Source organism: Pelobates fuscus, chromosome 9, assembly GCF_036172605.1.
Source record: "Pelobates fuscus isolate aPelFus1 chromosome 9, aPelFus1.pri, whole genome shotgun sequence".
Taxonomy (NCBI): Eukaryota; Metazoa; Chordata; class Amphibia; order Anura; family Pelobatidae; genus Pelobates; species Pelobates fuscus.
Genome location: NC_086325.1, coordinates 10,867,212 through 10,995,784, shown reverse-complemented (window position 1 = coordinate 10,995,784; position 128,573 = coordinate 10,867,212). Strand labels below are relative to the sequence as shown.

At 40.9% G+C, this 128,573-nt stretch overlaps 3 protein-coding genes across 3 annotated transcripts; 1 reads left to right on the top strand and 2 right to left on the bottom strand.

Annotated features, from left to right (window-relative positions):
- Positions 1–7,300: 7,300 nt before the first annotated feature.
- LOC134572300 (cytochrome P450 2G1-like) lies at positions 7,301–50,827 on the top strand. The gene is made up of 9 exons (XM_063431182.1): positions 7,301–7,480; positions 17,409–17,571; positions 17,923–18,072; positions 19,265–19,425; positions 38,485–38,661; positions 39,990–40,131; positions 48,314–48,501; positions 49,283–49,424; positions 50,088–50,827. The coding sequence occupies exons 1-9, from the start codon at positions 7,301–7,303 to the stop codon at positions 50,267–50,269; spliced, it is 1,485 nt and encodes a 494-aa protein (XP_063287252.1). The 3' UTR covers positions 50,270–50,827.
- Positions 50,828–52,231: 1,404 nt separating this feature from the next.
- LOC134572278 (cytochrome P450 2C23-like) lies at positions 52,232–69,290 on the bottom strand. The gene is made up of 9 exons (XM_063431148.1): positions 68,919–69,290; positions 65,706–65,868; positions 64,434–64,583; positions 63,958–64,118; positions 56,717–56,893; positions 55,741–55,882; positions 54,516–54,703; positions 52,770–52,911; positions 52,232–52,566 (listed from the first exon to the last, which is right to left on the bottom strand). The coding sequence occupies exons 1-9, from the start codon at positions 69,084–69,086 to the stop codon at positions 52,385–52,387; spliced, it is 1,473 nt and encodes a 490-aa protein (XP_063287218.1). The 5' UTR covers positions 69,087–69,290; the 3' UTR covers positions 52,232–52,384.
- A 9,802-nt stretch (positions 69,291–79,092) lies between these two features.
- Positions 79,093–123,868, bottom strand: LOC134572277 (cytochrome P450 2B11-like). Its single transcript, XM_063431147.1, has 9 exons — positions 123,625–123,868; positions 116,955–117,117; positions 107,546–107,695; positions 101,388–101,548; positions 100,686–100,862; positions 99,655–99,796; positions 84,967–85,154; positions 82,332–82,473; positions 79,093–81,534 (listed from the first exon to the last, which is right to left on the bottom strand). The coding sequence occupies exons 1-9, from the start codon at positions 123,793–123,795 to the stop codon at positions 81,353–81,355; spliced, it is 1,476 nt and encodes a 491-aa protein (XP_063287217.1). The 5' UTR covers positions 123,796–123,868; the 3' UTR covers positions 79,093–81,352.
- Between the last annotated feature and the right edge of the window lie 4,705 nt (positions 123,869–128,573).

The following is a 128,573-nucleotide window of genomic DNA, read 5'->3' as shown; positions in this document are numbered from 1 at the left end:
AAGGAAGTTGCCTAATAATTATGCACACCTGATATAGGGTGTTGATGTCATTAGACCACACCCCTTCTCATTACAGAGATGCACATCACCTAATATGCTTAATTGGTAGTAGGCTTTCGAGCCTATACAGCTTGGAGTAAGACAACATGCATAAAGAGGATGATGTGGTCAAAATACTCATTTGCCTAATAATTCTGCACTCCCTGTATGTGTTGTGGTACAAGTAATGCAGTGTTTAATGTAAAACACTTTCCCTGTATGGGGGTGGCAAAATGTCTGACCTGTAATCATGGAATTGCAGGCCATACAACCAAGGCTTCGAAAGCATCCTCTTCTAATAGGAGTTTTCTCCTGTTGTATAAGGTTGTGCTGGTCTGTGTGCATTAGAATGTCACAGAAGTTTTAGCCCCTTCTGTAGCTCATAATAGGAAAGTTGTGTTAGACCTTTGACAGTGAAGGGTCTTTTCTTAAAACATCCCACGTATCCCACGTATCACAGAGGTTATCTCTGGAGTTAGGGTATGGAAAGCTGTAGGGAAGATGAGTCGATCTTCTGTGGTATCTCGAGGACAGATATATAGATACATATATACATTTATAACGTCATTCTAAATGTATTTTTATTTCAATATATATATGTATATTAATATCAAAAAACAATTAGAAAAAAATTAAACAGGTATATAATTTTTTCATTAAAAAAATGTAACTTTAAAAAAAAATTAAATGTATTAATTATTTTTATTATATATATATAATGTCATTCTAAGCGTATTTTAATACTAATATATATGTAAATACACTTAGAATAGTATTTTATGTAAGTGTATGTGCATATAAAATCCCATTGTATAGCGCTACGGAATCTGATGGCGCTATATAAATAATAAAATAATAATAATAATAATAATCAAAGTACTTAAATCATATGTGTATATATATATATATATATATATATATATATATATACATATATATATATATACATATGATATAATTACTTTTATTTACTTTATTAAACTTTTTAATCACTTTTACCAACTTTTAAAACTTTTTTGCAGGCTTTAGGGGGACAGCTTGTCTTGTCTTTACCCGTATTTCTCACTTCCTCAACTTCAACTGTCTCTTTGACCCTCTTCAGTCTGGCTTCCGCCCTCTCCACTCTACTGAGACTGCACTTATCAAAGTTACTAATGAAAATCCAAAGGTCACAACTCCATATTAATTGTTCTTGACCTCTCTGCTGCCTTTGACACTGTTGACCATGCTCTCCTCCTTCAAACTCTTTAATTGCTCAGTCTCTGTCCTCTCATGGTTTTCCTCTTATCTCTCCCAATGCTCATTCAGTGTCTCCTTTTCAAAGGATACCTCCTCCTCTAGTTCTGTCTCAGTTGGAGTTCCCCAGGGCTCTGTCCTTTTCTCTTTATACTGCCTCTCTTGGCAAACTTATTGCCTCTTTTGGATTCCACTACCGCCTGTACGCTGATGACACTCAGATATACCTGACCGCAGACGTACAGAGTACATCAGCGGTCATTAACAACCGTTCTTTGGCTGACGTACCCTGCACGTTCACGGTCACCAAGGGGTTAAACTATAGATGTCCATCTATATTCGTCATCACCAGTGGGAGAAGTTTTAAAACAAACCCCAGACAAGGTGGTATACATAGAAGAGGCATACCTAGGTAGTCACCTTATGGAAGTGCTGTTTACTGGGTCTTCAGGGATAAAGGCTTAGACTCGGTTTGGCCTCATGAATGTAGTGGACCACTGTCATCACCTCAGGGGGAGAGATAGGTCAGACCCCCTGGTTGCTGAAAGAGGTACCCAGGCTGTCAACTCTTACAGATGTGCTGTTTGTTGGGTCTTCAGGGATAAGATGCTGAACCCTTGCCTGGCTTCATGTAGGCAGTAGGTCACATTCATCCCTTGAGGGAGGGAATGGAGTCAGACCCCCGGTCACTAAAGAAGGCATCCAGGCTAGGGACTCAGAGATATGCTGTTGCTGGGTCTTCAGGGATAAGAGGCTGAACCCTGGCCTGGCTTCATGAAGGCAGTAGATCACATTCAACCACTGAGGGGTTACCCAGGCTGGCGACTCAGAGATATGCTGTTGCTGGGTCTTCAGGGATAAGAGGCTGAACCCTTGCATGCAGTGGACCATTTTCATCCCCTGAGGGAGAGGTTGGGGCCGACCCCCGGTCACTAAAGGGAATACCCAGGCTAGCCACTTTTACAATTGTGCATTGCTGGGTCTTCAGGGCTTAGAGGCTGAATCTTGGCAGGGATACAAAAACATTGCCTGGTGAGCATAAAAGAAAAATCTAGGCCTGCATAAGCAGACACCTTCCAAACTGCTGTGAAGGACATGAAAAAAGATGGGAAAGTGGAGGATCTATTTATACCAACCTCAGAGTTCTATTTCCTGTCCTTTCTGCTTTGAGGGGAGGATCTAACCCATGAGTAAATGCTGCCATGATTGATCAGGAAAGTTTACTTAATTATACTTTATGCAAAAAAATATTACACCAACTTTTTTTTTTCAACATTTGTGTATTGTGACAGTCATGATTGTTGTCTCATTATATTTTCATCAAATCTAACAACTATCATCTTTAATGATCTAACTCTGAAATCGATTTACCTCTCTTATCTCATCCCCTCGTAACAATGTCAGGGATCCGAGATTCATGAACATTTTGAACCAGGGCAACTTACTTTGCATGTGTTTAAGCCCACTACTTGCAATATATTAATAATATTACTACTACTACTCTTATTTTAAATGACAACTGTCAGCAAATGATTACTTCTTATTTTTTTTTAAAGTGTTTTACATTTAATGATATTTGTTAATGATATATTGATTTTTGAGAAAATTTCACTTTTTTTTTTTATCTGGTTGAGTGGCCATGTTGGGTCGGACTCTACTATTGTCTAACCAACTGCTGCTTGACCTAACTTACCGGCTGCTGTGATTGCTCTGTCACCGCAAGAGCCACAAGTAAGGCTGAGAAGCAATTGGCCAGATGACTAGAGTCTGACCCAAAAAGTGAAATGTTCTCAAAAAAGTCAATATGCATAATTTAATGCAATCCTTATGTCTCACTAAATAGAAGTGAAATGATGACAGTTGTCCTATAACATGGTATGTAAAAATACTAATTGCAAAGCTTACTGTTTAAACATTAGGTCCCCCCATTTATATTAACAGCCCCCCCCCTCCCGCAGGGCACAGGTAGGTGCATGGGGGGGCACTATGTCTTCCCCATTTTAGTTATTTGTGTTCCCTACCCCTTATTGCACTAGTGACTGGGCAGCAATAGCTATAGCTGCCCAGTCACTAGTAGTTTTAAATTTGTTTAGGCGAGTAGGGGCATGTGGGAGGATTTAACCTCCCTTTTATTAATATGGGGGTCATAGTAACCCCCATAGGTTTTAATGGGTTAGGGGTAGGAATATTACAATATTAATATTACAAGGAGGGAGCTGGTAGCGCTTCCGGCTCCCTCCTTTTTTTGTGTGTTTTTTTCCTGCATGCGCAATGTTATTTCTCTATGCTCAGAGTCTACTAAATGAACGAAACGAAAAAAGGTAATGCATACGGCATTTGCCCTTTTGTTTCGTTTATATTTGGATGTAGGGCTTTCGTTTACGTTTTAGTAAACGAATACGAAAAAAAGTTGAATTTTCTGACAATATTGTATTTGTATGAAAACAAATACACGTCTGTATTTTACATAGATTGAGGTCTTTGTGACAGCACCTCTATTAAAATGTACGTTCTTGGTGTACTCTCCAACTCTCCTACTCTTTTTTCTATATATATTTGAAGTCCTGCCCTGATTCCTTGAACACCCCACCAGTCCATTCCCGGGGGTCTCTTTAAATGTGACCACACCAAAGTATGCATTTAAAGAGACCATCCTAAAACAGTTTGAGCAGTAAGTATTGTAAGTAGTAATTTATCTCCCATGTCAAAATGAGTGCTTCCACACTAAATGTATGTCCAGCAAAAATTGCAGAACCGAACCCCGGGAAGTCCCTCTACTGACTGTGTGAGTGATAGCCACTAGAGGCATTACTAGGCAGCAAAAGGCACTGTTTATATTTCTGAGTCTGCAGGGACAGGCTAATACACCAGAACCACTACATTAAGCTTTCTTTACATTTGAAATTCACTTTGAATCCCTCAAATTCTCACTTCAGTAAATTAACTTTAAATGTTCACATGGTTTAGTTAGACCCTTACAACTTCCTTAAGACAAATAGTGGCCTTGGATGTTTCAAACAGTATTGCGTATTGTCCTCTTAATGTGCACAAATTGCATAAATTTAGATCTTTACAACAGTGCGGGCATTGATATTCTGGGTGTTCCCCCAATTTCTGTTATTTGACAGATGGTATTTATGCACATTCTGTTTCTATTTCATACAGTTAACCTTGCCTTGCCTTGTATGTACGTAGTGGGGAATCGCGATGCAGCCTAGAACAAAATCTAACCCCATTAAACCCCCCAGTAACGACAGACCACTTAGTATGGATGAAACAGGCCACAGCATTTATTATCACAACTAAATTACTGCATAACACATCCATAACTTTATTTATTAAATCTCTTCTTTTCTGTAACCAAAACATTAGACATAAATAAGCATAAATTAACATATATACATATATAACTCCACCCATAGTGTTATACAGTAACCCAACCGTCCTTGCCAATAAAAACATGGAGTGGTTCCTAATCACCACTCCCTCTCACCTCCCCCCTCGTCATAAAAAATCCTTCCAATGCCTGCCATCAGCCGACCTTATCCACGCTCAATGGGCACGAGACCTCAGGCAACCTAAAGTTTAACCTTTGGAACAGGGGAGGTTTGAGACCTTAAAAACTTGTTCATCTCATTCCATATACTTAAACGTAACCTCAAACTCAATTGGCAAGGACATACCCCCGGCTAGCTGCGACAAAATATACTATAGGGTGGCGGGAGGGAAGCTGTTTGCTGGCCCGAATCCCAAGTGGCACTGAGGTAAGACCTCCCCCACACTAACTTACACAGAACATAATCCCACCCACACACTCTTTCCCAACCAATCCCATGCATCTATCCCCACACTCCTACATGTGCCCTTGTCCGCTTAGCTGCGCTATCTCCCCAGGGCCTTAACCCAGCTGATTATAAAGCAGGGCTTCGATCTGGTTTTTATATTACCATTAAGATGTCGTGTGCCTGATAACAATCTATTGATGAGTGCTCCAAACACACACACACACATTTTACAATCAGTTCTAAATATACGTTTACATAGTTGTGATTCTAGCTTTGTTAAACAATATTGAATAAAGATAAAATTTTATCTTATTTTCGTAGATCTGTTGGAATGTTTTACTTTGGACATTTCTCTAGCATTAAACGTGTTTTCATATAAACCTGAAGATTGAAATCTATAGACTTGTATCTGTGTAAATGTCCAGGACCCCATGATCTGTAATTTGAAGTCCCTTTCATGAATAGATTGTAAGCTTGCAGGCTGCTCCTAGCAAACCTTGGGATGAAGTTGTTTTTTTTTGGTTAACTGTTTGATGGGCTGTTTGGCAGCTTTCTACATCTCCGTTAATACAGTGCTCATGTCTGTTCTACCTTCAAAGTTTTCAAATAAAAGGGGATCAAAACTATGGATTTTGTGTTTGTGGGCTTTTTGTTCCATTTCCCCTTGTGAATTTCTCGATGAAATGTTCATTGATATTTTAAAATTGATTGGCAATAATGAAGAAGCAGACGGCGTGTATTTGGAAAAAAATATATTTTTTTTGCGAATTTGATGGACAGTCTTTCTCAAGCCTCTGCTTTAAAACCACAGTAAAAAGAATACCATAAAACAACAGTAGGCAGCCCTGCCGTTCAGCGTCCCCACGCTCTGCATGGAGAAGCTGAATTTTGCTCATCGAGATGCATTGATTCAATGCATCTCTATGAGGAGGTCCTGATTGCCAAAAACAGTGTTTGGCCCTGCCCCCTTGCCAATTTTAGCCAACCAGATGGCCAGATTTAACCAGATTGGCAAAACAATTGTCAATTTGATTATGTCACCAAGGAGGAGGGGCTAGCACCGGCGGACTCGTGGAGAGCTGACAATAAGGTGAGTTTTAACCCATTCTGAGAGGGCTACGGGGGGTGGGGGGGAGGGGGGAAGCCACCTAAATGGTGGGTTTTCACTATAGGATCGGGTATACATGTTTGTGTTCCTGACCCTATAGTGATCCTTTAAATAAATTGATAGGTACAGTTGTTTACCATGATCTCTTCTGGGTTAAACCAAGCTTTGCAGCTTTACAAAAAAAAAAAAAGAGAGAGAAACACGAGCTAGATCTTACACTCCTAGTAGGCGATAACCCTGAAACATGAACTTTATACAAACTAATAGGACTGGAATGTTGTACGGGGTAATTATAAGATTAAAAATTAACTTTTATTAATACCTGATTAAAATAATAAAAGGTCCACAATGTAAACAAAAAGTACGGGCTAGGTAGAGGGAAGGAGGATATCACCTAAATAGTGAGAGATTATACCAATTACAACCATGAAATACGATTGCCTCCAAAGTCTGAATGCTCATAGATGCATAATCAAGATTAGAGTGCAAAACGTCCTGCTATGAAAATAAATGATTCTAGATACACACGTAGCGGTGATGGTAGTTAGATGTATTACCCTTACAGAGAATACCTAGAAAATAAATCTAATAGAAAAAGAAATAAAAAAAACAACTGGCCAAAAATGGGAAAGGAGGCTATCACCTAAATACTAATTTGGATAAGAGTCTAAACCATTTTGCCGTATCGTATCTCAAGTTTTAGTGTCAGTTAATGAGTGTAACTTAGCTAATAGGTACACATACAAAGATTATATGGTCTTGTAGAAGCACATCATGACTCCATATGACATCAAATATAGTAACATATGGAAAAATATAATAACTCTTTGTGATACTAAATACAGATTTTAAAAATATATGCGGTTAAAACGACAAAATATCGAGTAGGTGTATAACTCAGCCAAACCACTTGCAATAAGTCAAGTTCGAGATGCAACAATGTCTACAATCTGTTTGTATGGCTGTAGAAAGATAGCAAATTATTGTCTACATAAGATAAATGTTTACCTTGTATAATTTACAGCTTTACCCACTTAGTACAACATGTACTTTTAAAGAGTCATTGACTGTTTGGAGAGCATCCAACAGTGAAGGATATAAAATGAGCAGCAACATTCTTTGTCCCATAAACATGGACTTCACCTGGTTTGTAACCTCTCTCCTGGCCATGCTGGTCTCGTGCCTTCTCCTCTACTCAGCATGGAATAAAGTGTATCGAAAACGGAACCTACCCCCAGGTCCCACTCCACTTCCTCTGGTGGGAAATATTTTTCACGTGGAAAGAGGAGAAATGGTGAAATCGTTATTAGAGGTAATACTTGAAACCAAGGGTAGTATTAAATAAAAACGTTGGCCTTAAATTTAAAATGTACTTTGGATTCTTACTTTAGTGAATCATTCTGTTTATATTTCAAGTTAAGACAGTTTCATGAATAGTTGTTGGGGCAGGGCGCACCCAAGAGGTTTGCCTTGATGTTGACAGAAGTACTTATCTCGAGTTCTGGTTAATGCATGTTTTTAGCTTTGTTTTATAGAAACATTTTGGAATTTTTGCAGAAGCAGAATTATTCTGGTTCATTTCGTTTTCTTGATTTAGCATACAGGCAGTGATGAAAAAGACAAATAATGTTACAACTATAAAGAATAGGTGAGAAAGGTTTACAATAGTCCGATTTAAAAAAAAAAAATATTGAAGCGCAGAAAAAAAAAAGTAATCTCACTGAGGTATTATTCAGTAGCCAAAATGTGTTAACTAATATATATATATATATATATATATATATATATATATATATATATATATATATATATATATATATATATATATATATATATATATAAATATATATATATATATATATATAGGTGCAGATTTGCCAGAATGTATTATATACATAATAAGTTCTGATTAAAAAATGACAAATCTGTACCTTTAAAGAATAAAATTCACATGTCGGTGTGTTTTTTTGTAATGAAATATTGTTTTTGCACTATGACTTATGACTATGGGATACTGAAAATTTGCAAACAAAGATTGAAACAGCCCAATTCACAAAGGATTAAGGCGTGATTTACCCACCTGCAAAACAAACAGAACATTCTGAAATGTAATTTAATACGAGTTCATTGTGCAGAAGATTATTTAATTGTGGCTCACTAAAGATTTGTGTATGAATACATGGGAACACCATTGAGTGAACTAAGGAGAACAAAAGATAATGTCACATAGTCAGGGTCCCTCCCTGCTATTAGTTTTGTTAATGCCCTCTTTCCCGATACACTCCATATAACTTAAAAAAGGATAGAAAAGGATATATATAATAATTTTCCGTCGCCTTGTCCTGACATCTGCTCATTCCCGAGCTCACAACTCTCATCTGCAGGATTTTCCAAGGGCTGCCCGTTTCTATGCAATTTCTTCCTTGTCCCATCACACTCTCCCCTAGACTCCAGTCCTTTAAGATGTTGCTGAAAACACAACTTTTTAGTAAATCCAACCATCTTCCTGGGTGATGCTTCTCTCAATACTCAGTTCCCTCGCCTCCAAAGCCCAGGCTCACTCTCTCCTTCCATTGCTCACTTTCTCGACATAGGCATCTTATATTAAGCCACGTGGGGCTCAATTTAATATTGTTGGATAAGCTTTCCAAATAAATTAAAGGAACACTATAGCGATAGGAATACACACATGTAGTCTTGTCATTATAGCTGGGAAAACACAGTTAAGGCCCCCCTGGTCCATCTGTTAGAAAAGTAAAAGGTGATTTTGCTTACCTTTTTCCTGCACCACATGGGATTCCTAGTGGCTGGCACTGGGGAAAATATTTACATAAGACACACAGTGCTGGGACTGGGGAAACATTTCCAGAAGGCACACACAGTGCTGGGACTGGGGGGAACATTTCCAGAAGGCGCACACAGTGCTGGGACTGGGGGAAACATTAACAGAAGATGCAGTGTGCTAGGACTGGGAGAAATATTTTTTAGAAGACACGCAGTGCTGGGTTTGGGCAACATTTCCTGAGGCACACACAGTGCTGGGTCTGGGGGAAAAACTTTCAGAAGGCACACAATGTTGGGTCTGGGGGAAGCATTTCAAGATATAAACACAGTGCTGGGGTGTTTATGACTGCAGTTGGGTTTCATCATCTGGGGTTTTGTAGCGGTGATGAAACCCAATTGCAGCGGAACAGCACTGCCTTACAATCACGACCCTCAGGAGCACCTGGAAGTGGGTACAGGGTCTTGAAAGATCTGTGGTGGCACAGAGGTCTTTAATGGAAGCCAAGTGAGGTATCCAAGAGGGGAAGCAGGAGGCGTAGTCGATCAATCCGGGATCAGGTCAGGCATCAGGCAAGGGTAGATTATAACTTAGCCAAGGATCAGGAACCAAAAAGACAAGTAGGGAATTAGGACAATAAGCAGGTATATAAGAGCAAGGAAAATAACAAAGCACTGACTGGACCTCGTGCCTCGGTGGTAAGAGTGGGAAAAGGAGATGCCGCAGCCCCGGAAGAGGGGACTTGGAGAACGGCGACCGCCGCCATTCTGCCGCGAGGACACCGCGGGCACCCAGCAGCAGGTAAGTGACCAGCTCTGCCGTGTCACTGGGGAAAACATTTCCAGAAGCTACACGGTGCCGGGTCTGGGAGAACATTTCCAGAAGACACACAGTGCTGACACTAGGGGAAACATTTTAGGAAGACACACAGTACTGAGACTGGGGGAAACATTTCCAGTAAGCACACAGTGCTGGGACTAGGGGAAACATTTTAGGAAGACACACAGTACTGGGACTGGGGGAAACATTTCCAGTAAGCACACAGTGCTGGGACTGGGAAAACATTTTCATAAGACATACAATGCTGGGTCTGGGAGACACATGTCCACAAGACACACAGTGCTGGGTCTAGTGATAAAATTTTCAGAAGGCAAAAACAATGCTGTTACTGGGGAAAACCTTTCCAGAAGGCACAAACAATGCTGGAGTTTGTGGAACACATTTTTTATCAGACACATACAGATCTGACATGAGGGAGACATATCTGGGTTAAAGGGACACTCTGGACCTCTAAAGCACATGTGTGAAGAGCGTGCCCTATTTTTTAATTTTACAAAAAGTGCATTTTTCAATATAAATTAAATAACAAATTAATAATAAATAATTGTTACACCTCTGGCAGTCAATCAGACAACTGGTCCAGTTACTTCCTGGTTTGTTTAGCTCAGTGGAGATAAAATCAAGAGGCAGCAATTACCTAGAGCACCTGCCTTGCTCTTTCTCTCATTGAACTGCATTGGGAAGCTTGTGATTGGACAGCCACGGAAAATCTGGGCGGGGTTAGAAGGGGAGAGCTTGCCAAGATATTTTTATATAAAACACCAAAGAAAAAAATGAATAATTAAATTCATGAATGTTTTTATTTGAAGTCTATCTACTACACAGTGATTTTTCTTGCTTTAAAGTGGCCCAGTGCCCTAGGCAGGATGTCCGATTTGTGCTACCTGCAAGAGCTGTGTGCTCTGTTTTTGTGAATGCTGTGTTTAATTTTTGAGTGTTATATGTATGTGGGGAAGACTGAGTCTTGTGTCTCATGATACACTCTCTCAGAGTACCTAAAAAACAATAACAACAAAACATAGCGTATACTGGCAAAATACAAGTGAGTGTAGATGAATAATATGTTCAACTCACAGATTCCAGAGCCGTACCAGGCTCTGTATAGAAAGCCCCAAGGTGCCTAAGCAGGCTAAAATGAATGACCGTGGACCACTGGAATCAGATGGATCATGGAGATATGAGGAGCCACAGCAGCAAATGGATAAATTGAATAATAAATGTATTCAGTAAAAACTATTTCAGGGCCCAATTTTTTAATCCATTTTTCCCAGTATGTGTAGTGATGGCCCTTATTTGGTACAAAATTAGTGATGGCCCTTTCCATTTTACATTGAATAATGCTTTGAGCATGGATCTTATACTTGGAGTCAGCTCAACCCTTGTTTTGAGTAAAACTGATAAATATTGGTTTAGCGTATCCCATAATAGGTCTAATTTTCGGGCAATCCCACCAAATATGTTTGAAGTCTGCAGTTAATTCATTGCATCTCCAGCAATTTGGTGGGGCTGTAAGATACATTATTGCTATTTTTCACGGGGTACTATACCATCTGTTTAGTATTTTATAATGGGTTTCGTGTATATTTAGACAATGACAGACTTTATATATCGTATTACGGGAGTTGTTCCATTCTTTCACAGTTATATCTTTTGCCAGGTCTTGATTCCATTTAATAATTGCTGGGGGAATTGATTTACTCTGAGTCTTGTAAATAATTTTTGGGCACTTATTTGCCAGGTGGGTATAGTCTGACTGCTCGTATAAGTCTGAGAGAAGCTTAACTGGTGGATCTAGAGGGTTATATCTTAAAAATGTGTTTAAAAAGGATTTTACCCTAATATAAATGAACCAATCATTAGGAGGTATATTATATTCAGTTTGGAGTTGTTCGTACGATTTTACTCTATTTCCTTTCATGAGATTAGATATTTTTTATACCTTGCATGGTCCGGATTTCTAAATTTATATCTGTCATTATATCTGCCAGTATACTTAAGTTTATACTGGGGATTTACTTATTTTCTAACCCAATTTTTTTTTTTTTAAAAATAGAGACCAGGTGGGAAAAATTTGTTGGACTGTCATCGATTTTGAATTTGTAATACAATGATGTGTTTCTTTATCCATTCACCATAGGAGAGTTCTATAGTCCCTGTCTCCCGAGGTCAGAATCTGTTCACTTTTGTACCAGTTTTCATTTACAGAGTCTTCCTTATTTATCACTAAGACATGCGCTAATAAATTAGCTTGTGCAATGTCTTGGATAATTGGAATACTGATATCTCCTTCATCTTTTTTCCTAGACATAATATCTTTTTTAATTCTGTTTTTTTTGCCTGCCCAGATAAATTTAGTAAATAATGTTTGAATTAATTCTAACCAACTGTCTGGGATCTTAATAGGAATCATTCTCATAATATATGAGAATTTTGGTACAATATATGCTTTTAATGTATTTATTTTCCATGACCAGGAGATTTCCAGAGTTTTCCATTTCTTTAAGTTAAAATGTGTTTCTTTAATTCAGGGAAGGATATTATTCTCTAACCATTTCTTTGGGTTTTTGGAAATTTTTATACCCAAATAAATTTGAACTTGTTTAAATCCATGTTTTTTTTCTATACTATCAATATTATTTTGAGATGTATTTAAATATAGCGCTGTAGATTTCTCGTTATTTATCTTATAATTAGAGAAGTTGCTATAATTTCTGATAGTATCAGCAAATTGGTCAATGGAGTCCTCAGGTTTCTGGATAGTTATCAGTACATCATCAGCATATAACTTGATTTTTTGGTTATTACCTTCTCCAAGTCCTTTAATTCCATGATTAGATCTTATATCTACTGCCAGGGATTCAATCAAAAATCTATTCAGTAATGATGATAAAGGACATCCCTGGCGTGTACCATTTGAAATTCCAAACCATTTAGACTTAATTCCAGGACCACAGTTCTACCTTGGGGATCATTGTATAAAGCCATTATAGCACTAAGTATCTCACCTGTGAGATTTATCTTATTTTATTTATATCTCTTGCCAGTTTGATACTTAAATACGGCATTTCTTTACTTATCCAGGTGAAATTATATTTTGCTTTAATAATTTCTTTTGATGTTTTATCAATGTTCAGATCCATAATTGTGATTTTGTCTATATTGATCTTGCAGTTTGCTACTTGTGAGTATTCCCTTATTTATTTCATCAAATGTTCTAATGATTTGATTGGATCTAAAATTGTTATTAAAATGTCGTCCGCATATAGATTGATTTTTAATTAATTTCCCTTACAACCAAATCCTATAATATCCGCATTTTTTCTTATTTTATTTGCAAAGCTTTCATTGGTGATAATATAGAGCAGTGGAGATAGAGGGCAACCTTGTCTGGTCCCATTGCTAAGAGTAAACCAACTAGAACATAGGTTAGGGCCAACTATTCTTGCTGAGGGAAGAGTATATAATGCGATAATGGCGTGATGCATCCAGCCCTGAATCCCATAGTAATGTAATGTATGATTCATAAAGTTCCAGCTGACCCTGTTGAAGGCTTTCTTAGCATCTATCGACAGGGTTAGTGAAGGTATGTTTTTCCTTATAGCTGAATCTATAATAATAATCATTCTTCTTGTGTTATAAGAGGAACATCTTAATGGAACAAACCCAATTTGATCTGGATGGATTATAATCTTTAATATGGATTTTAGTCTGTAGTATAATATTGCCGAAAATATTTCAACATCACCATTTAGTAATGAGATTGGTCGGTAATTTTCTACTATCGAAGGGTTTTTGCCTTGTTTGAGAATTGGTAGCAAGTTGGCTTGCAGCATTTCTGGGGGAAAAGCCCCTTGTATTACAATGTGATTAAATGTCGCCAATAGCTGTTCTAGTAGCTGTTCTTTAAATGATTTGTAAAACATATTGCTGAAAACATCTGGGCCTGGTGTTTTTTCATCTTATCTATTTCTCTTAAAATTTTAAGTTTGGTTATTGGACAGTTTAATTCCACTCTTTGTGAATCTGTTGTTTTATTTAAATTTGATTTCCGTATATAATCTTCTATTTTATATTTATCTGTTGTTTCTGTGAGGTTATATAAGGAACTATAATAATCGCTAAAGCATTGCCCTATTTGTTCTAGTGTCATAAATGTCTCATTATTTTTAACTATCTTTATAATACGACTAAGTTTTCCTTTATTCTTTAATTGAGCAGTAAGTGATTTATCTGCCCTTTTCCCTTTACTATAGTATTTTACTTTTAAATTTTCTAGATTTAATGTTATTTTTTCCATTAATTTCTGATTTATTAATCTTTGTATCTCAATAAGTTATTTTTGATGTCTACTTTATTTATTGGACCTTGCCACTTGGTTTAGTCTGATACATAATTTTGATAAGCTTTCCCCTTTTTTCTTTTGATCTTGACTATTCAAATTTATAAGATGTCCTCTCATTGCTGATTTGAATGCACACCAGTTCCCAATGTAAGAAGTTTCTTTTGGGTCGTTTTCCAAAAAATAGCATTGGATTCTTTCTTTAATTGATTTAACATTAGAAATATTGTATAACAAATAATCGCTTATACGCCATGTACTTTTATTTTTTACTTGCAACAGTTTTTTGGATATCCCAAATTAGGATAACATGATCTGACCAGGTATTGTTTTTCATATCAATTTTATTAATATTTTCCGGCAATTGTAAGTTTCCCCAGAGCATATCTATCCTTGAATGTGAGAGATGAACTCTTGAGAAATAGGTGTAATCTCTCAAATCTGGGTGTAATACTCGCCATATATCAAACAGGTCGTTACTATTTATCATGTTTGATAATAATCTGGCCTGTTTGCATATTGTTGTATCTGGTTTGTGTCACCTTGCTTGTTTTTTGTCCAAGGTTGGATCCAAAATACTATTAAAATCACCCGCTATAATCAAAAATTCAAATTTAATGTGTTCTAGAATATCAAAGATTTTCTTTAGAGTCAAAACTGGAATTATGTTCGGTAGATACAAATTAACCAGTGTGTATTCAACGTTATCAATTTTACTTGTGAGAATGAGACATCTCCCCTCCGGGTCAATGACTTGATGTAGAATCTCAACTTGGAGCTCATTTGAGAATATAATTACAAACCCACATTTTTTAAAAAATATTTTTTAGAGGAACATATCGTAATTGGGTATTTTTTTACCTCCAAAATATATGTTATCTTGTTGCCAATATGTTTATTAATTTTTTTTTCTAATGTTATTTTTGTGTTCTAAAAGACGCTCTTTTAGCTTTCTACAAGTTCTACATACACTGTGAAATGAAAAATTTTATATACTTGCTCCACTGTCCTTGTGGGAAGCAGTATGTGGGCCGAACTTGTAGAAAGCTAAAAGAGCATATTTTAGACACAAAATAAAATAACATTTTAATAAACATATAGTCCCCATCCATTGTAACACATGTGCTAAATTTAGTAGGAAAGTTCTTTATTGTGTAGGTCTGGGAGAAATAGAAATTATTGATGAGCTGGATACATAATGAAAAAATTAGCACAACGTGAAATTTATTGGATTAACACATTAAAAACCCTCCAACCAGAGGGACTAAATGTGGACATAGATCTGTGGTGCATTTTAGAGTAGTCCTTTTCCTTTCCCCCTTTTCTTTTCTGTTAGCTTTTTTTTATCTTCATTTGTGAAGAAACTTTTGTGTTATAAAATTTTATCCAGTTTATGATCCTTTTTTATATTATCATGTATGGAACAAATCTGTATGGGAATTTATTTGAATCTTTTTTTTTATATAACAAAATTTGTTTAGAATTTTTTTTTTATATATTTTTGCTCTAACTGCATAGTGAATAGAAGTACTGAGTGCTTAATTATCAATATTGATCTATCCCTAACAGGATTGCTTCATTAATTTATATATTTTAAAATTTGGTGTTTAATATATTAGTTTAAGTACTCTTTATGTAAACCGTCATTAGAAGTCATTAACTTTTTTTCCCCCCTTACAATATGTTTCGCCCGCCCATCCACCCATTTCAAGAACTCTTTCTATAATATATCGGACTCCCCTGAAATGGAACGCATGGTGAAACTCCGGCGGACATAATGACAATGTTGAAACGCATGTGTGGAATGCATGACGTAATCGCGCCCGGGACGTGATGACGCCGGACGGACAGAACCAGGAAGTAATCATATGAAGATCGAGATCAGCCAGAGAAGAATGAAGGAACCTATAGGAAGAAGATTTTAACTGATTGTGGGGTGTATATATGTGGAAGGAAGGGGAGGGAGATTTTTTATGCACTTTGTACCTATCTTCAATTGAGAAGCAGTCCCTGAGGAAGTCCTTAATAGGGATGATAGGCATAGGACTTGATTTAATCTTGTAAATCTCTTGATGCCAGTTGTCTTTTACTTCTGTGAAAGTAAATACATTTTGCATTGTGCACTTTATCTATATAGTTATCTTATGTGGCTGCACTTTATCTATTTTACATGAATGAGACCTACATCAATAAAATCCAGGAATTGAGAAGATATATATCCAAAGATTTTTGAAGGCTCTTTATTTGGATCCAAAGTGTGAGTGGCCAATTGGCAACTAAATATACACCAAATTAGGTTACACAGTTTTGCACTATGTTGTACCATAGATGGAAGAAAGGCAAGCAGTGACACGTTGCAGGATGGCAGAGGAGAGGTCCGGGGAGGAGAGATATTTGGGTGTCATCAGGGTACAGGTGGTAGTGGAATTCAAAAGAGGTAATACGTTTGCCAAGAAAGGCAGTATAAAGAAAAAATAGAAGGGGACCAAGGACAGAGCCTTGGGGGACTCCAACCGAGACAGGACGAGGGGAGGAGGTATCATTAGAAAAGGAGACACTGAATGAGCTTTGGGAGAGATAACATGAAAACAAAGAGAGGACAGAGTCACAGAAACCTAGTGATTGAAGAGTTTGAAGAAAGAGAGCATGATCAATGGTGTAAAGGCAGCAGAGAGGTCAAGAAGAATTAGTATGGAGTAGTGGTCTTTGGATTTAACTGCGATTAGGTCGTTCGTAGCTTTGATAAGAGCAGTCTCAGTAGACTGGAGGGGGCAGAAGCCAGATTAAAAGATTAAAGAGGGTCAAGGAGAGAGTTGGAATTGAGGAAGTGAGATATATGGATAAAGACAAGTCCTTCCAGAAGCTTCGAGGAAAAAGGGAGCAGGGATATGGAACAATAGTTAGAGGGGGAGGGCGGGTCAAGAGATGTTTTTTTCAGGATAGGTACTACAGTGGCATGTTTCAGGTCAGCAGGGACAACGTCAGAAGAGAGAGAGCAGTTGTAGATGTGTGTTAAGGAAGGCACAAGATAGGGGGGATAGAGATCTGATAACGTGAGATGGGACAGGATCGAGCGGGCATATATTTTTTGATATTTAATGTATCGAGAAGCAAAAATCATTTTAAAAGCTTGTCCAAAAATAATAGTTTATTAGTAGTCAATTAGGAACTCAATCATCTATGCTGAAAACATTCAGACTAATGGGTTATTTCTCAATATGGTAATGATAGTTCAAGGTTTATTTCTTATTTGACTGAATTGTTCCGATTTCATTACAGTTTGGTGAAAAGTATGGGCCTGTTTATACCCTATATTTTGGTTCTAACCCGGTGATCATTCTATGTGGGTACCAGGCAGTGAAAGAAGCCCTTTTTGATCAAGGGGAAGATTTTGGAGGACGAGGGAAGCTTCCCACGATTGATCAATATATGCAGGGATATGGTAAGTTTTCATGCGCCTTTTTAGTTGAGTTATATACTGCTTGTTACCGCCAACAATTCTTATTAACTCAATTTTTGTACTTGTTATAGTATACTATTATTTGATAGATATATATGTGATACAATACTTAGAATTTTAAAAGGGCAAACCAAAAAGAACGTCTCCCAGCATAATTTTAATCCCTCATTTAGAGTTCATCTTACAGTATTCAAAAGATGTACAGGATATTGTGAAAACTGTATGTTATGGAATCAATTAGTTTCCTTTTTAACCATTTCTTCATACCTTTTTTAGAATCCTTCTATTAGATGGTAGAAACTGACTGTTATACAAAATATTTTGCTGTTGCAGGAGTTGGTTTCAGCAATGGCGAAATATGGAGACAGCTACGTCGCTTTTCCTTGACAACCTTGAGAAATTTCGGCATGGGAAAAAAAAGCATTGAGGAGCGGATTCAAGAAGAAGTTCAGTTTTTGGTGTCTGAACTGAGGTCATATAAAGGTGAGCAATATGTATAAATGTATTTTGTTTGTTTTTTGTGTTGTAGCTTAATTTAATTTGAAGAGTTCCAAAACAAATGCAAAATAAAACAACCACCACCAAAAGAAAATTACAAAAGTATGGAAACAGAATCCATCAAAAAACATTTGTAGTTAACTTAGTTCAAATTAATTCAGATTTTTTTTTTTTTTTTTTTAGCACATTATTTTAACCCTTTAAGACCGGAGGGCGTACAAACACTGGGCAAAATTTGCATTTTTTGCATTTTTCACACACAAACAAATACTGTAGCCAGTATTTGTGACCAAATGGCTACTAAAAAAGACTGGATATACCCCATTTGCAATACCATGGGTTGTCTACTATTGCAAATGGTATGCCATTATGGGTGTACATTTTATTCCTGGGCTACCATACAGTCCCAAAGGCAACGTAACCAATTCGGCGAATTTCAATTTCAAATGTAACGTGCTATATTTGTCCCTGTAACTTCCCAAAACACCATAAAACCTGTACATAGGGGTACTGTTTTACATGTGAGACTTTGCTGAATACAAATGTGTGTATTTTATTGCAGTAAAAGCAAACAGTATTATGACATTGACAGTTAAAATGTCATGTAGAACTAAAAAAATAACAAAATTTCTTATTTTCTCCCAATTTTTTCATATTAAATTATGTTTCATAGCTAAATATTTGATATTAAATGAAAGCCTTGTTTCCCCTGAATAAAATGATATATAATAAGTGTGGGTTAATTTAATATGAAAGAGGTGAATTACCGTTGGACAGACATATAGCGCAAATGCCAGGTTTTGTTTACGTTTTGTTCTGTTCACAACGTGTACATTTGGCTCAGTCCTTAAGGAGTTAACAATATTATATTTGCTGATAAACAGGAAAGCATCCCATTGGAATGTTTCTTTTTACAAAAGGATAATTCATCAAACACTGAAATGTGAAGCATTTAAAAATAAATTTAAGCTTTTTGCCAAGAAATACAAAGCATTTTTAATTTTTTTTTGTTATTTTGGCATACATTTGGCAGTTATTTTGCCAGTTCCAGTCAGCTTAAACGTTATGGAATACACATGCACAGTTTATATGATGGATCTGTTTCTACTTCGTATCAAGACATCGACAACATGTAACGTGTCTGTGATATCCATTACACACTTTTTTGTAATTGCAGAGAAATCTATTGATCCAACCAACATCCTAGTCCAATCCGTCTCCAATGTTATCTGCTCCATAGTCTTTGGAAATCGGTTTGAATATGAAAACCAGAGCTTCCAAACACTCCTGGGCCTGTTTGCAGCTACATTTAAAGAAATGAGTAGCAGCTGGGGACAGGTATGAGGAAGCCATCGTTACTAACATTTAGACACGATATGTTAACCTGGTCGTAGAGATGAGACAATGGAAATGTTCTACCTTCTCCATAAAATGTTACAATCCAAAGACATACTGGTTGTTAGAATGAATGGAGAGGGTGAAAGGGACACTATATTCACCAGAACAACTACAGCTTATTAAATTTGTTCTGGTGAGTAGAATCATTACCTTCAGGCGTTTTGCTGTAAACACTGTCTTTTCAGAGAAAATGCAGTGTTTACATTACAGCCTAGTGATAACTTCACTAGCCAATCCTTAGATAGCTGTTAGAGATTAGTGATGTCGCAAACATAAAATTTTCAAACGGGCGAACCGGGCGAACTGCCATAGACTTCAATAGGCAGGCGAATTTTAAAACCCACAGGGACTCTTTCTGGCCACAATAGTGATGGAAAAGTTGTTTCAAGGGGACTAACACCTGGACTGTGGCATGCCGGAGGGGGATCCATGGCAAAACTCCCATGGAAAATTACATAGTTGATGCAAAGTCTGGTTTTAATCCATAAAGGGCATAAATCACCTAACATTCCTAAATTGTTTGGAATAACGTGCTTTAAAACATCAGGTATGATGTTGTATCGATCAGGTAGTGTAAGAGTTACGCCCGCTTCACAGTGACAAACCAAACTCCCCGTTTAACGCATCGCAAACAACCGCAAACAGTCCATTTGCACAACCGCAAACTCCCCATTTGCACAAGGTTAGATACCAAGCTAGCCATGTCCTTGTCCTCACTGATGTCATTGAAGGTCTCTTCCTCCACCCAGCCACGTACAACACCAAGGGTCCCCGAAAGGTGACAACAAGCCCCCTGTATTTTCTTTTTAAATGTACACTACTGTTACACCAGATATGAGTTGCACTGCTGTGACACTGTGCCCTGGCAGGCCCTGAAACGCACACGTGTGAAGGTAACTGACTGCTATTATTTCACAGTCAAATTTCTAGTTTGTTTTTTTAATGTACACTACTGTTACACCAGTGATTGGCCCACGTCATGCCTACACTCCCAAAACGTTCGTGTGTGGGGGTGCTGGAATGACGTGGGCCAATGGGAGCCTGAATCAACTTTTGGCTCCCACTGCCCCTTTAAGAGTGTGCTTGTGACTCGAGCCGTGCTCCTAGTGCCAGGCGGGCCACGTGACCGATCACTGCGGTCAGTGCACGCGGCTAAGTCAGAAGAGGAGATCAAGCCGCATGCAGCTCGTGTGGAGGCAGGAGTGATCCAGCCACGCGCGGCTCAAGCTTAGGAGCCAGGTCGGTCCCAGGATAAGGTAAATACAGCCACAACCACTTATCCCAATCACACGCCTTTCCTAACGTCCTATCCCATTAAAAGCATATTACCGCGTATTTAATAAAACAGATAGACCCCCTACTTCATCCAAGTTTCCGATCGATGGTTCGATATTCTGAGCCCTCTCTGATTTACTGTACATGACTATTCGATATTCCCACAAATTTTATATAGCATTTTATGTTTGTTTGAGACCACCTTAAAAATATTGGATATCGCAAAAATTCATGGTCACTATATACTTTCTCTACAAACCTCTAAAACGAACCAAACTACTCATCCATCCGCTATACCACTTTATCCCACCTAGAAGAAGTGCCCAGTTAAAATACTCTTGACTCTTACTTACCCACACTCAGTCATGCCACACACATTTCACCACTACTCTCACTGAATCCCTCTGACTACGGCTAAATTCATCTTCTACATCAGAACACTACTCCTAAGATTGGGTTGTATCCATGTCTCGGGTCTTTCATTTAGAATAGGGGCAGCTTCAGTCTCCTTCAACACTGACACTCCAGTGCATATTATTAAAAGATTGGGCAGATGGAAATCCTCAGTCTACAACCGATATATTCCTCATCCCGAGAAAGAAATGAGGAAAGCTTTTAAAAGTTTGGCTTTGTAAATTTGATGCAATAAGTGTGTTTTACTTTAATACCTTTTCACCCTCTTTGCATGAACCCGATTTACATATATTACTAATATGTTTCTGAACATGTATATTATATTATTCACTCACTCACTCACTCACTCTCTGGGCCGGCCTAAGACATCATGCTGTCTTTCAGTGTGTGTGTGTGTATGTCTGTCTGTCACTGTGTGTCTGTCTCTCAGTGTATGTCTGTCTGTCTGTCAGTGTGTGTGTATGTCTGTCTGTCAGTGTATGTCTGTCCGTGTGTGTGTGTGTGTGTGTATGTCTGTCTGTCAGTGTGTGTGTGTGTGTGTGTGTCTGTCAGTGTATGTCTGTCTGTCAGTGTGTATATGTCTGTCTGTCAGTGTGTGTGTGTGTGTGTGTGTCTGTCTGTCAGTGTTTGTTTGTGTGTGTCTGTCTGTCAGTGTGTGTATGTCTTTCAGTGTGTGTATGTCTGTCAGTGTGTGTATTTCTGTCTGTCAGTGTGTGTGTATTTCTGTCAGTGTGTGTGTATTTCTGTCAGTGGTCAGTGTGTGTGTATGTCTGTCAGTGTGTGTGTATTTCTGTCAGTGTATGTGTCTGTCTGTCTGTCAGTGTGTGTGTCTGTCTGTCAGTGTGTGTGTCTGTCTGTCTGTCAGTGTGTGTGTGTCTGTCTGTCTGTCTGTCAGTGTGTGTGTGTCTGTCTGTCTGTCAGTGTGTGTGTGTCTGTCTGTCTGTCTGTCTGGCAGTGTGTGTGTGTGTGAGTGTATATGTCTGTCAGTGTGTGTGTGTGTGTGTGTGTGTCTGTCTGTCAGTGTTTGTGTGTGTATGTGTCTGGCTGTCAGTGTGTGTGTATGTCTGTCAGTGTTTGTGTGTATATGTCTGTCTGTCAGTGTGTGTGTATATGTCTGTCTGTCAGTGTGTGTGTGTATATGTCTGTCAGTCAGTGTGTGTATGTGTGTGTGTGTGTGTCTGTCAGTGTGTGTGTATTTCTGTCTGTCAGTGTGTGTGTGTGTATGTGTCTCAGTGTGTGTGTGTATATGTCTGTCAGTGTGTGTGTGTGTGTGTATATATGTCTGTCTGTCAGTGTGTGTGTATGTATATGTCTGTCTGTATCATTGTGTATGTATGTCTCTATATGCCTCTCTGTTTCTTTATGCCTGTGTCTGTATTTCTGTGTGTGCCTGTGTCTGTATGAATGTATGTCTGTGTTTGCACGACAATGTACCTGTATGTGTAGATTGTATGACTGTGTTTGTTTGATTGTGTGCCTTTTATGACTGTGTGTCTGTATATCTTTGTGACTGTGTGACTGAATAATTATGTCTGTGTGCTTGTATGGTTGTGTGTCTGTATGTTTGCGTATTTGTGCATGTATGTATTTTTGCCTGTATCCATGTCTATGTGGGAGAAAAAGAGAGATAGATAGGGGCTGGGGGAAGAAAGAGACAGAAAGGGGCTGGCGGGGAAGTAAGAAATACATAAGAGGGGTTGTAGGAGACACACTAAAGGGCACAAAGGGGCCAAAGGGGTAAGACATTGAAGAGGTTGGATATGCAACACTAATGGGGGTAAGAAATTCAAAAGGGGTCTACAAAACACAGAGGTGAAGATGCATTGTTTATTTTTTGGGGGGAGGCGTGGGGTGGGGCGTCAAAATACATCTTCGCCTGTGTAGTCAAAAATCATAGCACCGGCCCTGATAATAAACACAGGTTACTGGCTATGGGGGGGATAATGTATAATAAACACAGGTTACTGGCTATGGCAGGATAATGTATAATAAACACAGGTTACTGGCTATGGGGGGATAATGTATAATAAACACAGGTTATTGGCTATGGGAGGATAATGTATAATAAACACAGGTTACTGGCTATGGAGGGGATAATCTATAATAAACACAGGTTACTGGCTATGGGAGGTATAATGTATAATAAACACAGGTTACTGGCTATGGGGGGATAATGTATAATAAACACAGGTTACTGGCTATGGGGGGTAATGTATAATAAACACAGGTTACTGGTTGTGGGGGATAATGTATAATAAACACAGGTTACTGGCTATGGGGGAGATAATGTATAATAAGCACAGGTTACTCGCTACGGGAGGATAATGTATAATAAACACAGATTACTGGCTATGGGGGGATAATGTATAATAAACACAGGTTACTGGCTATGGGAGGGATAATGTATAATAAACACAGGTTAATGGCTGTGGGAGGATAATGTATAATAAACACAGGTTACTGGCTATGGGGGATAATGTGTAATAAACACAGGTTACTGGCTATGGGGGGATAATGTGTGACGGAACCATCCGTCTGTCTGGTACTTTAGTGGATTCGACTATTTTAGGCCATCCGTCTAAAGCAGTGCTCCCCAACCTTTTTATCGCCGCGGACCGGTAAACATTTGATAATTTTTCCGTGGCCCGCTTGTTTTGATTTAATAAGACAAAAAAAAAAAAACAGTCACATATATTAAAAAAACACGCAGACACATACAGTCAGAAAATCACAAACACAGTCACATAAAGACATAGACTCAAAATTGTGTGTATGTGTGTGTGAGCGGTGCAGTGTGTATGTGAGGGTGGCAGTGTGTGTGAGAGTTGCAGTGTGTGTGTGTTTGGGGCGGTGTGTGTATGGGGGGCAGTGTTTGCAGGGCAGTGTGTGTAGTGTGTGTATGGGGCAGTGTTTGGGGGCAGTGTGTGTAGTGTGTGTATGGGGCAGTGTTTGTGGGGCAGTGTGTGTAGTGTGTGTATGGGGCAGTGTTTGCAGTGTGTGTATGGGGCAGTGTTTGGGGGCAGTGTGTGTATGGGGGCAGTGTGTGTAGTGTGTGTATGGGGGCAGTGTTTGGGGGCAGTGTGTGTAGTGTGTGTATGGGGGAGTGTTTGTGGGGCAGTGTGTGTAGTGTGTGTATGGGGCAGTGTTTGTGGGGCAGTGTGTGTAGTGTGTGTATGGGGGCAGTGTTTGCGGGGCAGTGTTTGTAGTGTGTGTATGGGGCAGTGTTTGTGGGGCAGTGTGTGTAGTGTGTGTATGGGGCAGTGTTTGTGGGGCTGGGTGTGTAGTGTGTGTATGGGGACAGTGTGTGTAGTGTGTGTATGGGGGCAGTGTGTGTAGTGTGTGTATGGGGCAGTGTTTGTGGGGCTGTGTGTGTATGGGGCGGTGTTTGTGGGGCAGTGTGTGTAGTGTGTGTATGGGGCAGTGTTTGTGGGGCTGTGTGTGTAGTGTGTGTATGGGGCAGTGTTTGTGGGGCAGTGTGTGTAGTGTGTGTATGGGGCAATGTTTGGGGGCAGTGTGTGTAGTGTGTGTATGGGGGCAGTGTGTGTAGTGTGTGTATGGGGCAGTGTTTGTGGGGCTGTGTGTGTAGTGTGTGTATGGGGCAGTGTTTGTGGGGCTGTGTGTGTAGTGTGTGTATGGGGCAATGTTTGGGGGCAGTGTGTGTAGTGTGTGTATGGGGGCAGTGTGTGTAGTGTGTGTATGGGGCAGTGTTTGTGGGGCTGTGTGTGTAGTGTGTGTATGGGGCAGTGTTTGTGGGGCTGTGTGTGTAGTGTGTGTATGGGGCAGTGTTTGGGGGCAGTGTGTGTAGTGTGTGTATGGGGGCAGTGTTTGTGGGGCTGTGTGTGTAGTGTGTGTATGGGGCAGTGTTTGTGGGGCTGTGTGTGTAGTGTGTGTATGGGGCAGTGTGTGTAGGGCTGTGTGTGTAGTGTGTGTATGGGGGCAGTGTGTGTATGGGGAGTAAGGAGGGTAGGGAGGCTTTTTTTTATTTATTTAATTAAAAATAATATATTGATGTCCCCCCTCCCTTCTTACCTTTACTGGGAGGAGGGGGGACATTTCTTAGTCCCTGGTGGTCCGGTGGGGATTCCCTGGTGGTCCGGTGGTGGTGAGATGAACTCTAGCCCAGTTACAGGGCTAGAGTTCACTCTCGCGAGATTTGGAGCGTTGCCGTGGTTACCGCGGCAACGCTCCAAATCTCGCGAGAGGAGGACCCGGAGGAGCTGCAGGTAAGAGCTCCTGGGTCCTCTCTCTCTCCCCTGCCGGCTGCCAGCACCGTGCCTGCGGACCGGGGAGGGAGATCTCTGATCTCCCCTCCGGTCCGCAGGCACATTGCAGGGCTGGCACTTGGGCAATGCCAGCCCTGCATTAGCCGGCAGGCTCGCACACCCCTGGGCGGCCCGGTACCGTTTGATCCACGGACCGGTACCGGTCCGCGGCCCGGGGGTTGGGGAACACTGGTCTAAAGGACTGATTTGTGATGTTATAAAGCATGTTTTACCGTTCCAGCCTGTTTTCCAGCCGTTCACCTCATTTCGCACGAACTCCATATCTAACATATGGGTGGCCGCCATTTTGGGACTTTTGCACGTGTTCGCGGCCATCTTGCGTGCGAACAGCGGTGTTTGCCTGTGAACGCGTGGAACTAAAAACGGATACCCAAACAGGCGAACACCGCTGAGACCTCCATACACCCAGAAGTTCGTGTTGGAACTACCGAACGACGAGCCATTCGGTAGTTACTTGTAATCGGCTATGGGGAATCCAGCGAACTCGGAGATAGTTGTGGATGATGAGGATTTCGTATGATTTTAACCGGCGAACGGAGACCGACTGCAGGGCCAAAACTTATGGAACTCTTTTCGGCTAGAAGATCCGTGCAGTCGGTCAAAACTTCAATCATCCATAACTCCCGAACCCCTTAACCGAATGGGCTGGGATTTGGACAGAGTGTTCCCCTAACCAAGACCTTTCAAGCGGTGCTGGACTTAAAGGTGTACCCCCTGGTTTTGGGGTACATCCATAACTGGGGTAAATTATTGTACAGTATAATTGTGTTATGTGGTTATCTGAGGGGAGGAGAGGTGGGGGTGTTACCCTGTGTATAATTGGTTATTTTCATCCTCCCCCTGGGAGTGCCCTGTGTGTGCCTTTTCCTAATAAAAAGCAGGCTGGATGTTCCAGTCCTCAGATCTTGTTTTGACCCTCAACACGGAGCTTCAGTCTCGTTATTGGGGGGATTCTTATTTACGCTTAAGGACTATTATTGGGAACTTATGCCGTTTGGTGGATATCGTTATTCGAGAGATTACTGCTTCCCCTGGTTATGGTTCGTGGATTATACAGTATACGAACAAGGACTTGATACGGTGAGAGGGGAAGGTGGACTAAACGGTGATTTACTTAGTAAGACAAAAAGGTGTCTTAACAAGGATAATGTATAATAAACACAGGTTACTGACTATGGGAGGATAATGTATAATAAACACAGGTTACTGGCTACGGGTGGATAATGTATAATGAACACAGGTTACTGGCTATGGAGGGATAATGTATAATAAACACAGGTTACTGGCTATGGGAGGATAATGTATAATAAACACAGGTTACTGGCTATGGGAGGATAATGTATAATAAACACAGGTTACTGGCTATGGGTGGATAATGTATAATGAACACAGGTTACTGGCTATGGAGGGATAATGTATAATAAACACAGGTTACTGGCTATGGGAGGATAATGTATAATAAACACAGGTTACTGGCTATGGGAGGATAATGTATAATAAACACAGGTTACTGGCTATGGGTGGATAATGTATAATGAACACAGGTTACTGGCTATGGGGGATAATGTATAATAAACACAGGTTACTGGCTATGGGAGGGATAATGTATAATAAACACAGGTTAATGGCTGTGGGAGGATAATGTATAATAAACACAGGTTACTGGCTATGGGGGATAATGTGTAATAAACACAGGTTACTGGCTATGGGGGGATAATGTATAATAAACACAGGTTACTTGCTATGGGAGGATTGTGACGGAACCATCCGTCTGTCTGGTACTTTAGTGGATTCGACTATTTTAGGCCATCCGTCTAAAGGACTGATTTGTGATGTTATAAAGCATGTTTTACCGTTCCAGCCTGTTTTCCAGCCGTTCACCTCATTTCGCACGAACTCCATATCTAACATATGGGTGGCCGCCATTTTGGGACTTTTGCACGTGTTCGCGGCCATCTTGCGTGCGAACAGCGGTGTTTGCCTGTGAACGCGTGGAACTAAAAACGGATACCCAAACAGGCGAACACCGCTGAGACCTCCATACACCCAGAAGTTCGTGTTGGAACTACCGAACGACGAGCCATTCGGTAGTTACTTGTAATCGGCTATGGGGAATCCAGCGAACTCGGAGATAGTTGTGGATGATGAGGATTTCGTATGATTTTAACCGGCGAACGGAGACCGACTGCAGGGCCAAAACTTATGGAACTCTTTTTGGCTAGAAGATCCGTGCAGTCGGTCAAAACTTCAATCATCCATAACTCCCGAACCCCTTAACCGAATGGGCTGGGATTTGGACAGAGTGTTCCCCTAACCAAGACTTAAAGGTGTACCCCCTGGTTTTGGGGTACATCCATAACTGGGGTAAATTATTGTACAGTATAATTGTGTTATGTGGTTATCTGAGGGGAGGAGAGGTGGGGGTGTTACCCTGTGTATAATTGGTTATTTTCATCCTCCCCCTGGGAGTGCCCTGTGTGTGCCTTTTCCTAATAAAAAGCAGGCTGGATGTTCCAGTCCTCAGATCTTGTTTTGACCCTCAACACGGAGCTTCAGTCGTTATTCGAGAGATTACTGCTTCCCCTGGTTATGGTTCGTGGATTATACAGTATACGAACAAGGACTTGATACGGTGAGAGGGGAAGGTGGACTAAACGGTGATTTACTTAGTAAGACAAAAAGGTGTCTTAACAATTGGTGGCAAGCGACGGGATGAATCCCACAACACAGAAGGAAAGAAATGCAGTATGAACAGTTAAGACGTGCTACTCTTAAGGACATAATAGAACGCCGAGGTCAATCAGCAAGCAATTTAAAGAAACGGGAAATTATTGCTTTGCTAAGGGAAATGGATGCAACACAGGGAACGGAGAGCGCTAATGTGCCCAGCAGTTTGGATTTAACACCCGAGGAAATACAATTTAACCGGGCAGTGCAAATAAGGCTGGCACACTTTGGCCCCAACCCCTCAGCAGACATTGTGGAACGTGTGCAAGCCGCAGTAGCAGCACACCAAGCGCTCCAAGGAAGAGGAGCTGCAGCAGCAGAGGTACCCAATAACGATTCCGGAAGGAAAAAGGTACCATTTGCTGCATTTAAAAATTTTATTGAAAATGAAGGAGAGATCGATGGGTTCCTGGCCGATTTTGAGAGGCAGTGTGCCCTCCATCAGGTACCCACAGACCAATGGGTCACCATCCTCTCTGGGAAATTATCCGGCCGGGCTAGTGACGCATTTCGGGCCATCCCAGAGGAGGAGATCACCAGCTACCGTGCAGTGAAGGATGCGCTCCTAGCCAGGTATGCGGTGACCCCAGAAGTTTACAGACGGCGCTTCAGGGAAACCAACAAGCAAAGTGGCGATTCTTATGTGGAATGGGCCTGCAGAGTTCACCGTACTGCAGCACACTGGATGGCAGGATGCCAAGCAGTATCGGAGGAAGAGGTGCTGCAGGTATTCTTACTGGAACACTGCTTCGAGAAATTGCCTACCGGGGTCCGGGAGTGGGTCAGAGATAGAAAACCCTCTACCCTACCCGAGGCGGCCCGGTTGGCAGACGAATATACTGATGCTCGCAAACTGGACAATACCGTTGTTAAAGTTCCGACCAGAGTGGAATACCGACCAGCAGCCCCTCCGATTCCAACAACATACCAACCCCCAGTGCATCGCAGCCCAGTAGTACCACCGACCAATACTTATGTGCAGCCATCCAAATTTAATGCCAGGGATTATTCCCAACCCATCCGGTGCTTTCTGTGCAAACAGTTGGGACACAAGCGCCCGGAGTGTCCACTGAACCACGCTAACCAAGCTCAGTCCTGGAGGAGATCAGCCAACCCGAATCAGCGACCACCACAGCCTGCTGCTCACTGTGTAGAGCAGGAGGAATTCTGGGGCATCTTGCACGAAGCCGACCCGGTGCAAGCCGCCCATCAGGACAATCGCCAGCAACACCGGCAGACTGTGAAACTAAATGGCCGAGTGGTAAATGGACTTAGAGACACAGGAGCCACCATGACACTGCTCCAAAAGAACTTGGTCTCAGAACACCAGCACACCGGAGACACAGTGGCCGTGAGGGTAGCAGGGGGAGCCGTATTCCGGTTACCTGTTGCCCGTGTTCACCTGGACTGGGGAGTGGGCGCTAGACACGTGGATGTTGGGGTTATGAAAGACTTGCCCGCTGATGTGCTTCTTGGGAATGATTTGGCCCCTTTGGTTTCGGCCTATGCTCCAATGGGCCCCTTGGACGTTAACCCAGTGACTACTCGCTCTCAGACCCGTGCCTCTGGAACCAGCCCACCTGCCGAGGAGGCCCAGGTAAGACCCTTTTCCCCGACTGACACCTTAGCTCAGACCCCCTTAAGTTGGGATTCCCCAGAGGAGTTTGGGAGGGAAACCCGGGCAGATCCTACCTTACAAAAGTACAGGGACAGAGCAGATGCTGGAGAGGAAGGGATAGACGGGGAGCGGTATAAGTGGGTGGGGGACAGGCTATACAGAATCCCGAAACCTTCCCAGAAGAAGATAGCCCCTCCGCAGAATCACCAGCTGGTGGTGCCCGCGAAATACCGGCAGGAGCTTCTGCGGATAGGGCACGATGTCCCTTTAGCAGGACATCTAGGGTCTCGTCGCACAGCCTATAGGATCTCCCAGAATTTCTTTTGGCCCAACTTCAACCAGGCTGTGCGGATATATTGCAGTACTTGTGACACATGTCAACGGGTAGGAAAGCGGGGGGACCACCCTAAGGCTAAACTATCAGCGATGCCTATTATAGGGGAGCCCTTTTCCCGCATAGCTGTTGACATTGTGGGTCCACTGGCCAGGGCTAGTCCATCAGGCAAGAAGTATATTCTTACTGTAGTGGACTATGCCACTCGCTATCCAGAGGCAGTAGCGCTGTCTAACATAGAGGCAGAGACGATTGCTGATGCCCTGGTTAGGATTTTTACCAGGGTTGGGTTCCCTAAAGAGATCCTCTCCGACCAGGGAACCCAATTTACTGCGGTGCTCACCCAGCAGCTGTGGAAAGTATGTGGCATTAAACCCTTGCTTAGCTCGCCTTACCATCCACAGACTAACGGTCTCTGCGAGCGTTTTAACGGTACCCTCAAACAGATGCTGAGGACCTTTACGGACACTTGCAGGGACTGGGAGAGATTCTTGCCGCACCTTCTGTTTTCATACCGGGAGGTGCCCCAGGAATCTACTGGGTTCTCCCCTTTTGAGTTACTGTATGGGAGACGGGTCCGCGGACCCCTAGATCTCATCCGGGGACACTGGGAAGGGGAGACTGAGCAAGAAGGGACCCCCATAGTGCCATATGTTCTGGAACTTCGGGACCGCATGGAGAAACTGTCCCTGATGGCCCAGGGGAAACAGAAGAGATGGTACGATCAGGGTGCCCGACAGCGAGCCTTCCAGGTGGGGCAAAAAGTATTAGTGCTCAAACCTGTGAAGGCCAACAAGATGCAAGCCTCTTGGCAAGGCCCGTACAGAATAGTGGTGCAGATCTGCGATACTACCTATTTGATAGCCAGCTGTTCAGACGAAATGGTCCAGAGATCCTTTCATGTGAACATGCTGAAAGAGTATCAAGAACGACCTGAGAACATTGCAGCCGTATGTGCCCCAGCTACAGATGACCCTGAGAATTTGCCTCTCCCTGATCTATTAGAAAGGGACCCCCAGACTGACCTCACCTCCCTCGTACAGTTAGGAGACAGGTTAAACCCCACAGAAAGGATCCAAGCGAAACAGTTGTTATGGGAGAAGCAAGCAACTTTCTCCCAGGAGCCAGGTTACACCCACCTCGCTATACACAAGGTAGAGACCCCTGGACAGACCCCCTTACGACAGCCGCCTTACCGTATCCCTGAAGCAGTCCGAGATGGAATGCGGAAGGAGATACAGGAGATGACCCAGCTTGGGGTCATCGAACCCTCTGACAGCCCTTGGGCTTCGCCTGTAGTCCTAGTACCTAAGAAAGATGGGACCACCCGGTTCTGTGTGGACTACAGGCGACTCAACGAGCGGACTACCACTGACGCCTACCCAATGCCCCGGGTAGACGAATTATTGGATCGTATTGCCAGGGGACGTTATCTGACCACCATAGACCTATGTAAGGGCTACTGGCAGATTCCCCTGGCCGAGGATGCTATCCCCAAGTCGGCCTTCGTCACCCCATTTGGCCTGTACCAATTTAGGGTCATGCCTTTTGGGATGAAGAATGCCCCGGCTACTTTCCAACGGATGGTGGATAGACTCCTGGATGGCTTCCAAGAATTTGCCTGTGCACACTTGGACGACATAGCGATCTATAGTGGGTCCTGGGAGGAACACCTGGTACACATAGGGGTAGTACTGGATAAGATCCGGGCCGCTGGCCTGACATTGAAGCCAGAAAAGTGTCATGTAGGTATGGCAGAAGTACAGTACCTGGGTCACCGAGTGGGATGTGGGAACCAGAGACCAGAGCCCGCCAAAGTAGAAGCGGTGGCTAACTGGCCCACGCCCACTACTAAGACCCAGGTATTGGCCTTCTTAGGGACAGCAGGGTACTACCGACGTTTCGTTCCTGACTACAGCTCTATTGCTAAGCCCCTGACAGATCTGACGAAAAAGAATTTGCCTAAGCAGGTCCTGTGGTCCCCGGCTTGTGAAGCTGCGTTCCAGGCACTGAAACAAGCTCTCGTGAATGCCCCTATCTTGGCTTCCCCAGTCCCTAACAAACGCTTTCTCGTTCACACAGATGCTTCCATGTATGGACTGGGGGCTGTGTTAAGCCAAGTTGGGGAAGATGGAGGAGAGCATCCTGTCGCATACCTCAGCCGAAAATTACTACCCCGAGAAGTGAGTTATGCGGCAGTTGAAAAGGAATGTTTAGCCCTAGTCTGGGCATTGAAAAAGTTAAGTCCCTACTTGTATGGGCAAGAATTTTCCCTTGTAACAGATCATAACCCCCTCGTTTGGCTTAACCGGGTCTCAGGCGACAATGGGAGACTGCTGAGATGGAGCTTGGCATTACAACCGTACAACTTTACTATTAGCTACAGACCCGGTAAGCTGAACGGAAATGCGGATGGCTTATCACGACAGACCGACATATCCACCACCTCGTAGTCCGGACATCCCCAAGTTGACCCGCCACAGGGTCAAGCCGGGTCTGCCGGAGTGTTCCACAAGGGGGGAGCCGTGTGACGGAACCATCCGTCTGTCTGGTACTTTAGTGGATTCGACTATTTTAGGCCATCCGTCTAAAGGACTGATTTGTGATGTTATAAAGCATGTTTTACCGTTCCAGCCTGTTTTCCAGCCGTTCACCTCATTTCGCACGAACTCCATATCTAACATATGGGTGGCCGCCATTTTGGGACTTTTGCACGTGTTCGCGGCCATCTTGCGTGCGAACAGCGGTGTTTGCCTGTGAACGCGTGGAACTAAAAGCGGATACCCAAACAGGCGAACACCGCTGAGACCTCCATACACCCAGAAGTTCGTGTTGGAACTACCGAACGACGAGCCATTCGGTAGTTACTTGTAATCGGCTATGGGGAATCCAGCGAACTCGGAGATAGTTGTGGATGATGAGGATTTCGTATGATTTTAACCGGCGAACGGAGACCGACTGCAGGGCCAAAACTTATGGAACTCTTTTCAGCTAGAAGATCCGTGCAGTCGGTCAAAACTTCAATCATCCATAACTCCCGAACCCCTTAACCGAATGGGCTGGGATTTGGACAGAGTGTTCCCCTAACCAAGACCTTTCAAGCGGTGCTGGACTTAAAGGTGTACCCCCTGGTTTTGGGGTACATCCATAACTGGGGTAAATTATTGTACAGTATAATTGTGTTATGTGGTTATCTGAGGGGAGGAGAGGTGGGGGTGTTACCCTGTGTATAATTGGTTATTTTCATGCTCCCCCTGGGAGTGCCCTGTGTGTGCCTTTTCCTAATAAAAAGCAGGCTGGATGTTCCAGTCCTCAGATCTTGTTTTGACCCTCAACACGGAGCTTCAGTCTCGTTATTGGGGGGATTCTTATTTACGCTTAAGGACTATTATTGGGAACTTATGCCGTTTGGTGGATATCGTTATTCGAGAGATTACTGCTTCCCCTGGTTATGGTTCGTGGATTATACAGTATACGAACAAGGACTTGATACGGTGAGAGGGGAAGGTGGACTAAACGGTGATTTACTTAGTAAGACAAAAAGGTGTCTTAACAAGGATAATGTATAATAAACACAGGTTACTGACTATGGGAGGATAATGTATAATAAACACAGGTTACTGGCTACGGGTGGATAATGTATAATGAACACAGGTTACTGGCTATGGAGGGATAATGTATAATAAACACAGGTTACTGGCTATGGGAGGATAATGTATAATAAACACAGGTTACTGGCTATGGGAGGATAATGTATAATAAACACAGGTTACTGGCTATGGGTGGATAATGTATAATGAACACAGGTTACTGGCTATGGAGGGATAATGTATAATAAACACAGGTTACTGGCTATGGGAGGATAATGTATAATAAACACAGGTTACTGGCTATGGGAGGATAATGTATAATAAACACAGGTTACTGGCTATGGGTGGATAATGTATAATGAACACAGGTTACTGGCTATGGGGGATAATGTATAATAAACACAGGTTACTGGCTATGGAGGGTAATGTATAATAAACACACACAAAAAAAAGATTCAGAATTAATCTAAATTGTTAGCTGTCTAGGAGGTGGGAGGGTCTGGGAGGGAGGGTGTGCTGCTGATTGGCTTGAATGTGTCTGCTGACTGTGAGGTACAGGGTCAAAGTTTACTCAATGATGACGAATAGGGGGTGGACCGAACATCGCATATGTTCGCCGTCCGTGGTGAACGCGAACAAGCTATGTTCGCCAGGAACTATTCGATAGCGAACCGTTCGGGACATCACTATTAGAGATCCTTCCTGGGTCATGGCTGCCTAAAATGCATCAAAACATTCAGTATCTACTCCCTCTGCATGCAGACACTGAACTTTCCTCATAGAGATTCATTGATTCAATTCATTTCTATGAGAAGATGCTGATTGGCCAGGGCTGTGTATCATGCTGGCTCTGCCCCTGATCTGCCTCCTTGTCAGTCTCAGCCAATCCTATGGGGAAGCACTGTGATTGGATGAGGCTACCAATTCTGATGATGTCAGCAGACTGCTTGTTTTTTTTATGCAAACAGCATGCAGATCTACAGCTTCAGGCTTGAATACAGTAAGATGTTGCTATATTTATGGAGGCATGAAGGGCCCAGATGGGCTAAATGGTGGTTTTAACACTATAGGGTCTGGAATACATGTTTGTGTTCCTGACCCTATAGTGATCCTTTAATATTGATATCTAAAAAAAGATAATGGAAATATTTTGGGCAGCGTAAAAATGATAATGAATCATTGTCACATAAAAATTATTAATTAATATTAACTTCATGCCATATGTTTATTAACTAAGTCGCTGATCTAAAATGTAATTACTACAATTATTTATTATCTAGTCTTCATTTAGATATTTAATATGCGCTGATTTATAAATGTTGTTTACATGGCCAATCCAAGCTAGAGTTTATATCTCCCACTAAAGCTTTATATACGTAATGCATGAAGACATGGAATAATAAAAAAGAAAAATAATAAATAAAAAAGTAAAAGTAAAAAAAAAACTTTGGAATTTCCTGAATTTGTAGAATATGAAATATGAGCTCCGATAAACAGGAAAACGTTAGAACCTCCTAGGGAATCCCAGTACTTACTTTTTCTGGGAGTGTTAGAGGAACACTATAGTGTATTCCTGGCCCTATGGTGTCAAAAACACTATTTAGCCCTGGATTTTCTTTACTCCCCTTAAATATAGTGAAAATACACCTTACTTCCAGCGCCAAGGGGGTATGCCAGCGCTGGGCACGCCCATGATCCGCCTTCATCAGAAGTAATCCCATAGGAAATTGGTTAAGATCATCAATTCTGATGATCTCAACTAAGGAGGCTGGTGGGGGTGGTGCCAAATATCACCCAGGCCAATCTGCATCTCTATATAGAGATTCATTGAGTCAATACATCTCTATGGGGAAAGGTCAGCATCTCCATGCAGAGAATGGAGTCGCTGAACATCGGTGCTGCACACTGTTCAGCACTGCTCCAAGCAGCACCTCTAGCGGCCATCTGAGGAGTGGCCACTAGAGGTGTTCTTAGGCTGTAATGTAAATGCTGCATTTTCTCTGAAAAGGCAGTGTTTACAGAAAAAAAGCACGCGGGGCAGGCTATAGACACAAGAACAACTACAAGAAGCTGTAGTTGTTCGGGTGACTATTGTGTCTCTTTAAGCATACAATATAAACCCACACACACCAAGGCTTTATAGGAGATGTGATTTAGAATATTGCAGCAATGTCATTGAAGTGTTTCAATCACATTTTTAATAATCCTAAAACACATAAATGAACGCTGAGTCTGTCTATACTTGGACTAGTCAAGTGTGAGATATATTATAAGTGTGTTCTTACTACATGCACTTTAAAAAAGAATTGCACTAAACATCTGGTTACTATAATTTACACCTTGACACCTTATAATACAGTATGCAGTTAGATTGATATTGCACTTTTTAGTTTAAGTTTTATTGTGTGTGAACACATTATTCATCAGTCTTAAAGACACAGAACACTTTTATATGTTTTTGGATTTTTGGGATTGTACATAAATGGGTTATTGCACTTGAACGGTGCTGCTATTTCTACACATAATTTTACACTCATTTTAGAATATTTTATTAGACATTAGTTTAGCGCCCCTTTTAACTAGTTTTATTTTGTGTGTACATTTTTAATAATGTTTTAATTAATCATATGAAAATATATATCTTCTCATGGTGCTTCAAAAAGAACAACAAAAATAAGTGCTGCACCTAAAATTTGCACCGGTAATACAAACGTCTATTAGCCAAGGATCAATAAAGGCTGTTTCAGCAATATAAAAACAATACAATAGTCCCAAAAACGTCTTATGTGAAAGGTGCCATTATAGATAGTTTTGCACTTGGATAAGGTGCTGAGTCAAACAAAAAGGACTAAATCAAGCAGAAAGTCATTGTTGAGAAGGTATTGAAAATTTCAAAATTCCTTGCTGAAGTCCATACAGAAAGAAAAAAAGAAAAAAACTCCAATAGTACATGTGACGGACCCTCCGTCAATCGATGCTCCTAGTGCTCACCGAGGACTCCAAGCACTCCACCAGACACCATCAGTACCACAGTCCCCACATCCAGCGTTACAACTTGGTTGGAAACTCACCATCCTCTACCCACCCTGGACCTACGACAAGGCTCCAGGTTCCAGTGGGTGAACCTCTCCTCCAAGAGAGAATAGCAGGAACAAGCTCTTAAAGGAGCTTAGTTATTATAATCCCTGGGGAGTATAGTGATATAGCAATCCCCAGGGTAGATACAGCCTTTCCCCCCACACATGAGACGAGGCTCTATGTTGAGGGTAAAACAGGAACTCAGCAGATCTGAGAGTTTATTGTCTTTTATACAGTTTTCCCCACAAGGTTACCACCCAGGTGGACCTTGTGGGGCACAGGACACAAAGTCACAAAGCCAATCAAAACAGTATTGTACAGTTAGACACTCCCAGATAATATACACAAACCCTCCCCTCTGATTGGGAGATAATTGAGTAAGATACTGTAATTAACTCAATTATCCCCAAGCAGAAAAAACACATTTTTCACAAAACCCAGAAATAAGATATCCAAATATCACCCAGATCAGAGCAGGGGTTCATGAAATTCCTGTAAGTCTCTTTTGACCGACCGCACGCACATTTCCATGCCCAAAACAGTTCCAGAGAATTAGGCTGTGTGGCCGGTCTATTTCCAATAATAAGTTCAGTTTGAATGTACGAACGGGGGCCATTCGTGCAAATAGCCAATGTTAAAGTGACATTCGAATTGTCAAAAGCCGTTCGACTCACGTTGAACCGTCGAAGTTCCGGAGAAGGTAAAGTGCAGGGGTGTTCGTGCCGTTGCGTGTCCGATTTGAGTTCCATGAACTCGCCAACAAAACACTGCTGAACACGTTCGACTAAACAAGATGGCCGCGCCACGTGTTCGACTATACGAACGGCAACCACCCGCCTGTTGGTCAATTAGGCTGCTGTTTAGCTCCCAGCCTGGGAGGTAAATTGGCTGCAAACTCCACTTGTGTGTGGTCCAGCTGTTCGGTAGTTCAACGTTCCACTTCGAAAGTTTAAAGGGGTATTGTGCTAAGTCCCAATATGCACAAATAGTGTTTTTAAAAGGCAATACACCCTAGGGGCCATAGTCACAGGGCAAGAGGCTGGCAAGCAGGCCTCTCCAATATATATAAAATCAGCAAAAGTGGGTATAATAAAACAGCGATGGGTTACTCACATTTAGTGGAGCTACAACCAGCTCCAGCGTGTATAGTGTTCAGTGGTATAATCACCACTTACAGGATATGATGTAGGTGTCCTCAATAAGAAAAGTGCAAGCTGCCCAAAATGAAAAGGATAAAAATACAACAGATAGTGCTCTCTGCCGGATAAAATATTTTAAAACATGAATAAAAGTTATACTCACAAGAAAGAGCAGGCCAACTGCTCTATGAACAAAGCACTGGTGGCATGATCCCCACCTGGGATTCTTTGGAGTGAATTAAACATAATGAAAATAAAAATAAATATAATTATAAAAGATTTCAGGAGGTATATATTGTATATAACAATAATAAAACAGGTTATTGGCACAGTACACATGTAGAGTGACCAAAAATCCTTTATTCAAATAAAATACATAAAGCGTTTCATTAATAGGCTTTATGAAATGGAAGGAGAGATGTTTCAAATCTACCTTCAATTTTTCTAATAATTATCCTAAAACATGATTATTTCTACAAGCAAGAATATTACTCTTTATATTAGTATATAAAATGCTCAGTATTTAATTGTACTTTTCTAGCTTCTAAACATGTTTCCAACAATTATGAACAATGTTCCCGGCCCTCATAAGAAGATAAATAAACATCTGGATCTTTTGAGTGACTTTATCAAGGAACGAGTGAAGAAGAATCAAGAGACCCTGGATCCAGATTCGCCCAGAGACTATATTGACTGTTTCCTCATCAAGATGCAGCAGGTGTCTAATATCTCGATTGATAGGTTTATCAATAAATCCTACCAAATTGTTACTGCAAAGTGCCATCAACAGAATATGTCTTCCCAAGAAATAGATAAATATACCATTATAGCATGTGGGGGGGTTGTTGTTAATTACTAAAATGGGCTTTAACTATTTGCTTTCCCAAGCAGTAAGCTGCCCCTCCCAAAATTAGTTCGGGGATTTCTATATGTAGGAACTTTTCTTTAGCTGTGAGATTCTATAAAACATGCAAATAATCAATTAGAAAAGTAATAATTTCTGTATTGGAGAGAAGACATAGGAATGATACATATTTATTATTACTAATAATTCAGTAAAACCAACATTAACTCTAAAATAAAAAGAAATGTCAAACATAAACCATAAGAAATAGAGTTTAGAAAAGAACTCAAAGAGCCAAATAGTAGACTTGCAAAGATGAGTAATTATAGTTCTCTTGAATATTTTTATTTTATTTTATTTTTTTAATTTTTGGCCAAATGTCGGTTCAGCTTAGCCAAATGTCAAATCAGAATGCTAATCAGTAGAACAAACCAAAAAAGTGCATACATTTTCCAATCCATGTGCAGCAAAATATATGCATAATATAATATTATGATATACTTTGGAGTTTAGGAGCATTTTCATGCCATCTGGTTCACCGATCAAGTGATCAAGTGAGAAGAAGTAATATATATATATATATATATTTATATATTTATATATGACTTTCTCACCCCTCCGGGTGGTATTTTTGTGTATTCCATATTCCTCACTCTCTGGTGAGTTTTCTGGACAGTGTTCTCGGATGTCCCACCTGGGGCATGTTCATTTCATTTGGAATTCCCAATTTCACCTTTAGAGGAAAAAAAAAAAAGAGTTGACTGATGGAAATTTTTGAAGAAGGGCACTATGTCTATTCAGTATCCAGATATAATGCTGGTCTAACTGAATCATGATTATTGTGTTAAGTGCATTCTAAATATTGCACTATTTGTGCTTTTTATTTATGTATTCTCTGTTCTGGAATTATATCACCTTCTCCAGTAAAGATCGACATTTTAAGCATATTATATTCCACTTTATTATATCTGTGTTGTAGTTTAATCCAGGGTACCTCACTGGTTGTAATCTCAGCCAGTACTGAACCCACAGAGATCACAGGGCAGGCTGAGAATATTCACCGTAATGATATAGCCATAACTCAGAGCAGTGTTGGGTAAAGTAATTTTTTTATTTATTATATATAATTCTAAATTATATATTATTCTATGTCATCATTTTGGGAGACTGAATGTGCATTACCTTTTTATGGCATTTTACAGGAGAAGCAAAATCCAACATCTGTTTTCCACACAAAGAACCTGTTGATGACAGTTCTGACCCTCTTCTTTGCTGGTACGGAAACTATAAGTACCACTCTACGGCACGGGATGCTAATCCTCCTCCACTATCCAGAAATACAAGGTATTTTATTGTGGTCATTTTAGACTTATCAAGGAGATAAATCTATCCTAACTATAAATATGGAACATGCAAGAGTACAAAACTGGAACCAATGAGTTAAAACACTCAGTATGAAATACTCAAGCTATGTATGAAAAACTCAATGCTTAATTGGACCATCGGGTTATGAGAATGGGTAATATAGACAAAGATTACCATCTAAAAATGCATATGGCTGGGAAGCCACATACAGATACAGAGAGAAAAAGAATATATTGCATAGCCTCTTAGTAAACTTGTATTGCTTTGTGTGTTTTGTTCAATCACTCTGCGCTCAGAATGTGTGGTAGACATAGAGAATCATGGAGAAACTGAAATTCGGATGAATTTGAGATGGTCAAGTATTTCACGGAATTCCAAGTCGAAATTTAGCTAAATTACAGACTAAGTGAAATTTGAAATACCGAACATATTCTGGGGCAGTCAATATTCTACATTATGAATCAATAAAAAACAAAGCGATACACCCCAGGTGAATGCACACAAATATACTTAAGTATTATAAAAATATATATTGCCCCAAAGTCCAAAAATAAAACAGCATAAGCGTTTTTACTCTCCCAGGCGTCTTCTTCAGTGCACTAAAAAAAAGACTCCTGGGAGAGTCGAAACGCGTATGCTGCTTAATATTTTATACTTTGGCACTATATATTTTTTTTTATAATTGTGTATTATTTGTGGCAAACCTAGCCACTTCTGAGCTATATGCAGTACAGGTTGTCCGTAGGCTGAATGTATAATGTGTTCCGTTAAATATATATGTGTTGTACTATGGCCGTTCGCATGCTGACAGCCGTACGCTGCCAGCATACAAGCATTCGTACGACGAAACACGGCTATCCTGGCCGTTCGCCGTGCGAATACGGGCTCCCCAGGTCGACCACACATTCACAAGTCGTGTGGCACCAATTAACCGATTGCAACATTGTTGCAATCGGTAATTAAGGGCTCTCCTAGGTGGCCGTCGTTCGACTACCGACCATGCGGCGGTCGGCCATCTTGGATCCTTTGTCTCTGCAGCGGTGTTCGGTCGTCGAGAGCCTGGAACTGAAAACGGCTACTCAATGATCCGAACACCGCTGGACTTCCAGAGCGTTCGGGAGTTCCGCGTTCGGTACATTATGTGTCCCGTACTTATTCGGTACTTTTAAACCAACTTCAATGTTTAAATGTATTCTGTGCGGCGTTCGGTCAATTCAGCTGGGATCAGAGCGGTATTCTCACAAAGTGTGCGCTCCGACCCCAGCTATCTACCGAACGTTCGGTTATTCCAAAGTACCGAATATTGTGTAAATTATGTATTTTAAAGTCAATTGTCGGTTTTGCTGCACGAGGGGATAATCCACTTAATCGTCCATTTTAGTGGGAGTATCCTTCTCGTGCAGCAATGCCTGTTGGGAAAGTCACAATGCATGTTGGGAGAAATCCCCTGGATTATCTGTGTGGAAACCCCTTGCATGGGGAACTGCTTAAATATGCCTGCTTGTGAATAAACCGAGTGAGTTGACTCCCAAACTGTGTTTCGTCCGGTTATTGGGAGGATTGGGGATATTGCCTTGCTTTCTACTCTGACTGTGGATTTCCTGAGGATACCAACGGATATCGTGCATTATTATACTGCATTCCGTTACAATTGGTGGCAAGCGACGGGATCCGAACCTTACAGCCGAAAAGCAGCATTCGTGTAACTGGAACTACCGAACAAGGAAAGCAAGGGCAATTCGTATGGAGATTGATTATACCATACTGAAACGACAGACTTTAAAAGAGCTACTGGAAGCCAGGGGCAAGATAGCCAGCAACAAATCTAAGGCTGTGCTGATCGCGGAACTGATGGAGGGAGACGGAGCCCGCAGCGCTACAACTCCACCAGCCATGGAAGAGACCCCATTCCAGAAAGAGCTACGAACCAGGTTGGCGTTTCTGCCGCAACTAGTACCGTTGGAAATATTGACCGTGATGGTATCGGATGTACAGGATTATCTGATGGCGACCTGCACCCCTGAGACACCGCCTAGGGCAGAATCTGTTACTGCCTCCACCTACGGACAGGTAAAGCCCAAAGTCCCACATCACGCATTTAAAGCGTTTTGTGAAGAAAAGGACGAAATTGATGGGTATTTACAGGATTTTGAGCGGCTGTGCGATTTGCACGATTTGGAACCCGCAGTATGGGTGCCGCTGCTGGCAGGCAAATTATCGGGTAGGGCAGCTGAAGCCTACCGTGCTGTACCCCGAGAGGACAGCAAAGATTACCCTAAAGTAAAAAGGGCGATCTTGGAGAGGTATGCTATTACCCCAGAGGCGTACCGGCGCAAGTTCAGGGGCTTTCGCAAACCTGAGAAAGATTCTCACGCAGAGTGGGCGCACAAGCTGGATCAAGCATCACTAGGCTGGATACAGGCCAGCAACGCTACTAATATGGAGGAGTTGCGACAGCTAATGCTACTGGAGCAGTTTTTTAATGGTTTGTCCCCAGAAGCACAAGAATGGGTGAGAGACCGTAAACCACTCACCCTACCCGAAGCCGCTAGGTTGGCGGATCAGCATTTTGATGCCAGGAGACATCACGGATCACAGAATAAGACTCTCCCTCGGATTACCGGGCCACCCAACACTTTTACTCCTACCGGCCCCACCGTACCCCTGCACAGGCCAGCACTGAATACTCCACCACCCCCTTCCCGGTACAACGGCCGGGCTAACATTCAGTGTCACACCTGCAAGCAGTGGGGACACATTTCTCGGGAGTGCACCCAAAACCGGAGCCGGCAAGCTTGGAATCAGGTGCGACAAAATTTGGCACCAAGGGCTGCTGCGCACCATTACCAGGTAGCACCCGCCACCCAAGAATTGCTGAGCGCTCAAATTGAGGAGCCTCTAGGGGTGCTCCACGAAGTAATGTCGGTCCGAGCCACCGACAACCGACAACATCATCGGCAGCTAGTAACCCTAGAGGGGAAGGAGGTACAAGGGCTCCGGGATTCGGGAGCCACTTTAACTTTGGTTGCACCACATTTGGTACCAGGCGCAACCCACACTGGCGGCTCAGTGGCGGTATACCGGCTACCTACTGCCAAAGTACATTTGGATTGGGGTGTGGGAGAGGGGACTGTGGAAGTGGGACTTATGCAGAATTTACCTGCAGATGTTGTGCTGGGGAATGACTTAGGCCAGATGACTTCCGCTTTTATTCCCCAGGCTCCATACCAGGAGGCCCACCCCGTAACCACCCGGCAACAGGCTCGCACCACGGCTACACCGATACACTCTGAGGCTCAGGTAAGAGACCATGTCCCCCAACCGACCCCCATGTCCTGGGATACCCCGACTACCTTTGCGACCGAAGTCCAGACCGATCCCACCCTCCAAGTATATAGGGACCGGGCACAAACAGACCAAGCAGGGCTAGAGGGGGAGCGGTACATCTGGGAGAAAGAGTTGTTATACCGTGTCACGGCAAAAGATGTGGGGGGGTCTGTCACCTTGACTAACAAACAGCTAGTGGTACCGCAAAAGTATAGGCAGGAGCTGCTTAGAATTGCTCATGATATCCCCTTGTCGGGACACCTAGGGATGACCCGTACCCGATACCGCTTAACGCATGCCTTCTTCTGGCCCGGGATCTCTCAGGATGTGCGCCAGTATTGCACCTCCTGCGACGTCTGCCAGCGAGTAGGTAAACGAGGGGATCGCCACAAGGCCAAGCTATGTCCCCTACCCATTATCGCAGAACCCTTCAGCAGAGTAGCGGTGGATATCGTAGGGCCCCTGCCAAAACCCAGTCCCTCTGGCAAAAGATACATTTTAACTGTAGTGGATTACGCCACCAGGTACCCCGAAGCTGTGGCCCTCACTAATATCCATGCTGAGACCGTAGCGGAAGCGTTAATGAAAGTGTTTTCCCGGGTAGGGTTTCCCCAAGAGATAATCTCGGACCGAGGTACCCAATTTACGGCCGAAGTTACCCAACATATGTGGAAGGTATGTGGCATTAAGCCAATAGTTAATTCCGCCTACCACCCCCAGTCCAATGGGCTATGTGAGAGGTTCAACGGGACGCTGAAGCAGATGCTTTGGACGTTCGGGGAGACCCACAAAGACTGGGAGAGGTTTCTGCCTCACCTACTCTTTGCTTATAAAGAGGTTCCCCAGGAGTCGACAGGATTCTCCCCATTTGAGTTACTATTTGGGAGAAGGGTGCGGGGGCCCTTGAACTTGATTAGGGAACATTGGGAGGGAGAGAGTACTACCAACGAAACCCCTATCATATCCTACGTACTGGAGTTCAGGGACCGTCTGGAGGCGCTAACTCAGGCTGTACACACCAACCTCCAGGCGGCCCAGCAACGACAGCGACGATGGTACGATAGAGGAGCCCGAGACCGCAGCTTTCAGGTGGGACAGAAGGTTTTAATTTTAAAACCCGTCCGCACAGACAAGCTGCAGGCCATCTGGCAAGGCCCATACCAGGTAGTGGAGCAGCGATGCGACACTACCTATGTGATTGGCCCCTGCTCAGGGGTAGGGAAGAGACGCATGCTCCACGTGAACATGCTCAAACCCTACCATGAGAGGATCGAGGATCTGACGGCAATATGTGCCTCCTCCTTAGAAGATCAGGAGAACCTACCCTTACCTGACCTACTAGAACCAGAGGCACCGATAGAGCCCTCCCGGGGAGTTCAGCTGGGGGAGCGGCTCAGCCCCCAGGAGCGTGCCCAGGTACAAGCGCTGATTGTAGCCAAAGGAGCTACCTTCTCCAATTTACCTGGTTACACTCCGCTAGCCACCCACCGAGTGGACACCCTGGGACAGCTGCCTATGAGGCAGGCTCCATATAGGGTTCCGGAATCAGTCCGTACCCATATGAAAACCGAGCTAGATGAAATGTTACAGCTAGGGGTTATCGAACCCTCCGATAGCCCCTGGGCATCGCCGGTAGTCCTGGTACCTAAAAAGGATGGCACCACCAGGTTCTGTGTCGACTACCGGAGGCTAAATGACAAAACGGTGTCTGATGCCTACCCGATGCCCCGGATAGACGAGCTGTTAGATAAGATGGCACGGGGCCAGTATCTCACTACCATTGACTTGTGTAAGGGGTACTGGCAAATTCCGCTAGCCGATGACGCCATCCCCAAGTCGGCGTTTGTCACTCCGTTTGGCCTGTACCAGTTCAAGGTCATGCCTTTCGGAATGAAAAACGCTCCGGCTACCTTTCAGCGGATGGTAGATCGGCTACTGGACGGTTTCCAGGAGTATGCCTGTGCCTATCTAGATGACATAGCCATCTTTAGCCAGACCTGGGAAGACCACCTACACCATATAGGGGCGATCCTAGATCGTATTGGGGAGGCTGGGTTAACGTTAAAGCCTAGCAAGTGCCACATAGGTATGGCTGAGGTGCAGTATCTGGGACACCGAGTAGGGTGTGGGCAGCAGAGACCCGAGCCAGCCAAGATTGAGGCCGTAGCAAAGTGGCCTACCCCCAGGACTAAGACTCAGGTGCTGGCGTTTTTAGGGACGGCCGGCTACTACCGGAAGTTTGTTCCAGACTATTGCACCCTGGCCAAACCCCTAACGGACTTGACTAAAAAGAACCTACCCCGACTGGTTGTCTGGGCCCCAGAGTGTGAGCAGGCATTCCAGCAACTCAAAACGGCTCTAACTAATGCTCCTGTGTTAACTGCTCCTGATCCAACTAAAAGATTTCTTGTTCACACAGACGCTTCAATGTTTGGATTGGGGGCAGTACTGAGCCAAGTGGGAGCCGATGGCGGAGAACACCCCGTAGCCTACTTAAGCCGCAAGTTGCTGCCGCGTGAAGTGAGCTACGCTGCCATTGAGAAAGAATGCCTGGCCGTGGTGTGGGCCCTCAAAAAGTTACAGCCATATTTGTACGGACAACCTTTTTCTTTACTCACAGATCACAACCCGTTAGTGTGGCTAAACCGTGTATCTGGAGACAATGCTCGGCTGCTGCGCTGGAGTTTGGCGCTGCAGCCCTTTGACTTTACCATTCATTATCGGCCCGGAAAACAAAACGGTAACGCTGACGGGTTATCCAGACAGACTGAACTCGAGAAGTGATCTGTGAGTACTCTCCCGGACATCCCCAAGCCGATCCGTTGGGATCAGACTGTGTATGCCGGCTTGGTTCTGGGGGAGCATTGTGGCAAACCTAGCCACTTCTGAGCTATATGCAGTACAGGTTGTCCGTAGGCTGAATGTATAATGTGTTCCGTTAAATATATATGTGTTGTACTATGGCCGTTCGCATGCTGACAGCCGTACGCTGCCAGCATACAAGCATTCGTACGACGAAACACGGCTATCCTGGCCGTTCGCCGTGCGAATACGGGCTCCCCAGGTCGACCACACATTCACAAGTCGTGTGGCACCAATTAACCGATTGCAACATTGTTGCAATCGGTAATTAAGGGCTCTCCTAGGTGGCCGTCGTTCGACTACCGACCATGCGGCGGTCGGCCATCTTGGATCCTTTGTCTCTGCAGCGGTGTTCGGTCGTCGAGAGCCTGGAACTGAAAACGGCTACTCAATGATCCGAACACCGCTGGACTTCCAGAGCGTTCGGGAGTTCCGCGTTCGGTACATTATGTGTCCCGTACTTATTCGGTACTTTTAAACCAACTTCAATGTTTAAATGTATTCTGTGCGGCGTTCGGTCAATTCAGCTGGGATCAGAGCGGTATTCTCACAAAGTGTGCGCTCCGACCCCAGCTATCTACCGAACGTTCGGTTATTCCAAAGTACCGAATATTGTGTAAATTATGTATTTTAAAGTCAATTGTCGGTTTTGCTGCACGAGGGGATAATCCACTTAATCGTCCATTTCAGTGGGAGTATCCTTCTCGTGCAGCAATGCCTGTTGGGAAAGTCACAATGCATGTTGGGAGAAATCCCCTGGATTATCTGTGTGGAAACCCCTTGCATGGGGAACTGCTTAAATATGCCTGCTTGTGAATAAACCGAGTGAGTTGACTCCCAAACTGTGTTTCGTCCGGTTATTGGGAGGATTGGGGATATTGCCTTGCTTTCTACTCTGACTGTGGATTTCCTGAGGATACCAACGGATATCGTGCATTATTATACTGCATTCCGTTACATTATTTATGTTTGTTTTGCTGTATTTTACTAATTTATTTATTAACTTTTTCCTTTCTATACTGCTTAAATTGTCCCCACTTATTTTACTTCAATAAAGTTATTTAACTTACCTAGAGTTCTTTTTCTCCATTTTTACTTGGAACAAGCTCCGTGAAAAGTATATATGACAGCCTCTATAGACACCCAGGAGCCTTCCGTATAGAGTCTGGTATGGCTCTGTACTGTGTGAGTTTTTTTTCCTCTGTATATATATTTTTATATGTAAACAGAAAGCACTATGTACCATTGCGTAGATTTTATCTGCCTGATTTGAATTTTGAACATCTATTTAAGTATAAGCGATACGGAATCTATTGGCACTATATAAATGGCGATAATAATAATAATCATAATAATAATAATCATAATAATATTATATTTGTGTGCATTCACCTGGGGTGTATCACTTTGTTTTTTGTTTATTCATTTTGTAAGGTGATTAAGGGATACACCTTAGATACCCCTTTATTGTCTATTTTATTGGGCAGTGCCTTGTTTAGTATTCTGATTCTACATTATATCTGTGCTACCAAAAAAGATTGAATGATTGCTGGTAAATGGAGATCAGGTGAGCAGTGAAATAACAGGAGGAGTTGTAAAAACAAATCTACATTTATATATAATAAATGTAATAAATATATAATATATAATACATGTTTACAGCTCCTCCTGTCTTTCCATCTGTTAGCTATTTTTTCTCACTTCATCTGTGAGCCAAATTGCGGTAAAATGCTATTTATAATATTGTATTATGTATATATTTTGCTACACATTGATTGTGTGACTTTTGTGTTCGTTCTTTAGATTCGGTTTCCAAATCTTCATTCAGCCAGCTGAGCCAAACTGATATCCGGCTGAATGTTGGGTGTCTCAAGAAATTTTCTATCTTCATCAGAATTGAGATATATTACCTCTTGGGGCAGGTAAATGCTGCTAATCTTGCAAATTAAATCTTGTGTTTAATTCTCAACAGAGAAGCTTCATGAAGAAATCAGAAGAGTGATTGGAGATAACCGCAGCCCAACCAATGAGCATCGGAGCCAGATGCCATATACAGATGCGGTCATCCACGAGATCCAGAGATTCTCTGATGTTATACCCATGAATGTTCCTCATTTAGTCACAAAAGACACCACATTCAGGGGCTACACTATCCCTAAGGTGAATCACTTATTTATAGATACACAGATTGTAATCCCTTTTCTGTATGACACTAGGTCCACTAACAAGTCCATTTGATGTCTTTTCCCTCATTGCACGCCTCAACAGCTTTGCTAAAGGTCACTTGTTGATAAGTTATATATGAAATTCCTCTGTAATATAATAAGATATAATATAAGATATAATCTCTTATCTGTAAATTTAAGTAGTGAAATGTCAGCCCAACCCTGGGCTGAGAAAATTTCTTGTGCCAATAATTTGTTTCTAAATTTGTTATCAATCATTCTATTAGTTTAAATAAATTAGGAGAGTAAAGATTGAAGACAGATATAAAATAAAAAAATGAAACCTCTAAAAACATAAATAATGTTTGACTTGGTTGCTGTAAAGCTATCAAATTATGTGTTTATTTTTACCTCATACCTTTATAATAAAAGACAGTGTCAACTGGCGAGATTTTTAGTTGGTGGGGCAATAGACATCGACTCTATTCTCTATGATATAATCACTGGAGAACATACAAAACATTGGGATTGTGTAAGACCAGACTAATACTTAATACTGGACATATGTGGACCACAGGATGAGAGTAGGGAAGAAAAGTAGAAAGTAAAGAGGTGATATGATAAATGAAAAAGGACTGAACTGAGGATCATAAAAGGTTTTGGGGAGTTTGCAAAAGATATAGGGAATGGTACTCATTACATAAAAAGGGGATAAGTTCCAACAAGGGATAAAAGAGAGAATGTCTTTCACAGATCTCATTGTCCTCTCTTTGTAGGGCACAGATGTCTATCCTCTTTTGTGTTCTGTTCACCGAGATCCAAAACAATTTGCGACTCCCTTCAAATTTAATCCAAACCACTTCCTGGATGACAGTGGTCATTTTAAGAAGAATGAGGCCTTCATGCCTTTTTCTATAGGTAAGGCTTGCAAGTCATATGTACATTGCCAAAAATAATCAATACACCTGAAACAATGTGAAATATATCTGAATGAGAAGAAGGAATGACCAAATAGATATAAAACAACTATCACAATGAGGACAGTGTGTGTACTAGCATTGCTGTCTTTTTACATGTGATTTCAATAATAAAATTACCTGAAATACAGGAACATTTCATGGAATCAACCTGAATTTACCTCATATTACCCCAAAAAAGCAACAACATGGACATGACAACTGAAAATTCTCAATAAATTTAAGTAAAAGCACTAAACACATTTATATGTTATATTTTTTTTATCATATATGTATTAAATATATACATATAGATAGTCACTTCATCTGGGAGGAAAATCAACATTTTGTATTTGTCCCCTAACCATCAATCATCTCTTTTCCAGGTGGGTGATGAAAGGGGGGTAAGGTGGCTCAGTAGTAAATAAGTGCCGTCATATGGTTCAAAGGAATATCCCCTGCATTAGGCAGGTAGATAGGTGTCTTTTACACCCCTGATAATTTGAATGTCTTACCTACCACAGCTCGGGTAAAGAGATGGACAAGCATTTCCTGTAAACAGAGCTACCATATATTACTCTTATTCTTTGGGGTGAACTGACATGTTCTTTCCTATTATTTCCAGGGAAGCGGATCTGTCTGGGGGAGGGGTTAGCTCGGACCGAGCTCTTCCTGTTCCTGACCACCATTGTGCAGAACTTCAAACTGTCCTCAAAAACACAATTCACAGAGTCGGACCTCGCTCCTAAAATGAAAGGCTTTGCCAGCTACCTCATTCCGTATGAGCTCTCATTTATCCCTCGTTAGATCTGGGGGCAACTGCGATCTCAAGGCAGATGGTTCCCAATGGCTTTGCCACCCTGAGCTTTAAATTTGTTCACAACACTGGGCAATGTTAAGGTTAAACCGTAGGACAACCGTGAAGGCCTAAACAACTTGTGTAATATCCCAGTTATTTAGTAAGGGTGCCGCTGTGTTTTTATCAGGCGTAACTGATTATTTAAATTGTAAGGTAAAGCTTGGATTCTGTAACTATTGGGTTTTGCTGACCATTCAGGTATTCCTGGGAAGCAATGGCTATTTTATAATCCTTTTGATAAACTGTGCTCACTGTTTAAAGTGACGAATCCAGAACATGCAATTCATGGAATTTAAATTATGGAAAAATCACCTAAACCTTTGGTTAAACCAATTCACTGGAGGGGGTTATAATGGAATATCAGGGACTGTTCAATATACATTTATCAAGTTGTTTTATCTTTCATCAATATATCTCCTTAACCGCTTCAATACCAAACACTTTTTCTTTCATTTTTAAAATATTAGAATTACCTTTGTTTGAAATAGGGGGATGTATAACTAGCACATAAAACATATAACAAATTTTTTGGGTTGATTATTTTTCAGACAAAATTAAAATTATGTCAATTTAATCAATTGTTATCCATCATTCATTTGTTTATAGTTTAAAACTTTTTACATCTAATGAAGTATTTCATCATTCAGCTCAAACAGTATGATACAGTATATGGAGGAGGTGTGAAGATTATTACGACAGTATGAGAATCAAGAGAGACCACTAGATACAATAGTCAGAATAGTCTAGGAAGTGATATGATGTTACAACAGCGTATCCAAATGTTCACATAAGCCCTGGTGGAGAGTGTGTAGGTAGTAGATCAGTGGTGGAGATACCGTTGCAACAATCACTAAACCAAACCAGAGCATGTAGCATGAAGACAGGAAAGTGAAAAGGGGGGAATATTTCCTAAACGGTCACTTTTAGTAATGCGACAAAAATCATGCATATATTGTCTGTAATAAAATCCCCAATTTTTATGCGAAGTCTAAACATAATGCCTGAGATAACTAGATTCTGAACACCAGCGTACAGGGTCTAAATGAGCCATCACTGTTAAGATCCCACACGCTAAAATAGACTAAAGTTCCACAAGTTTGACACTAATCTGTGCCTTCAAGGGCACCTACAATTATAAATAGAGTGAAAAACACTCTAGCTTAGCTGCCTGTAAATTAATGTAAACCCTGGACTGCAAAAAATTACTAGCCGGTACGGTCGTATTCAGCTGGGCGCCACACCGCCTGATAGTGGTTAGCAGCCAGTGTTATTAGATAGATCATGACAGCTCAACCGGGTAGCCTCCTGTATACATGTGTTGTAAAGTAAAATGGATAAAGTATTAGCCAAAGATTTGAATCTGGAGTTGCTACACAGAGTAGGATGAGGTGTCTGAGACTGACATGTGTGTCACCGGTAAAACCCACAGACAAACCCTAGAGGAAAAAAAATATATATAATTTTTTTGAAGTTGAAATCAAAAGAAATATTCATAATGTTGAATGGACTAAAAAAAAGTTTCTAGCAAATCTATGGTTTGAGGGCTGAATAGCCAATGTCAATTATCTGGAGAATGCATTCTGTTACCAGAGTTCTGATTAATAACTCATTAATCTGTATTGAGAAACTCATCCAAGACAATTGTTTAAGACACATTTTGTTTTATGATGATGTATAAAGAGCAATTTTGTTTCAAAGTACTAAAAGTAGACCTGGATTGGTGGAAGGAGAGGGGTTGGGGGCAGAGGAACACAATGTCAGAGATCCAGCTTTTCATTCCTAATATTGAAGTGCTCCTTGGATCCAAATCTGTCCTAAAACTGGAATTTCCAATAAGTATAGAAGAATATGGAACATGAAAGAAGCTGCCAAGGTTTATAAACATTCAAACAATAAGCTTTATTTCATTAGTGAATCCAAGCCTATTATTGTCCAGTAGATTGCACACGATGACTAAACACATCATTCAAAACAGATTGTATATCAGATCAAGTTATCAAAAATTCAATCCAGAAAATTAGATCCCCAGACAAGCGTTGAGATCCATTGTGGTCCAGCATTGGTCAGCGCAGGCTGACAGAGAGCTCATAGGGTCGTGGTGTGAAGTTGCCTCTGAAAGGTATTGGGGAGAGATCGATCTCTTCAGGCTTTATGTTGCATTTCAGATTAAACTTTTGTAGGATGTAGGTGAGGAACAGAAAGATCTCCATGCGAGCCAGACCCTCTCCAACACATATTCGCTTTCCTGGAGGAATAACAAGCAATGGGAGAACGTTCTAGGTTATAAAGTTTGTTATAGGAAAGGCAATATCCTCAGAGTAGCCAGAATAGTTAAATTACCAGTTGTGGTACAAAGTATAATATTTTAAATTATATAGAGTAAATTTGCTCATTACTATGAGTCTAAGTAATGAACAGTGCACATTTAAAAACACATTTTAAAGTTACCTATTGAAAATGGCATAAAAGCATCGTTCTTCTTTACAGAACCATTTTCATCTAAGAAATGGCCCGGGTCAAACTTCTGAGCATCCGGGAAGTATTTCTCATCCTTCAGGACAGTGGTTAACATGGGGAATACAGTGGTTCCCTATAGAAAGATGACAAGATATTACCAGCAATGCATAAGAGCTACTATTTCAGATAGATGTAGAGTATATGTTAATGTATTTTAGAGAATGTCTGTTTTTCAGCAACCCCTTACAATAACATTCCTCTTCCCTAATCTACCACTCCTTGAACACTAATTAGGTAATCCCATTACCTAAATAAAGCCCATTTACACCAACAATATATTTTTCCAACCTCAATCAATAGACTTTCATACAGTCAAAATAAATTGATTTGGCTCAAATCAATTCATCCGAAAAGAAAAATGTTCCTTCGGGTGGTCCAAAATTCAGACATATGGTGTTTCGGACAAATTTCGGCCATGCCAATAATTCAGGAAAAAAAAAAAGTCTGAAAATTGGCCAGTGTGCTGTAAAATATCATGTATATTTAGGTGCATTTTTCAGCAAGTTGTTTCACAAATTGAAGAAGTAGAAGCAGCCAAAAAAGGGAAAAAGATAGAGTATATAAAAAAAAGTTTATTTAGGTCATTACATATTTATATATTTTTTCTTTACTGCTTCTTTTTTTCTCCCCTCTCTATTGGTCAATTCTAGCTGATCTGGATAAGAAAAACAACATTTAGTGACTGTCCCCCAACCATCACCAATTAACTTTTTTTTCCCCATCAATCATCTGTTTTTGCTACCAAGGATACAACTCCTAAATCATGAAACACACAAAACCATTGTCCATTTTGTGAGTTTAGTTATAGGTCAATTCAGAGTTTCGAAATTTGGACGACCCATGAATGCTCAATATTCTAATGACTAAATATAAAAGTTTATTAATAACTATATTCACACATTCCATTCACTTTCCTAATTTATATAAACAAATAAAAATCATCTTTGGAAAACTGATTAAAGTTTTTTTTTTTAATCTAAAGGTTCTCCATGAACAATTACATAGTGAAAGAGAAAAGGTTTCTGGACCATTGGAAATAGCAACTCTTGGGTGTGCAGGGCCACTAGCAAGTGGTGGAAATTTGAGCCAGTATTGACAAAGCCAGTGATGTACATTTCTTTGTATACTATACCATGACCCATTCCCCATTATTTGAGACTTCTCAAGACAAGGAGTAGGAACTTCATAATTTTATACCATATTGGTAATTATATTTGTGCAACATTATACTGGTGTCTGGCACCCTCTGGTGTACTTGAGTGTTTTATGTGCAAAACCCTTTCATGTGGAATTGGACGGTTATTTTGAGTGTGGTCCTTCACCAGCACTTTTATTTATAAAATATTTTACCAGGAAGGATACATTGAGATTTCTCTCGTTTTCAAGTATGTCCTTGAGGCAATATATCACCTCCTGGCCTTACACGGTTTTAGATTATTAAGAAGGCAAACTGTTCTAAAATGGTTTGACTACTTACAATGGTGGGTGGAGATGCCAGGGCTCTCCTGACATAACGATTACAGCACACTGTAGTGGTTATGGTGAATGCAGTATTCCTTTAAGGACTTTAATGTGACTCTCCAAAAATTCACACATATTCACTGTACATGGTAAGAGGTAACTGTATTTGTTATTTAGTGACTTGATTTTATATTTTGAATCTTTGTGTTTACTAACCTTAGGGATAGTGTATCCTCTGAGGGTTGTATCTTTTGAGGGGGCACGTAAAACCCCCAGGGGTAGGATATCTGCAAACCTCTGGATTTCATGAATTACAGCATCCAAGTATGGCATCTTTAACCGATCTGCTACAGATGGATCCTGGTCTTGCCCTATAACAGAATCCATCTCGTCTTGGAGCTTCTCTGCAAAATGAAAAAAAAAAAAAAAAAAACAACCACAACTGTATATGGGAATAAGCTTACAAATTATGTATATATAAAAATATGATTGTGTACATAAACGATTTCCTTTGATGTGTTTTGTAAAGTAGTAAACATTTCTAGTTTGTAGCAAAGTTTATGTTATACTAGATTAAACAATGTGCGGCGCTTCACTTGACTGGAATCTATAACCGACATAAAATAGACATTGAATCAAAATAGTCTAGTTAGAAGAAACTCAGTACAGGTAAAGAACCCAGTAATACAAACGCAACAATGAAAAAGTGAATTGACTCCATGCAAAGAATGGAGCAAAAAACTTTTAGAAACATTTTTTGAAGGCCAGAAACCGATTATTGTGGCTCTATAAACATACTGAACACAATTTGAGTGACACTGTAATGGTTGTGTGTTCAAGGGAGTGAGCATTAGTAAATGAATTAAGAGTGAAGTGAAGTGGTGTACCCCAACCCTCCCATAGAGACCTTTAACTTAATACTTTCCAACATTTAATTGTCGGGGTGCGAGTTTGGCCAGGGCCAGTTCTGAGAAATTGTGAGGTTGTGCCCATAATAGTCTGGTACTATATCCACATTGACACATTTTGCTTTACTTTAGTGTTTAGCAAAATAATCTCTATTTGTCTAAATTAAATTAAGCCCATTTTACAGATATAAATGTATAGATCATATTAATAAACCACTTTTAATAATAATAAAAAAATAAAAATCTAAACATGTTTTTTGTGGGATTTTTAATGCTAATTATTGAAGCCAAACAAGAAGTGAAATCCATATGTAAAAACAGGACACAATCATGTCACGGTTAGGGAATTTCAAGTAAATGTCATAGTGGAATAGGAGCACTCAGCACAATTCAGGGCACAGTATTAAATGTGGAGCAATCAGCAGGTTTCCATGTTGACTGCATCACATTTAGAAATTAATTTGTGTACATCTGGCCCATTGACCTTGCAGTTTACGTCATGCCTATAGATGAATTAGTGGCCCAGTTCTTACTCTGTATCTCTGGATGTTTCAGGAGAATGAGGATTGCGTATCTCAGGGTTGTGCTGGTGGTCTCGGTTCCTGCAAAGAATAGCTGAAGCAGGTTAACCCACAGGTTCTCATAGTTGAACTCGGAATTAGGATTATCTTTCTCCTGAGGAACAAAAACAGAGAAATGTAAAAGACGTACTAGTAATGTGCTTCAACATGCATTGCATGGTGGAATTGGAGAACATTATGATGTAGTGGATTTTATAGATAGACTATCCATGCACTCTTCTGAATGATAGCAACTAGAGACATCTCTTCACGAAAAATTTAAAAATTTGAATTATCTTAATGCTTCTGATGTGATAACTGCTCTCAGCCAATGAGCTAACAGAGCTTACTGCTGAAGGAGATTGCAGGAAGGGAGTGGGCTTCAGGTAAGCAATCTCTTAAAAAAAAGAAAAAAAAAAAAAGAAAGTTGCCATAATAGGCAGGCCACGGGCTGTGCCAGTTGTTCCTGGGCACACCCTAATCCCCGTGGCACGCCTATGGATTGAGACCGGCAGGGGAGATCTCAGGGAGCTTTAGCCAGCAGCTCCGCAGGGTTCCTCACGCAAGAACTGAGCGTTGTGGACTCTAGCCCTGCAGGCCCTCACACACAAACACCCTCACCCACATAGCACACAACCAGCACCCTCACACCACCCTCACACAGCAGTGTATGTGCGTGTGTGTGTGTGTGTGCATGTATACACACACACACACACAGCATGTGTTTGTGCTTCAGGGTGCACACCCTAGCGCAATAGGCTGCGCACGCCTATGGTTGCCAGGGAGCTCCTAGTACCATTTCTACATCTGCAAGCTGTAATAGTTATGGTGTCTGCAGTGTTCCTTTAATTACCTCTTCACCGGCTACTCTAAATATCCCTAAATATCCATCTTTCGGCTATTTATTTTAGGTTTTAGTAAAGCTGGACAACATTATTCCTACTCATACCTCTTTCATCTTTGTGATAAAGCAATCAATGTAATCTCTGGGGCAGTTTTCATCCAAGGTCTCCTCATGAGTTTTCACCTTCTCCATTACATATTCTCGAAATGTATTCACGTTACTAAACAGTTTATGGTGAGAGCCTGGAAAGTGCTTGAAGATGCTGGGGGCCAAGTTGAAGACCTGAGTAAAAGATTATTTGATTAATAAAACATTTTGAGTTGGACACAACAGGCAGAAAAACCCTTTACTTACCTTTTTCCCCAGCGCTGATGTCCCTCAATGCTTTCCTAAGGAGAAAAATTGGATGCTGGATGTCCTCATGCAGAGCATGAGGACTTCCAGCATCAGATACCGGATCATAGGTCTGTTTGGATGCAGGAAGCGCCTCCAGTGGAAGACAGCCACTGGAGGCAGACTTAATTCTGCATTGTACACATTGCAGTTTCTCTGGAACTGCAATGTTTTACATTGCAGCACTAAGTACAATAGGGACACAGCACCCAGACCACTTCAATGAGCTGAAGTGGTCTGGGTCCCTATAGTAGAAACATAGAATGTGATGACAGATAAGAACCCAGATTAAGCCCATCTAGTCTGCCCAACTTTCTAAATACTTTCATTAGTCCTTGGCATTATCTTATAGTTAGGATAGCCTTATGCCTATCCCACGCATGCTTAAACTCCTTTTCTGTGTTAACCTCTACCACTTCAGCTGGAAGACTATTCCATGCATCCACTACCCTCTCAGTAAAGTAATACTTCCTGATATTATTTTTAAACCTTTGTCCCTCTAATTTAAGACTATGTCCTCTTGTTGTGGTAGTTTTTCTTCTTTTAAATATAGTCTCCTCCTTTCCTGCGCTGATTCCCTTTATGTATTTAAATGTTTCTATCATATCCCTCCTGTCTCGTCTTTCCTCCAAGCTATACATGTTAAGATCCTTTAACCTTTCCTAGTAAGTTTTATCCTGCAATCCATGAACCAGTTTAGTAGCCCTTCTCTGAACTCTCTCTAAAGTATCAATATCCTTCTGAAGATATGGTCTCCAGTACTGCGTACAATACTCCAAGTGAGGTCTCACCAGTGTTCTGTACAATGGCATGAGCACTTCCCTCTTTCTACTGCCAATATCTCTACCTATACAACCAAGCATTCTGCTAGCATTTCCTGCTGCTCTATTACATTGCCTGCCTACCTTTAGGTCATCTGAAATAATCACCCCTAAATCCCTTTCCTCAGATGTTGAGGTTAGGACTCTATCAAATATTCTTTACTGTGCCCTTGGGTTTTTACGTCCAAGATGCATTATCTTGCACTTATCCACATTAAATGTCAGTTGCCACAACTCTGACCATTTTTCTAGTTTACCTAAATCATTAGCCATTTGGCTTATCCCTCCTGGAACATCAACCCTGTTACATATCTTAGTATCATCAGCAAAAATACATACCTTACCATCAAGACCTTCTGCAATATCACTAATAAAAATATTAAAGAGAATGGGTCCAAGTACAGATCCCTGAGGTACCCCACTGGTGACAAGCCCAAGCTTCGAATATACTCCATTGACTACAACCCTCTGTTGCCTGTCACTCAGCCACTGCCTTACTCATTCAACAATATTGGAATCCAAACTTAAAGATTGCAGTTTATTGATAAGCCTTCTATGTACAACAGTGTCAAACGCCTTACTGAAATCTAGGTAAGCAATGTCTACTGCACTATCCTGATCTATTATTTTAGTTACCCAGTCAAAAAAAATCAATACGATTAGTTTGTGTCAGGGTACCTGAGGTCTCTACCTCTAAAAAAGGTAGAGACTTAGTAGTTTATCCCTCCAAACGAGCTGTTTCCTTCGTTCCTCGCGGTTCATCCAGTCACTTAAACACCGACCGCGAGGAATCCACGTCCTTTTCTAGCGGGACGCTCAATACGTGACGTCATGACGCTATCACGAGCGACCTGCCACTCAAGTGTCCGATATCCAATCGGTACTTGTCAGAGGCGTGTTTACCATCCGGAGCCAGGGTATTTAAGCTTACTTCTCACTTCAGCTCATTGCCCTGTCGTGGTTCTAGCTTGTCTAGTCACTCAGTGCTCTGGTATTCTAGTTTGCTCTATTGGTTTTGACTCGGCTTGTTGTACTACCCTGCTTATCTCTGTTATCCCTTGACCCGGCTTGTCTCTCGCTTATCTGTCTTCTCGTTCCCTCGACCTCGGCTTGTCTCTGACTATTCTCTATTACTCTCGGTACGTTAGTCCGGCCATTCTAAGGCCCGGTATACGTACCTTTCCACTCTTTGTACTCTGCGTGTTGGATCCCTGTCCCGATCCTGACAGTTTGGCATGATCTCCATGAAGCAAACCCATGTTGTCTCTGATCTTGAAATCCATGTGTTTTTAGATGTTCAACAATCCTATCCTTTAACATGGTTTCCATTACTTTCCCCACTACTGAAGAAAGGTTTACTGGCCTATAGTTGCCCAACTCCTCCCTACTACCTTTCTTGTGGATGGGCACAACATTTGCTAACTTCCAATCTTCTGGGACTATTCCTGTTATCAATGATTGGTTAAATAAATATGTTAATGGTTTTGCTAGTACACCACAAAGCTCTTTTAATAACTTGGGGTGTATTCCATCAGGTCCCATTGACTTATTTGTCTTTACTTTTGACAGTTGAAATTAAACCTCTTCCTCTGTAAACTCACATGTAATAAATGGCTTATTTGTCCTTTTTCCTAACTGAGTTCCCTTTCCTTCATTTTCATCTGTAAATACTGAACTCAAATATTCATTGAGGTAGTCAGCTAGACCTTTATCCTCATCTACATACCTTCCTTCTTTTGTTTTTAATCTAACTAATCCTTGTTTTACTTTCCTTTTCTCATTTATGTATCCAAAAAATGTTTTGTCCCCTTTTTTTACTGACTGCTATTTTCTCTTCTGTGTGTGATTTGGAAGCTCTTATAACTTGCTTAGCCTCTTTCTGCCTAATCTTATAGATCATTCTGTCTTCCTCACTCTAGGTTTTTTATAATTACTAAATGCTAACTTTTTGTTTTTTACTATGTTGGCCACATCTGCGGAGTACCATAGTGTAACGGACCGTTTCAGCAGACAAGGGGTTAAAATCAGTTTAGGCGATATGCCCCTTTCTGAGAGACAGGCACAGCTACTGCAGAACACCAAACTCCAGAACTGGATACAAAATAGCACTTCAAACTGGAACCTCACGAATAGCTGCTAGCAGACGAACAGGAAAAGCAGACATCAGCTTACACTCCTAGCAATCGATCTCCAACAGCATACAGTGAATCCCCCCAAGAACGAGACAAGGCTCTGTGTTGAGGGTCAAGCAGTGGTCTGAGGTGCTGGCACACCCAGCCTGGTTTTTATTACAAGTGAACACATACAGGCCACACCCAGGGGGAGGCATAAAATGACCAATAGTATCACGGGTGCAACCCACACATCCCCTCCCCTTAGTGTGACACATAATCCCATTATACATACAGTTAAAACATACTTTTTACCCAACTTTCATAACTCTAAAACCATACATCACATTCACATAAAAATCCATATCCACAATCAATCCATTCAGGGGAACACCATATTAAAAATTGGCATGAATCAGACCAGGGGTTCAAAAGTTAGTAAAGTATCTTTTAAAACCCCTGGCAGCATGGCAAAAAAAACATCCCCACAATGCATCCTGGTTTCATCCCTTCTGCCCTGGAGATAATTGGAGAAGTAATCCAATTATCCAGGACTAGAGGCAGACTCCATTAACCACATGGTTGCAAAACAACATAAAACTCTTTAAAATACATAAAGTCACATTTTACACATAACACACAGACATTTCACATATCCCCAGATAGCTCAGGTCTGAGTGCACATTATTAGGTGAATGGCACTCAGACCAACCGAATACAGTTTAATCGCTATAGAGCCAAAGTCTTTAATCACACGAATAGGCTCCATGGCATAGCCATCTGGGTTACCACAGCTCACACAGGGCAAGTACCAAATGACCCCACTGTATTTAAAGGGCCAGAATGAGTGACATACACTCTGGTATGGCCGAATACTGTTTTTAAAGGGCCCAATCTCCCAGAGCCATGGTCCAAAGGCAGCAGGCGGGCAGCCAGGCTTCTCCAATGCAATGTGGCGAGATTGCTCTCGTCACACATAGTGGTTTCTTGAATTTTTTGCTTTTACTGACAAGCCTAATGCAATTTTCTGTTGCCTTCAGCAGTGCAACTTTTAAATAATCCCATTTCTCTTGGACTCCATTTTAATTGCTCCAATTTGATAATGACTCCTTTACATATATTCTAATTTTAGAAAAGTCTGTTTTTCTAAAGTCTAAAACTTTTGTTTTTGTGTGGTGTGACAGTCACTGTTCTTATATTAAACCACACTGACTGATGACCACTGGATCCTAAACTTTCACCTACAGTAATATCTGATACTAAATCTCAATTTGTTAACACTAAATCTAGTATGGCCTCCTTATGAGTTGGCTCCTCATCAACTTGTTTTAGAGACAATCCCAGTAGGGAGTTTAGAATATGTGTGCTCCTGCCACAAGTAGCCAATTTTGTTTTCCAATTCCCATCAGGAAGATTAAAGTCACCCTTGATGAGAACTTCCCCCTTCATTGTCATTTTAGCTATTTCCTCAACAAGTTGATTATCTAACTCTTCTATTTGTCCTGGGGGTCTATACGTCACACCTACATGAGTTACTGTGTGATTACCAAATTCTAATGTAACCCAAATGGACTCTATGTTCACCTCACTAACCTTTATTAGGCTAGATTTTATGCTATCCTTCACATACAGGGCCACCCCTCCCCCTTTCCTGCCTTCCCTGTCTTTTCTATATAAAGAGTACCCTGGTATTGCTATGTCCCAGTCTTTTTTCTCATTATACCATGTCTCAGTAACAGCGACTAAATCTACACTATCAGTTGCCATTATTGCCACAAGTTCATGGATCTTATTCCCTAAACTGCGAGCATTTGTAGACATGACTCTAAGCCTATCCTTTTTTAAACACACTTGCTAAAGGCACCTTCTTAAGGACCAAACTTCTGGAATAAAAGGGAATCATGACATGTCATGTGTCCTTAAGGGGTTAAGGACTTCAGAACCTTAAAAGTATATTTGCTGCAGATAATTACACACCTGCTTCCTGGTGTATTTGACTGGTCAATATACTGTATAGAATCTAGACATTGAACCTTCTAGAAAGTAGCACATGCTTTAATCTGGACAAGTGCAAAAATAGACCAAAGGAACTTCGATCTTTTCTGATTTTATAGCAAATAATGTAATTAAACCGAGGTCAAAGACTTTTGGCTGAAATGTTGGGGACCAAGAACCCTTTTGGATGTTTCTGCACACCGTGTACTATAAAATAACCATATTAAAACAGCGAATTAAATCCTTTATAATTATAGGGACGATGTGACAGCAATCAATTGACAAACAACACACATTTTCACAGATAAAAGATGTAAAGAGATTACATTGTATGTTTCTTTATCTATATCATGGAGAAGGCACTTAATAGTGTGATCGTGATTAAACATTACATAGAAGATAGATAGAAGATAAGGTAGGGGTACAATCCTCAGGAGTTGATCCGTCCGAATGGTTAAAATAGCCATATATGTGGAGAGACAAAGGGGAATTACGACAAACAGCTGTGTAATAAAATAAAATTCCAATGGTAAAAATAGATAAAAGAAGGTAATAAACTCACATTTGTGAGAGCTCTGGAGTGAAGGGCGTCTAGCGGTATAATCCCTGCTAGAGGATATAGCGGAGAGAGGTGTCCGTCAATCCGGTCTGAATTTTCAATGCTCCAGGATAGAGATATATATATATATATATATATATATATATATATATATATATATATATATATATATATATATTTTTTTTTTTTACAACTCCTCTTTTACAAATTATATATATATATAATTTGTAAAAGAGGAGTTGTAAAAAAAAAAAATATATATATATATATATATATATATATATATATATATATATATATATATATATATATATATCTCTATCCTGGAGCATTGAAAATTCAGACCGGATTGACGGACACCTCTCTCCGCTATATCCTCTAGCAGGGATTATACCGCTAGACGCCCTTCACTCCAGAGCTCTCACAAATGTGAGTTTATTACCTTCTTTTATCTATTTTTACCATTGGAATTTTATTTTATTACACAGCTGTTTGTCGTATTTCCCCAATATAAAAATAAAAACAGCAATAGTGCTCTCAAAAAAATATATACTCACAAGTATAGATCAGAAGGTACTGCTCTATTGACAGCGTTGGTGGAATAATCCCTACCTCGGATTGCTTGAGCACAGGATACAATAAAAATGCCAGGGAGAGTAATAATAAAAAGTGCATATAAAACACAATTAAAAGAGAATCGGTACAGGTAGAAAAGTAACCAAAATACTTTTATTGCTAAAATACACAATTAAAAACCATTAACACGTTTCAACTAACAAGGCTTCTTCAAAATGGTATAGAAAAATATAAAAATACCATTTTGAAGCCGCCTTGTTAGGTGAAACGCGTTAATGGTTTTTAATTGTGTATTTTAGCAATAAAAGTATATTGGTTACTTTTTTTACCTGTACCAATTGTCTTTTAATTGTGTTTTAAATGAACTTTTTATTATTACTCTCACTGGCATTTTTATTGTATCCTGTACTCAAGCAATCCGATGTGGGGATTATTCGACCAACGCTGTTCACAACTCATCTTTTACAAATTGAGAGCACTATTGCTGTTTTTTATGTATTAAGGCCGTTTGGCATGTATTTGTGGGAGGGGCTTAAATTAATTCACTCCCCTATATAAAGGACACCCCTTACCTGACTCATATCGCTTGAGGTCAGCATCAGAATGACCCTCCCACCCACTCCTCATTTCAACACTTTAGGAGGCTTGAAAAAGCCCTTTTGGTCGAAACGTTGCTGCTGGACACTGTAGTTACAAGAAATTTACCTATCTAAGCCTTGGAGTGTCTGGACCTTTTCCTTTCTATAGTTATTATTTCAACATAGCAATCTCAGTAACCCACCACTGGTTATTGTTTTTATGTGTATATTATACAGGTTTTTACAGAAAGCCTGGGATGGAGGTGTGTTGAAGTATTTTCCACTCAATAATGTGTGTTTTCTAAAAACTAACCTGACCCCATGGTGAAGCCAAAATCTGGAATGTCTCCTTCATCAATGCCAGCATAGCTAGGAATTCCTTGTCTTCATACTCAAATCGAGCCCCAAAAACAATTGAACATATAACATTGGACACAGCTAGACTCAAAAGGTAAGTGGGATCAAATAGTTCTCCTATTGGAAAAAAGTGAAGTGAAAAATAGGAGTGAGCTATTAAATATTCAAATTTTGAAGTAGGAATAGGAGTGACCAAGATGGACAAAAAAAAGTTATCAAAAAGGAGGAAACACATTAAATAGTTATTATATATATATATATCTCAAATGTTTGTTAACCAAGATGGACAAAAAAAAGATACGAAATTAATATTTTTGTTCAAAACATCAAGAAATTTGTCAATTAATCATCTATTCCATCTTACTAATAAGACAACTAGCCAAGCTTGTATGTATTCAAAATGAAATATAATTAATTTCAATAATTTCAGACCTTTCTTCTTTTGGAATTCTTCCCCCAGACATTTTGCTTCTTCTTGTACTCTCTCTTCTAAGCTCCTTTTCCCCATCCCAAAATTTCTCAGGGTGCTGAGCGAAAACCGCCTCATCTGCTTCCAGCGTTCTCCATTACTGAAGACGATCCCTGTAAGCTTGGGAGATTTAGCAATTGCGTCCATCATTCTATCTTTATCCTAATAGTTATCTTAATTAAAATATACAGACATTATTAAAGTTTTCAAAATAGATATCAAATGTTTTTTTGTTTTGTTTTTTTACATTTCTACATTAAAAATTAAAATGTAAAAACCACTGCAGGACAGCATGTTTTATTTTTGTGTTGTGCACAAAACTGATTATAACCTACTCTTTCTGCACACTGTAAGTTATAGCCAACATCAACTTGGCTAAATATTTGCCTAGTGTACATTCTGCCAGTAAAAATGCCACCAAATGTATTGATTAAAATACTATACTTATCTGGACATCACATATACCTCCATGATAGGAGCCAAAAATAGACACACATCTCTACATGAAGTCATTGTAGAGGAGCGCTAGTCCTGAACAGGACTCTCCTCCGCTGGATCCGTGAAGACAGGAATTCTGGAACTAGGCACTGTGAAATGAATAGCTCTATCCCTCCCCAGTAACTGGTCGACACACAGTTCTGGGGAGTACAACTGATTTATTCAGCACAAACAGCCTTTTATTCACAGACTCCCAGCATGGGGTCTCCATTCAAAACTACACAAGCCCCTCCCAGGCGTCCTGGTGCCTGGGAGATAATGGAGTAAAAACTGAATAACTCAATAATTTCTCAGTTACAGAAACTACATGAAATATAGATAAGGCACCCCAAAAACCATAGTCATATTTTACAGGAACCCCACAAGTCTTAAATAGCCCGGATCTGAGCACCCAAGTTGTCCAAATAGTGCTCAGATCCATTTGGTAGAACGGAATCACCAGTCGGGTAAAATTCTGACCGTCTGGCCACGAGGCCAGAGAAATTAGGGCAACGACCGGTCTGTCCATTCACTGGAGCATGTGCGTTCGGTTATACGAATGGCGGGCACTCAGGGAAAGTACTAGAGTTAACTACTTAATTGTGGTTAACAGCCAGGGGTTGTCGATGTTCGGGGATGTATAAAAGGGGGTCCATGTTCGGGGAAGTATAAAAGGGGGACCACACGCCATGAGTAATGCATCCCACGATGCAAGTTTATTAAAAGGACAGATAAAACAGGCCGTGGATACAACTTACCATATCCCCTAAAAGCCATGTCAGGAAATGCAAGATGTCCTCGATCACTGTAAACTTCACCATTGTCTACAAAAGCTTCTCTCACCACATCATGACCATTTAATAGGACCACTGGTTGCCGTCCCATATATATCATGGACACCGGACCATATTTAGAGCCAATCTAAAACAGAAGACAGAGAAGGGGCTGTGAGCCTATGTTTTGACAAAATGGAAAGAAATGTTCAATAAAAATAGAATTGCTTCAGGCACAGCTTAACCCCATATTTCTGCTTTCAAATTGGTTTCAGATTCCTGAAGGCTTCTGGCAGACACTTTGGGGTTTTACTAAATAAAAACAGATTTCACTGTCTCTTCTAGTAGGGTTCACCACAAAGACATCTACTCCGGTTTGAAACTTGGTTGCATCAATACTAAAATGTAAATAACGAGAGTAGCTTAAAAAAAAAAGTAAAAAGAAAAAAAAAACTAACCAAATACCAGTATAAGCAAAAATATATATTTATAAAAAATAAAATAAAATAAAAAATAGCAAGAGAAACAAAGTATCTAGTACCACATAAAATTGGTTGGTTCAATTACAATATTACTCCATATAACCCTCCCTATAACTCGTCCTATTACTTCATATAAGCCCTCCTATTACTTCATATAACCTCCCTATAACTCGTCCTATTACTTCATATAACCCTCCCTATAACCCCTCCTATTACTCCATATAACTCTCCCTATAACTCCTCATATTACTCCATATAACCCTCCCTATAACTCCTCCTATTACTCCCTATAACCCCTCCTATTACTCCATATAACTCTCCCTATACCTCCTCCTATTACTTCATATAACCTCCCTATAACTCCTCCTATTACTCCATATAACCCTCCCTATAACTCCTCCTATTACTCCCTATAACTCCTTCTATAACTCCATATAACCTCCCTATAGCTCCTCCTATTACTCCATATAACCTCCCTATAACTCCTCCTATTACTCCATATAACCTCCCTATAACTCCTTATATTACTCCATATAACCCTCCCTATAACTCCTCCTATTACTCCATATAACCCTCCCTATAACCCCTCCTATTACTCCATATAACCTCCCTATAGCTCCTCCTATTACTCCATATAACCCTCCCTATAACCCCTCCTATTACTCCATATAACCCTCCCTATAACTCCTCCTATTACTCCATATAACCCTCCCTATAACTCCTCCTATTACTCCATATAACCCTCCCTATAACTCCTCCTATTACTCCATATAACCCTCCCTATAACTCCTCCTATTACTCCATATAACCCTCCCTATAACCCCTCCTATTACTCCATATAACCCTCCCTATAACCCCTCCTATTACTCCATATAACCTCCCTATAACCCCTCCTATTACTCCATATAACCCTCCCTATAACTCCCCCTATTACTCCATATAACCCTCCCTATAACCCCTCCTATTACTCCATATAACCCCTCCTATTACTCCATATAACCTCCCTATAACTCCCCCTATTACTCCATATAACCCTCCCTATAACCCCTCCTATTACTCCATATAACCCTCCCTATTACCCCTCCTGTTACTCCATATAACCCTCACTATAACTCCTCCTATTACTCCATATAACCCTCCCTATAACCCCTCCTATTACTCCATATAACCCTCCCTATAACCCCTCCTATTACTCCATATAACCTCCCTATAGCTCCTCCTATTACTCCATATAACCTCCCTATAACTCCTCCTATTACTCCATATAACCCTCCCTATAACTCCCCCTATTACTCCATATAACCCTCCCTATAACTCCCCCTATTACTCCATATAACCCTCCCTATAACTGCTCTTATTACTCCATATAACCCTCCCTATAACCCCTCCTATTACTCCATATAACCTCCCTATAGCTCCTCCTATTACTCCATATAACCCTCCCTATAACCCCTCCTATTACTCCATATAACCCTCCCTATAACTCCTCCTATTACTCCATATAACCCTCCCTATAACTCCTCCTATTACTCCATATAACCCTCCCTATAACTCCTCCTATTACTCCATATAACCCTCCCTATAACTCCTCCTATTACTCCATATAACCCTCCCTATAACCCCTCCTATTACTCCATATAACCCTCCCTATAACCCCTCCTATTACTCCATATAACCTCCCTATAGCTCCTCCTATTACTCCATATAACCTCCCTATAACCCCTCCTATTACTCCATATAACCCTCCCTATAACTCCCCCTATTACTCCATATAACCCTCCCTATAACCCCTCCTATTACTCCATATAACCCCTCCTATTACTCCATATAACCTCCCTATAACTCCCCCTATTACTCCATATAACCCTCCCTATAACCCCTCCTATTACTCCATATAACCCTCCCTATAACCCCTCCTATTACTCCATATAACCTCCCTATAGCTCCTCCTATTACTCCATATAACCTCCCTATAACCCCTCCTATTACTCCATATAACCCTCCCTATAACTCCCCCTATTACTCCATATAACCCTCCCTATAACCCCTCCTATTACTCCATATAACCCCTCCTATTACTCCATATAACCTCCCTATAACTCCCCCTATTACTCCATATAACCCTCCCTATAACCCCTCCTATTACTCCATATAACCCTCCCTATAACTCCTCCTATTACTCCATATAACCCTCCCTATAACTGCTCCTATTACTCCATATAACCCTCCCTATAGCTCCTCCCATTACTCCATAAAGCTCCTCCTTTGCAATGTAATTTTATGTATTGTTGCCATTTTTCCTGGACAGTTATTAATGTCACATGCTGGGAGACAGATCATGAAAAGAGCTGCCTTGGGAGATGTAGAATTCATAAAGTTGCACGACCAAAATAAATTCAGATGAATTTTTAAGAGATTTTCTGCAATTGAAATCAAACATTTTACTGTTGATGTATAGATTATTAATATATTATGTTTAGCAATATTTTAGAGAATAATGTGAAACAATACACATTTACACCCAGAATGGCGAACTTTCCTAATCTTCACATGTATATTAAGCAGTCAGACTGTTTGTGACCAGTTAACCTTTCGAGTGCCAGACAGGGGAGAGCATTGGGTACTGTAAACATACATTGATTTAACAATCTGAATTAATGCGGACAGTCTCCCTGAAAAGACAATCCCAGGCCGAGTCTACAGAACCTCCACTGACCTTCACAAAATCTTTCACGAAATCCTTAAAATTCAGCTGCAGGACGTTCCCAATCAGAGGCAGAGGCGTGGGTCCTGGGGGCAGATTGGAGGGTTTTCGGCTCCGGGTAAAAATCAATATCAAGAAAGTGACAGCACAGACGAGCAGCAAAGACGCAGCGAGCTCCATGTCCGATCAGTGAACACTGGGACCATAGACTTTGTCTTGTAAACAACTCTGAATGTGTCAGCATTTATTGCCCAGCCTTCTGGCACTTAGACAGGGTTATTAACTAAACTCCAATTTCAAAATGTAGACCCAAATATCCAAATTAGAAGCATAGTTTGTTTGCCGATTTTTTCCATTTCAGCTACTCTGGCCTTAAATTTGAAATTCACTTTGAATTCTAACTTAATTAAATAGCCATTTCTATATCCACTCATGATTGGCTTTCAGGCTGAGTTTGGTAACTCCCCTCACAGAAAATTACTCACCCCGTATGGTCCTTACCTTCTATCTCCAGGGGTTTATTTACTAAACAGTGAACGACCGTGGGTAATAAAATGTATTTGCAACTTGCAGGAACATTCCAAGCACCATAACCACTACTTCTGTTAGCTTCAAGTTATGCCTTAGCTCACTGACTGAGAGCATCAGCTGATGTGTACAAACTCGCACAGTGCTGGGCTAGCAAGGTCATGCACAATTCCTGCCCATGGTCTCACTCCTTCAGTACTCCCTGCAGCCTCTTTTGTGGATTATGACTGCAGAAGGTGCATTGGGATGTCTATCCCAATGCACCTTCAGCAGTCATAATCCACAAAAGAATGTCATGTGAGGCTGCAGTGTTAATAGCAGTGAGACAGTCTAACAATAGTGATTGATTGGCCCCCAGGCTGTCTCCTCTCCCTGTGAGACAATTAAACTAATCAGTTGCTAAAGTCTGCGCTTTCTAAGGAGGGTTGGGCTCAGGTAGGGTAAGAAATGATCACAATCTGTTTAAAAACCCTTTTAAATGATTTATCTACAAAAAGACCCATAGACTTTATTGATGACAACTGAAAATATAGAACAAATCTTTCTAAAAGACTCAAAATGCCCCAGGTTAAATAGCCAAAGTTGCCTTCTATAACAAGTGCGATGTCATGATGGTAGCACAGTACAGCTGTGAGTTGGTTCTCAAAAGCCGGGAAAAAATATTTTATGTGAAGCATAAAAAAATACGTTACGGCCCAGACACGCAAGAAAAGAGCGCTCCCTCCTGCCAGTACCTCAGTGTGGCGTGGCAGGGCTCTGGTCCACGGTACAGGAACATCTGTTTCCTGTACCCTGCCAGACTGACAGGAACTGTCCAGCCAGGTACAGGAAACAAAAGCTCCTGTACCGTGGACCGGACTGGAGCTCAGCCATGCTACAAGAGAGGTAGGGGAGGGGGGTGAGCATAATCGGGGGGGAGACCATGGAGGGGGTGGAGGAGAGACCACTGAGGAGGGGGTGGGGGGTGACCTCTATGGGAGAGGGGTGAGGTGAGACCACTAAGGGAAGGAGGGGAGCAGGGGATGAGGAGAGACCATTCGGGGAGAGGGGTTGTGGTGAGACCACTAGGGGTGGAAGGTGAGGAGAGACCACTAAGGGAGGGAGTGGGGTGGAGGAGAGACCACCATGGGAGTGAGGTGAGGAGAGACCACTAAGAGTGGGGGTGGGGGGTGAGGAGAGACCATTAAAGGAGGGAGGGGGTGGAGGAGAGACCACTAGGGTAGGGGTGGGGTGTAAGGAGAGAAAACTAAAGGAAGGGAGGGGGTGGAGGAGAGACCACTAGGGGAGTGGGGTGAGGAGAGACCACTAAGGGTGGGGGTGGGGGGTGAGGAGAGACAACTAAAGGAGAGAGGGGGTGGAGGAGAGACCACTAGGGTAGGGGTGGGGGGTGAGGAAAGACCACTAAGGGAGGGAGGGGGTGGAGGAGAGACCACTTAGGGAGGGGGAGTGAGAAGAGACCACTATGGGTGAGGGGAGAGACCACTAAGGGTGGGGGGGAAGAGAGACAACGAGGGGGGAGGAGAGACCGCTAGGGGAAGGGGGGGGGAGAGGAAAGACCACTAATTGAAAGGAGGGGAGGAGAGACCACTAAAGGAAAGGTGGGGAGAAGAGGTGAGTACACTAAGGGAAGCGGGGGAGGAGAGTAGAGACCACTGAGGGGGGGGGATAGTAATGCATTCCTATGGGCGGGTTTGAATGCGCGCTCGCCTCTGGCCGCGCTTGCGCATTCAGCTCCACTCAGGAGCTTACATCAACGGGGGAGGAGAGGACACCAGTGCCAAGGGAGCTCGGCATTGGATTAAGGTAAGTGGCTAAAGGGATTTTAACCCGTTCAGCGCTGAGGGAGAGGTGCCCCAAAGGAGGAGGGCACTCCAAGAGCCTATAGTCCCAGGTTTTCCTGGCACTATAGGATCGCTTTAATGATAACATTAAATTGTGATTGGGCTATATGCGGTGGTCTTTTATTTTCATATAAAATGTTATGCATATAATATCTACATAAGTCAATGAATTCATAAAAATATTAAAAGTATCATAGCTATTTTCATATCCATAAAGGTTTATGGGCACTTAGGGAGGGGGAGTGAGAAGAGACCACTATGGGTGAGGGGAGAGACCACTAAGGGTGGGGGGGAAGAGAGACAACGAGGGTGGAGGAGAGACCGCTAGGGGAAGGGGGGGGGGAGAGGAAAGACCACTAATTGAAAGGAGGGGAGGAGAGACCACTAAAGGAAAGGTGGGGAGAAGAGGTGAGTACACTAAGGGAAGCGGGGGAGGAGAGTAGAGACCACTGAGGGGGGGGGATAGACAAATAATGGGGTGGAGGAGAGGAGAGACCACTAAGCGACAGGGGAGGAGAGGAGAGACCACTAAGGGGCAAGGGGGGGTGCTCTATGGGACGCAAGGGAGAACTCAAAAGGACAGGGGGCAGGGGAGAGCTCTAGGGGTCTAGGAGAGAGCACTAAGGGATGGGATGGTAGGAGAGAGCACTAGGAGACAGGAGGGGAGAACTCTAAGGGACGGGGGGAGAGCACTAAGGGACAGGAAGGGAGAGCACTATGGGAAAGGGGAGATCACTAAGGGACAGGGGCGTTTCTAAGGGACAGTGGGGTAGGGGAGTGCACTAAGGGACAGGAGGGTAGAGCTCTAAGGGACAGGAGGAAAGAGCAGTAAGGGACAAGAGGGGAGAGAGGCTGAGGAAGGGGGGAAAGAGAAGCACAAAGGGGCTGGTAGGACTCAGCCCCTATCCTACCCCACAGACTCTCTCTTTCACACTACACACAATGCATCCCTACACACACAGAAACACACCATGCTTCCCTTACACACAGAGAAACACACACACCAGAGAGCATGTTCTACACCAGACCAGACTGCATCCAGAGCCCATCATCATCCTCATCTAGTTGTAAGTAGGTAATCTAGTATAATATTTGTGGCACTAATCTAGTATATTATTTGTGGTTCTGGTGTCTGTAGCCTGTCCCCAGCGGCGTACATACCACGGTCGCAGGGGTCGCAGCTGCGACCGGGTCCATCACTCCAGGGGACCCGGCTGCCCTGCAGCCCCCCGCGACCGGGTACCAGTTGCCATGTTTTGCGGCCCCGGCCCGCGCAGCAAACTGTCGGGGCCGCTGTCCAAGGGTTCCATCGGGTGGCCCATGCTGTTAGGGCCACCTGATGGATATGGATTTTCAGGGGGCCCGGTCAGCGCTGGGCGCTTTAACAGCGCGACCGGGCCCCCTGTGATTACATCACAAGCTGGGAGGAAGTGACTCCCCGTCACTCCTCCCAGCTATCAGAGCCCGCGCAGGCTAGTTTTTCTTTTGCCTTGGGCGACACAAATCCTTGCACCGGCCCTAGGTTAATGAAAAGTGCCAAAATGCTCTTAGTTAGATATGCTCTTAGTTAGGGGAGGGGTGGTCTTTTTTCTATACTATAGTCTCACCAGACCAAGTTTATCTTTAAAACCATAATTCACTGCTTACAATATTTGTCAAAATATGTAATTTCCAAAATATAACTAAAATCCTGGGGTTTGAACAATCAGGTTTGATAAAATATAAATTTTTTCTTTTCATCTTTTTAATATTTCATTCATATGTAATGTGATTCTATGCATTCATATGAAATTAAAAAAGTCCTATTGTTCTCCTTTATAACCTCCGATCCAGTACCAGCACTTTATTTAGTCTACCTCAATACAAAAAGAAAGCAGCTCGATCCTCCTACAGAGCTCCACAATTGTGGAACGACCTCCCGCACAATTTAAAATCTTCCCCAAGCCTAAAGTCCTTTAAGAGATCCCTCTCTACATACCTCCAAACAGAATGCACCTGTCATGGTTGATTATATATTTCCTACCTGTTCTATGGTAAATTTTGTATATATTGTGAATTAATATTGTTTTTGTGTTTTATTGTACCCTGTTGTATCAATGCAATGTTTTGTGGACCCAGGACATACTTGAAAACGAGAGAAATCTCAATGTATCTTTCCTGGTAAAATATTTTATAAATAAATAAATAATAAAAACAAACTATAATATGCATGGGTGCTTTAAAGAGAAATAGGTAAATTGTGTTTAAAATGTTAAAAATGCCTCCGTCAACTATCATGTAATTTTGGTAAAGGCACAGTCATAAGGAAGTTAAAGGAACACTTCAAACACTATAACCACTTCAGGGCACTGTATAGGTTATGATGCATGGTGTGCCTTGGCTTCCTCCCAATGTAAGTAGTCAAACTGTTTAATTTTTGGAGGGTCTGCCAGGTGCCAGTCTCAGCTGCCATGGATGATCAAGGTCCTGGGGAGATAGCGCAGCTAAGCGTACAAGGGCACATGTATGAGTGTGGGGATAGATGCATGTGATTGGTTGTGTATGTATGTGTGGGTGGGATTATGTGGTGTGTGAGTTAGTGGGCCTCTGAAGATATAGGGCCCATCAGGTGGCTCTAAATGCTTGGGCCACCCGATGGGCCCCATCAGCGTTCCGCCACTAAACGGGCGGCCGGGCTGTCACCCCCTGATGGCGGCCCTGGCTCAGACAGAGAGCTTCTGTCTGGAGTTGAGTCTGAGACTGGGGCCATGTAGATCTTAGTTATGAAGTCAAACCGTTAGCAAATTGTTTGACTATGTAAACTGGGGGCACTCCTGGCACCATAACAACTACAGCATACTAAATGTATGCTAATGAAGAAATGCCTTTATCTGGTTGTGCCTGCTTTAATTACCTTCTTCTTTCTATAATTTTCACAAAATGAAATAATAAATAAAAACTAAAGCACACGAAAATGTTTGAGCTAGATATACAGTTGCAAGAAAAAGTATGTGAACCCTTTGGAATGATATAGATTTCTGAACAAATTGGTCATAAATGTGATCTGATCATCATCTAAGTCACAACAATAGACAATCACAGTCTGCTTAAACTAATAACACACAAAGAATGAAATGTTGCAATGTTTTTATTGAACACACTATGTAAACATTCACAGTGCAGGTGGAAAAACGTATGTGAACCCCTAGACTAATGACATCTCAATGAGCTAATTGGAGTGAGATGTCAGCCAACTGGAGTCCAATCAATGAGATGAGATTGGAGGTGTTGGTTACAGCTGCCCTGCCCTATAAAAAACACACACCAGTTCTGGGTTTGCTTTTCACAAGAAGCATTGCCTGATGTGAATGATGCCTCGCACAAAAGAGCTCTCAGAAGACCTACGATTAAGAATTGTTGACTTGCATGAAGCTGGAAAGGGTTATAAAAGTATCTCCAAAAGCCTTGCTGTTCATCAGTTCACGGTAAGACAAATTGTCTATAAATGGAGAAAGTTCAGCACTGCTGCTACTCTCCCTAGGAGTGGCCGTCCTGTAAAGATGACTGGAAGAGCACAGCGCAGACTGCTCAATGAGGTGACGAAGAATCCTAGAGTGTCAGCTAAAGACTTACAAAAGTCACTGGCAAATGCTTACATCCCTGTTAGCGAATCTACAATACATAAAACACTAATCAAGAATGGATTTCATGGGAGGATACCACAGAGGAAGCCACTGCTATCCAAACAAAACATTGCTGCACATTTATAGTTTGCACAAGAGCACCTCGATGTTCCACAGCAGTACTGGCAACATATTCTGTGGACAGATGAAACCAAAGTTGAGTTGTTTGGAAGAAACACACAACACTATGTGTGGCGAAAAAGAGGCACAGCACACCAACATCAAAACCTCATCCCAACTGTGAAGTATGGTGGTGGGGGCATCATGGTTTGGGGCTGGTTTGGGGCTGCTTTGCTGCGTCAGGGCCTGGACGGATTGCTATCTTTGAAGGAAAAATGAATTCCCAAGTTTATCAAGACATTTTGCAGGAGAACTTAAGGCCATCTGTCTACCAGCTGAAGCTCAACAGAAGATGGGTGTTGCAACAGGAGAATGATCCAAAGCATAGAAGTGAATCAACAACAGAATGGCTTAAACAGAAGAACATACGCCTTCTAAAGTGGCCCAGTCAGAGTCCTGACCTCAACCCGATTGAGATGCTGTGGCATGACTTCAGGAAAGATATTCACACCAGACATCCCAAGAATATTTCTGAACTAAAACAGTTCTGTAAAGAGGAATGGTCAAGAATTACTCCTGACCATTGTGCACGTCTGATCTGCAACTACAGGAAACGTTTGGTTGAAGTTATTGCTGCCAAAGGAGGTTCAACCAGTTATTAAATCCAAGGGTTCACATACTTTTTCCACCTGCACTGTGAATGTTTACATGGTGTGTTCAATAAAAACATGGCAACATTTCATTCTTTGTGTGTTATTAGTTTAACCCCTTAAGGACACATGACGTGTGTGACACGTCATGATTCCCTTTTATTCCAGAAGTTTGGTCCTTAAGGGGTTAAGCAGACTGTGATTGTCTATTATTGTGACTTAGATGATGATCAGATCACATTTTATGACCAATTTGTGCAGAAATCCATATCATTCCAAAGGGTTCACATACTTTTTCTTGCAACTGTATTTTACCTTGTTCAAAATTTTTTAGTGTGCTATAGTTTTTTTATTTATTATTTCATTTTGTGAAAATTATAGAAAGAAGAATGTAATTAAAGCAGGCACAACCAGATATATGCATTATCTGTTATGGTGCTAGGAGTGCCCCCAGTGTACATAGTCAAACAATTTGCTAACAGTTTGACTTCATACCTAAGATCAGTGCCGTACACATGATCCATGGGGACCCGGTGCGAAAACTGATCCATGCCGTCTCCCTCCTCCTCCCCCCCAGTGGTTACACTACGCGGGCCGGGCCGCAACACATGGCGTTGGGCACCCGGTCGTAGCTGCGACCCCTGCATGTATGCCACTGCCTAAGATCTATATGGCACCAGTCTCAGACTCCTCTCCAGACAGAAGCCCTCTGTCTGAGCTGAGCCCAGAGCTGCAGGGCTTAGCTAATTGGCTTAAAGTGATCAGCTGACACTCTCAACCAATGAGCTGGCTCTGAATGTCAGGGTTTATCTTAGATAACTAGCAAAACTCCTAGCAAGAGCTTCATGATCGTCCATGGAAACTGAGACTGGCACCTGGCAGACCCCCCGCCCCTCCCCCGAAATTAAACAGTTTGACTACTTACATTGGGAGGAAGCCAAGGCACACCGTGCACCATAACCTATACAGTGCCCTGAAGTGGTTATAGTTTTTGATGTGTGTGGCGAAACCAACCTCGCCACTGGGCCCTGGAGAAGCCTGTTTGCTAGCCTCCTACCTACTGACTATGGCCCCTGGGTTATTTGGGGCATATTGTACTTTATATGGCGGCTACTGGCCCTTTAAGCACAGTGAATGGTATTTTATTGTACTGCTGCTGGCCCTTTAAGAACTGTCTGGGGACATATTGAGAATTTGGGTAACAATACCCTTTAAGACTATGGCCCCTGAAAACGTATGGACTTTTATTTGGTGTGTATGGCCGTTTAAGAACCGGCTGGGGACATCTTGTAACTTTGGTGAACAATGTCCCTTTAAGACTATGTCCCCAGACCTGTAAAATAACTTGTTCCTGGCTTTCCCCCACTTGGTTCAGTAAATAGGGCTTACTGAACCAAGTACCACACAGGCGGACCACCCAGAAGCTAAAGTGTGCAGGCAATTTACCTCCCAGGCTGTGAGGTTACTGCAGGTCAATTGCACGTGGCGGCGGCCATCTTGGTTCAGTCGAACGCGGTCAGCGGTATATGCTAAAGATTCTGTGGAACCAAAATCGGCTACACATTTTGCCGAACACCGCTGACCCTTACCTTCTTCCATACTGAACTTGCAGCTCCAGAGACTAAGTCCCGTTCGAAATGGGACTTAGTCGTTTTTTCGCATGAAATTGACCGGCCGCACAGCCCAAATCTATGGAACTGTTTTGGGCAGGAAATTGTGCTTGCGGTCGGTCATAAAGGACTTCCAGTTAACTTTTGATCCACTGGAGGGATTTTGCTGATTTTTGGAAGGGTGTATGTTTAAAGTGTGCTGATTCTAAATATGTGGTTTTTGGGAAGATTGGATGTATGGATTTAAAGTTATAGCACATGTATAAAAACTGTAGTTTTCCTGGCTGTAATAATTATGTTAACTGGTTATCTGAGGGGAGGGGATGTGTGGGTTGTACCATGTATGTGATTGGTTATTTTATGCCTCCCCCTGGGTGTGGCCTGTAAGTGTACAAGTGTAATAAAAGCCAGGCTGGATGAGCCAGTCCAGAGTTCCTGTTTTACCCTCAAAGTGATGTGTCGTCTCATTATTGGGGGGAAGGATTTATTGAGTGCTGTTCCAGTTGACTGCTAGGAGTACAAGCCTATTCGTATGGTTCCTATTCAATGGTCTACAGCATTCATATGCTTGGGAGAATTTAAAAGGTTTCTCGGATTCGGTGATTGTGGTGTCTGCCAGAGTGCTTGGAGTCCTCAGGAAGCACTAGGAGCATCCATTAACGGAGGTACTCAGTCGGGGTGCCAGGTGATCCGTTACAATGTGTTCCTTTAACTTCCTTATGACTGCACCTTTTTGAACTTGCCCTTCAGTAAATCCCAGATCAGATCTCTAAATACCTTTTGCTCACTTGTGCCATTACAGAGAGAGCATATTCTGAATCATATCAAACTGATCCCACCCGTAAAGGCAGTCCAGAACCAAAATGCAGGGATTTACCAAAGGGAAAGCTAATGAGTTCCTCTAAGCTTCTGTCAGTTCTTAAAGTTCTCACATTCTCTATTTTTGTTGCAATGCATTAACTTGGCTCTCCCTAAAGTTAAAAGGGTAATCCAGACGTGGACGCGGTACTCACTGTGCCTAGAGGGATATCAGCTACACCTCGCTGACGAGGCCTAAAGAAGGTCAAAATGGTCATCTGGGGTTGCTGTATCTCTCGTGCAGAGGGATCTTGTGGCATTTCGGTACTGGACTGCCCTTATTGGTGGGATCAGTCTGATATGCTACGGATTATGTTCTCTCTGTAGGACCTGAGTGGGGATTTAACGAAGGGCAAGCTACCGAGCTTCTCTAAGCTTTTGTCTGTTCTCTGAGTTCTCATATTCTTTGTTTTTCTAGATATTATTATCCAACATATTGATACTCATTTTATTGACCTTAATGGATCAGTCAAGCTGAATTTTCTTGCACAAATTGAATAATACCCAGAAAGTTAATATATTAAAAAAAATTACATGTGAGATGCAAAAAAAAAAAAACAAACAGATGAAAAAATCCGACAGATTTAATAAACTGCAACAAAAGTTTTGCTGAAAATTAGACCTTGCATTTGATAAATCTCCCCCATTGTCCTCCCTCAGATGTGTAGCTTTCTGTGTAATTTGTTCACTGTAAGGTCGTTAGAGCAGGGCCATCTCCATCTCTTGTTCCTGTACGTCCAGCTTGTTTTAAACAGTTATTTCTATGCTACTTAGTATAGGGAACGACAGAATTGGACGGTGCTTTCTGTATAATATTGATAATATTTAAACGGATAATCATGGGCCGTTAGCAGAGATTTCCTCTATTTTTGAACATTTGAGCCATTGAAGGATTTTGGATCTTCCAGTAGATTTCATTCCCTTCTATTAGCAAACATCATTATTTTTTTTTTACAGGAAAGACAGTTTACTTGAAGTTACATTGTTTACGGTGAATTTTATTCAGGTATACGGTGAAACAGTGCGCTCAGGCAGCGCAGCTTGAAATGAACTGATATTATATAAATGTTTAATCTACTCAAAAAGAATCCTCTTCCTCTAACCATTTCCCTGTCTCGGACGTGTTGGAGCTCTCTGAGAGAAATGCCCAGAAATCAGAAATGGAGAAATGTTAAAGTCATGCATGTTACACAATTATGCAAACAATATACTGTTATGTAATTATAAGATTTACATCAATATACAATATGAGATATTCTGGATTTAATGATTTGGAATATGAAACCAGATGAATGCCCATAAACCTTTATGGATATGAAAATAGCTATGATACTTTTAATATTTTTATGAATTCATTGACTTATGTAGATATTATATGCATAACATTTTATATGAAAATAAAAGACCACCGCATATAACCTAATCACAATTTAATGTTATCATTAAAGCGATCCTATAGTGCCAGGAAAACCTGGGACTATAGGCTCTTGGAGTGCCCTCCTCCTTTGGGGCACCTCTCCCTCAGCGCTGAACGGGTTAAAATCCCTTTAGCCACTTACCTTAATCCAATGCCGAGCTCCCTTGGCACTGGTGTCCTCTCCTCCCCCGTTGATGTAAGCTCCTGAGTGGAGCTGAATGCGCAAGCGCGGCCAGAGGCGAGCGTGCATTCAAACCCGCCCATAGGAATGCATTACTTAATGCTTTCCTATGGGAATCTGAGATGACACTGAACTCCGTGAAGATGTCCAGCGTCAAATAAGTGTTATTTACTTAGTGTAAATCGAGGAAGCGGCCTCTAATGGCTGTCAGGGAGACAGCCATTAGAGACTGGACGAACCCTGCAGTGTAAACATAGCCGTTTTCCTGAAATGGCTATGTTTTCAGCTGAAGGGTTAAAACTAGGGGGACCTGTCACCCAGACCACTTCACTGAGCTGAGGTGATCTGGGTGCCTATAGTGGTCCACTAAGTCCATTACAATTTAGTATTGTTAGTTTTGTCTAGCGATATGTTATACAGTCAGAAGCAATGGTAAACAAGGTGTCTCCCTTATATATGATTCCCAAACATTAAAATGCATGAACCAAGAAAGTAAAACAATCTTACAATACTACAAACCCAAGGTTTCCTCCGGGAGAATACAGACCATGGGATCACAATACTATAATTTGATCTAGATTAAACATTGCGGTCAGAACACCACATCTTTATATCCAAAATACAATAAGTATCAGATTACACCAGTGTTTAGTAACTATCCATAACCGTTACCATGTGTATATTAGTAATACTTGGTAGATATAGTCCTACGTTGATACCAATGCTAATATTCTTGGAGGTTAGGCTATTGATATTCTATTCACATCCAATTTATTAGCAGGAATGCAGATAATCAATGCTAGCAAAGGGTGGTAAGATAACTTCTACCACCAACTAAGCTACTTTGCTTTACTTTTCTGCAGTAAAAAAAAAGGGTTTCACTTATTCTACTTTAAAATTCAATAGAAGTAGTTCCTTGATAATCTGTAGATCCTACTTAATAAACCGTTATATTTAAGTGCAAGATTAGTTAAATAAACAGTTTAGGCAACATGAGGCACCATAATAACTTCATGTAAATGCAGTTGTTATGGTGACAGGAGGCCCCCGGGGGCACTCTTACTTCAAGTGGTTCATGAATAATTTAACCTCAAAGTTGCTTCCAGCTCTTAGGTCAGCACCTCCCCAGGCAGTATCCAGCTTCTGAAATTCTCCTGATGCACTCAGCCAATCACTAACTCTCCTTTCACAAAATTGGCTTGCAAAAGGTACGTTTTTTTTTTCCAAGACAGTTTTGTGAATGGGAATTCACTGATTGTCTCAGCCAATCAGCTGTGTCTTTGCCCGACAGCACTCCACGCTTCCTGAAGCTGAAATTTCAAAAGCCCTGAACGGGAGATTAGTGCTGAAGGCTCACTTTGAGGTCAAATCATTTAACCCCTGAAGGTAAGAGTGCACCCAGAGGCCTCCTGGCACCATAACAATTTCATTTAGATGAAGTTGTTTTGGTGCCAGAAGTGCACCTTTAATTAAAATTATAAATAAAGGCAGTGTACATTTTTTTATCTTACCACTAATATATAGATGATAATAATATTGCAATAAGGGCACACCCAAGGAGACTCGAAGGTGGTTGTCAGAATGGCCATCAGAAATTATTCAGTAATTACTTTGTTCAACACATGTTTCCATTACTGATTTATCGTGGACTGAAGCGGATATTGTATGGTTTTGGGACATTGGAGAAGCCCACCATCTGAGGGGAGATGTCCATATCCGCTGAGTTCTCCGGAGTACTGATATCGAAATGCTTCAGAAGGGTAGTGATGAAAATAAATAACTCTAGACGGGCAAGACTCTCCCCGAGGCAGACTCGTTTCCCTGGGGAAAAAAAGAGTTCAGTTAGTTCAATGGAAAGGTGAGTGGACAGTGACTTACCAGGTCCTCACACAAAACCCATCCAATGCTACATCCATTAGTGTGCAGGTAATGGAGTCTGAACTCTACACGAGTTAATACAAATGAGTTTCATAATTTGTCAATGGCAATACTATACATACAGTACTTTGGGAAATATAATTGTAAGATACAGCAACTGTGTCAAAAGCTTCAGATTCCATTCAACATTTGCCTCTTTTGATTTTTGCACAAATTATTCATTATTTCCATTATATGTACAAAAATTCACACCTCCTTAGTGGGTGGATAAAAGGTTCGTAGAATCTGCAATATCATGACTTTAAACTAAATGATGGCCACCTGAATGTGTTTAATTTGTGAATTGACTTCCATGACATGTGCAAAAAAAAATTGATCCATTTCATCCAAATCAAATTCCTTGCAATCATCACACAAATAGATTCCGATTTTTTTAACGAATGTTTTACCTGTACCGATTGATTTGTAGACTCAGAAATGATTTGTTATGGTATTGATGAACATTAATTTTATTCAGACAAATAACGAATTACACATTTTTACACAAATCTGATGTCCAGCATTGGTATTTAAAAAAATTTATTGAGCTTTAGAATTTTTCAAAGATCAACCTGTTTCGGCTTTTATCTCCCTATCTAACATGTGTTGCATGGATTCAAACAAATTGTAACATTATAATTATATCAGTAAATTTTGCTTAATGTTTCCTACACTGTGACTCTATTATTTTATGATCGTACCTGCAGAGAAAGCCATGAAAGCCTCGTTCTTCTTAAAATCTCCGTTTTCATCCAAGAAGCGATCAGGGTTGAAGGTGGATGGGTCAGGGAAATACTTTGGATCATTCAGAACAAATGCCAGGACTGGAAATACATCTGTACCCTGAGTTAAGAAAAAAAAAATAGGTTAAAAGCCTGCAGAGATATAATGAAAAATAGTTAAATATACCATGAAGTGTCATCAGAACTGATATTAGTGACTTTTCGATATCCTCCTTCAGTGATTTTTCATAGAGAGTCTAAACAGCATCAAGGAACATCTAATGTATTTAAATATTACATCCCGTATACTGGCAAACGCAGGACATTGTGGCTTTGCATTGGAATTCCACGTCGGTGAAACCATGAAATAAAATAACTTTATATAAGAATATGCAATGACTTCCAAAGTGAGAGTTCTTCTCAATTAAAGTTTATTTTATTGATGAAACAAATTCTAAATGGAATGCAGAACACATTTGAATGGTATCCTTGAGAACATAGGAGCTGTAGAAGGTTTGCTTACAGTCAATGAAGGAGATTATGGTAGGCAACAAGTAGTATACTAATGTAAAGGAACAGTCAATGAATATAGGACATGATTTAGGTGATCAAGAGAAATTGATACTTTCAAGGTCCATGCGCTAAAACTGATCATTATTTTAATATTTTTAATTATTGTAAAAGTGGTTGTTATCTAGGCAGTCCATTTTTTCTATAATTCTTTATTTTGAGGTGCTTAGCATATCAGGTGTATAACATGAGTCAAAGATAGTGCACCATTTTTTTTTTATTTTTAAATAACAAAACAACTTGTTATAACAATGGACAATAGTGAGATTAAGTGTGACATGTGAAATGTCCTGAGTAAGACAGATTGATTAACGGTTGTCCTAGGTGTGTCAGCGAGTATATGCGTCTCGAGTGTTAGTGTGTATGAGCATCGTGACGAGACAGTGGACAGCATATGAGGTTTAAGAAGCATGATTTGAACAAGCCTAATAGGAGGATGCATAGGTTGTCTTTACAGTGAGGTGCTAAGCTCGACAGGCAGTCAATTTTTAATAGCCAGTTATTTAAGAAAATAAACTAAAGTGACCATAGAAAATGATGAATTCTTTAGATACTGATCTCGACAGAGCCAGAAAATTAATTATTTATAGCCATTAACTCAGATGTTAAAATCAAATTAAACATTGCCGTGTACAGAAATACATGTTTTAATTCATCAATAGTCATAAGACAATTCTTATGACTGTCGCTGGAATCCAGACGCACCCTTCATCTTTCCAGCCTTGTGTTTAAGAGCTTTTCTGGGAAACTCCCACCCTACCTGAGCAAATTCCTCTCCTCGGCTGTTCCCACCTCCTATAACCTCCGATCCAGTACCAGCACTTTATTTAGTCTACCTCAATACAAAAAGAAAGCAGCCCGATCCTCCTTCTCCTACAGAGCACCGCAATTGTGGAACGACCTCCCGCACAATTTAAAATCTTCCCCAAGCCTAAAGTCCTTTAAGAGATCCCTCTCTACATACCTCAAAACAGAATGCACCTGTCATGGTTGATTATATATTTCCTTCCTGTTCTATGTTACATTTTGGATATATTGTGTATTAATATTGTTTTTGTATATTATTGTACCATAATGTATCAATGCAGTGTTTGTGGACCCAGGACATACTTGAAAATGAGAGAAATCTCAATGTATCTTTCCTGGTAAAATAGTTTATAAATAAATACAATAAATAATATGTAAGTGATGTCAGGAATATCAATGCTCTAGCTATATTGAGTAAGTGCAATAAGAAGGAGTATTTATATAGGGGTTATAGTGTGGACAGTGGGAGATACACAGGTTCACCTCGCACACAGTGTTTATGGTGTGGGAAATCTGCTGCCAGAAGAGCTGATCTACTCTGCATCAGACTGAGACCTTCTTTCTGATAAAATCTTAATGACAAACTCCTAAGCACTGTGTGGGAAAATCAGTGACATCTCAATGCAATCAGACATAGAGTCTAGTTTAAAAAATGGAAAAATAGCAACATTGGAAATGTTTCAAACTGGATATTTTATCTTCCTTGGGATCAACACTAAAAACATTTATGAGAAAGGCTGAGCTTGATGGATGCAAATCTGGTTCAACCTACACAACTGTGTAACTATTTATTTTATTTATTTATTTATAAAATATTTTACCAGGAAAGAGACATTGAGATGTCCTGACATACTTTCGTGAGAGTGAAATCAACAGAGTATAGTTTAAGCATGCGTGGGATAGGCATAAGGCTATCCTAACTATAAGATAAGGCCAGGGACTAATGAAAGTATTTAGAACATTGGGCAGACTAGATGGGCCGAATGGTTCTTATCTGCCGTCACATTCTATGTTTCTATAGTATATATTTTTAGTGTCCTAAAAAACTTCCCTACCGTGTATATTTTGTGGTATTTAGAGTCGTGTATCATTTTGTGGGGTATTGTTTTGAGGAAAATTTGGAATATAGTTTTGTGCTATAAATTACAAGGATGGACAGGTACCTTTTAATTAAAATGTATGTGTCCTAAGGTTAATATAGTTCATTTAATCTGTGGCTGGTCCCACATGGAGATACCTTGGGAATGGTGAAGCCACGGAATTGTGTGTTCTTTGCCACAGCATGAGGTAGGTTCATGGGTAGTACGTTGGCATAGCGCTGGATCTCATGTATGACCGCATCCGTGTACGGCATGGAAAGTCGGTCCTCTGGTTCCGGGTCTCGGTCTCGGCCAATGACAGAGTCAATCTCCACTTGGACTTTTTCTACAGTGAGAAGCAGAGATGTGCACAGGGAAAAAATAAATTAGTTTCTATTCATTTATTTTTGAATTTTGTTTCTTCCCAAAATTGGAAAATATTGATTCCGATGAAAAGAAATTAGTCTGCAAAATTTTAATGAATTTTCAGAATTCAGATGACCATTATTCTCTGTAGATGAGCAGTACAATTTAGATTCCTTTAAGGATACAAATAAACATGCATATTGTAAATGTGTAGACTTTTAAGCAAAGGAATCCCACCTTCCCCTTATGGAACTCTTACAATATATATGGGTGGTTGTTATCTCCAATAACCACATAAAAAACGAAGCAGAGATCATCCAGGGGAATGTTACCGCTCAGTTTGTGATATCTCTTAGTATAAGCCAGGATGAATTAACTGCACACCGGAGACACGCTGGAGCCACAAGCCGCTGAAGTGTAGGAAGATCTGAACTTTGCACACTGCTCCTCACATCCATGCATTCTGCCCACTATTACTGGGCTTTTTCAAGATAAGAGGCGGCGGCAATAGGAAGCACTTATACATACACCTTCACCCATTTCAGATTTTAAATTTCTTAAAGTGGCAAAACTTTGCCAGTTTCTTAGTATATTAATTCAAGTTTGAGGAATAGTTCATTACTTCTTGTTCTAAATTTATAATAACTGGATAAATACAATAAGGGATGCAATATTCATTTATACACAAAGCATATAAATTATCTTTTACGAATTTTAAAATGAATATAATGTTGGCGATCAGTGTAAAAAGAAAAAGCTAAAAAAAAAGGGAAATGAAACTTCTTCTGCAATAAAATGAAGATCTACATCTATATATATCTATATCTCTCTCTCTCTCTCTCTCTCTCTCTCTATATATATATATATATATATATATATATATATATATATATCATTTACATCCTGCTTTCACTAAATAAAAATAAGTATCAATGTTGGAAAAAGAGAAAAAAATAAAAAAATGCAACATACATCAATCTATAGAACAATAATAGTATAAGGGTAAACAGGAGAAAAAGTACTTATTCCAAAGACCCTAAAATTACACCTTATCAGAATGTTTTGGTTATATTAGCCCCCAAGATTTTTTATATAATACCAACAAGTTCTAACTCTGCATTTAAAACAAAAGGAACTAATATTTTTAAGTTATAAATCCAAAACATTTCCTGGTGTGTAGCTTTTTTATTTTTGGCTAAATCTCCCCCTCTCCGTGGTATATTAATTGTTTGAATCCCAAAGTAATTTTATGGCATTCAACAAGATGTTTAATGGATGTGTAGAATGCTTCCGAATGTCTGAATTGCTGAATATCCGAAGTGCAGAATTTCGGAACTGCTGAAGTTCAGAAATGGGAAGTGGTTCGGATTTCTGAAAAGTGGCAAAACAAGAGAGGGAGGGAAAACTACATGAATGATGACAGGGGTGGGGTTAGGGGTAGAAGTAGGTGTAGGTTTAAGGGTAGGATTAGGGAGCCCTAAAAATGTTCAGAATTCCAAAGTCACAAATTGCAGAAGTCCCGAATTTCGGAAGTGCCGAACTGAACAGATTTGCCAAATATTTTCTGAACTGAACCAAATTTTTTGCCCATGCACATCCCTTATGTTCAGATAAAGAATGTTTAGTAAATTGTCTAACAGTATACACGTGTTCTCTTAATCCAATGTTTAATATTCTTTTAGTCCATCCTACATCCTAGACCACATAAGCATTTTAATAAATAAATAACTTGTTTGGAGTGACACATTATACAATCCTTTATTTCATAATTCATTTTAGTTCTAAAAGATTGAAAGTAAGTGATTTTGCCAGAAGGGGGACCTGTAGCCTTACGTGAATTACATTTCCCACGTTTAGAAAAAAACAAAAATATTCGATATTTAAAAAAAAAAACGTATATCAGGATTTAAGGCTTTAAAACTACGCACTAATATATTTTTCAATGTGGGTGCCCCTCTAAAAACAATATTTTATTTTGGAGGTAGAATAGAACCTTATCTTACAGTATCTTGTAACAAGAAATGCCAATGTTTAAAAATACCTAAAAAATAAAGAGAAAAGAAAAAGAGGGTTGGGTACTTTGGTTAAAAACCATTAATTATGGTGCAATGCAATACAGTTTTTGTGTTGTTTGTTCTAGTTTCTTGACGGAATGCATCAGAAGTTGTTTTATTAATTCGGTCCACTGATCATCATTATAGTTTTTTCTATAAAATTAGATTTGACTTTGTCCATCAGTTCCTCACACATGGCTGAATCTGTGCAAATCTTTTTTTATTCTTTGAAACTGTCCATATGGGACATTATTCAGCCATGGAGGGATAATGACAACTGGAAGTTAAAATAAAACTATTAACATCAACACTTTTAAAATAAGTTTTAGATTTTAAAACATCACAATCGACATATAAAACTAAATCCAAAAGGTCAGTGTTGGTAGAGCTATATTGGTGTGTAAATGAAAGATACACTAAACAATATGACATAATAGGAATAACTGAAACATTGTTGGATGAGACACATGATTGGGCAGTTAACTTAAATAGGTTCAGACTATTTAGGAAGGATGGAAAAACAGGAAAGGTGGTGGGGTATGTTTGTATGTCAACCATGAGTTAAAGTCAAATTTTAAGCAAGAGGAATGTGATGCTGAAAATGTGGAAGTTTTATGAGTAAATATCTGCTTGGGGCAAAAGAAGGGAAGTCAATTATTAGTTGGGATATGTTATAAACCACCTAATGTTAATATTGACGAGGAACAACAGCTGTTTGAGCAAATTAAGAAAGCTGCAAATCTGGGTAACACGTTAATTATCTGAGATTTTAATTACCCGGACATAAACTGGGACAGAGGGACTAGAAGTTCAGCAAAAGGAATTAGGTTTTTGAACTTGTTAAATGACACCTTCATGCCATAACTTGTACAAGCACCAACTAGAAAGGACGCTTGTCTGGACCTGGTTCTATCAAACAACGTTTATCTTTTGCCCAACATTCAAGTAGGGGAGCACTTGGGAAATAATTATCAAGATATTGTGTCCCCAAATGGGGTATACTAAAACATATAATTTTTAAAAGGCCAATTTCTATAAGTTAAGGGCAGCATTACAATAAATTGACTGACATAAACTCTTTAGTGAAAAGAACACATGGAGGATAAATGGAACATCTTTCTAAAATATTAGAAAGGCACATTTCTCAGTACCATTGGGTACCATCTCTGTACCATTGGGTAATAAATATAAAAGAAACACATTGAAACCAATGTGGTTTAGTAGGAAAGTGAATCAAGAAATTAAAAATAGTAAAAGGGCAGTCAAAGCCTTTAAATCTGACAAATTAGAGGCATCCTAAAAAAGAAATAAGGAAGCCAATAATGCGTGCAAAAAAGCGATTAGATTTGCTAAACTTCAAAATGAAAAAATGATAGCCAAAGAGAGCAAAACTAACCCCAGAGCATTTTTAAGTACATACATTCTTAAAAAACAAAAAAATGAAAGTGTAAGTAAAATTAAAAACGGGATGGTGGTGTTAGTTAATGAAGACCAGGAAAAGGCAGAACTTTTGAATAACTATTTCTCCTCTGTATATATTAAGAAATAACCTATGGCAATAGATATGCAAATGATTGCTGCAAAAAATGTGCAGAAAATTGCAATTGACTAATTTAAGACAAGGTGCTGCAGCAGCTAAAGAAAGTAATATAAACAAAGCTACAGGGCCTGATGGTATTCATCCAAGGGTACTTAACCCCTTAAGGACCAAACTTCTGGAATAAAAGGGAATCATGACGTGTCAGACATGTCCTGTGTCCTTAAGGGGTTAAGGAACTAAGTGTAAAAATATCTGAACCTGTTTTTTTTAATCTTTCAAGATTCTTTTCTTTCAGGAAGTGTTCCAGAGGATTGCAGGAAGGCAGGTGTGGTTCCTATATACAAAAATGGTTCAAAATCCCTGCCTGGAAATTATATGCCTATGAGCTTAACGTCTGTGGCTGGTAAAGTATTTGAAAGGTTATTAAGGGATAATATTTAAGAACTCCTTGAGAAGAATAAGGTTATCAGCAAAAATCAGCATGGTTTTTTGAAGCACAGGTCATGTCAAACTAACTTGATTGCATTCTACAAAGAAAGAAGTAGAAGTATAGATCTAAGTGTTGCAGTGGATTTTTTGCCTCTTATAAATCACTAGTAATACCACATCTTGAATATGCTGGGCAATTTTGGGCACCTGTTCTTTTTTTCAATTTTAATTTTTTATTTTTCAAAAAAATGTAACACAATAGACAATACAGGACAGTACAGGACTTATTAAAAAAAAAGAAAAAAAAATATAGACAATAAAACAATAAGACAATAAATACATTTCGACAGTACTAGCCCTCTAAGATACTGAATCTTTTAGTTTATTACCCTTAATTATCCTCTTAATTATAAATTGGACGACATACCAAATTTAGTATCTTTACTTCAACTTGAGAGAACCTTAAATAACTATTTACTGTCTATGATAAACCATGTAAGCATAAAAACAAAACGAACATAAAGTCACACTGTGCCGAGATCTATATATATCCTGATAAATAATACCTTACTATAGGGCTTGATATTTTCCCCTTTACTTTTTCCCTTTCTTCTACTTTCTCTTTTTTTTTTTTTAAATGTACATTATTAATAGCCAAGAAAACGGCTTTATATAGAGATGCAAAATTTACATTACAGCCCCAAGACGTATCAACAATGTTAGCTCTGTAAGATGAAAAATTATTAAAAAAAAATTCTGATCTGTCTATATTCATAAGTCACAGAAAGTTTATCATCTTTTATTCTTCTCAAAAGAATTTTTTTTTTTTTTTTTTATTGTTCGCTACGTAGTTTTTTAGCAGTAGTGTCCAATACTCATGCTGTGCTAAAATCAAATAATGGATACCACTATTTTCCTTATGTAGGGCTTAACTTTTTTACCCATTCCTCCCATTGTTCTATTCTAGGATTAGTATAATTGTCTTGTCTCAGGATTCCAATCTCCATTTTGCAATGGTTCAGGACCTGAAATTTTATCATGTCCCAAATGGGGGAATCAGATAATTTCCAATATCTCGCCAATGTTGCTTTGGTCTCCGTTAGAATGTGGATCACTATATCTTTTTTGCTTCTTGAAATTCTAGGCCAGCCTAGATGTAATACAAAGGACTTACAGGTAAAGTCAAGATCTACTTTTATCACCTCTTGACAAAATGTTGCTACTTTGTTCCATAGTTGCCTTAGGTTTGGGCATGACCACCAGATGTGGACGTAGTCTGCTCTAGATGAGCCACATCTCCAACACTTATATTGAGAGGATGGGTACATTTTTGCCAGTTTAGTGGGGACATAATGCCATCTATTAATGATCTTATAATGACTTTCAGATGAATTTAAGCAATGAATAGCCTTAGTTACGGCATTATTTGCATTTATCCACTCATTTCTTGTAATAGTAACCTGTAGGTCTTTTTCCCAAGATACAAGGGCTGGAAATGTTGGGCTCGATTTATATAATTGATATAGTTTAGCACAATGTGATACTAAATTTTTATTACTTTTAGAGTTAATTAAATTCATGAATGTATGTAATCCTTCAGATGACTCTATGGCCCTATGTTTATGTAGAAAATGTTTTATCCTTAAATATGTAAATTTCTCTCTATAGGGAAGGGAAAATAGCTGCCTAATGTCCTCAAAGGACATAATTTGATTCTGTTGCATTATTTGATCTATATTATTAATACCATTAGCCGTCCAGTTTTTTATATTTAAATCTTCTATATTGACTGTCAAAATGCTGAAGGGTATATCCGTGATAATTTTATCCAGTATCTTAAGTCTCTTTTTCCAGTTTTTCCACTGCCATAATAAATTATCCGTAATTAGGCCTATGTTTGTATTATTTCTCTTTTGTAGACTCCAAAATATAGCTAATAAGTCTGGAGATCCCAGTCTTGTGGCTTCTATTTTTGCCCAAGCTTCCTCTGCGGAGCTCTCTTTTAGTGATATAATTAAATGAGCCAACGCGCATGTCTCATATATCTCTAAAATATCTGGGACCCCCAACCCACCTTTTTTGGAACTCATATTTAGTATTTTTTTATTCACCCTCGGTTTTTTTTTCAGCCATATAAACTTCTCAAAAGCTGTCTGTATCATTGTAAGCCATGGTTTTGGGATTTTAAGAGGTATCATGCGGAATATATAGCTCCATTTGGGCATTAAATATGATTTTACAACATTTATTCTCCCAATCCATGATATCTCTGCAGTTCTTAGGTCTTTAAGTTGTTTATTTATTTGTTTCATCATAGGGAGAATATTGTTCTCTATGATTTTACTTGGGTTACTTGTAATTTTGATACCTAAATATTGCAAATGTTTCTTAGCCCAAGCGAAGTCATATTTATTCCCAATCTTCCCTCTATCTTCCTTACTTAGATTTTTTGCTAATATAGTTGTTTTATCTACATTCAGCTTGAGATTGGAATAATTTCCAAATTCAGTTATAACTTTCATCAATTCATCCAATGATGGTACAGGATCTGTAATGGAGATTAGGACATCGTCCGCATATAGTGATAATTTATAAACTTCCTGACCGATTCTGACACCTTTAATCTTTAAGTTTTCCCTAATTTCACAGGCTAGAGGTTCGATATATAACAAGTAGAGCAGCGGCGAGAGAGGGCACCCCTGTCTCGTCCCATTGCTTATTTTAAACCAGTCGGATGTCATACCTCTCCCTATAGTTCTAGCCCTTGGGAAAGAATATAAAGCCATTACAGCGTCCATTAGCCATCCACCAAAACCAAAAGCCCTCATAGCTGCTATCAGGAAGTCCCACCTGACCCTATCAAAGGCCTTCTCTGCATCCAATGATAGGGCCAGAAATGGGACTCCCGAATCGTTAGTGCTATCTAGGATATCAATTATTTTTCTCACACTGTTACTGGATAGTCTACCGTTTATGAAACCGACCTGATCTTTATGAATTATAAAAGGTAAGACGGTTTGCAACCTGTTCGCTAGAATGCTAGCATATATCTTTATATCCGAATTTAGCAGGGAAATAGGCCTATAGCTTCTTACTTGATCTGGTGGTTTTTCTGGCTTATGTATAGGGATAATGTTTGCGTATAGCATTTCCTCCGGGATGACCTTTTCCTCCACAATTTTATTAAATACATTTTTCAAATGGAGCGCCAATTCTTCCTTAAATTGCTTATAAAATATGTTAGGATAGCCATCCGGGCCTGGAGTTTTATTCTTTTTTAACGTATCTATTGCCTCCTTAATCTCTAATTCAGTGAAAGGTTTGTTGATACTATTAACCTGTTCTGCTGATAGCTGTTTCATCTTTTTATTTTTAAAATATGTTTCTGGATTGTTGGGTTGGTTAGGCAAGTTATATAGCTCTTGATAAAAAGAGTTAAATGCTTTACCAACTTTTTCAGGAGTTAGTTGTGGCCCTTCCTCAGTTGTAATTTTCTGTATCCTCGTGGCCATTCTAAATCCTTTAACTTTATTTGTAAGCATTTTATTTGCCCGGTTGCCTCTGTAATACCATTTTATTCTTAAGCGTTTCAATTTTTTGGCGGTTTGCTGCCATAGAATTTCATTAATATTTTCTTTAATTTTATCTATATTCTCACTCATTTGTTTGGAGGGGTTATCTTTATTAAGCCTTGTTAGAGCATTTAGCGAAATATATAGGTCTGTCAAGGAGGAACTTCTACTCTTATTTCTTATTGAACCCATTTTGATAAAGTGCCCTCTCAGGACTGCCTTATAGGTGCTCCAAACTACTACATCTGATGTACCTTTGTTTTGGTTATCTTCAAAGAAACATTTAGTTAATTCTTTCACTTTCTCTATTTCTTGAGAATTTTTTAATAAAAGATCATTTAGTCTCCAACTGTTCCTTATTTTATTATCTGGGCTTATATTGAGGTCTAATATGACCGGGTTATGGTCTGACCAAGTAACTTCCTGAATTATGACCTTCTTTATCTTAAGTGATGTCTCTACTGTACCCAAGAATAGATCTAACCTTGAATATGTATAATGAACTTTTGAGAAACACGTAAAGTCCCTTTCTTGGGGGTGGTAGATTCTCCATATATCTAACAAACCATGTCTACCTACTGAAAGTTTAAGCTGGTTTGATGTTTTTTTGTTTTGGGTAACCCCTTTAAGTGAGTTTCTATCTAGCGTTTCATCCATAATGCAATTAAAGTCTCCCCCTATAAGGACTTTTCCCTTTTTAATATTATCTATTTTGTTTAGTACCGTTTGTATAAAGCCAATAGGTTTAACGTTAGGTGCATATAAATTCGCTATTGTATATATTTCATTTTGTATTTTACATATTACTATAGTGTATCTTCCGTTTTTATCTATTTCCTGGTACATAATCTGTATATCGATGTCACTGGTTACAAGGAAGGCAACCCCACATTTTCTTTTATCCTCTAGTGAAGAACATATTTTGATATTAAAAGTATTAGGAATAAATCTTTTTGTATCTTTCCTTAACCAATGAGTTTCTTGCAACAAAACTATTTTTGCACCTTCTTTTTTAATATATTCAAATACCATGGATCTTTTATGTGGATTATTTAAACCCTGTACATTAAGTGTCAGAATTTTAACCATTCGGAGAAAGTAGAAGAATAGGACATAGTCTCGGCACAGTCAACACAACAACAAAAGAAAAAAGAAAAAAAGAAAAAACAACAACAAATAAAACATGGTAAAAACCATGGTCCCTCATGTAAAAAATACATGAAGCATCCCGTCTCCAACCCCCTTTGTTGGGGACAGGAATCCACACCCTATTCCCTATGGTGTGGCATCCAAACTCCATCTAATATTGGAGTAATATGGGGATTAAGCCTCGCCTCAGTCTAGCGAGATGCAGTGTATCAGAGTTCAGAAGAGGGTATCACAATGTAACGAATAGGGATACTAAAGGGGATATGGAGAGGGTAGGGGGAAAATAAGTTCTTTATGCGTTATATATTATTCGGCTTTATTGACTTATCTATTTATATGCTATGGATCTTTTCTTAACTTCAGAGTGAACTATTTTATGATACTTGCTGTGTATTATCATTAACGATAACTTTTGTTGTGACTATTTTCTTCTCCCTTTACACCACCTCTAATTCCCTTTTATATCTAATTCCTTAATTTAGTGTCAAACAATTTATTATTTCACAAGTTAAACACGCATATTTGAATGGAAAAAGAAAAAAAAATATTATGAATAAAAATATTCACCCCTTTCACAATCTTCCTTAGTAGGTAAATGTTGTGCAAATTTATTAAACGTATTATAGTGTCTAAGTGTTAATTATTATTTCCTTTATTTCAAAGGATATTATTATATTAAAAGTGTTATATCTTTTCTTTTGTACATTTATATAGTGTTAGATTTCCTCCCCTTTCTCCCCCATTTCTCAAATTTTTACAAATGTTCTCTTATGTTCTTATTCTACTAAGAGAGTTAAACCACCAATTTGTGATATTTTAAACTAGAATAAGAAAAAAAAAAAAAAAAAAAAGGGGTAAGTAGAAAAATAAATAAATAAAGAGACAGCGTCCAAATCACCCAAGAAAATAAACTCTGTGAGTTTATAAGAATCGAATAATTTAAACTAAAAATAAGTAAATAGATAGATAAATATATATATATATAAAAAAAATTCCTAAATCATCTAAGTGCCTTTAATCTATTTATTCCTTCTGTATTTCTTTCTGTATCTATTAACTATTTCATTCTCTATTGATTATCAAAACCAAGCATATAATGTTCTCATCAATTTTCCCTCTGTTCTCTTTACTTTTCCCCCTTTAAAGGTTTGGCATTTCTAATTGGTAGATTATTCCATTATCTATCATCAATCATCCATTTAGACTCTCTCTCCCTTTACCTTAACTTTTTCCCCCTATACCAGCATTTTCAGTATTATAATCGAGTGAATCATCTGCACACGTACTCCTTTGTGTAATTCTTATAAAAATATTAGTCAATGTACATTCCCTCACTCTCTTAGTTAATATATATTACATTTTCCTCTAATCTCATTTCAAAGCCCTGTCTTGCAGCCAGATATTAGCGGAGGTCACATTATCAAAAAATACAGATTTTGCTTCATGTACCACTATAAGTCTCGATGGGGAACCCCAGTAGTATTTGACATTATTTTTCCTTAGAGACTCAGTCACTGGAGCATAGGAACGTCTTTTTTTCCTTGTTTCATATGATAGGTCTGGGAACACCTTGATATCTTTAAATTCTTCTTTCTTACTGTTTTGCCTTGATGCTTTTCTAATTTCCTCCTTAAAAATATAGGAGTTACAACACACCATTACATCTCTTGGGATTTCTTTTGGTAGATTACTTGGTTTCTGGATTCTGTGATGTCTTTCCAGGAATTTGTATTTCTCATCCATCTGGATTCCTAATTCCACAAAGTACGATTTGAGGAAATCTTCCAATTTGTCTTGACTTATATCTTCTGATATGTTTCTTATCCTCAGATTCTTTCGTCTGGAGCGATCTTCCATATTTATGATCTTTATCTCTAATTCTTGAATTTTCTTTTGGAGTTTCTCCTGTATTTCTTGTTGTTCTACAATAGAACATTCTGTATGTTCCAATTTGTCTTCAACCAGTCTGATCTTTTGTCCAATTTCTTTTATCTCCTTTTTTAATTCAGAGTTATTGTTCGTAATCTCTTGTTTTATATCAGATAATTGTTGCTCAAAACAGTTTTTGAGGAAGTCTGGGGTTATCTGAGAAGTATCTATCACTTTTACAGTCTCCATCTGAGTTGTATCTCTCTCTTTACTGTTAGGACTAACTTCTTTTGAGGGTGTTTCTGATATTGATTTTTCAGTTTGAGATGTGAAAAAATTAGATAATCTTTTCTCTTTAATTTCCTTTTTCTCTCCCTTGTCCCTCTCCTTCTCTTTATCTTTACTGGAAGAGAGCTTTAGATCTTGATTTCTTCTAGTTGACATCTTTTTTCTTTCTTTTATCCTTCTCTCCTTGCTTTTATCCCCCTTTTTTTTTTTCTCTTTTTCACTCCAGGAGGTCAACACCTTTCTTTTTCTTTCTCTCCTCTCTTTATCTTCTCTTTCAGGCTTATATTTTGTTCAGGCGCCTGATACTTATTTAAAGTAAAATTTCTCTGTTTTAGTCCATAAATGTCAAGGAGTATAGTCCCTTTTTAAAAGTGAGATTAAAGATTAAATGAGACTTTGGTTGAAATGAAAGGGGCTGTTTAAAGACAATTCAAGCGACAGCGAACCGTGCTAGGTAATAAAGATGTTTCCACTTTTTTTTCTTTTTTCCCCTTTTTTTTCCTTTTTTTTTTTTTCTCCTTTTTATTATTTCTTCTTACTTCCAGTAAATCGGTATACCCCGTTAAGGTCTCTCTTCACAGTATAGATTGAGATATTTTATCTCCTATATCTCACCCAAATTTACTCAAATTTACTGGGATTGTTCGCAGCTTTTAAATGATTGCCTATGCTGGACACTTTCTCTTTCAAAGCCTGTGTATTAATTAAGGCTTTTGGTTTGTTCAAATAAGTCCTCTATAATATAACTCCAATTTTTAAATTCCAAAATATGTTTTCCTAGATAGTTGAAAAGAAAGTATTGAACTGTAAAAAAAAAAGAAAAAAGATACAAAAGAATGGTGTACTGTCTCTTTAAAGCACAAAAAAAAAATGTTCATATGCAGAGTGAAACAGATATCTGATGAATATAAGAAATTGGTAGCATTTACTAACAGCCTTTTGTGTTCCCTTTCTTCCTTTCCTTCCCTCCTTCCCTTTCTCTTCCCTCTCAGTAGGAGAACAATATAGTCCCAAATCTACTTGGTTCCCTTCAGAGCAGACACATATTAGTATATTAGATCTCACCCAGCTTCACTGCATCTCCAGACCTCACATGTCTGTGTAGAGTTAATGCTTCTGCTGAGCTTTATCTTTCTCTTTTTTTCACTCGGCTTCTATGACCTCTGTAATCTTTTATCTCCTCCGTCTATGTCAACGCTTTAAATTCAATCAGCATAAACAATACGACGACGTCTCTCTCGTGCCTTCAGTCCTCAGCAGCTCCGCTTTTACCAGCAAGCATTTTCCTCTCAAGTGTGATTTATGAAGGGCTCACGGCGTTTGCTGCTCTGCTGCTCTGCATTCCTCGCTGTTCATTTCGGCGGGCTTCTCCCCCATCAGCAACAGGACGTAACGTACGTGACTACGTCATCCCTCCCCCCCGGCACCTGTTCTAAAGGATATTATGGCACTAGAAAAAGTGCAGAGGCAGGCTACAAAATTAATAAAAGGAATGGAACATTTTAGCTATGAAGAAAGGTTAACAAATTGAAACCTCTTTAGTCACCTCAGAGGGGATATGAGAACATTATACAAATATATTCGGGGCCAATACAAACCATTGTGTGGAAATCTATTCACAAACCGGACTTTACATAGGACACGAGGCCATGCGTTTAGACTGGAAGAAAGACGATTTCGTCTAAGGCAAAGGAAAGGTTTTTTTACTGTAAGAACAATCAGGATGTGGAATTCTCTGCCTGAAGAAGTGGTTTTATCAGAGTCCATACAGATGTTCAAACAGCTACTAGATGCATACTTGCAAAAACAGAATATTCAAGGATATAATCTTTCAATGTAGGGTAATAGCTTCTTGATCCAAGAATACATTTGACTGCCATTCTGGGGTCAAGAGGGATTTATTTTCCTAGTTTGGTGCAAAATTGGAAGTGCTTCAAATGGTTTGGGATCAACAGGAAAGACAAATTAACTCAATTTTCTTAGCCTGGGAACAAGCTGAAGGTCAGTTCCTCACCAGGGACAGCATAACCACTGTGAGATTTACCTGCGAGTAACCGCTGCTCCCCTGACCTCACCAACTCCACTTAGCTCACATAAGCTTCAATCTAGCTGTACCCCCTTAACTTTGTGTTATTTCTTATAAGTACAATTTTGGTACATACATTTAGCAGTGAGAGGCAGCCTTGTATATATGTTTTGATGCGTAGTAGCTTACTTATATCAAGGTCTGACCATCTTATGACTAAAATCAATAGGCTGAACACACACACATGGCCTGTCTATGACATAGATGTAATTTCTATTGAGAGTACACACTCCTAGAGTCTCACTATTGTCTAGTTGTAAATACTCAAGCATGTTTATTTTTTATTTTTTTTATTAAAGTCCCGCCATTCACCTAACCTGACTAACACATTAAGAATAAGTCTCCTGGTGGGCACTCTAACACACTTTAACATTTGTGCTGTCACTAGACGCTAGCTTAGTTTTAAATATACCATTTGGATAATCGTTTGACACATACTGATCCACCTTGTCATTTATATATAAAAAACATTGCAATTTTTCCTGATATTGTATTGTCATACAACACTCATCTGATTATTTGGGCAGAAAGTATTGATTTATTCTGCAACAAAGTATGTTTAAAATCATCCTTAAAGGGACACTGTAGGGACCCAGACCACTTCAGCTAATTATAGTGGTCTGGGTGCACTGTCCCTTTTGCATTACTATTTACATTGCAGCTCTAAGTCTGTCTCCAGTGGATGTCTACCAGACAGCCACTAGAGGGCTTCCTGAATTGAAATGTACCTTTGATCTGGTTTCTGATGCTGCATGAGGACCTCCAGCATAAGATTTTTCCCCATAAGAAAGCATTGATTCAATGCGCATTAGACCCCGCTCATCGCAGGAAAATGGAGGGGGAAGAGCGTCGGACCAGTGCCTAGGGACATTGGCGCTGGAAAAAGGTAAGTAAATAAAGGCTTTCTAACCCTTTATTTACCTGGAGTGGGGGTGCGGTAGTGTCAGGAATACAGCTTTGTATTCCTGGCACTATAGTGTCCCTTTAATATATCTAAGAGGTTTCAGATTTTCAGAAACTATCAAAATATGTCCCCAAAATTATAGTGTTCTAGATGCACATTGCAGTCATTTTGAACTGAGGGGAATGTTGTCCAAAAAGTTCAGATAATTCTTACCTTACTCTCTTCCTGGACTTATTCATTAATTTGTTTGTTTATTTATTTATTAATTTCTCTTATTTTGAAGTGACAGGGAAATAATTAAGCCACATTTAAGGAGCATACAAATCTCCTTGTACCAGGCGGGGACAGCCGCGTCGAGACAGCCGTGACATGGGAGAAAGGGTGAGTAAAATCAATTATTTACCTACATCGTAGGGTGCCCTTAACCTAAACAGGCCTTAAGCCAAAATAGCCAAATGGAAAACATTTTCCTTCCTCTGTTTTTGGGTTGGCTATTGTCGCCTAAAATCTGAAATTTACTTTGAATTACTGACGATTCACATTGTTGTGAATAATACCTTTGTGAGTTACAAATTGCCCTCAATCTTACTTTTAATATGAGGAAACTTCAGGAAGAGCAGGAATCCGTGCCTTAATGTGGTGCTCAGGGTCTCTGTTCCGGCGACAAATAGACTGGTGGAGTTTTTGAGTAAGTTTTCCATGTTGAAATGAGTTGATGGGTTGCTTTTTTCCTGCAAAGAGAAGAAAGATAACCAAAACAAATCTTCCAACTATGGTAAAATTCCATAGTAAATATATAATAAATACATACTATTACATCTTATTATTTTTAATTTTGGAAAATTACCAAAATAAAGAGAGGGCAAACAGTCTTGTTTTTCCAGTAGACATCGTGTCATAAAGCCCTCAAAATATAATGATAATTAAAGGAGTTTTATAACGTAATATAATGCTGTCCACACCACTGGTTTTAGTGGGTTCTAATATGTTCTGAAGGTTTAATGTGATTACCCAATTTTATGTTGGCCATACCATTTGCCTGTAAATAATGAAGCGTGACTTTCCCAGGACTCAAGTCTGCAACTATGAGATACAGCAGTTATAGCAAATCCAATAATAAATCTCTCTGGAGTTAATTATCATACCTCTTCTACATGGTATTAAAGGGATGCTATAGGCACCCAGACAACTTCAGATCATTGAAGTGGTCTAAGTGAAGTGTCCATCTTGCCTTAGCCCTACAGTTTAGAGAAACTACAATGTCTACCAGACAGCCACTAGAGGTGCTTCCTGCCTTCTAACTGGGTTTAACTCAATTAGATGACTTTGGACATCTTCACATTTTGCATGAGGACATCCACCGGTGTGATATTGCGGGTGGAAAAGACTGAGTCAGCACCAAGAAATCGTTAGCACTGAAAGGAAGTAAGTAAAAAACAATTTTTTTTTAAATCTTTCATGGTTGTGGGCGGGGGTTGTAAGTTAGGGACAGGGGCACAATACAGCTTTGTATTCCTAATGTTATAGTGTTCCTTTAAGGATAACGACTAAACTTTGTCCCTCTTGCATTATGGGTCGATATCATATATCTTCCACAAGCATTATGGCTAATAACCATACCTCTTCTGTTCTAATAAGGAAACTGTCCATCATGTGCCGTGGGCGGTTAATATCCACTGTTTTACGATCTCTGTCCAACCGTTCCAGCACAAACTTCTCCAACTTGTAGGCACACCTGACCGCGTTATGGTGGGGTCCTGGTAAGTATTTCATCACCACATTAAACATGTCGAAAAGCTGTGTGAAGATAAAAACACACTTTATTACATGATCAAACATAAAGCTCCTATTTACTTTAAAACCATATGGTCTTGGGTTATTCACAAAAGCAGGATTTGTGCTACATATAAAAGAGAGAAGCACGCATTTTATTTTTGGATCAAATAATTGAATTGGAGAAATTCCCAAACCTAAATTTGCTATTACTTTGTCAATTCACCACAATCCACAGTATGACTGACTCCTTTTATTTGCAGTTTTTATGGTTTGAATTGTTATTAAATCCTAATTTACAAGGAGATAATTGTTCTATGGACAGATAGCATGTCTATTAAATACCTTTCCCCCTCTCCTGATTCCATCACAGTGAAATGATACAAAGTAATTAACTAGAAATAATTTTCTATATCTTCAGATACCTGACCAGATTATCACCTCCATACAGACATACACCGTATTATCAAACCTTTCACCTCAAGTTCAACCTGTGCTGTTTATCTATTTCATAATGTCCCACTCTCTGGTATACACAGTGCCATTTACCTGTCCCCAGGGTGATGACATTCCTATAAATATGTCATTTATGATCTGCATGAGTCTTCGGAAATCAGGGTCATCGTAGGTAAATCTGTTCCCAAAAAGGATGGTACATATGATATTAGATGCCACCTGGCTGAAGTAAAATGTGGGGTCAATAGGTTCTCCTGAAAGAGAGAAAATGGGAGTGATTATTACTTTTATGCAAGACGATTAAGGAATGTAGTCAGGACTGGCCATCTTAATCTAACTGAGTTAATTAACTTTATCTTTCTAAACTATGATCTTCAAGAACCGACATCAAGTCTCCATGTGATCATCATACAAGAAAACTCAGCTGTTTGTGTTTTCTATTTTTTTTTTTTTATGGACCACATGTAATACTGGCATCATTGCCATCCTCAGAAGTGGTATCAAGATGTTAAAGGACCACTATAGGCTCCCAGACCACTTCAGCTTAATGAAGTGGTCTGGGTGCCAGGTCCAGCTAGGTTTAAGCCTTTTTCTATAAAATAGCAGTTTCAGAGAAACTGCTATGTTTACATATGGGTTAATCCAGCCTCTAGTGGCTGTCTCATTGACAGTTGCCAGAGGCACTTCCGCGCTTTTCACTGTGATTTTCACAGTGAGAAGACGCCAGCTTTCATAGGAAAGCATTGAGAATGCTTTCCTATGAGACTGGCTGAATGCGCGTGCGGCTCGTGCCACGCATGCGCATTCAGCCGAGGAGGAGGAGGAGGAGAGTTCCCCGCCCGGCGCTGGAGAAATAGGTAAATGTAACCCCTTCCACCCCCTAGAGCGCGGCGAGAGGGGGGCCCTGAGGGTGGGGGCACACTCAGGGCACTATAGTGCCAGGAAAATGAGTATGTTTTCCTGGCACTATAGTGGTACTTTAAATGCAGTTTACACTTCGACTTAGAGGAACATGGAGCACTGTCATTGTAGTTTAGAGGAACAATTAATTCCCAGGATTTTTAATATCATATTTACATAACCCCTATATTTAATAAATATGTATTTCTTGGATCTGGAAAATAAAATGAAATACAGAAATCCACATCCCTATGTTTAGCTCTATCCTGTTATTGGGCTGTCAGTCATTGTTATTAGCTCTGCTCTGGCATAAATTTTAAGCTCATAGAGAGAGGATGAACAGACACAATGTGTCTCCTCTTTTCATAGGCGTGTGCAGCCTATTGCATTAGGGTGTGCACCCTAAAGCACAAACACACACGCTGTGTGTATATGTATATATATATAAAATCATCATCTATCTATCATCTACATGTCATCTATCAGCTCCGCTCGCTCCCTAGTCCCTCTGCAATCTCCAGGCAGGGTAAGGTGTTGCTATACTCTCTGCTTCACTTCACTTCTATCCCCCTTCCATCCAGGTATCTTCTTCCTTACATCCATCCATACAAGGCCATACTAAAGTCATTATATAAACTAAATGCATTTTTAGCCAGTGTTTAACACAGCCTCCCCACATACTGTCATTCTCTCCACCCCTCTCTCTGCCACACACCCTATAACATTCTTGTAACCCCCCTAACCATGTCACACTAACCCCCTCTAACCCTGTCACCCTAACTACCCTAACCCTGCTACAATAACCCCCCTAAAACGAACCCCCTCTAACCGTGTCCCCCACCCATCCACATCTCTCTCCCCCATGCCGTCCTCCCATCCATGTCTCTCTCCTGCTCAAGTCCCCATCCATGTCCCTCTCCCCCTCATGTTCCCCACTCATTCATGCCCCCCTCCCATTCATGTCACTCCCATGTCTCTCTCGGTCCTCACCATGACATCCAGACAGCCAGACGTGGTCGCCCCAGAATTGCCCAACAGTGGATATGAACCTGGATCCTTCATGTCATGGACCTGCTATACTGCCTCTAAGCCACAGCAGATTCTGTTCTTTTAAATATGTTCTATCTTTGTTATTCCTGGCTTTTTATGGGGGGCTTGACTTCATCTGTGGCTGATACCTGTGCTTCACCTAAAGCAGATTGCTAATCTACCGGGTATTTAAACACTGCCTTTCCCTGGGAACCTTGTCAGTTCTTTCATTCTTCGTGCATTTGACCTTCTCAAGATGGCCATGCGTCTATTCCAAATCTCTGCCGGTCACATGTAACGGTTACTTCCGGTTACGTCCACTGTTCTATTCTTCCGGCGGACGTTGGATCATGCTGCTTGGAAGTTCATCATTGCATCCTTATTGTCCAATAAGAGCTGTCTATGCAGTCTCACATACATATACCACTCAAATAGAGGGGTTTCACAGAATCACGATTTTAGACGATGGAGATGGAAAAAATGAGGGCAGGGAAATCAAGAGAATAGGATGGATTAGTTTTTTAAATCAGGAAGATACAATATATTCATTTTAAAAACAGCCTATAGATACACGTTATATTAAGAAGAAAATGCATTCGACAATAATGCTAAGAACAAAATATAATAAAATGGGCTAAAAGATAAATTAATGGAAAATAGATTAATTAGAGGATAAGTCTAATTTCAACATCAATATTTAGTCCTTTAGGGCATAAAGTTTGTAATTTGAAAATCCAATTGATTTATTTTTTTATTTAAGTTAAAAGCATAATTTTCACCCCTCCAATGGGTAAATATTTTTGGAATTTCTATACATTCCAATTCTTTTGGATTGGAGTTATGGGTTTCTAAAAAGTGCTTTGATAAACTGTGGTTTGGGAATTACATTTTAATATTTCTGACATGTTCGTTTATTCTAGTTTAAAGGGATCTCGGTGTTTTTCCTATATATTGTAATCCACGTGTGCATTTTAATAAATAAATTAAACAATTTGACATGACATAAAGGAAAAATAATATGTGAAATGTTCCCTCTTGTTTGGAAATGAAAGTACTTTTGCAGGCATTAGTTACCACAGTGATAACAAGCTTTGTTTCTTTGACCAATCCTCCATGAAATTTCTTTCTTTCTCTTTTTCAATGTAACTAGAAGTTAAAATTTGTTTAATTTTTTTTCCCATCTGTGACGAACTGGATCTCGTCACGGGTTCTTGGAGGAGAATACTTGTCATTCTCTTACCCTGTGACTATGGCCCCTGTGATAAAACTGGGTTTAAATCACTAATTGTGCCTCTTGGACTTATAACAGGCTCTGTTCGTGCAAGTGGGACTATATGGCTCGTTTACCGAACAGCCGCACAAACTGGAGACCACCGGAGCTTGTTAAGCCTAATTGATACATTGTTGCAATTTCCACCTCTGTGGTCGAAGTGTTCGTCTGGGTGGCAGCAATTCCTATGGACGACCACGTGAATAGACTTCAGGGGGACTTAGCCGCGAATGCCCTGGAATTATTTTCCACATGAAAACCTTGCGGTTCACGAGCGGTCCTCCAGCGGCATTTAACCGTGATTCTATCGAACTATTTTCGGCTATGGCACCATGCATGCGGTCGGTAAAAACTATGACTTCCATAAAATTTCTGAATCCCTGAACTGATCTTGGTGATTTTTGGATATGTTGGTCCCCCAGATCAGGGCTACCATGGGATGTAACTTTGATGGGGATTTTATTTGTTTTAAGGTATTTTGGCAGTTTTGTAAAAATGTGTATTTTTGTGTTTGGAGAGTTTAGTATAGTGCTTGACTCAATTATCTCCTAAGTAAAGGGAAAGGCTTATTGTATTGTATGTGGGAGTTTCATACATTGTAAACGTATTATCATTGGTGTATGGGTTTGTGTCCCTGTCCCCAACAAGGTCCATGTGGGCATACACCTTGCTTGAGGACTTGCATAAAAGGCCAGTGTGACTACCATTAAACCATTCCTGCTTAACCTTCAACACGTAGCCTCGTCTCGTGATTGTAGGGAACCGCTATATTGCTATACATCTAGCTCTTGTAAGAGCTTCACAGCTATACTCTCTTGGAGGAGAGGCCTTCCCACTGAGTCCCTGGATCCAGACAATTGGATAAACAGATAGGATGATTGCGCACACTATGGTAGAGGGTTCTTTTGGTATTGTTGTAAAAGTACCTAGATATTGTAAACATAAAATGCCATCATAGGACAGTATGTATGTACAAAAATAAAAAGTTAAAATAACTTGGAACACTCACTATATTTAGAGCCCTTATGAGTCGGCTCTAAACTGTAATCACAGTTACATCAATCAGATGCAGATGGATCAGGTAAGTGCAGGTCCCCCAAAAGGTATTGGAATTTCTCTGTTGTGGTAACTCAGGAACCAAATCAAAAGTAAATTTATAACTTTTATTAGAACAAAAAAAAAGATTAAAACAAGCACAACGTGTTTCAACCCTATAAAATGGGTCTTCCTCAGGTAAGAGTTATTGACACTCCCCCATGCTCCTATGTAGTGTACAGTGCATGCTTTTCCCTTATGGAGCCTCACGCAGCCTGGGGGGCGCAGGGAGCGCAGGCCGAGGGGCACAAAAATCACTTGTCAGTCTGACAAGTGATTTTTGCGCCCCCCCTCAACCTGCGCCCCTGGCAAGTGCCCATGGTATGTCCCTGGATTAGGATGTGCCCTGGCACACCCATCACACCCCGTGCACATGCCAATGCCTTTTCCAATGCAGTATGCGCAGGCTGTGTCAGGACTGAACTGAAACGTCAATTGCTAAATATATAATATACATTTTATCCCCTTCAAAAACCAAAATCAAGAATAAGGGTTTTTGGTTTTTAGTGTATTTTGTGTCAGAATTACTACTTGATCCAGCAAGTAGAAATGTATCACACCTAAAAGGTAACGTCTTACTGGGCCTTAGAATGGCCGGACTTAACGTACCAAAGAATAGTCACAATACTTGTCGAGGTCGGGGACACAGAAAGGGACACAACGATGAGGGAAAGCCAAAAGCCAGGGATACCAGAATACAGGGAAGTCAAAACGAAGCCAAAGTCAATAACCGGAAATAAACACTCAGGAACACACTCGGACAACCACTAAGGGAAACCACGATGGGGCAATGAGGAGAAGTAAAAATGCATTGAAATAAGCCTTTTACAATTCTGATTGGCCTAAATCCGCTTTTGATCCCATAAGGTGCGTGCGCGTCTCCCGCGTGACGTCATACGCACGCCAACGTTGTCATCACCGTGGGCGGACATGGGGCTATAATTTGGCGTGGATCCGCGTCTATCAACATTTTGCAGGAGTCAGGTACACTGACGCATGGCCGCTGAGCGCAGATACCGCAAGTTGAGGATGAATATGTTACAATTTGCAGCTTATAATTATGACATTATGCGCAAATACAGATATTTGCGTTACATTCTGCAGCCATTTTTAGAAAACTGAACTGCTAATACTGCCTTCAGAGTCCTTACAAATACCTACACGCAAGTTTATTGACAATTTGTATTTAGATATTTTCGTTACACCTACTGCATATGAGGAAACATAGCATTTTTGGCTTTTATTCTAACATTTAAGGCACTGTGTAAAATATGGCAAGATAAAGGACACTGTATACTGTCTAAAGCCTTTCATTTTCCAAATATATGTTAAAGGCTGAACTATAAAAATCTAAATTGTGTTAATTTTCGTATTTTTAAGTTTGTCTGCAAACAAAATTGCTGTGTTTTATGATGGTTAAATACTAATAATTTGTTTCTTGCTCCAAATAAATGGGATGCAAATATATTTTCAAGCAAAAAGTTCTCGGTAGTGAAGGGATTAAAATAAAACATAGCACAACGTAAAAAAAAAATGCTAACAGGTCATAGATGATTTTCAATATGCAACCTTTCTACGTCTGTTTCACATGCCAAGATCTCGGGCAGTAATTGGTTACCTTCGAGATAAAGATGTTCGTAAAGTCCATTTCCCATAATGCTCATCAAGCCTCTAGAATGTGGAATTGTGTTAGTCGTCACCTGTGGTCTCTGAGATACTGTCAATCTATTTAATTTGTACTTACGCTTTAGTAATTCTATAAACCAGCGCGCTCAAATTGTGGAGAGATTGCATTATGTCTACAACTCTTCGTCTTGGGAGTTATGATGTCACAGAATCATTAATTGTGCTCTAATTCTGTTTTTCAAAATATACACAAAAAAACTGTATAATAGGACAGAGGGAGTCTGCATAACCCACAAGTTACCTTTACTATTGCTTTAAAATTAGTATTTACCATTCTTTTTTTTAAGTTCATCTACCAGACATAGAGCCTCTTCTTTAATTCTCTCTTCAATGGATCGTTTTCCCATCCCAAAATTTCGCAGAGTCATGAGGGAAAATCGTCGAAGCTCTTTCCATTTGTCTCCATTACTGAATATGACACCTGCAAGACACAATAAGCATACGGTATGTATGTAGAGAGCAGACATTGACATTCTGAATGGAGTCTATTTGGGACTTCTTATTCTATAAATCTCCGCATGAAACCTGCTTCATCACCCTCTTCTTAACCTGAACAAAATCTCTTCACAGATCCATAGGTAGGCCCTTCTCAGTCTTTCTGCTCTGCCAATGACCTTCTCCTGTCCGCTGCTCGCACCTGTGCGGCCATTGCAGGTCTCCCCTAGTCTTCAATTGCTTAAGAAGTGCCTTAAAATCCATCTCTTTAGGAAAGCTTATGGCCTCCCAGATTAACCTCTACCTCACATACCTGTCTCTTGCTCTCTCCTAAAGGGCAGTACTCTACTCTCTCCCCCAGCTCTTCCTCACTCCCACCTTATTTGCTATTTCCTGTCCTAATGTGTTTTACCTGAACTCCTATAGACTGTAAGCTCGTTTGAGCAGGGTCATCTTCAACCTATCGTTCTTGTAAGTTTTTTGTAATTGTCTTATTTATAGTTAACCCCCCCCCCTTCTTCTAATATTGTAAAGCGCTACAGAATCTGTTGGCGCTATATAAATGGTAATAATAATAATAAAAAGTGAGACAATCAACACATGATGAGCTACACCAGTGCCAGATTAATAGGGTCATCGTTGCAAATACAGTCATGGGAAAAATAAAGTACCCCCTTCTTTGAATTCTATGGTTTTTATATCCGGACATAGTATCAATCATCTGTTCCTTAGCAGGTCTTAAAATTAAGATGTGATAAATACAAACTCACATGAACAACAACACATGATAGTACATCCTTATTGCTTTCATATAAATTCAGAGACGAAGAAGTAGGCAGGTGCTGCTAGTCAATTGCCCTTGATTCATTTATCGTCAGCAAGTGTGACCACCTTTATAAATGTCAAGGTGAAGTGGTAGAGGTTAACACAGTAAAGGAGTTTAAGCATGTGTGGGATAGGTATAAGGCTATCCTAACTATAAGATAAGGTCAGGGACTAATGAAAGTATTTAGAAAATTGGGCAGACTAGATGGGCCGAATGGTTCTTGTGGCGAAACCGGCCTCGCCACGTGTCCTTGGAGGGGGCTGATTGCCCGCCTCTTGCCTTTGGACTATGGACCAGACTTTATGGGAATGTGATACCCCAGATAGCCATACCATGGAGCCTATTCATATAATGAAAGACTATGGGAAAGACTTTAGCTCCATGGCAATTGTACTGTGTGAGTAGGATCTGCGCGCTATTCGGTAGTTTTGTGCGCGCAGATCCCAGCTATCTGGGGATATGTGAAATGTCTGTGTGTTATGGTTAAAAAGTAACTTTCTGTATTTTAAAGTGTTTTATGTCTTTCTGTAACCATGTGGTTAATGGAGTCTGTCTATGTGCTGGAGATAATTAGATTAGTTCTCCAGCACAGAGAAGGCTCTGTAAAAAACAGTCTGAGCTGGGAAGCTAGGGGTTTTAAAAGATACTTTACTAACTTTTGAACCCCTGGTCTGATCCATGCCATTTTTTAATATGTTGTTCCCCTGAATGGATTGATTGTGGATATGTATTTTTATGTGAATGTGATGTATGGTTTTAGAGTTAGGAAAGTTGTGTAAAAGTATATTTTAAACAGTATGCATAATGGGATTATGTGTCACACTAAGGGGAGGGGATGTGTGGGAGGTAACATCTATGTCATTGGTTCTTTTATGCCTCCCCCTGGGTGTGGCCTGTATTTGTGAGTTGGAAATAAAAGCCAGGCTGGATGAGGCAGTCCTCAGTTCCTGCTTAACCCTCAAAGCGATGTGTCGTCTCGTTCTTTGGGGGAATTGGATTGTATGCTGACAGCCAGGAGTGTAAGCGGATGGTATGCTTTTCCTGTTCAGCTGATTCCAGAGTTCGTGTGGTTCCAGTCAGGAGAGTGGTGTTTGCAGTAGCTGCCTGTGCATCTGGAAAGGGGGATATCGCCTAAACTGGGTTTTATCCTCTTGTAAGTGAAACGGTCCGTTACATTGGTGACAGCGGTGGGATGGCGTCCTAGTGCGAGGAGAAGCAGCTCAGAGACACCGGTAACGTGTGGAGTTGTGCAGCATCCCTATCTTCAGCAACCTAATGGAACCAGCAGTGGCTACAGCAAGCATGGCGTATAGCTACTCCGTACTAGAGTTTGGCACGATGGTAGGGTTGCACCTGAAGTTTTACGGACCCAATCCAGAGGAGAAATACGTGCGGTTCGTGTGGGACATGGTGACCCGGAACCTACAACACAGGGCGTTGAGGGAAGGCCAGTGGGCACGTTGGGAGAAACTCCAGCCACAGGTAGAGTGGGACGAGGAAGAAACCGAGGTGGCCGGTGGAGATGGTACCGAGGTCTCTCTACCGGCCCTTCAGGGATGCTGGGCACCCGGCCCAGATCCCCAGCGGCAGTATGTTTTACAGGGAGCTGATGGTGTCCTCCATCCTCCCCAGCGGCAGTGTGTGTCCCAGGGAGCAGAAGGTGCAGTCCTTTCTCCCCAGCGGCAGTGTGTACCCCAGGGAGCTGATGGTGACGTCTATCCTCCCCGGCGGCAGGCTGAGTTACAGGGGGCAGAGGTAGTTGTTCCTGCCCCCCAGCAGCAAAGTGATATGCCAAGAAGGCAGTGTGAAGTGAAGGGAGCGGAGAACAGCGTCCTCCCTCCCCAGCGGCAGTGTGTACCCCAGGGAGCTGATGGTGTCGTCCATCCTCCCCAGCGGCAGTGTGTGTCCCAGGGAGCAGAAGGTGCCGTCCTTCCTCCCCAGCGGCAGTGTGTACCCCAGGGAGCTGACGGTGTCGTCCATCTGCCCCAGGGAGCTGATGGTGTCGACCATCCTCCCCAGCGGCAGTGTGTGCCCCAGGGAGCAGAAGGTGCAGTCCTTCCTCCCCAGCGGCAGTGTGTACCCCAGGGAGCTGATGGTGTCGTCCATCCTCCCCAGCGGCAGTGTGTGTCCCAGGGAGCAGAAGGTGCCGTCCTTCCTCCCCAGCGGCAGTGTGTACCCCAGGGAGCTGATGGTGTCGTCCATCCTCCCCAGCGGCAGTGTGTAACCCAGGGAGCGGATGGTGTCGTCCTCCCTCCCCAGCGGCAGGCTGAGTTACAGGGGCAGAGGTTGTTGTTCCTGCCCCCCAGCAGCAAAGTGATATGCCAGGAAGGCAGTGTGAAGTGAAGGGAGAGGAGAGCAGCGTCCTCCCTCCCCAGCGGCAGTGGGTGTCTCAGGGAGCAGAAGGTGCCGTCCTTCCTCCCCAGCGGCCGTGTGTACCCCAGGGAGCTGATGGTGTCGTCCATCCTCCCCAGCGGCAGTGTGTAACCCAGGGAGCGGATGGTGTCGTCCTCCCTCCCCAGCGGCAGGCTGAGTTACAGGGGCACAGGTTGTTGTTCCTGCCCCCCAGCAGCAAAGTGATATGCCAGGAAGGCAGTGTGAAGTGAAGGGAGAGGAGAGCAGCGTCCTCCCTCCCCAGCGGCAGTGGGTGTCTCAGGGAGCAGAAGGTGCCGTCCTTTCTCCCCAGCGGCAGTGTGTACCCCAGGGAGCTGATGGTGTCGTCTATCCTCCCCGGCGGCAGGCTGAGTTACAGGGGGCAGAGGTAGTTGTTCCTGCCCCCCAGCAGCAAAGTGATATGCCAAGAAGGCAGTGTGAAGTGAAGGGAGCGGAGAACAGCGTCCTCCCTCCCCAGCGGCAGTGTGTACCCCAGGGAGCTGATGGTGTCGTCCATCCTCCCCAGCGGCAGTGTGTGTCCCAGGGAGCAGAAGGTGCCGTCCTTCCTCCCCAGCGGCAGTGTGTACCCCAGGGAGCTGACGGTGTCGTCCATCTGCCCCAGGGAGCTGATGGTGTCGTCCATCCTCCCCAGCGGCAGTGTGTGCCCCAGGGAGCAGAAGGTGCAGTCCTTCCTCCCCAGCGGCAGTGTGTACCCCAGGGAGCTGATGGTGTCGTCCATCCTCCCCAGCGGCAGTGTGTGTCCCAGGGAGCAGAAGGTGCCGTCCTTCCTCCCCAGCGGCAGTGTGTACCCCAGGGAGCTGATGGTGTCGTCCATCCTCCCCAGTGGCAGTGTGTAACCCAGGGAGCGGATGGTGTCGTCCTCCCTCCCCAGCGGCAGGCTGAGTTACAGGGGCAGAGGTTGTTGTTCCTGCCCCCCAGCAGCAAAGTGATATGCCAGGAAGGCAGTGTGAAGTGAAGGGAGAGGAGAGCAGCGTCCTCCCTCCCCAGCGGCAGTGGGTGTCTCAGGGAGCAGAAGGTGCCGTCCTTCCTCCCCAGCGGCCGTGTGTACCCCAGGGAGCTGATGGTGTCATCCATCCTCCCCAGCGGCAGTGTGTCCTGCAGGGAGCAGAGACAGTCAGTCTCGCACCCCAGCAGCAGGACAAGAGAAGGAAAGGGGAGACAGCTGGAGAGAATGGCAGGGAGAGGAGCCTGCTAGCCTCTCTCCCCAGCGGCAGTTTACCGTCCAGAGAGAGGAGCTTGTTACACCCTCTCTCCAGCGGCAGCCTAACCCACCAAGGGGAGATGTTAAGCCCCACATCCGTGCAGATGGGACCGTAGTCTCTGCACTTACAGCACCAGGGGTAGGGACGGTCGGTCCTGTCCCCCAGCCACAGAGCGATATATCCAAAGTGGAGACAGTCAATCTCCAGCAACCAGGCTCCAACCAGGCTACTCCCGGGGTAGTGCTGGCACCAGGACAGAGTACCGCTGGTCTCTGCACCCTCAGCAACCCACCAAGGCAGCCTACCAGTCCCCCACACAGCCGTGGTAAGGCACCTGGACATGGACAAGATTCTCCCTTACCCAGGTGTAGTAATGGTTTATTGTGGGTGGGCTGTACTGCTGTTTCTGTCTTGTGGGTGGGCTGCTGGACTAACAAGGGCACTGACCAGCAGGAGGTCAAGTACCCTGTTAGTCTGGGGGGTAAAGGGGAGAAGTGTGGCGAAACCGACCTCGCCACGTGTCCTTGGAGGGGGCTGATTGCCCGCTTCTTGCCTTTGGACTATGGACCAGACTTTATGGGAATGTGATACCCCAGATAGCCATACCATGGAGCCTATTCATATAATGAAAGACTGTATTTTGCAAATACAGTCATGGGAAAAATAAAGTACCCCCTTCTTTGAATTCTATGGTTTTTATATCCGGACATAGTATCAATCATCTGTTCCTTAGCAGGTCTTAAAATTAAGATGTGATAAATACAAACTCACATGAACAACAACACATGATAGTACATCCGTATTGCTTTCATATAAATTCAGAGACGAAGAAGTAGGCAGGTGCTGCTAGTCAATTGCCCTTGATTCATTTATCGTCAGCAAGTGTGACCACCTTTATAAATGTCAAGGTGAAGTGGTAGAGGTTAACACAGTAAAGGAGTTTAAGCATGTGTGGGATAGGTATAAGGCTATCCTAACTATAAGATAAGGTCAGGGACTAATGAAAGTATTTAGAAAATTGGGCAGACTAGATGGGCCGAATGGTTCTTGTGGCGAAACCGGCCTCGCCACGTGTCCTTGGAGGGGGCTGATTGCCCGCCTCTTGACTTTGGACTATGGACCAGACTTTATGGGAATGTGATACCCCAGATAGCCATACCATGGAGCCTATTCATATAATGAAAGACTATGGGAAAGACTTTAGCTCCATGGCAATTGTACTGTGTGAGTAGGATCTGCGCGCTATTCGGTAGTTTTGTGCGCGCAGATCCCAGCTATCTGGGGATATGTGAAATGTCTGTGTGTTATGGTTAAAAAGTAACTTTCTGTATTTTAAAGTGTTTTATGTCTTTCTGTAACCATGTGGTTAATGGAGTCTGTCTATGTGCTGGAGATAATTAGATTAGTTCTCCAGCACAGAGAAGGCTCTGTAAAAAACAGTCTGAGCTGGGAAGCTAGGGGTTTTAAAAGATACTTTACTAACTTTTGAACCCCTGGTCTGATCCATGCCATTTTTAATATGTTGTTCCCCTGAATGGATTGATTGTGGATATGTATTTTTATGTGAATGTGATGTATGGTTTTAGAGTTAGGAAAGTTGTGTAAAAGTATATTTTAAACTGTATGCATAATGGGATTATGTGTCACACTAAGGGGAGGGAATGTGTGGGAGGTAACATCTATGTCATTGGTTCTTTTATGCCTCCCCCTGGGTGTGGCCTGTATGTGTGAGTTGGAAATAAAAGCCAGGCTGGATGAGCCAGTCCTCAGTTCCTGCTTAACCCTCAAAGCGATGTGTCGTCTCGTTCTTTGGGGGAATTGGATTGTATGCTGACTGCCAGGAGTGTAAGCGGATGGTATGCTTTTCCTGTTCAGCTGATTCCAGAGTTCGTGTGGTTCCAGTCGGGAGAGTGGTGTTTGCAGTAGCTGCCTGTGCATCTGGAAAGGGGGATATCGCCTAAACTGGGTTTTATCCTCTTGTAAGTGAAACGGTCCGTTACAGTTCTTATCTGCCGTCACATTCTATGTATAGTTAGTATTTTACACATGACTTCTCCATGTTGGCTTTGTTTTTGTTAAATAAATCATGACGCAGTGTAATATGTCATGTGTTGTTCATCTGAGGTTGTATTTACCTAATGTTAAGACCTGTTAGGGAACGGATGATTGTTATTATGTCCTGATATGCTAAACCATAGAATTCAAAGAGGGTGTACTTTCTTTTTCCAATGTCTGTAAGTAATTTGTCCTCATTAAGCAGGGCTGAGTCCAAGAGGGCCTATTTTCTCTATTTTCAAAGATATATATATATATATTTCCCTCCAAAGTAACCTAGAACCCCACAGATGCCCCACAATTTGGTGAAAATCACCTGCTTTTTACAGATGAAACTACCTTCTAAATATTGTGCAAACAGTAAGTAGATAAACCTTTTTATAACAAATAATTACATTGAATATATAAATATAATCTGTACTGTGTAAATAAAAATATGACTCCCATCCTCATTAAGCTGATTGGCTGCCTTACACCTGCCTAAAGCAACACTGTCTAGATTTCAAGTGAGAACTGACTGTGCAATGTGTAGATATTAAGAATTAAACTTTGGCATTTTTAATCCTCTTTACTGCTTGTACTGTTTGTGGGTATTCATTTTTGTGTTAATTAAGTGCTAAATGAAAATTATTTAAAAGCGACACTGTTACCCCCTCCCCCACCCCTGAAAAGTGAGCATTTCATAATGATAGAATCTTTATGAGATACTCATTTTTACCGGGTTGGAATTTCACTGAACGTAGGGACTACTTTGTCTCTCTAAATCTCGTAACCAGTGATGTCTCTGTCTATGGAGGATCCCGCTGTCTTGTGGGATGCTCCATAAACCTCAATGTTGTACTTTCGCGCATGCACGAGAGTAGAGTATTGGCATCGGCACCTGACGTTAAAGCGACAGTGTAGCGGACCGTTGGTAACCAAGCTGGTTACCTCCACTATTAATGAATGGAGAGACCCATTTCCCCCCCAGTAACTGCATGACACACAGTTCCAGGAGTACAACAACAACTTTATTGGCTTTATACTTTCGCCATGCAAGAAGTGGATCACACATAAAGACAATGTCCCTCCCAGGGTCCTCCCTCTCCCAGAGGTTGTATAATGGATCTGGAACCCCAGTCTCTTTGTCTTCTATTCCCGCCACTCAGTGTCCCCTCCCAGGGTCCTCCCCCTCCCAGCGGTCTCCTGATAGAAACTTAACTTCAGTCCTTTTGTCCCTTGTTCCCGCCACCCATCCTCAGGGCTTCCCACCTCTGGTGACAAGGGGTCTTCATCCCATGAGCTTCTGTACCCAGGAGCCCCAGCTTCTGTACCCGGTATGGGCCCTGCCAGGCAGCCTGTAGCCTGTCATGCTGGACAGGTTTTAAAACTAAAACCTTCTGTCCCACCTGAAAGCTGTGGCTCCTTGCTCCCTTATCATACCATGTGTGCTGGTGCCTCTGGTCCCCCAGTCAAGGTGGACTTGTGCTGTGGATAGGCAGTAGATCCTCGGCCACTCTGACTACGACTGTCCCGCCAGTCTTTTGGGTCTCGGGAAGGAGTGGGGAGTGGACTAGGGTGAGGATGGCCTCGGTATCCCTCAGACAGTTGGCGCTATAATGTCAATAATAATAATAATAATAATAATAATTTCATTGGGAGTATATTTACTACTCAGTGATTTTTTTATTTTTATTTTTATTTGGCTAGTGGATTTTCCTTTTTAATCTTATAATTATACACATATTTTCAGAATCTTATTATTGTTATGATTATTATTATTATTATTATTTTATGATTTAGCAAATGTTCCAGGTAACTGCTGTGTGAATTAAACAAAGGTGAGTTTAGTAATGAAAGGGTTAGATTCACAAATTCATACACATTCACACTAACTCATTCACACACATTGTAATATAGCCATTCATTAACAAATAATAAGAGAGGACTAATTTTGGTCATTCAGCCATCAATTTCACAATCAAAGTTTGAAACCTTGAAAACCACTTATCAGTAGAGAGCTGATCCTATCCAAACATAGGACATTTAACAGATATCAGACTAGCGAAAAGTTCACGTTCCACAGCAAAGGTTCAAAATACATGTGTGAATATATAAACATTGTTCACTTTGGCACACTCACAGGACATCTTAATTGTGAAATAAACGTAATTTACTTTCAGTAGGAGTAATTACATCCTAGATCTTTGATTTGAACATAAATGCAGTTTAGTTCACCATTAAGATGACCTGTGAGTGCGTCAGTGTAAACCGTGTTATATGAATTATGATGTTTAGCACAGAGGCAAGAGTCGCATTAATGTAGAGTCTACCTACGCACACACAAATCGCTTTAAATGTCAACACAAAACTTAGAAAATTCAAGGTAAGCAAATATTCAATGTTACCAGCTGTAGTGGTTATGGTACCAGGAGTGCCCTATTAGCTTCCGTCACCACGCCCACTGGTGCTGTAAGCTTCCTACTACACTAAGATATGCTATACTATGGGAAGCTGGGCACTCCTGGCACCATAACTACTGCAGTAGATTGTGGTGCGTAGAGTTTTACCAAAACCTAAAGAAGAACATTAGCTATGTGCTATGGGAAAGCTATACCATACCATGCAGTTTCTAAACAAGTGCCAACCAGTCATGAAACACTCAAGCACCAATTCAATCTAAGATGGAATGAATAAAAGGGATTTGGTATACTCATCAATTCTGGTTGAGGTACCTTTTTTTCAGTAGTGGAATCTGGCAAGCATGAGTTCTCAATGGAGGATTTACTTACCGTGGCCCTGAATATATAAATCGGTAACTGGCAACTGGCCTCTGAACCCAAATTCGTCTCCATTATCCACCAGGGCTTCCTTGACAGCATCGTACCCACATAGCACCACCACTCTCCGGGGCCCGAGATACAGAGTGTACACATCCCCGTACTTCTTGTGCATCTGTCAATCAAGTGACATGTTGTGTTAAAGCTAGATCTGGGCTATTTGCCCCATAAATATCTGCAGGAAGGCAGAAGCCATCATAAGATGTAACAGGATCCCAACAACTTAACGCCTGGATAAGTAACCCTTGATATTCAATAAACCAGAAATCGTGGAGAACTCACGAGAAAATAATTCATATTAGGTCGAACAAGTTGAATGGGAGAAATGATTTACCTATATGTTTTATTATAATAAATTTACATTTATTTAGTCAATTCTGCAGAATTCCAGTTTTGTGAATAAGACGAAAAGATTTCATTACAACTTGAAAATAAATAACGTCTTAGGAATCTATTCAATAAATGGCTAGCTTTAGAACCAATTTAGAACAAATACAGGGCAAAATGATAGGAAAAAAATAAATACAAATAAATAAATCACAAAATCATCTGGATTGGAGACTTTTGTCAACTTGAATATGGTAATTTCAAGTCCGTTCTCCAGTAGAGAACACATCGACCTTTAACAATAAAACCCTTACAGTGTCAAATGTGTTAATATAAACAAAGAAATATATAGATAATAAAATAGAGATACGGATTCATTTTTCAAGTCTTATATTTCACTGTTTGAATAAATTGTTGTTCTGAAAGATGAAAACAACAACATTAAATGGACACTACAGTAACCAGAACAACTACAGCTTAATGTAGTTGCTCTGGTGAGTATAACCATTCCCTGCAAGCATTTTCATGTAAACACTGCCCTTTTAAAGAAAAGGCAGTGTTTACATTATAACCTAGGGATACCTCCAGTGTCCACTCTTCAGATGGCCACTGGAGGTGCTTCCTGGGGTAGTGCTGCATAGTGTTCAGCATCACACTGAACTTTCCTTATTGAAATGCATTGATTCAATGCATCTTTATGAAGAAGTGCTGATTGATTGGCCTTGTGTTCGTCCCACCTCCTTGCTAATTTCAGGCAAATTATTTAATTATGAAAAATTATGAAAAACATTTTAAAGGATTTTAATGATGCTTTTCCATACACCTGCAAGAAGGTGGCACTTTGTAACAGATAATAACATAATTACTAAGTAACACAATTCAGCTTCCCATGTCTCAAGGAAAGATAGAAACATTCTTATTGTTGTGGCAGACTTGGCTTGACTTTTTTTAAATTAAAATGATGAATAGGAAGAGATGAAACCCCAGATTACCTGTTACCCACTTATCCCATACAGGAATAGGCCACGTGTTTTGCAGATATGCCCCTACTCATTGCATGGAAAATTGGGGTGTGGGGCAGGGTTAAAACCTCCCTTGAATTAATGTGGGGATCATATCGAACCTCACGTGCTTTTATTTAAATATTTTTTTAATGACTGTTAGGAATATTCATTAATAAGGCTGACAAATACGCTTTCAAAGCACATTTATCAGGTGATTTTTCTCAAGCAGCCGATCTGTTTACTGGGTTTGTCTGCTAGAATTTTGTTTGGAATCAAATCTAGTCAAACTCGATAAAAATATTTTCTGATAATTGTTCACTTGGTCTTGCCGATCGAATGCAATCCAGACCTGAGTTTTCTTCATAGTTTTTGACATGGTAGAAATGACTGATATTGCAGAGCCAACCAGCTATTAAGCTCGGTAATGTCATAGCCATTTTTGATTTGCAGTATACTAGTAGACTCTTGTTTTTGGTTCATCCAAATCATTATTTACAGAACGATAGCACAAGTAAAATTCATCCGATCCAAAAAGCATATAATGAAAATTAAATGCAGATAAATTCATTTCAGTTCACCAGCGCTTTTTTTTTTTTTTTTTACAGTTGATTAAAATAAAGCATTTTTGTTGCCATGCACAAGCTTACTGGTAACTGGCAGCTTGTTGGAACGAAGTTCTGTACATGGCTAATTTTCTCTCTGTTTTGTTTGTCGATAACTGCTGGATCTCCTGCTACTGAATGGGTGCCAGACTATGCGGTTTTCTTGATTATTAACCTATTGTATTCCTTATTGCTAAACTAAGCTGCAGAATTTCATTAACCCCTTAAGGACCAAACTTCTGGAATAAAAGGGAATCATCACATGTCACACATGTCAGGTGTCCTTAAGGGGTTAAACTGGGTTGGACCTCCAGACCATCTCCTTGCTGCCATCTCGTGGTTACCACCCTGATCTATTCTCCTTTGTAAAAAATCTGTATATGAAGAGTCTGATCTCTATTACATACTAACCTATCTCCACTACACACTGAATTATCTCCACTCCATATTAACAAAACTGTTTCAAATTTACACTTTAAATACGCTGTTACTACTTACTTCTCAGTTATATTAACTCATATTATTTATTTATTTATAAAATATTTTACCAGGAAGGATACATTGAGATTTCTCTTATTTTCAATTATGTCCTGGGACCACAAACACTGCATTGTTACAATATAATATTAAAAAAAATACAAATAATGCTACAATGCTACAATATACATATAAATATACATATATACATACACACATATATAAATTTAATACATGACAGGTAATACATATATTCAACCGTGACAGGTGCATTCTGTGTTGAGGTATATTGCCATAGATCTCTTAAAAGATTTTAGATGGAATGAAGATGTGACTGTGTCCCTGAGGTTATTCCATAATTGTGATGCTCTGTAGGAAAAGGAGGATCGAGACACTTTATTTTTGTATTGCGGTATGCTAAATATCATGCTAGTACTGGATCGGAGGAGGTGGGGACAGCCGGGGAGAGCATTCTGCTCAGGTAGGGTGGGAGGTTCCAACAAGGGCTCTTAAACACAAGGCTGGAAAGATGTATAATGGGTCTGGGTTCCAGAAATAGCCAGTTTAGCTTTTTTAACATGTCACAATGGTGGGTTATGTAATTGTAGCAGAAAGTGGGAGAATGAGTTATACAAAGTATAAAGTTTATTAGGTGGGTTTGCGGTGCGGGTGCATACACTACATCCCTGTGGCAAACACAGCCACTGTACATTGTCCAGTCTGTATACATATCCTGTTTCATCTAAAATGTGTATGCCTTTAAGAACCAAGTGTCCGGAATGTGGTTCAGGCAAGTAACAGTATTCATATGCTGATATTCGTATGCTGGCGGTAAGAAAACCGCCAGCCTCCCTGCAAATCGTTTCACGAACGGTGAATTTCATCACTGTTCGTGAAACGAATAAAACTACCGAATGGAGACCACACACAGGGAGTCGTGTGGCCCCCATTAAGGGTTGCAACAATGTTGCAATTGGTAATTAAGAGGATTCAGGGTGGCTGTTGTTCGGCTACCGACCACGCGGCGGTCGGCCATCTTGGATCCTTTGTTAGCCCAGCGGTATTTGGTCGTCGAGCGCCTGGAACTAAAATCGGCTACTCGACGACTTCCAAGCCGTTCGGGAGCCCCAGTCTTTTGGTAATGTGGTTCCCTAAGTTCATTCGGTAGTTTGAAGGGAACTTAATTGTAATGACTAATTTATGCGGCGTTCGGTTATTTAAGCTGGGATCTGAGCGGTATTCACACGAAATGTGTGCTCAGACCCCAGCTATCTACCGAACGTCCATTCGTTTAAATCTGACGAATATTGTAAAAGTTATATATTTTAAGGTGGATTGTCAGTTCTGCTGCACGGAGGGGTAATCCACTTAACTGTACATTCTAGTGGGAGTATCCCTCTCGTGCAGCAGTGCCTGATGGGAGAAATGTCCAGATTATTCAGTTTCCCATGTAGTCCCCTACTGTACAACCCCTTAAATGTCAGTAGGGAAACCCCTTGCATGGGGAATCCCATAAATACTGGAAGTGTGTGAATAAAGCTTTAGTTGACCTCCAAGCTATGTGTCGTCTAGTTCTTGGCGCTACCTGTCTTTTGCCTGTTTTGGATCTGCTTATCCTGCCTACCAGCGGAGATACCGTGGATACTGGATACCTCTACTCCGCTACTATCCCCATATTCAATGACTGGCATTAGCATTTGTTGCACTGTTTCCTTACTGTAGGGCTTAGACAGGATTGGTTTCTGTACAGGGCACCTAGATTTGGATATCGTTTTAATGAGAGTTTATCGATGAGGAGAACAAAAGATTTGGGTCTAGCAACATATCTAGACATTTGAAAGAGTTAGTGTCTTTCAAATGTCGAGATATGTTGCTTGACCCAAATCATTTGTTCTCTACATCGATAAACTCTCATTAAAACAATTACATTTTTTTGGGATGCATAACTCAGAATTTTTTAATTTAAAGGATCACTATAGTGTCAGGAAAACAAAGCGGAGGGTCCCCCTCCCGTGGTGCTGAAGGGGTTAAAACCCTAGGCGCTGGATACCTCTCCTCCCGTGCTGACGTCAGCTTCCTCTGCCGACGTCAGCGGATCCGAATGCATATGCACGGCAAGTGCCGCACGCGCATTCAAGCTGTCAATTGTAAAGCCTTTTTCAATGCTTTCTTATGGACGCTCTGCGTGATGGAAACATAATGTGCCTCCAGCGTCACAGATGCGCTTCGAGTGGTTGTCCAGAAGACAGCTACTAGAGGCTGGCTTAACCATGCAATGTAAACATAGCAGTTTCTCTGAAACTGCTATGCTTGCATCTGTAGGGTTAAAACCTGAGGGACCCGGCACCCAGACCACTTCATTGAGCTGAAGTGGTTTGGGTGACTATAGTGTCACTTTAAGTAATTCAATTACATTAAAGTAATGTTGAAGAGGTCATGGTAACAGTTTTGTCAGTGTTTAGAAAAATTTACTATCCGCAAATCCACTTTTATACCTCTGCAAACTGGTTTTGGAGCACAGCCTCAAGCTGCAGTAAATGTGGTTTGCTAGCGTAGATTACAGTGTCGTCTATATACATGTGTACAGACGAGGTTTTGCAGACGTCAAGCAGATCATTTATGAATAATGTAAATAGTAGGGGGCAGAGTACAGAGCCTTGGGGAACACCAGACGTGACTGGGAGAGAGAGTGAGGCACTGTCAGAAATGGACACATATTGAGAGTGATCCGATACATATGACTGAAACCAAGTTAGCGGATGGCAATCAATATCTGAGTTTTTAAGTTATTGCAATAGAATGCCATGATCTACAATGTCAAAGGCCTTGGCAAAAGCAAGAAGAATAGCTCCACTTAGGTCTCCTTGTTACATGCCAGTTTGGCTGTCGTTGCAAGAGGGCAGTTGTAGTTGAGCGACTTGGACAAAAGTCGTATTGGTCAGGATTTGCAATAAAACTGCAACAGTGTTACTTCTCCTGGGCTGCTACCAAGATTTTAGCAATTCTCGTAAGGAGGCATGTTCCTATTTGATTGATTTAAGAATGTGCAGTTGTGTTCCAAGTAATTGAGCCTTGCCAATGTCACAGGTGAATGCAAGTGGGAGCGTGTTTTAAAGGCTATCTGCCATGTGAGTAAGCAATCCATCATTCTACTTGGGCAGGAATCCAGTTTTTGATATACTGCACTATTATTTTTTAGTTGTTTTCTGTTCTCAAGCCGAAAGTAATCTATAAATAAGCATAAAATCTGAATATTCCGTAAAAGGCGCATAGTAAACGATCACAATAGGTATTACTGTATTTGTGATGCCATGTTCTACGCTTTGCTTTTCAGTGTTTTGTTTGGACTTATTGCTCCCAGTTGCTTAGCTGTCCATCTATTATGGAGCTACTAATTTATACAAGTGGGCCAGTTAATTGAGGTTTTCTCCATCCCCAGTGGTCACTTACATCTTTCACCCTGAATTGTAATGTCTTTCCATTTTCTTAGTATCTCCTAAGTCAAAAGGGCAATGCAGTATTGTACCTCTACTCATAGATCCACGAGGGGTCTGAGCCAAAAGTCACTCAAAAAAACAAAATTAAGGCGAACAGCCTGGGGTTGCTGCATCTCCTGCAGACTGTGACATGTTGACTTTCTTTTCCAGCCTTTGAGGATGAACAGTCTGATACACCCATGCTATGTTTCCTCTGTTATGGCACAAGTAAACAAAAAAAGTGGGAACTAAGCAAAAGGCAAGCTGCTTAACACGTGTTCTCAGTGTTTCCTGCTCTTATTTTGATTTACTTCCATTTGGCTCTGCGCTTGGTCTTGTGATAGACGGAAACATGACTGTTTGTGCTTGGCAGCCATAGCGATTCATCGGGAATGTTCTTGGCTCCATCGCACTTTAAGATCTCAATCTCAATCACACAAGAGGTCACGAGAAAGCAGGGCAGAGAAAGCATATGGGTTTAGTGAAAGAGAAAAAAAAAGAGCATTATAAAGGAAGAGAGGACAGGGGAAGACTCAGGGGCTAATGGACAGAATATGTAAAATCTGATTCCCCTGCTTTGTTAGATTATTTTTAGTTGAGTATCTATGATGTGCATATTTCAACTCCCGTAGCCTTTGCTCAGTGTGTCAGTCTGACTATCTCTACTGTAATATAAACATTAACTGCGAGTCATCGCTTGGCGTTGGTCCTGTTAGATTGCAATCCATCTACTAACCTCTGAAAGAGAATCCACCAACTGCCCCGTCTTCAGCTGGAGAAGGTTCCCGAGAATGGGCAGTGGGGTAGGTCCAGGGGGCAGGTTGTGTCCCCTGTACATGCTGTTCCAGGTGTAGAAACACAAGATACAGGAGACCAGGAATATGAGGAGAAGAGTCACTATGTCCATGTTGGCTCCGAGGGCTGTCTCTGAATGATTTCTGTGGACAGTCCCAGGAGTGACTGTTAAAAGAGTGATGAAATCTAAAACACTCAGAGCTGATGTGTATAGAAGGCGTGGATAAATATTAACTTGTTTCCCTTCTTTGTTCCTCTAAGGACAAGAGAGGGTCTATTTACTAAACTCGAAATTCAAGTTGCAGAATTCAGGCTAAAATTGCCAATATATATATATATATATATATATATATATATATATATATATATATATATATATATATATATCAGCAGAGTCAGAATGTTTTCCATATCAGCTATTTAACCTACTTAGATTATTAAACTAGCACTATCAACACAGTGTCTCCTGGAACTCTATCAGCCACTGGAATGAGATCGAGCCCTGGCTGTAAGCTGCTTCTCAAGTACAGAGGCTTTTAAAAGTGATGCTTCCATTAGTGATTGGATCATGGTCGAGCCAAGCACATACCTGGAGAAAAAAAATGGGACAGCACTGATCGGCCACAACATTAACCTCTTAAGGATGGAGGCAAGGGTCCAAGTTCTGAACCAAAAGAAAACAAACCTAGAATTTGAGCAATATCGCTGTTCAGTCATAATTTACCTCTTTCATACTAAGACCACTTACATGTATTGTGGCAAACACAGCCACTGTATATTGTCATTCATGTATGTATCCTGTTATTGCATATGTGTATACCACTTTAAAGAACCAAGCATATGTGTGTTACGTGTAATATGGTTCTGGTAAACTATAGCGTTCGTATGCTGACGGCATGAAAACCGCCAGCATTCATGCAATTGTTTCACGAACAGTGAATTTCAACACTTCGTTAAACGAACAAACTACCGAATGGAGACCACACACAGGAGGTCGTGTGGCTCCCATTAAGGATTGCAACATTGTTGCAATCAGTAATTAAGAGGATTCAGGGTGGCCGTCGTTCGACTACCGACCATGCGGCGGTCGGCCATCTTGGATCCTTTGTTAGCCCAGCGGTATTTGGTCGTTGAGCGCCTGGAACTAAAATCGGCTACTCAGCGGCACGAATACCGCTGGACTTCCAAGCCGTTCGGGAGCCCCGGTCCTTCAGTAATGTGTTTCTCTAAGGTCAATAGGTAGTTTAAATGTAACTTAGAAATAATGTGTGTTTCGTGCGGCGTTCGGTTAGTTAAGCTAGGATCAGAGCGGTACTTTCACGAAATGTGCGCTCCGACCCCAGCTATCTACCGAACGTCCATTTATTTCAATCTAACGACTATTTTAAAAGATATGTATTTTTATGTAGAATATTAGTTCTGCTGCACGAGGAGATAATCCACTTAACTGTATATTCTAGTGGGAGTATCCCTCTCGTGCAGCGGTGCCTGATGGGAGAAATGCCCAGGTTATTCAGTCCCCCATGTAGTCCCCTACTGTACAACCCCTGGAATGCCTGTAGGGAAACCCCTTGCATGGGGAATCCCATAAATACTGTGTCCTGTGAATAAAGACCTCAGTTGACTCCCAGCCTATGTTTCGTCTAGTTCTTGGGAGGGAAGGATTCTTATAACGCTACCTGGATTATTGTATGCTGTACCTGCCTTTGTGGATTATTGCCTGCTTTTCCTGTCTGCCAGCGGAGACCTTGTGGATTAGACTACCTCTCCGCTACAGGTATCATGTATTTTTGTTAAGAAAGATAGGACTTTCATGCCACATCAAATATTTAACTAATTTAATATGAATAAAAACTAAAGAAGTGTGAATTCTTTTTTTCTAGTTCTGCATTGCATTTTAACTGTGAATGTTATAATGCCGTAAGCTTCTACTGCAATAAAACATACATATGTGTATGCTGTGATGTCCCACAAGTACAACAATACCCGCATGTACAGGTTCCAAGATGTTTTAGAAAGTTACAGGGTCAAATAAAGAGCATGCCTATTTCAGCTTTTACACATTGAAATTTGCCCGATTGGTTCGCTGGGCCTATGTAGCCTTTGAGCAGTGGTGGAACTACCGCTGTCGCTGGGGTCGCAGTTGCGACCGTGCCCGTCACTTCAGGGGGCCAGCGACCTTGCGGACCCCTGCGACTAGGTGCCTGCCACCCTGTGTTGCGTCCTCAGCCTGCACGGTAGAACCACCGGGGCCGCCTTGAAGGGGTCCATCGGGTGGCCCTAACAGCAAAGTATTACCAGGGGGTCCGGTCAGCGCTGCGGCGCTTTAACATCGCGATCGGGCCACTCTGTGATGTCAGATGCTGGGAGGAAGTGACTGCCCTGGAGCCACGTGGGAGGAAGAGAGGATGGAGTCAGAGTGGGAACTCCTACTCCCATGAGGCTGAGCCAACACTGGACCCTAGGGAAGTCACCCTCCTGCACCATAAAGGTAGGAAACAGGAGGGTGACTAAAACATTTTGCATGTGTGTGTGTTAGTGTATGTGTGTCTGTATGTATGTCCATATGTGTCTGTGTGCACCTGTTTGTCTGCGTGTGTGGGGGGGACGGGGATGTGTGGACATATGGGATGGATGGTAGACGTATGAGGGGGTCCCAGGGCAACTTTCACTTCAAGGCCACGTGGTTTCTAGTTATGCCTCTGCCTTTGAGACCATATAATAATGAACGAACCCATCATGGCATTTCATTGCAAAATTAGACAACCCAGGGTATTCAAAATGGGGTATGTCTAGTCTTTATTAGTAGCCACTTAGTCACAAACCCTGGCCAAAGTTAGCGGTCATTTTTTTTAATTTTATTTTTGCATTTGTCGCAAAACTCTGCCCTTTCACCATTGATATCGTCATCAATATACACTTTACTGCTCTAAAACATGGATTTTTGTGTTCAGCGATCTCTCACGAGTACAATCTCCATGTACAGGTTTTATGGGGTTTTGGAAAGCTACAGGGTGTCACGATAGTCAGGTACCCAACACATCTGACAGTTTCTATAGGGAATCAACACAGTAAAGTAGGAGACTATATTTAAAAGAAGAAAAACTACCACAACAAGAGGACATCGTCTTAAAATAGAGAGGCAGAGGTTTAAAAATAATATCAGGAAGTATTACTTTACTGAGAGGGTAGTGGATGCATGGAATAGCCTTCCAGCTGAAATGCACCATCAGTGCCTATTTGCCTGTTAATGCTTGCTGCCTTGAGAAACCATCCATCTCTCCTCTCTATAGGTAGTCCATATAGGGCCCCAACACTTTGTCAACTGAAAAGAAGAGTAACATCACAAGAATCTTTAATTTATACTACTTCTCATGTATAACCCGGCTGTTGTTTGACCTTCGCTTTCTTGGTTTCCCTAAATTCTGACTTCACTTATTGTTATCAGACAGCCTTAAAGTATTACTTTTTCTCTCATCTACCCTTCAAGCTCGCAATCATTTACTGTGTACTACTCTGACTGTTAATTGGATTTTCAAATGTAGATAGTGGAAGTGCACTCAACCCTCCGTCCTGTAATCCTGGGTGCTATACTGGAGAAGTCCCAGTACCAGACAGGACCAAATATAGAATTTGAATATGGAAAATAATCCAGGCACTCCAACGAATTCCAAAAAGAGGCAGTTTTATTGGACCCAAGAACCCTAAGGGGTCGAAACGTTGCTTGCTGGTTCTTGGGTCCAATAAAACTGCCTCTTTTTGGAATTATTTGGATTATTTTCTATATTCAAATGTTAATTGGATTCTGTCTTTAGGTTTCCCTCTCTTTAAATGCTTCAATTGATGCTGCCAAACCGGATTGTTTAAGCATTTGAAAACTGATCTTCCAAATAGTTAACTGTTGGAGACCTGTATTGGTTCATAGACTTTGCATAGGTAAACGGGCCAGCTGCTTGAGAAAAAAGAAATTAAACAAAAGCCTATTTGTACAAGGGAGGTTTAAAACCTCATCCATGATCCCCTAGACATGTCGTGAATGGGGGCATGTCTGCTAAACAGTGAGCAGCCAATGGCTGCTTGCTGTAAAAAAAGACTAGCGACTGGACAGCTATTGCAAATAATATAAAAAGTAGGCATCAGGTGGGGGCTTCAGATTAAAGAGCAGGGAGGAAGGTCATTGTTCCAGTGCCCCCCATTCTGGGGCTGTGAATGACATAAATAAAGCAGGGGAGGCTTAAGCTAAAGTGTGGCACTGGCACTGCAGAAACCTAACCATCTCCACCTCATTTGGATCAATGACACATCTCCCACTCAGAGTTGTCTTAGATGGCACTATCAGGGGCTAGGCACAACAGTAACCTAACCAGTTTCACACTAGGATCAATGACACGGGCTGTATCCAACTCCCAAAGAGGCACAGCAAGAGTAAAACCAGGCAATCCCGGTGTGCTGGCTTGTCTCCCTCAATAGTTCAAGTCAACGTTTCTAGAAGAATCCTGCTTGGAAATAAACTTTTATTTCCAAATCTTGATTGGACAGGAGAGTCAACATCATTGGGCAGTCCTCTTGACCATCATGGCAAACAAGCCACTTATTTTCCCTTCCCTGAAGAAATGTTACCATTTCCCTATTCTATCCCTCTTTGTTGGCACCACAGACAGAATTCTGAATTACGAACAAAAACAAACTTGCTCCTCCTACTCCATTGCGCAAGACGTTTGTTCTGTGATATGTCCATATGGCGCTTAGAGTTATGGAATTTGGTGCCTGGTGATCAGCCAAAATTCAGAAGAAATTGCAGGGTTTTTTTAGAACAAATGAACAAGTTTTCCTCTTGTTATTACCATCTGCACGATTAGATAAGCTAAACCTGAAAATGAAGAGCACATA

Excerpts from the sequence above, each read along its gene's own strand:
- LOC134572300 (XM_063431182.1), top strand. The coding sequence starts at position 7,301 with ATGGACTTCACCTGGTTTGTAACCTCTCTCCTGGCCATGCTGGTCTCG. Across the intron at positions 17,572-17,922 it reads TCAATATATGCAGGGATATG|GAGTTGGTTTCAGCAATGGC; the intron begins GTAAGTTTTCAT and ends TTGCTGTTGCAG. Across the intron at positions 40,132-48,313 it reads CCACTATCCAGAAATACAAG|AGAAGCTTCATGAAGAAATC; the intron begins GTATTTTATTGT and ends AATTCTCAACAG.
- LOC134572278 (XM_063431148.1), bottom strand. The coding sequence starts at position 69,086 with ATGGAGCTCGCTGCGTCTTTGCTGCTCGTCTGTGCTGTCACTTTCTTG. Across the intron at positions 55,883-56,716 it reads TTATCACAAAGATGAAAGAG|GAGAAAGATAATCCTAATTC; the intron begins GTATGAGTAGGA and ends TTTGTTCCTCAG. Across the intron at positions 52,567-52,769 it reads TTTTATGCCATTTTCAATAG|GAAAGCGAATATGTGTTGGA; the intron begins GTAACTTTAAAA and ends TTATTCCTCCAG.
- LOC134572277 (XM_063431147.1), bottom strand. The coding sequence starts at position 123,795 with ATGGACATAGTGACTCTTCTCCTCATATTCCTGGTCTCCTGTATCTTG. Across the intron at positions 117,118-123,624 it reads TGGTGGATTCTCTTTCAGAG|ATGCACAAGAAGTACGGGGA; the intron begins GTTAGTAGATGG and ends CTTGATTGACAG. Across the intron at positions 82,474-84,966 it reads GTGGCTTCACCATTCCCAAG|GGTACAGATGTATTTCCAGT; the intron begins GTATCTCCATGT and ends TTCTTAACTCAG.